Below are 141794 nucleotides of genomic sequence, written 5' to 3' on the forward strand. Positions count from 1 at the left end.
CTTTACCAAATTATAATCCGTCTTTGCTAAGGGGATTGATATTTGGGCTACAAAGCCTTTTATCGACTGCGAAACTTCATTTGAGAGACAATAGGTGCAAATCACGCCCTCAAATCAGAACTTCATCTCTGTCTCGAATAAACACATCGCGTGATTCGCAGTCAAACCGAGTTTGGTGAATGGAAACTTTCGTTGCAAACGCATGTCGCTTAAGAGAATTTTAACTCGCATCGATTCTGCATATTTTCCTGATATTTTTTCTTTCTGGTGACTCCTATGAAAGGCTCTCTGGAAGTTTTTCGTGTTTCGTCGTTACAGTCTATTTAGAACTGATCAGAGCACTTACAACAAACATATCCGAACAATCTATTCAATGAGTTTTTTTCCTCTTAGCTAAATAACTGCTTTTGCACCATTATTTCTTTTCTAGTGCTGTTATCTATACATGATAACCGACCTTCTACGAAATGATTGCACGGAAGCCCCGCTTTTGATAATTTTGCAAGAAGATTTTGGCATTAACGCTAAGGCGTTTATACTTTCAAACGCTGTGATGCACGCTATTTTGGTGTGGTAATTGTCAAATTCGGGCGGAATCCACGCGATATAAACTAAGTCCATGCTCACAAGTCTCGACTCTTGTTTCCGGATTTCTTGCGTGATTCAAAATAAGCACCACTATTTTCAGTTGATCGTAAAATTATTCAAATCCATGGGATCAGAAAGGGCGAGCTAATGCTAGTATTTAAAGCAACTCTTTCTTACTGGCTAACCATCGCTAATTACAGCAGAGAGGAATAAATTTGCTTAGGGAAGGCGATACTAACTAACCATAAACATTTGTTTTACTCAGTTTTTTTTCTTTTTCAACAATCAAACATAATTGGCTTTTGGTTGATGTTTTTCTCCTCTACTGATGCTAGTCTCTGATAGATACAGTTGTTTTCATGTTTTTATTTAATGAAGGGCAATAAAAGTTGAGCTGTCGCGGTGTTTTAAGGTATTTTCCGCCTAGGCATAAATTATCGCCTTGTCGTTCAATACGGCACTTGTTTATTTACCGAACGAACCAATACTGTCTTGTGCCCGAAGCGAAAAAGCGCTTCCAATCTTTTCTCTTACTTAGAAGGTAATTGGTGCCATTGAATCGATGCGTTTGGACCAAACAAATGCCGAGATTAAGCGATCGTCCCCTTTTGAACGAGCGTAAAAGAAATCATTGTTCCTCTCTGAACATCAAACGAAATTGACGATGTGCCGCTTTTAAAATATCTCGGCACGAAAATAAATAGAAAGCGGTACATACGCGCTTAGCGAACGTGCACCGTAAGTGATTTTAAGCGCATCAGAAATGTTTAACAGAGAGCAAAGCCAGTATCGTTTCACAATCTCGCCTCAACACGTAGGAATCAGCTGCTTTCGGAAGAAAAAAAACACCAATTGGTGCTCTGAAATGACTACTAAACGAGTTGAAAAGATTGGTAACTTGTCTAATTGTGTCGGCGAGTTCTTTATGAATCTAAACTAGTTGAAGAAGTGATTATTAAGTAGTATTAACCAAACACAAGGCAAATTAAGCTATTCAAAAATTTTTTACAATAAATAGGACTTTTGTCTCCCCAAATGCTGTTTTTCACTGCTCGTCTATTTTAATCGCATTTGCTTTTCATGTTCTGGTCTCCCTTTTGCGACTGTAAAAATGAAAAAAACAGAGAAGGTCGTTGACTCATTTCAATCAAATGTGCAAAGCGCGAATTTTCAAGCTTTTTATATGGTGTATGTACGTGATGGGTGAAGTTCAGCGGTTTACATCAATATTTACAATTATCACTTTCACAAAGTTACAGTCGAGCTTCAAAGGAAACGGCGCGTGTGTTAATAAACTCTGAGACTAGTCAACGACAAACGCTACTTATTTTTTTCTGCGGAGTAGGAAATACCGTACCACTTCTTTGACCATAAATTGGCAGCGGGAGGAGAAATGAAGCTTTTGTATTGAAATCCCTCTCCGCATGAAGTTGACAAATTGTGATAACCTCCCTTAAGAAATTCGCTTCGAAATTTGTTTTGATTTCGGCGCAAGTTTGCAGGAAGTGAATTACCTGTATGTTTCAAACCGCTCCGAGCAGTTGACAGCTACGATAAAAAAAAAAAAATCATATTCACACTCTAATCAGCATAACAATAGCTAACTGGTGTTTAAAGATTCAAAACTCTCTTGGGAACACGTGGAAATAATGAAAATAATTGCACGAATCTCTCTTTTGTGTAAGTGAAATCACAGATTTTTTCGGAATAACATATATCGATGTCCCAAAAATCGTTTTTTTCTTTCCCCGTGACTTCCGAATTCTCGTGATATGAAAATCTATGTTTTGATTTCGCGCCATACGCGGGAGAGCGGTGCCGTTCGCCCGAAAATAACATGAGCAATGACCCGTTACCCAATCAGCGCGCGCCTATCTATTTGACAGCCATTGTCATTGACGTGATCTGGTTTCTAGCCCCGCCTTTTTATTTTGTCGCAAAGTTCAAAAGAACGAAGCGTATCGTTTATCAAGCATTCACTGTGATTCCCTCTATACTCGATGGGACTAGTATGGGGTTCGACGTGGATAGGTTTTTGGAACCAGTTGATGATGATTTGAAGTGTGGAATATGTTTCGGCGTACTAGAGGAGCCCTTGGCAACCCCATGTGGCCACGTTTTTTGTGCCCAGTGTATAATTCAGTGGGCAGCCGAAAGCGGATCATGTCCACTCACTTGCGAACAGATTTCTGTCGAGGATTTGAAGAAGATTCTGCCGCTCTGTAGTCTGATCGCAAAGCAAAATATTCGTTGTGAGAATTTTCGCCGAGGCTGTCCAGCCATTTTACACGTAGAAAATATTCAGTCACATCTTTTAAAATGTCACTATTCTAAGGGAAACACTTCCGGAGGTAAAATTATGGAACGCAATGCTAACTCCCCGGAAACTCGCGAATTCGCTCGAGTTGTTGTCTGTGAGAATGGCTGTGGTCTACCATTGCTGTACCAAGACTCCTCCACACATGACTGCATAAAGGCCCTTCAAACTCAAGTCGCTTCGCTTCAAATGAAATTGACAAGGGCGGAGCAGGAGAAGGAATTGGCCTGCGAGAGGATAGCGAGGAGAGAGGAGGCCAATCAAGATAGAATTTTAAATCTGGAAAATGAACTTCATAGCTACCAAGTTCAGGTGCTTAACTTCGAAAGGCAATTAAAAGAGTACCGCTTACAAGTGGGTTTTTTTCAGAAGAAGGCTGATGTGCGCTGTGACCAGGTACGTTGAAATTAGCCCAATCGGGCCAATGTTTGGTTTAAATTTTCCAATTGAGCGCGCACTAGCTATACGTAGCGAAATGTTTGATTTGAGGTATAAACCGCAGAATGGCTTGTGTGTTTATGAACGTGCAGTGACTCTACTAGATCAATACCCAGATCGTTTTGATCAATTAGTGTGCGCTGTTGGAGCTACATCGACTCTAACGATACTTCTTAGGAAACCTTGGATGCTGAACACGAACACGCTTCTTTGCGACGTATATTTTAACAGACAGAGCGCGCGATCCAAAAATATTCCAAGTTTGACATGAAAGTTGACGCATGGCACTAATCGTTCAATAACTTGCGCTTGGAACTGTGAAAGATGTTTGGCTCGAATCGGGCCATTACTTCGACACCAGACTGTTTTTCTTGCCACGGTGAGCGACACTTTATTGAGTTATGAGTAAACAGACACGAGCGAATATTATGCGATTTTTATACGCATTTGATTACAAATATCAGTTAGCTGAGTTTTCTTTGCTTTTGTAGACCGCCGACGAGAATGAGGTCGAAATATCACTCGTCCGTGGGGACGGTGGCTCGCTTGGGTTCAATATCATGGGAGGCACAGAGGTATACAACTTTAGTTATTTTAGACAGGCCTAAATTGTCACTTGCTTGAGAATTCCGTTTTTGTCGCGCAAACAAATCATGTTTTGCGTTCGAAACTAGTGACCGACGCTCGACAGGTTCTCAACGTACAAACTGCGCGCATCATTTTCTATCAGTCTACCGTTGTGTTTTCTTTGCGACTCCTTACATTCTATCATGGTGTGCAACCCTCCTCGCCCAGGCATGTGATGCGAGATACGTAAAAGATTAGCGCCTAACTAAAACCTTATCAAAGTCGTATTATTTTGTTATCACGTTAAGCACAGTTGAATCATGAACCCCCGTTTGTGGTAGCAGCCGAGCAATAGATAGAATCCCTGAAGAAAGACCTTTTCAATGCAACTGTTCTTTGTTTTGTTTTGTGTAGTCTTTGAAAGAATGTACTCGTAAACACGGCTGGAAGCCGTTGTTGTGAATTAAAAAGCCCCACTTTTGTCTATTTGAAATTTTCATTGACCATGCTGTAGAAACCCACGCGCGTTTGCGTCCCGCATTGTTTGAAACGCGCGGAAAGTTCGGATGCTGTTACCTTACATTCCACCAAGTGAACTACGTGTCTTTGTTAAGGATTAGAAGTGAGCTATAGAATTTTCTTTTTATCCCCATTATCAGGTCGGAAACAATTCAGTTGGTGGAGGAATTGTGGTCTCAAAGGTCGCAGACGGCGGGCCAGCCTCGAAGGAAGACGGCCTGAAAATTTACGACGTGATCTTGAAGGTAAAATATGTGAGATTTTTTACAACCCGCCTCCTTTCAATAAAATCTCTCTCGCGCGTGTTTTTCGAGATGGCTTCTTTTTCATAACTGATTGCATGACATGGCGTCGTGTTGATTTTTCAATCGTATCAAATACTTTCGCGTTCGGAGCCGCGCTTCATTATTAAATCTCCTCATTGTCTAGATAACCTACTTTGCAAACCCATAACAGTGATCTGTTGTTCTTCTGTTCGGCTAAACATTGCTGCAGAGTTCTTTGCAATGGATTTATTTACTGAGAATTGATGGTAATTTAGCTCAGCGTATTTGTAGATTTCCGACTGTCAACTCTCGGATTAATGAAGTAACTAACAATCCATCTGCTTCCGCTAGAGAAGAACAGGGACTCTTACTTTCTTTATTACCCCTTGTAAACAAATTTGACTTTTAACTTTGGCTATATTCATCGGACTTCATCCTTAACGAACTGGATTTCCCGTCGTAAGCGTTTTATGTCAGCAAACTCGAAACCCTTCGGCTCACGACGTTTAAATAGCTTTCAAAGATTACTATATTGTTATTCACAAGGAGTCGAATTGAGGAGCTCAAAAAGCCACTTTACTGTTTATTTTTCGCTCTGTTGTATTTCAATAGTCCTCACCGCGTGCTTAATGTATAATTCACGCGCTTTCGCAGTAAATCATAGTCGCATTTGTCTGCCAAAGTGCATTTACCACAGTTGGAAAATAGATGTCTTCGCTACGCGGGCCCCATGTGAATTGTCAATCTCTTAGTCTCAGTGGGAACCCATTTCGCTGTCACGCGAGGGTCTTATGGAGCCTTTCGTTCTGGCTGCGATAAGAAAAGCAAAGTTCCAATTTGGTTCTGTGTGCTTTTTGACCACCTGCTCCGTCCAAATAAATAAGACAAAGGCAAGGATCCATTGTGTGGGAAAAGTTCAGCTCTCGCTGTGCTTTTCAAAAGGCGTTTATCGGAAATTGATCTGTCAGTTGAACAATATAAAAAGTATATTTTGGGTTTCCAGATATTAGTTGGAGATCGATAACAATAGGAGATAAACCGCTTTCGTAACCCTAGGCGAGACTTGAGTTTGTCGATTTGTGGCTGGAGAAAAATAGAAGTAATCTTTAATTTATATCTACCGGTTTTTGTCTCAGAAAACTGCCTTTAAGGCACGGTTGTGAAAAAATACAGTATAAGTTTACGGATTTAACTCTAGATTTCTTTTGATTGTCATTTTTGCCGCTTTAAAGGTCAAAAAACAACTGTAATGGATTAATTTGATGTTACTGAAGCACCTATCAGCGTTTCAGGATCGCGGCCGAATACTTTGCCCATACCTTTCAATCGTAAAACATGTCTGTTATTCCTCAGAAAAAACGAGTGGACTTTCTTAGCTTAAATTTCACGGAATCGCAAGTGAATCAATGCAGATTCCGGTAATGGAATCTAAAGCACGCATCTAACTAAGCTAAGCTGAAAACTCGTCGACATTCCCTCTTAAATTCGGCTATCTTTCCTGCAACGAAAAACTGTCTATTCGCAGAAATCAATTTAAGACAAAAGCGTATTTTGACCACGTCTGAATTGGTGGCAACTGTTGTCTAACCGGAGTCAATTAAAGCGATTTTAGTCGGGAATGTTATTTCTGTCATATCAGTTCTCGCGGTGAAATATCAAACTTTAAGAATCTTTCATCACTCAACTATGCTTTGGAGGGGAACTTCCGTTGCAAAAGCCTTAACCTCTTCGTGTTATGCAAGGCATTACGGAGACACACAGAGTAAATATTTTAATCCTTTTGTAAAGTGTTACAACGTTAAACAGGGACAACATAGTGTAATATAAAGTATTTTTCCATTATCCGACACTTAAAAGAGAAAACTCCTCAATGTCTGCAATGGACGGCTTTTTGCTAACGCTAATACAAAGAACATCAACATTCTGTTACAGCCATTAATGAACCCTTGTAATGCGACAAAAGTGTTCTGTTTATAAAGTTGTCAAGTGTTAAGATGACCTTTATTGCTTTTTTTGCATTTTTTTTTTTTTTTTTAAGGAGACCGAAACTATTCCTCAAGTAGTTAACCACATACGTTTATATTTTTTTATACTCGCTATTTTTCGGTAATTGAATGGTTTTGTTTGTATTGAGCTAGCATAAAATTTTCGAAATACCATTTCCTCTGATACTGCTTCTAGATCAATCATGGAGAGTCATCAAAGATTTTCCGTCATCTGAAGATTAATCGGTGTTTTATATTGGCAACTGTATGGGAGGGTTTTTAAAGTAAATTTGAATATCACCCGGTTTCTTGTTAGCAACATATTGAATCAAGTTGTGAATTTTTTATGAAATGTGGATTGTTTCACGCTGTCTCGCCGTTAATCCCTTAAAGTTTATCAAATGCATTGTCGTTGCTTGTATTGTGGCGAAATACTGTTGCCTGGATTTTTTTAGAGCTTTTTGTGATTTCGTTTGAAAGATTAAAGTCGGCTTGGATTAATAGTTAGCGGTGCATTTGCTAAAAATTATTTAACCCACTACGTTACGATATTGGCCGTCCTTTGTCGTAACAGATGGTTATTGCTTCGTGAAACAAAAAATTTAAAGGGATTGTGCATGGGAATAGGCGATCCAGAAATGTAGTCTCTTTTTAAAAGAGGCATGTTGGGGAACTCATTTAAAATTTCCTGTCATTTGAGAAAAGCCAATTACGTATTATGTAGAATTTTCGAAGTAGAAAGAAAACCGCATGATATTTGGGTGTAGAATATATTTGAGTGGTATCAAATGCGATGAAGCAGAAAGGATATACAAGATGCAGTTAAATCAAATAAACTCCCTATGTTGAAAATTGTATGGACTAGGGAAGTTGTTATTTATATCTGCTCAAAGATGAAGTGGAATCGGTTTGTAAAGAAAGAATCTTTTTAAAATACTCATTACCTAAAGTGAAGACTTTATTGCTAGAATTTGACAGCAGACGGATTCGTTAGAGAAATTAGAAGAAAGAAAATATGACCCTTTAGTGTTAAATGGCAGTACTTTCTCTGTAATTTCGGAACGATGAAAGCTGCCATTATTTAATGTGTAGAGAATCACTTTGTCTTGCGAAGCAATACAAACGATGATGCTAAGCGATATGTACACGAACGAGTTATTCAAGGAATTGATATCAACAAATAACTTAGAGTAGAGTGGCAGACAGACGATTAGGTTGTCAAAAGAAACCTGTTAATTTTACGATGAACAAGTCGTTAGCTGCCGACCAAAGAAATGCGTGCCAATTTTGCGATAATTTCAGAGTCAAAATTCATTTCGAAAGTGTTGGATTTGAAAGGGTAAAGGTTGTTAAATTTCAAACTAAGTGTTCTAAATTGGATTTTAAGAAGACCAGCAGAATTATTTTGCATTATTTATAAGTGTGTTGAGCAGGTGTAATCTACACGAGACTGCGGAAAGCAAGCTTGTCGTTTTCTTTGTCATTATGTAATGAGCAATTTTTCTTCCGTGAAGTTGGTCGACCTCTTGAAACCGGTCTGATATAAACTTGTTGTCGGTGAAGAATAGAACTAAATTTTGGATTTTTACCTCTTTGGTTATCAACCGCTCAAAAAAAATATTGTAGAACGAATATATTTTAAGCTCGCTTCATTATCCTAATGACAGCTTTTTTCGACAAATGCTTTTTCACCTTATTTAAATGTAGTCTATGTTTGTCGCAAAAATTAGTTTCTTCAGGATATTTTGGGCGTGAGAATTACTTTGCCTTAAGCAGATTTTTTTACTGGTGAAAAATATATTTGACTTATTAAAAATAGTATTTTTCGGTGTGCTTTTATTATATCAATTGAAAATCCATGTTATTTTGTTACCTTCGTAATAGATATTTGAAACATCTATGGACAATAATTTCACTTTGATTACATTAGTTCATGGTATAATTTTTATGCAATGTGAAAGTTGCCTCGTGTATTTGTAAAAGTTATATTGAAGCTACCTATTTCTCGGAGAAAACATGTGTTTGTTGCCTATGCAAAAATATTAATTACCTTAGGAACTGTGCATTAGTGAAAGATCCTAATTTTTTAATAACAAGACAAAATATTGACATTAACTCGAGTTCATCCGCTTTTTCGTTCTTGTTATAGGACAAACAAAGAAATAACCTCTCAAAATTTAATATTTTAATGTCACGACAAAGTAAAGATCCCATTTACATCGCCGAATATTCCGTGAATATTCCTTAAACGTTTTACGCCTTAAAAAAATTGTAGACCGTTCGGCTCGGGTAAGAGAATTTCAAATTCATTTTGAACCAAACCTTGGTTAGTTAAGGTTTATCCTACAGTATATTAAGAAAACTGAAAACTACTTAGATTGCTAAATATAATTTTGTATTATTTTAATATTTTAAGAAAAAGAGGCCACTTTCTTCGTTGTTATTAAATTTTTTTTTGTTATCACGTGTATAGATAGAACAATATTTTAAACTCGATTTTTGGGTTTATTTAGGGCAAAATTTCCCTTCCTTCACAGTTATACTGGATTTTTATTGCAGTTTTCATTTAATTTGCAAATTTAGAAAAAAATTATTTTTCAAAATTCGTAACCGTGTATACAACTTTGTCCTGAAATGAATATGCCTCACCTCGGTTGCCATGGCAAAGCATTGGACAAGGTGTTCATAACCTTTTTGTTGTTGTTATTTTTTTTTATTTCATTTGTTTTGTTGCTTTTATTTAGCAGTTGTTCAATTTTTCGATTGAACTCAGATTTACAGCAATTCGCTAACGCGTCCTCTAAACCTCCTTATTCGACTGCAATCCCTATGTAAACAGAAAGATTATCTAATGTTACCACTTTGAACAGGGTAAACCAAACCCCGACGCGATGTATTTTTAGAGGCAAGGCTGGAAATATGTTTATATCTGTTTCGAAACAATTTCCTCTCGAAAATAGCGTCTTAAAGCAAAGTTACAGGCATCATTTAAATGGTTTAAAATGGTGTGCTTAAATTTCTCCTATCAGCGAAAGTTTATCAGTTGTGCATTCTTTTCGTCATAAGAAGCCATTCGCTATCTTTCCTGATACGAGCGACATATTGAAATGGTTCCCCTTTATCTCTATCAATCGATCAGTATGAATGATTCTTAGTTATAAGCTGGAAAATATCGTCTAACGTACATTTTGCAAGTGAAAACTCAGCTTTGTAAAGTCGCAAGGCGATAATGAAACTGTAAGATAAGATTCGCCTTCGACCGAATCAGAAAAACCGAAAATAAGGGCACAAAAACTTTTCATTAGCATAGAGACAAGTCTTTGTTCCATCTTAGACTGCGAGTGTTTCGTTGAAGTAACCATACGGAATTTGACTTCTTTGTGGTTACAACTTACAGGATGTGGTTTTAATTGATGGTTGTAAATGACGTAAACATGGCAAGCATATTATGGATATTTCATTTCTCCGTTCGTCAGTCGATTCGCTTTACAGAGTCAGCCGAAAGTAGAATTAAACTCTGTACATTAGCAATCTTGTTCGCCGGCCCGTGTTTCTGGAATGATTTCCAATGAAAAGCACCAGGCTTGAGATTTAGGCGACAGTGTTATGCTAAAATGAACATCTCGCCATTGTCTGAAACTTTTTTTCCCTTATTTCATTATTAATTCCTGTCTGCTAGTCATTTCCTTTAATTTTACTGCTAGAAATTTGGTCTGAATTCAAATAATACACCCAAGCTGTTAGTTTACTTAATTCTGATTGCATTTATGCTCGGCGATGTACTGATAGTGAAAAGTTAATTCGTACACCCCGAAATTAGAGCGTCATTTCCATAGAATGCAAAACATCTTAAAGTTCAGTTGGCAGTTGTTCTTAGAGAGTACAGGAAAACTTTTTTTAAAAGAAAAATTTGAAGTCAACTGTGCCGTGACCGATCGTGTGATGCGTAAAGCTGAGGTTGAAACGCCAAAAGCGTACATATGGATATATATTCTCAAACACATACGTTCCCAATTTATTCCATTTGGTAATTTTATTCCACCTGCCCCTCGCAACAGTGGGTCAAACATTTTTAATGGACACTCTTATAAGCCTGGAGTGAATTAAACACTGGAGACGAATTATTAAATTCCCTCGTCGATATCGTTTTCATGTAAACATTACATGCACTAAGTTCGCGGATGTTACTTCTTGACATCAGATGGACTCTCTGATGTGTATTAAATGACGCGAATGACAGCGCAGTGCATTCGCGTTACTTATATCAGTGACAGTTTATCATTTGCAATGGTATCTTTAATGACAGTAAAAGATAAGTTCAGTGAAGACTCGTGAGAGTTATATTTCACAGCGACGCGTATTCCACTGTGTTTTTTTTTTCCTAGTCAGAGGTGTGATGGGGTATCTAGGACTATTCCCTTAAGCAACCGCCTTCTGGCATGTCACGCCAAGCTGCCTCTCTTTTCGAAGAGCGTTGCGTGACACAGCAAAAACGGCTGCTACGGAGAGTACCGATTTTGTCGTTAGTTGCAAAAAAATTATTCTAGAATTCTTTCCGCCCTTCTGAACCGCTCCCAAAGAAGCCAGAAATTCGATAAACAAAAGTTACATGGTGATCTTTTCTCGATCTTAGGTGAATGGTATCGATTTGACTGAGGTTAGTCACGCTACAGCTGTAGAAGTCATCAAGACCGCTTCGGAACCGCTGAGTATTCTAGTGAAGCGAAAGTGCATCGACTCCATCGTCGACTGTGTACCTTGTCTAACTTCAACAGGAACACAAACAGAACTTTTTCTCTCCCAAGACATGGAAAACGTGGATACGGACAGCGGAATCCATGATCGATACAGCCCAAGACAAGACTTGCTTATTCCGTTTGAGAAATCCCTTGACGATGGAACGAGTAGCTCGGAGTGTTCCCACCGTCGGATAGAGTCATTCTGTAGGGAAGATGTAGAAAATTTCCGCTCAACAAGTGAGAGTTTGCCAAGCTCAGAAAATATTGTTGGCAGCGAGCAAGGAACATTGCCCCGCGTCAATCTTCTTGTGAAGGATGTTAATTACGTACGTGACGTCGATGAGAATTCAAGCTGTGATTTGCAGTCTCAGCCCTATGTGACAGCGGTTTCCGACGAGATTTATTTCGATCCCGAGTTTGATTACGAATACGAGGTAACGTTATTTAGTTTGTAAAACCCGAACGATCGTTTCACCGATATATTGACCGTCTGTAACCTTCGTTTTTGTTTTCCATCGTGTATTATTGATAGGCAAGTTGTAGATCAGTTTAAACGTTTTTTGTGAAAAGTTGGATCACACGCTCGACGGTTGGACTGACCGACTGGGTTATTGACTCAACTGACCGACACACTGACTGACTGACTGACTGACTGAGTAGCTATCTAATTGAACGACTGACTTACTGGTTGACCGGCTGACTGACTGAGTGACTGTCTGACGGCGACTGACTCATTGACTGACTGCTTGGTATAGATGGTCCATTCCTTCTAAAACCTCGATTTAGCGCGTAAAATAGAGGTGCTTCAAAAAGTTTGAGGAGTTGGAAGATAAACACAAAAGCTATAACATCAGCTAATCGAAACAACGATGATTATCAGGGGCATCTAAAAAGCTCCTGGAGTAACCACACCAAGCCAGTCCTAAGTGCGCGAAAGCGCAATTTACGAATTCCTGGTTGCTGAGAGAAATACATGCGAAACTGATTGTTTGAGGTGTTTCCGCCATATTTATAGACCTCATAGAGACGGGGCCTCAATTGCAATCCTACTCTCAACCTTATGTAAATATTGTTAGATTAAAGTTTTGTTTATTTATTTCTTTAAGGAAATAACCCTCTGGATAGCAAACAGAGATCTAGGATTAACATTCTGTTGCGCCGAAGAAGACGAGTCTACAGTCTATGTGTGCGAAGTAAGTTAGACTCACAAAAATATATCGTTTGGTTGGTGTTTAGTGCCCTGCTCGACGTACTGAGTACTTTTGAAGTTAGACGGAGCTTAATACTTTTCATAATCACGAGGAAACGCTTGGGTAAAAAACGCAAGCCTTTGATTAAATCACTATGTGCGCAGGGTTGTCCATTAGTTGAAATAATTACGTGATTTCGTAAAGAACGTGCTCGTGCGTACATTAAAAGCTAGTAAAGTAATTCACATGCATAAACAGGGGGATGAGGGTTTTCAACTTGTCCTGTTTGATTTCCTACTTTAAAAAGACAAACAAACAAACAAAACAAAAGCGCAAAAAAAAACAGAAATTCATCTTCGTGTTCTTTGCTACCACTGGAGGCTTGGTTCTGTGGTGCCCCGGCAGACATCTGTCAGAATGTGTTTCTGTCTCCGTGTCTTCGTTTACCCAGACAAGGGTATCTTATTTAATCCACTATCCTTTTTAGTGCGCGCAAAGAATAATGTGTTAATTAGCGGTCTCCCAAATCTTGTTAAGTCCTAACAAAACACAAAAAGAGCTCGCGCAGCCACCCACGGAGAAATCTTATTAGCTTGACAAAGCAGGACCTCTGATCTAGTTTGTCAGTGTTGGATCGAGTTACGCTTTGTTTCCCAGACATTCATTCTGTCTTACAGAGAAACTGTTCGGATGCACTTTTGGAATCTCTTTACCTTCGCCTTTACAGAGGGTCTCAATAGGGTGTTGGCCCTTACCCATTACGGTTAAAATTTGTCAAGTTTACACCTAACAGCAACATTTTTGTATCGTTGTACTCTTTGAGCCCCTCTTTACATTCATGATGCCCGTTTGGAGATCAAAATTACTTTGTCGTACATTTGAAATCCCCACCCCCACATTTGAGGTGCGCGTTTATCTGAAGACCGGTTGACAATGCCATGGAGCGAATAGGAGGATTGTTTTCTTCCCCCGCATGGACGGAATATCATTATAATATACTTATTTATATTCCTGTTTGAAGTAAACGGGCACTGGGGAAGTAATCTGTATGACTCAAGAACACAACATATTGCCACACTGACGAACTTCGATCCTACGTACTAATGCTAAGCGTCTCGTACTTAGACCCAAAGGGGGCAGTGGAAGAGAAGCTTATTTTAACCCTTCAACTCCCAAGATCTGATTGTTAATTTTCCCCTCTAGCTGCTAAACGTTTCCTAGTAAATAAGTTACGTGAATTTGTTGTTAGATCTCATTGACTGTTTACTGGATGGTGCATGGGTATTGTAGGGAGAAGTTACTTGTTAATCACTTCTGGAAGTTAAAGGGTTAAGTTATATTGGAACCGTTCGAGCAGGGAAATCAACGTAACGAAAAATGCGTACTACTTTCTTTTTCCTGTAGATTGAACCTGGGTCCGTTGCGTACCTTGATGGAAGATTGACTTTGTGCGATACAGTTTTAAAGGTATAACTCTCTTAATAGTTAATCGAAATAAGAATCTCGTTTGAAGCACCAGCGAGATCATGGTGTCCACGTAAGCATACGCGTGTAGCATGCGCGTGTAACATGCGCGTGTAGCATGTGCGTGAAAACGCGCATGCTTTAATGGAATGGCTACAAAATGTGATGGCACATTTAACTATACTCTTTTGTACTTAACCGAATGCTGCTCTCTAAAAATGTTGGTCCGTAAGATTTTATATGAAAAACATTGTTTCTTTCTTTTCACAGATAAACGATTTTCCGGTGACCCATCTCAGTGACATTGAACCATTAGTCTACGAATCGACCTCGACTATTAAGTTTCTTGTGGCGAGACCTGCGCAGGAGGTGTGTGATCTTAAAAAATATGTATAAATATATATATAGATATTGCTTCTTGTCAAAGATTTTCCCTGAATGACTATTCTTCGCCTTGATTAGTATGCCAGACGAACAGGGATGGCGTATACGTGAGAGCTTCGGCGTTCCTCGCTGTATTTTGGGTTTGATTCGTCGGTTTTCGTTCCTCTTGGAAAGAAAAAGTCTCGGCGTGTTTTTGCCAAATCTAGCTATGATATCATTTAATTTCTGAGTTCTGTTTGGTTAAGAAGTGATCGGCTGTGAATTTGTTTGGTTCACCAGCTATGGTGTCTAGGTTTGCAAGCCTTGAAGATGATTTTGGTCAGCTCGGCAAATTTACCATCTTGCATCCATCGCGCGCTCATGAATTAATCGTTAAATATTCCATGACATGACGAGAACATTCCGGCTCAGTTCTGCGGTATCTGAGAGAGAACTTTATTTACCCTTTATATGAATTAGATTCTCGTGGATAATTAGTTTTGAAGTTTGCTTACTTAGCAAAGGACTGTGACAACCTTTGAAAATCATCATACCCTCTTAATAAGGTCGTGGTGCGCTCAGCGCGGCGAGATTATGATATAAGATGTTTACCGTATCTCGCTGGATTAACAGGAAAAAAGTTGATTGGAAAGGATTCGAAACTTTGGATTACGTTCTTTAATGCCGCCTTAAATCAAAGACGAGATAAATTTTATTTATACAAGGCGAATATTAGAACATTGGCATTCGAAAACTGCACTCAAACTCTAATTGACAAGAAGCTTATGCTAACAATTGATAGCCTTTGATATGCACGCGTTACAGACCATAAGAATGAATTTTTCCGAGTCTTGCCAGTTTCAAACCTTGTAGGTGAAACTTGTGTCAGTTATTCTGTGGTCTCGAATATTTCAGCAGCTTAGGCGAGTATGCGATTCGTTTCCTGTCTTTTTTTCCTCTTTTTCGATTCAACTCTTTGAAGTAATTTAATGAGGTTAAAAGTACTTGAAGGATAAGAGTGTGCGGGTCCTTTGTAAATATTCAAGGCTAATAAACGCCGTTTGTGAATAAAACGTAATTAAAGACGAATCCAAGAATGACATAAGCCAGAGTTGTTTCTCTAGAAAAAAGTATTTTAAGGAAAGATGAAACGACTCGAAAACCATTTCGTGTTGCGAAACATCCGAAATTACCCGGCCTGTGTTGCCATGCATAGCTTTAATGTCAATGAAATATTATAAGTGATTTTCCACAACTCAAACAAAATCGGCTATTTCAGACAGAAGTTCAGACTAAGCTTGTGTTTACCGTCGAAGTGATTCATTGCAATTTCAATTTAATCTCGTTTAACACCGGGATTTCTCTAATCTTCAAAGATGGCTCAATGACAGTGAGTAGTCCTTTCAAATGGTTTCGGAAATCCACGATCGTTTGAAGTCACGCAAGTTTGTAGCCTTGCGTGTAAGTTTGTGTACTTAAATGTAAAATCGCATACCTTATCACAAATGGAAGATGTTTTAATAGCGGTTTAAGAAATAACCCCGTCGTTATTGAAAATGCTGTGAAAATCATTCTTCGAAGTTCATTCTTGTCACGAAAACGTTGTGCGCGCTTCGAATCACGAAAATCGTACAAAGAAGTTTTCGACAACCTGTAGTTCTTTTCTGTTGTCGCGTGCCTCAATTACTTCGTGTGATTAAAAGAACGAGTTACATCTTGAGAGAATCGTTGAAGTACAAACCTGGAACACGTTCTTCAGCTAATTAGGTTAATTTTCTCTTCATCACTGTTCTTAAACGAGAAAGGGATTATCCTTGAAATTGTTCTTCGCTAAGGACAGCTTATCTTACACGTCCCACGCTGTGCATTTATTTTATAATCATGCGGCTTTGCGCAAAGATGATAATTTTAGTTCCTTTTGAAATTATCGTGCCCTCCTCTAATACCCACCTTGATTATTTTAGGGGATTAAGCTATCATCTTTGACGCAGGCATGCTTTTCAAGGTGTCCTCTGAAGGAAAGGTGATGAAATTTTACGGAGCCCCCCTAACCTGAACAATGTTGTTTGTATTTGCTATCACGTGAAAGCTCGTACACAAAAATTTCGAACAGTCGGAGCAAAGGTGGCAGCTTTTGTTCTAGCGTTCAAGAAGTACCAGTGCAGACGATTTTTGTATTTGCGTTGTCAGTGGTATGAGTAATCAAAGAGTTGATGTCGGATCAAAGCTTCCTTTTTGTCTTGAAAACGTATTCTATTTTTTTCCTAAATGACTTCCATTTTTTTGTGGGCAAAACTTAAATTATGGTTAAAGCATTATCTACCAAAAAAACAGTTTTTTTTCTCAATCATTACTGCGAAGCGAAGCTTCTAACATTTAATCCTACATATTATAAAAAGGATCAATTTAACCGCAGATTTCCGAGCTTTTGAAGAATGTGACTACGAATTACGTCCGTGTCAAACCACTTAGCCGGACCTTGAATCAGCTTATTGGAAAAGTTTAAAGCGCTCTTTTAGTGAGCTAGAAAATAGAATCAAAATCTTCTTACTCCAAACAAATTAGATTATTGGCGGTGCATAAAAGGATGTTACCCAATCTTATTAAATTCCCTGGTAAGCTCTATCAAATAGCAATAATTTGTCAAAAATTTCCGCTCTGAGGCTTAAACTGACTTAGCTCCTAGTGGGATACTGGCTAATTATAATTGAGGAATTCCCCCAACGATACGTGGAATTCTGAATAGCATCCATTGTTAAGAAAAACGGTTTGAAATAAATCAATCTGACAATAACAAAAAAGAAAGCCTGAAAAAAACTCTTTAGGCCCCGACGGGGCTCGAGCCAATGTCACCCAGATGCCTGCTACACGGCACCAATTATTAGGCTACGAAGCCACGTGTATGTCAGAAGCGAGTTGAACTCTTCAAAGGGGTTGGTTTTATTCGCACTGCACTTGTGAATACCAGTGTATCATATATCATCTACAGGTCAGTTGTGGCTATGTCATACCACTATCGGTTACCGTGGCTACTTTTATTCTGTTAACGGTATTCCCTTTCCCATCCGGATTCTGGGAAAAAAGTGAAAAAAAAAGAAAAAAGAAACTGGCTCTAAGAAACAATCTTAAGATAAAATTCCTGGAAATCCATGGGAATTCTCAAACCTATTGTGCCGTAGGGGTATATTTATGAGGAAAGCTCGAGCGGGGATTTGCCACCAAAACCTTGAAAACCCGATCAAGTCTCTTACCCAGACCTTCCTCAGCTGGGCGATCGTAAGGGTGAAGGTTAAAGTACATTTCAGTGACGTAGTAGGACTAGGTGCGAGATTTACCCCGACCCCCTGCGACACAAATCTTGTGTAATTGGTAAATACTGTTGTGGTATATTGACAACAAACCGTACCTAGGGTACCTCCCTCTTCCCTCTCTATTTCGTCCTAGCGCCATTTCATATCTATAAATTTGTATTGTAGGTACGAGCGACTCTTGTTGGCAGCGAGGGAAGTCAGGAATGGAGCTTCGTGGATCCGATTGATGCCGAGCTGAGCAACTTCAGAATTGACGTCATCAAAGAGGAAGACGAAGATGTAAACGAAACGCTTAACAGCGAAAAAGCTAACGGTGAAAAATGCGAAAAGGACAGTGGTGTTGGAAGAACAGATGAGAGCACTAAAAATGACGAAAGCTCTGAGCCAGAACTCGGAGAGGAAGCCCTGCAACCGGCGGATTCTCGGAGAAATTCTCAAGAAAATAGCGATAAATGCTCTATTAAGGACGATTCTGACATGCGCGAACGACAGGGAAGTAACGCCTCGCGAGAGAAGGAAGACATAGCGTTTTCTCCTGGGGATAACAACTGTGGGAAATCTCGTGGCCATTCTGGGGTAGACTCTAGTCGAAGTAACAAAGAGCGCTCACCGGAAAATTCTCGCTCACGGCGTCACAGCAATGGATCGCCGAATAAAAAATCTCGCTCGCCTACGCGTAACGGTGGCTCGCCTCCTAAAAAGGAGAAGGACAAGGAAAAGAGCAAAGAACGGAGAAGAAATCGTGATTCGCATAAAGACAATCACCATGATGAATCTCGTGGTGAACGGGAGCGAAGCCGACATTCCGAGCCAAAGCGTAATAGCAAATTAGGCAACGTAAGCAGGACAATACGCGCTTCTTACATAAGGGCTGTAAGTAAGGACTCGACTCAACACATTAATTTGATCGGAGAATCGGACGTCTTTGGAAGGAGTGATTATCCAGATCATCGAAGTAAAAAGAAATCAAACCTTATTGAAAACCAACCACTGAATGGTTCTCAGCAAAACATTGAATGGAAGGTGCGCATGTCGAAGGACGGTAGTCAAATTTTTGTGCGCAAGAGACCAGCGACGCCCGCTCGACAAGCGCGGAACAAACTTCTGCGCGAACGTGCGCAAAAAATCACGGACGAACGCAAAGGTATTACGACTGACGATGATGCGCAAACTATTTATCAAGGCCGCTATTGGCCGAGAGAGGACCGGAGACGACATTTAGAACGGGTGCGAGAGGCGCGCCGGAAAAAAATCCAAAAACTGCAACAACTGAAAGAATGTGAAAGCCCACACACGGGCAGCGGTTCAGAGAGTGGCAAAGGACGTCGAGATATCATTGTGGAGATGAGTCACCGTAAGATGAATAGAAAACAGTTCGACGATTTTACCACAGTTCGAGAGTATTTAACTCAACGAAACCCGGATGGGTCACCTGTGGGACCTATTCACGTGACCACAGTGTAATGGGTCACCTGTTGGCCCTATCACAGTTTAAAGAATAATGTGTCTGTGAAGCAACAATTGTGGATAAATGCGTGAAAACTTCAGAGATCACAGGCCACAAATACTAAGCTCTTTGAAGCCAGAAGATGTTTTAATAGCCTTTTTTGTTTTGTATTTTTTTGTTGTTGTTGCGCTTTGCTCTCGAGGTAACAGAAAGACCTGGAAAGAAGTGCATAATTACTGTACGCTTGCTGAAGTTTGGCGGGAAACGTTGAAATTGACGAGTGACGCTGACGCTCGCTTGAAATGTACAAAGCAACGTATGTTGGTGGGAAATGACCGCATACATGGCGCATGCGTAAACACCCGTACAGTACCTTAACTAGAATTTGGGTGTTTACTGAAGCTACTGACCACATTTCCAAGCAGTAGGTTATTTATGAGGTCTCTTTGTCTTCATACTAAAAAGGATTAGACACCTTTTTATAACCCATTTGCGTTTACCTGTCTTTAATCCTTATTGTAAAGCTACTGTAAATGTTTTATTAGGTTTATGTTATGAAGTAACTAAAAAGTCAGCCAGAAATAGTCTATTTAAGTTTATTATCCAATATTTCGCAACTGTTGTTTGTCGGTCATGTATAGTTCCTCTAAGAGTTGCGTCGGCCAATTCACCGTCTCTACTCGGTATGGCTTGTAATTTATTGCCAAAAAGTACAGTAAAACATTAAATTCTCGGATTCTATCTATGTATATAGTAAGAGATGTAGTATTATGAGAAAAAGAATATTAAGGTCCAAAAATTACATCAATTTTACGAACTATCTATCAAATATTTTATTGATGTTTTTGTTGTCAAACAGCGAATTAAATGACAATGGTCTACTTTGCAGTCACTCCTTATAGTGTACAACGTCATTACGCCCCCCCCCCTCCCTCCACACTTACAAATGCACACTTCCCCCCCTTTCCCAAAAACTGGCTGCAAAGGAGACAAATATGACTAAGAATTGAAGTCAAACCTGTTTCCATTTAAGAGGATTTTTATCAGAACAATTTACCGGAAGTTTTAAGGTCTCTATTGTTTGTTTCTTCGGTTAATTATTTAGTTTAATGTTTTTCCACCAATTCTAAGAAGTAAGATTTTTTTTTCTTTGTTAAATTCTCTGTCAGCCTTCATTTCTTGCTGGTTTGACGAACAGAAACGCAGCTAATTGCAAATGCACATAGTGAACTTAAATTAGACCAATCGTTTATGGCCTGATAAAATGGGCTGAAAGGTAGAAATATTGTAAATAAAACTACTTGTTTTTACGCTGGATGCACGCGTTTGTTTTTTCTTGACTTAAAAACATAAGAGGCTTGTTTGAGATCGAGTTCAAACATATTCAAACTCCTTTCCCCCCCCCCCAACAAAAAAAAATTACTTGAAAGCATATCTTTTATGGATCAGGGAGGTTTTATCTCAGTCAAATGAATTACTTCGACTCGCCTCAGAAGGCGTGGATGAACTTATCGAAAATCAGATACTAAAGCAAAATAGATTTTGTTTTCACTAGATAAACTTAAAAATGACTTAGATGAAAATGATTCTTGCGTTTTTGCTTATTCTCGCTACGTCAGATTTTCGGGAATTAGATCAATTTTGTAGCATAAAATTAGCATTCCTCGTCTGCGAGACCATAATATAAGAGTCTGGCGAACTTTACCTTTTGTATGAGGGGCCAAAAAAAAAAAAAAAACTAAGGAAATTGTCAAGAATACAATTTGACTTTTTTTTTTGTGATATTAAAAAGAAGAGTAAAAATGAAGGATAAAGGGCTGGGAATGACAACATTCTTACAATCCGACAGAGTAGAGACTGGTAACAATCATCAAACATGGCGGACGAGAACCGGAATGATGGACTTTTTACGTAGCAGTCATAGTTTAACAATGTCTTCGATTATTGAAGCGAGAATCACAATGGATGATATTTTTTATTGGAATGAAAAGATTTTCCTTCTAGGACACATGTTGAAATTTGCGAGTTGTTCGTAAAAATGTGAAATACGCTGTAAATATGGCGGGACTTTCAAATCATGTTTTGCATGTTAAGAAAGCTGTTTCACTTTCGTTGCCTTTGAAATCAGGCGCGGCGTTTTACAGGACATTTCCATCAGCGACGGGAAAATATTCATCCTCTTATGTTCCTCTGAAAACGGTTGCAAGTATTCAAAATCGTACGCGATCCCTGGTACAAGCTTTACGATCTGCAAAAAATGAACAGTCGTGGTTGATTCGTTTGGAAGAGTTTAACGATCACATCCTTCGTTATCAAGGTGTCGGCAGGAGTCAAGCTATTCGAGAAGAAGCCATCAGCTTTCTGCTAAGTGTTAGAAAGAAGGGAAATAAAGAGGTTCGTAAGGAAGCGCAAAAAGCGCTGGCGTTACTGGGATGGGTGGATCCCGTCAAGGGAAGAGGAATCAAAGTGCTGTCGATCGATGGAGGTGGAGCAAGGTAATTTATGTTTGATCTCATGATGTGAGTGGGAGATGCAGCGGCGAAATGGTTAATGTAATGCTCTCTGGGCCGAGAGGTCTGGGTTCAAGACGTAGATGGGTCATTGTGTTGTCGGGCTAAACACTTTAATCTCGCAGTGCTTCTATCTACCCAGGAGTAGGAATGGGTACCAGCGAATTATCAGGGAAGCCTCGTGACATGTTGGGGGGTAACCTTGGGATGGACTGACATCCCATCCAGGGGGGAGTAGTGATACTTCTCGTTGCTTCAAGCCATGGAAACCAGGATAAGTACCGGCTGGATGGGCCACTTGGCTCATGTACAGACTTAAGTAACATTTAACCTTTTAACTTACATGTATATTGTGATCATCCGCATCAGTTCTAACCAGTTCTGTCAGGGATGGTTAGCGAATTTTTGTCATTTTTTTGTGGAAGTTATCTTGTCAGTCTTGTAGAAGTCTTCATCGCTTGACTATGGCGATGACCTTAGTTCATCAAAATGTCAGTCACTTTTGTGGGCAATGGTGCTATGTGAATGTATTTTTATAAAGTAGCATGCTCAAAGTGGGTAACGGGGCAGTTTTTTATAAATTTCTCATGAAATTTAGAAAGGATCAATGTTTGAGCAACTGATCACCTACTCCTCCCTTAACCCAACATTATTCTAAACTTGTCATCAGTTGAAGTATAGTTATTGTCAGCAGGTGTTTTCTCTGCCAAGCTATTCTATAGCAACATCATTGATTTCTCTATAGAGGCTTGATGGCGATTGAGATCTTGAAAAGAATTGAAGAAATGTGTAACAAGGAGGTTCATGAATTATTTGACTTTATCTGTGGAGCGTCAACAGGAGCCATTTTAGCATTTCTGATTGGTATCAAGAGAGTTCCACTGGAGGAGTGTGAGCACACTTATAAAAAGCTCAGCATGGATATATTTGAACAGAATTCTTTTATTGGAAAAGGAAAATTATTCCTGAATCATGCCTATTACGACACAGCAAAATTTGAACAGATTCTCAAGTAAGTTCGAGTATGTTTGAAATTTTAAGGTTCTAATAGCACAATCATGTGTATAACCTTGCTTCAATGTCAATGTTACACTTTACATGTTTGTTTTGTTTTTGTTTATTTGTTTGTTCGTTTCTATTGGGCCTATTATAAAAGATGTATTTTGCATTTCCTTAGAGCAACCTAATCTTGTGAAACTTGTTATCAAATGTGCTCAAAATTTGTCTCCAGATGCAGCCATTTTTGATCTTGCCAAGCAACTAGGTACCTGTTTCTTGAAGGTCCTGATAACTTAACAGGCCTAGAAAGCTGTTTGGTTTTCCTTTGAGATGGGGGTTTCAAAAGTTTTGAAAATTGTGCTATTAAACTATCAGCTAAAGAGAATGAATGGACTGGTAATGGTGTCAAAGCTTGCCTCTCTATTGAAATTTTGATTTCAAAATATGGCTTTGGGCCTGTCAAGTTACTGGAACTTTCAAGAAATGGGCCCCAAGTCACTCATGGTTTTTGTGATGACCAAAGGAGTCTTGGATATCTGTTATAGAACAAGGACCTACACAAAAAGGCATTCTAACCTCAAATAATGATTTGAGGGAATGATAAGAGATTTAGTCACTTATAAGCCCCCTGAGGTGCATTCTGCCATTTAAGTTAGCTTCAATCTGTAATTGTGCAGCCAATTTATCTCTTTAGAATCATTGAACATTGTTAGCAATAGATATTTCCTTGTGACGTTGATGAATACAACATGGCTTCAGGAATGTATCCTACCTCTTCTTTAGACAGAGGTAATACTCTACATGTATATTAGACACTGCGAGTTAATTCTAAGGGTGTATTGAGAGACTGTTACCAAACTATTTGGTGTTCAGTCTAAGTTCAAGACCCAGCAGGGTCATGGTGTTGTGTTCTTGGCCAAGACACTCTGCTCTCACATCACCTCTCTTCACCCTGTTGTATAAATGGGTGATAGCAAATTGTTAGAGAGGACTGGCTGGTGAGGGGAGGACTGAGTGAGAAGACTGGTGTGATGCTGGGGTGGGGTGGGGTAATGTTGCAATGGACCGGTATCCCATCTAGTGGAGAAGAGTGGAAATGATTCCAGTCTCGTCATGCTGTGGAACTGAGATAAGCTTCAGCTGGAAAGGCCTCTAAGCTTAAGTACAGACTTTATCTTTTTAAGTGAAAAAAGGGATGGATTTTATAAACAAAGGGGTCACTACAACTTTTTAAGTTCTAGAGTCAGTTGTCCAGTTTCACCAATTGGAGTAACTTTCTTTTGTGAATAGGAATGAAAGTGGAGATGAACGATTGATAGATTCAGCTAAAGACCCAACAACACCCAAGGTATAATTAACTGTCTGTTCTGTCTAAAATGAACATCCTAGCAATAAGAATTAGGCTTTCACCAGATGGAGGTGTCAAGCTCATAAACAGATATATGATTTAACTATGCAGATATATTTTGAAGTTTGAAGTTAATTTCTGTTCAAAGTAATTTTCAATTGAGCTTAGATGCTTTTTTTCCCTGTTTTCCTAGTACATGTGCATCAACAAAATACAAATCAAATAAACTTGAAATCAATTAACTTGAAGCAGGTATAATTTCAATGTTAGGGTGGCTCTGAATCATAGTTCTAGATTTTTCTCAAACTTTTAAATAGATCACTTTTGTCCTGTTCACCAGACTATCAAACTTGTTTTTGAATTAAAGAAGCTTTTAATTTGTATTTAAGATATCCCCCTGTAATAGAATATGATAGTTTTCATATCACTCTCAAGGGAACCCATAAAAATTGTGATAAAATTGTTTTCTCTAAAAAAGCTGATTGTCACTCAATATAGCAGCTATAATTTTTACTAAGAAAATACTGAGCACTTTCTTGCCAAAATCATGCCTGCTATGCAGGTTACAAAGCACAGAGATTACAACATCTACCAGAAAATAGGGAGAAGCTGGCAGAGGTGTTAGAGTTTCCAATTTTGGTCTTCGCTGTTGCCATAAATGTCCATCATGCTCCAACTTCCTTTAACAATTTGTTATTCCCTCAACTGTGCAGGTGGCAGCAGTATCTACAGTAGTCAACCATTCCTTACTGATGCCGTATGTCTTCAGTAACTACACACACCCTTATGGTTCCAGCTCTAAGTTTCCTCAGAGCTGTAAGTATAGGCTGTGGGAGGCACTCAGGGCATCCACTGCTGCTCCTGGCTACTTTGAGGAGTTCAAACTTGGAAATAACATCCACCAGGTTGGAAAATTTTTTTGCAAAATAAAGGATCAATGTATTTATTAGTTACAATCATAGAGAACTCCTTCTACATTGGTTTATTTAACAATTGGTTCATGCTTAGCCTGTGAATATCAAGGTATGCATGCATATGCAAAGTTTGAAGAGCACACATGTAGAGTAACAGTTGCTTGAGGCACAGCTGAGGGCAACTCCAGCTTCTTGGCACTCAGGTTAAAGTGAGAGAATTTGGAAAGCTAATATTTTTTTGACAGCCATGTGTTTCTGTGCTTCTTTGCTCCTTCTCTCCTGGCCTACCCCTCCCTGTGTTTTGTCCTTCTCTCTCTCTACTTTATTCCTCAGTCATCTTTCCTACCTTTTCCTTTCCTCCTTTCATAACTTTTCCCATCTCTTTCCATCCCAATCTCCCTCCTTTCCAAATTTTTCCATTTTTTTCTACTTCATCCTTCCCTACTCCTGCCCTCTTTCTTCCTTTTGTTCCTATTCCCCTTCTTTCCCATTATCTCCTTTCTCACCCATCTTTTCCCTCTCCTTCTCTTTCCTTTATTTCTCTCCATATCCCTCACTCCTCTCCTACATTCTCTCTCTTTTCTCCTACCCTACTAATGTCACCCATTTTCCTTCCAAAATGGGAATTTCCGATAGGATGGTGGACTCCTCACAAACAACCCTTGTGCAATAGCTGTCCATGAGGCTAGGCTACTCTGGCCAGACGAACCCTTTCAATGCATTGTGTCCCTTGGTACTGGCAAGTACAAGGGAAGGTCTGGCCCAAGCACTGAAGAGTTTAGCAGTCTGAAGGAAAAACTGTTAAAAGTTGTGGCTAGTGCAACAGATACAGAAGGTAAAGATTAAAAAACAGTTGTATATGATAGTGGGGTTGTTTTTTCTTTTTCTCTTTTGAAAACTTAAAGGAAAGTTCTCTTTTTGATAAAGAGGGTCAGCGTAATTCTGCAGTAGTGAAAATATAGAGGAGTTCTGAACTGTAATAACAGATTTTATTTAAAAAATACAGTGAGAAAAGTTTCTGAAAGTAATTTTAAAACTCTAAAATTTCTTCAACTTTTTTTAATTTTTAGCAATAGACACTGTTCTCAGTGACATACTGCCCAAGTCAGTCTACTTTCGGTTGAACCCAAACTTATCAACTAATGTACCCATGGATGAAGGCAGGATTGAAATGTTGGAACAAGTTCGGTTTGATGCCAGAAAACATTTGGAAAAAATTGACGAAACTTTAAAGACTTGTGCAAAAAATCTTCTTCAAGATAAGACTGTTCTAAATCGTGGAATGGACAGGTTTAGAAATTGGTATAGGACTACATGAGCAGACATTTTTGTTATGATCCTTTACACCCTAACATCAGTATGCATATTCTCCATTCTTTTTTTTATACATTTCCTAAGGTGTTGATAAGGAGAATTTGGTTAACAATCAAGAGCCTCTTGTTGGTGATCATTTTCTTTATTCTCATGACCTTAATGTGTGATTCAGGGATGATATTGTAAGGAGAAACTAGATGTTGGTCACTCTTAGCAGTCAAAGGGTGAAATAAGTTTTTTTAGTTCAAATTTACATGCACTCAGTTGCAAAAACAGTATTGTTTGATTTTGTTCATTTAATGCATCTTCCATGAAGGTGTGTTTGAAAATAAAAAAGACTGTTTTGAAGTGCTATGGAATGTAAATGTCGTGTACCTTGGTGCAAAACACCCTCAAGAAATAAGAAGGGGGGAAAGGAAACAACTAGGCTTAATTCCGAAGCTTGTTAATTTTCCTCTTATTCCATTTTTTTTCCTTTTCTCTTTTTCTTCTTTCTTTTTATCTAAAATTCAAAATCAAAATTTAAAACCCCGTTTTCTTTTTATGTGGAATGTCTCATAGTATGAGCTGCAGATCAACACAAACACTTTCTTGCATACATGGAATGACTTGTCATTTATTAATCACTAGTTGCAAGCACCCTGGCAATAGAGAAGCCTGAAAGATACTTTTTCCGTTGTGTACCCAAAGGTTAAGGCTCCTTGAGATTTTATTCTTCAGTTCTCTTACAAAGATTCTAAGGAAGAAGAGTTTCAGATCCAGCACTTTTTTAACAGGCTGAAAAGGTGAAAAAGACATGAATTTCCCTTGGGAAGTGTCAGGATTTTTGAACAAAAGGTTATTTGTATGTGATAAGGGGACTTTTTCATGGAAGGACGTTGCATGTTCAATTGAGAATTTGTGGTTGATCTGGCAATAAATTCAAGAGTGAGTCTCAAAGTTCATTGCTGTGTTTGTGACAGTAACACAGAAGCAAAGATGAGATTAGACATGGAAAGAAGTTTGAACAGACATTTGTAAGCTCATAGGAAGACACACACACCACAGATGAGTTGCTTCATCTAGCACACAGCCAGTTAGCCATCCGTGGACATTGTGGTCATGAAGAAATAAAGGGGATGTTTTCTGATTCCAAAGCTTTGCAGCTTAGGAAAGAAAAGGACTCTCACTGGAATAGAGAATGTGAGGAATTTGAATGGATGCCTGTGGATTTTTTGAAGATATCTCGTAAAGCTAGCTCTCTTCTCATAAAACATTTACTCTCAGGTTGGTGATTTAACCCTGTAACTTTCAAGATTTAAATGTTGATTCTCTGCACTGTCACCCCTACGTTTCCTATAATTTTACTTGTGAGAATTTCTTGTTAAATCCAACAATTTCCTGCAGCTGAATTTTTATTACTTCTCACCTTCATGCATGGAAATGTAATGACATTGTAAAGAGAAATTCATTTCTGGTTACTCATGGAATTAAAAGGGTTAATACAAATTATTTTTTCAAACGAATGACAACTTTGATTATACTACTACTGAAAATCTATTATCATCGTTATTATTATTGTTATTATTACTATTATCATTATTATTCCTTGCATGTGAAGTCAGTTTTGATTTGTCAAATAATACATTTACAGTTAATTTTCGTCAATGAGTTTAGGTGTGTCAGACTGCACAATAAGTGCAATGTGACGATACAAAATTATCTTTGAATTTCCACTTTGAATTTTCAGAGCTTTTTTTCAATGTTTTCATAGTTTTCAAGTCACCATCTCATGATACTTACATGTACATGTAAATATGATGAGAAATTTTTACAACCTGTTGTTTAGGACTTAAATTCAAGGTTACCACACGCTTCTCTGCTGCTTCATGGTCTTGTGAACGTAACTGTCTCTTTTGATGGTTGGGATTTTTACATTTCTCTCTTTCTCCTGCCATCAGAAACACCCCTTGCAACAAAGTAATATGCGTTATTTGGTTGAGCTGCTATGAAGGATTTTTTTAAGATAGAAGGAACACAGTTTATCCTTTTAATATTGTTAACTCTTCAGTGAAGGACAGGGAAGTGCTAGAAAAAAAAACAGTGTCGTTATCAGATATGTGATGCCAAAAAAAAAGATAACTGTGACATTCATGGATCAGAAATTTGTATTTTCAATAGTTTATAGTGTAAGTTAGTTATAACTCTTTACACCCTAACATCAGTATCCAAATTCTCAAAACTCTTTTCTACACATTTTATCTGTTACTGACAAGGAGAATTTGTTTAACAATCAGAGCTTCTCATGTTGGTGATCATTGCCTATTTTCTTATGATCTTATTGAATGATTTAGTGGTGATATTGTAAGGAGAAATTATATGCTGGTCACTGTTAGGGATTAAAGGGTTAAAATGTGTTGTTATTTTTGTGTACAGTTAGTCATCTGTTACCAAGGAGAATTCATATATTACCATTCAGATCATTAAGACTGATTTGGAGGAATAAAAATTTTTTTCATCAAAGGTCCATATCATGATATGTATTTATTTCATTAAACTGACAGGTGTAATTACAGAAAGGGTGTAGGTTTCTAAAGAACTGTGCTGCTGCATCAGTGTGGGTATTACAATCCTGGACAAGGAGAATTTGTTTAACAATCAAGAACTTTTTTCGTCTTACAGTAAATGGTTTGAACCCGGGGGTAACATGTAATAGTGTAGTTTGATCGCACGGGTGAGTGTAGTCCTGAGAAGGACTGTTGTCGGTAGTGGTGACTGACGTAACTTCACTAACGGATCCAAACCGACCAATCACGACTGACCCACGCCACTTGAGTCTTACAGCCAGTAACATCACGGGAAAACTGACCAATCAGTGTACACGAACCGGACTAAGTACATTCGACTGACAACAACCTTTCACTTGACTCTGATGATGACTTCCGCTCAGGTTGTCGAAACGTCAGTCACCACTACCGACAACAGTCCTTCTCAGGACTACACTCACCCGGAAGATCAAACTACACTATTTTTTCGTCTTGTCACGAGCGCGGGACAAAGAAAAAGTTCTGAGTCCCGATAAGGAATAGAATCTCCGACCTTCGGATTCCGCGCTCTGAAGGTCTGAGGTTCGATTCCTCATGGAATCTTGACTCTTTGTCAAGCGCTCGTGACAAGACGAAAAACATTTTTCTCTATTTCTTTATCAAGCTCAAAACTTACCATCTCTCTAATTCTAATCAAGAGCTTTTTTTCTTTGGTGGTCATATTTTTTTATTTTTGTGACTCTAATGTGCGATTCAGGGGTGATATTGTGAATTCGGCCGTGATTAGGGTGGTTCTATTTGATTTCCGTAAAGCGTTCGATCTTATTGATCACAACATCTTAGTGCGTAAACTCTTAGATTACGATATTCCGAACCACATATTATGTTGGATTGTTGACTTTTTATCGGATAGAAGACAGAGAGTTAAACTGGCCGAGGATTGCTTCTCCGAATGGCGTTACATTCCAGCTGGTGTCCCACAGGGGACCAAGCTTGGGCCATGGTTATTTTTAATAATGATTAATGATCTGAATGCAGGAGAAGCAGAGATGTGGAAATATGTGGATGATACCACAATTTCAGAGGTGATAGCTAAAGGCCAAGAGAGCTGTATTCAGCAAATGGTAGACGATCTCGCAATACAAGCAAGGGATGAAGGTTTTCAGTTAAACGAAAGGAAATGTAAAGAGCTTAGGATTAGCTTCGCAAAAAACGAACCAGAATTTGATCCTATCTGGGTTAATCGTCAGACCCTTGAGACTGTGAAAAGTATAAAATTATTAGGACTCAATATAAGTAGTGATTTAAAATGGAATGCCCATGTGTTAGAACTAGTTAGGAAGGCTTCTACAAGGCTATATTTTCTAAGACAGTTGAAGAGATCGCATGTCGCCACAAAAGAGCTTCTTCTATTTTACATTACATGCATTCGGTCTACTCTGGAGTACGGCAGCCCAGTTTTCCATCGCGCTTTACCAAGTTATTTAAGCGAAGACCTAGAAAGACTTCAAAAACGTGCTATGAAGATTATTTATCCCGAGCTTTCGTATGCCAAGGCTCTGGAAATATCTGGACTTTTAACGCTGTATGATAGAAGAGAGGCAATCGCAGCAAAGTTGTTCAATGAAATATGTGCAAATCAATCCCACAGTCTTCATAAACTACTTCCAAGCAAATACCAACCTGGCTACTATCTGAGAGAACAAAGAACATTTATTCGTCCGAGGTGTAAAACTGAAAGATGCAAGAATAGCTTACTCTTAAGTTACGTTTACCGTAGGTGATAATTAGATATTAATTTGTCTCTTATTTTACATAGGAATTCGACGCATGCTTGTAATTTTGTCATTCTGTAACAGTTTTTAATTAGGAAATTAATTAATTAGTTTTAATTTAGTAAGCTGGAAATTTCGCGTTTGTAAACCTTATCGCAATTCAGCTTTTGGCTGCAAGTTCTTAGGGTGAATAAACTATCTATCTATCTATCTATCTATCTGTCTATCTTTCCAACAATTCTATTGTAGGTGACGCTGGTGGGAAACAAGGCAAGAAGGAAAGCAATAAGCTTCACTCCGCGGCCAGACACGATGATTTCAATAAAACGAAATCTCTGCTCTTTCTTGAAATTTAATATAACTAATCGAAAGACAAGCGAGTCACATGCTAAGCTTGACGGATAACAGAGTCGCATCGATCAGACCATTTTCCTCCGGTTGTTCCGGTGACTCTGACCAGTACAATGTGCTCGACAATTTTTGTTAGATTTTGCTCAGCACGAAAAAGTGTAGACTTCGGTAATATTTAATTGCTGCATCGTAGGCTCCGATCAGGTGACAAGCCGAAATAATTTTTTTCCATTGTGTCGCCAAGCGCACCGTCAAAAAGCGGTGATCCAGTCAGCCATTTTGCCGCTTTGCTAGGAGCGGTACGAATCTCTGATCATTTCGGAAGTGTATAGTTAATGGTATTTACCGCTTACAAGTAAACAACTTTTTCGTTTGTCGCACCGCTTTGTTTTTTGTTGACTGACAGGTGTCAGTATATATGAGGCTTGATGTTACATGGGTTCCTCACTCCAACCGTGAAGCATTTCTTACAACGTGTCACTTAACTCAACTGTTATGGAGAGTCAGCACTTAAAACAAGCAGTATCCATTCTCGAGTCTGTGCAGTCGCGTGCAATGCTGTACAGTCTTTCAAACCGAGGCGTGTCCTCAGTGCCAGCGCCCTCACGGCCAGTGACTAATTTTTCCATCAGCAGGATCCTGGGTCTGGAGAACAGTGAAATACGTCAAGACACGCCTTCCAATGGTAAGTTACATTATATTTCACTCTACTTTATTTAAAAAAATTTAACCTAAAGGTAAACTTACCAGTTTAAATATGGTTTTAGTCTTTCCTTTATTCATTCAGTCTCCTGCTTAAAATTTATGGTCAAAACTCGGGCCAGGTAAGTCTCATTAAGATCGAAAGATCTCTACTTAATCTCGATGTCACTGATAGCATTGCTTGGAAGATAACTTGAAAAAAAGGTGTAATTCGTTTCGGCGTTTTTCACGGGAAAGGAGGCAAGTGAAATTCGTGATGGCGCGCTCAGGATGAGTCACGCTTCTGATTTCGTGCGAGACTCGTTTTCGTGCTCGCCTCGCCTCGCTTCGCGCCTGCCCACGTTCACTCATTTCTGTAAGCATCACTAGAGCGTAATAATGTTTGCATTAAAAACTTTTAAAAAAATTTCTGGAGTAATTTAGCTTGCCATGGTGTTCATTTAAGTTCATTTATTCATGTTTTTCTCCGTTTGTCAGCAGTATTCAACGAGCACCGTCACATCTCCATTCAGGCGCCGAGTACTGAACACAGCCGCAGCGACAACAGCTCACGATCATCTCCTAATTACAGTTCCAACAGCGATTGTGACAGCGAACACGATCAACTACCGACACCCTCCGAGAGAGTGGCGAAGAAAAAACGACAGCGCACGACCTTCTCACTGTTTGAAGTGTGGGAACTGGAACGAGTGTTCAAGCGGCAGCCATATTTGATGCCCGAAGACGAGAAAGATCTCATACAGAGCCTTGGGATCACGGCTAGAAGTCTGAGGGTATGTTGCATTTCGTCTTTTCTTCAAACTGTTTTACCGCAAACTTGAATTCTTCTCTGTGGAAGCTTTACCTACCTTGTAAGACTGAAAAGGAGGATCACTTTGAGATAAATTTATCAGTGGAAGAACTAGCTAGGTTTTTAATTGGAATCAGGTGATCGGATCAAGCTGTGAAGAATTTTATGTATTCTAAAAATACGGAATTAATATTCCTTTGTACTATTTCGTTTCAGTACTGGTTTCAGAACAGACGAGCAAAATCGCGAAGAGAAGGAAGAAAGGTTCTGTCCGAATGTCAGAGAAACTCGCTCGACCAGTTTGGAAGACTACCAAAGAAGACCTCGGTGCAGCCCCCTTCAAATCCCTGGATACAGGCTGAAAAGATGTCATACACCGAAGTAAACAAACACTCAGCAAAATTGAATACAAGGAGCGGACCGATCTTAGTAAATCATCGACACCTGTCCATCAAGTCTGATCAGCCGATGTGCCGTTCACCTTCGTTAGTACCCATGCTCCGTCCGTACCAGTTAAAAAGAAGACTCCTTGCGCCCACGAGACCATTATACAGTCGTGATTTCCATAGATACCAACCATATTAAGCCTCTTGTACAAGCAATGACTTTCTATTTGTTAAAAGATGTATTTTAGGTAAATGTTGATGTAAGGGGTGTAATCAAGGATATGATAGAACATTTTAGTGATATAGCGAAGAAACGAGAAATAAAATTTGGAGACTTTATTGGTGGTTTGCCTCTAAGTTTGGGTAAATAGATATTTGTGTAGTTTAATGGAACTTACTTTGTTTTATTTTCTTCAATTAAGCGTCAGTACACCGTCTGCTATGTTATCATTAATGCTCATGATCAGCAATATTTGAACTGCACTGAAAGAAGTGGCAGGTGGTTTCATTGCCACTATCTTCTTCAGAAACTACATATGCTAAAACAAGACAAAAACATCCGATGAATCCGTAAAAAATAATTACCAGATGAAAAGCACGAGTAAAATTAACTTTAAATTCCAAATGTCTTGGTAAATTAATTAAAATGGTTCTTTTAGTGTTCATAATTACTTTAAAGCTTTTCCATCTTGAAAAAGATACCTCGAATTTTTCAGTATGATATCGTTCCACTGTAAAGTTATAGCCACGTCGACCGTTATGTCCAATCTTCGTTTGAAAATATTGATTACAATACTCGGAGACGATTTTGTGATGGGAAGTAAAATGGACAAGAAAAAATATCTAACAGGCTGGCTCATTTCAAAAGCATCCAATGAATGGACGCTGGCTCATTTCAAATTCCTTATTTCTTGACCTGAAGAAAATTTATGTAATCGAGCAAAAAGGGCGTTGTAAAAATTATTTGCCAAAGATGTTTTTAAGTGTTCTTGATACTACACGCCTAATCTCGCGTATTTTCCAACAGTAAAGGAACGGATTGACAGACGAGTTGATAAAAATCAACGTAACTCCCAAAATGCGAGATAACTTGGTTGCCCTTTCTATTCCTCGTAAATGAATCACGATCAAAATGCAAAAAAATGGCAGATAACAGAGAACAAAAGCGAAGTAGACATACATCATGTTATACACAGAACGCCTATAACGCAAGATATTAAAACGTGCTGCCGTCCGAACCGTTTCTGTTTCACAGTTTGCTTGTATAGCTTGAAGTGGTGCAACGACTCCTCGTACAGTTTTATCATGGCGTTTGAGTGTTAGGTAAATCTTAAGGTAACAAAATGTTATTGTCGATAAGCACAACGCTAAACCACAGTTAGCGCTGATATTGTACATGGTACTGTCGTAAACGATGAGCGAAGTGCTAGCAAGGGTCCAAAGCCAAATGAACGAAAGAGATGCTATAATGTTTTTGACTTTCACCAGGTTGCGGTATCGTAAAGGAAAATGCAAGGCCAGGAATCGATCGATCGCTATTGCAGTAAGAAGGACTAAAGACATATTTGGCAAATAGAAGTTGCTCAGGTAAAACATCACACGGAGAATGCGCACAGCGTTTGCACAGCCACTGAGAGTTGCAAGAACAGTTGAAATGAACAATGGTTGCACAATAATTCCGACTCCCAAGTCGGCTAAAGCGAGGTTAAAAATGAATATCTTGAACACGGCATGGACTTGCGTCAAAGGAATCTTGCGTAACGCGGTTATAATAAGAACGTTGCCGATGATTGTTGCAACTGAAGAAACAGCGTTTATAGCAGTGTCAGCCAAGTACAAGGCAAGTGGAACTTCAGGGTCGAGATGAGGTGGTGCCTCTAAAATGATAGTGAAATTTTCTGCCATGGTGCGAAAACGTTGATTTCCAATTGTTCTTAACACTGAGATGGCCGCAGAGAGGTTTCTTCTCCCAAGAGACAGTTGTCAGTAGTTTAGTATTTCGTTGAGAGCCTTCTCGTGTATGAAGTAGTAGGAGTCTAACAAGGGTATTCATCACAAAAACTATATTTAAGCACCTGCCTGACTGAAACATGACTCAACATGTACATGTCATCACAAACAGCACATTACATGCAACTCACGTTCGTTCGCCCGGAAATGAGCATATGAAAGGGAACGGTTTTTCTCGAAAAGAAAAGTATCTCTGAAGCATTTGCGGTCTATCTCCATTTTCTAAATTAGTCATCTCTCTTGTTTCCGTAACAAATTAGTTAAAGATAGAGCAAATAAGATAAATTTATACCTTCATAAGGAAATTTAAAATCCCTATGAAACTTTTTTTGTTCTGTAATAAAGATTTATTTTCAGAATAGATCTGTCATGGGACCGTACCTCATATGTAAAAATTGCACACGATTTCATTCGTGAATTTTTCTGATTCTTCATTTAATTAAAGTCTCTAACTTGGATCATTATTTATCATTGTTTTATTCCGCTAATTAAAGAAGAGAGCTTTACTCTATTTTCATAAATTATAGCCAAATCTTTATTTCAGGGATTTGGTATTTTTTTAAAACAAATTAAAAATTTTCATCAGATTCTACTGTCGCGAGGCCCATGAAATCCCATGAATCTGTGTGAACTTATTTACAAGAAGGCACTATTAGTTTGCACATCTTGAATTAATTATTCATTCAGCTGCTCTTAAGACTTAAATGGGAAATCGTGAGATCGAATACTATTCAAGGGAGCAAAAATGATTTTTCCATCGAACTTTCGCCGAGCAAAGATTTTCCAAAATTGCTGAATTATTGCGCTTTTCCAAAATCTTGCATAAGGAAAAAGAGTGGATTTGTTTAGTTATTTTTACATAATGCATTTGCGCTCTATGGCGGGTAAACCTCGATGTACAGTTCATGCGTCCTGTTTATTCATGTTTTTTGACACCTTCACAGCTTTTTAAGACCCTCTTTTGACAGTTTAGCAAAAAATTAATATAGGATTCGTCAGGGGTGCATGCGTGATTGAACTTAAATGAGCCACTCGAGGCTCTCTTGTGTATTTATCCACTACACAAACGGATTACCTTGCCTTCACCTAGCCTTTTAGATTGCAAAAGATCAACAAACATGTATATCAAAACGGAGAAATGACTCAAAGTTTAAAATTCTTGAAGCTGACAGAAAATGAACGCCGTATATTAGTGATATTTCATATTTGTTTAGGGTCTACTAATAAAGCTGAATTGTGGGATTCACATGATAACGGTGATTGCGTTGTCATGTCGCCCACCATTTCAATCTTCAATCCTTGCAAAGGGGGAAGTTGATTTTTGAGCGCTCTGGAAATAGCAGGTTACAGCATAGGAAAACTGTTTCCAGCCATGCATGACTTTAATCTGTACGGAGTAATCAGATTTCTTTAGTTGCATTCTGCAATAAAATATTCAACATATCTTTTAGTGACGATTGACTTGCTCTCCGGCGAAGTTTTCAGTGTTATTCTCGAAATTTCGAATAGATGAAACTTGAAGACCGAGCGATTAGTTCGCCCATTTCTAATTTTACTGCTCCTTTTGTTTTTCACTTTTCGAAAATTAACGACAGTTCAACTTCAAACTGAACAAACACAGCTCTCTGTTGCTGAAGATCAGTTTTCCGAAAAATAATCCTCTAATGTACCGAGAATGACTGGATTGAAAGTTTTCAATAACAAGTTGTAAGATGGTAAATAAAGGTGGCCTAATATTTCATCTTAAAAACGCATGGAAAATGCAAATTCAGTTTCAGGCTTTTGATGCGTGGTCAATATTGCAGAATAGGTCTTTCCACGAGTACATGGAATATTTTAAGGATTTTTTAAATTTCCTAGATATGAGTGCAGGATATTTAGAGATGTCATTGATTTTCTGGCTCAACCTTGTCTCGTCCGCGCGATTTTCGTGAAAAACAAATCAAAACAAAAAAAGATAGAGGATGCTCGTAACACCGGCGAGCCTGTTTTTATTATTATTATTATTATTATTATCATATCTGTATACTGGAGGAAAAAATATCTTCCATACTTTTCAATCCCTACAGGTAAAAACTTTTGGCCCAATTTATTCCAAATCTCTTTATTTTTCAAAGAAGAATCAAAGTTTATTTACAGGGGATTCCGTAAATTTAAAATCGATTGGTTATCATTCTTGAAATATATATATTAAAAAAAAAAAATACAAAAACATTTTTTGAAAACTGTTAAAAGTAATTAAAGCAAGATGACATTTTCGAAAAGGAATCGGTTCTCGTATGAGAATTCGAAGGTTTCAGGCAATTTTCAATTGTTTGAATAGTCAGATTGGAAAAACGAAATGCCGTGTAAAAGACGGAGGTTTTCTTACTTTTGTGATTAAAATGTTATCGTGGGTGATGTGGTCCAAACTAAGTTGCTGTAAGAGATAGGGAGTACTTCTTATTATAAACACCCTGTTATCTTGAAATCACGGTTAAGTTAGCCCGCACAAGTGATCTGGGTTCACAAAACGATGAGTTTATGTCGAAGTGGATCATCAGAGAAATTTTAGTTGACTGCATCGTAGATCTCAATTTCAAGCAATTAACAAAAGCGACCATGTTAGCAAACCATAGCAACAGCTGAGTTTGATTACTCACGGAAAGAAGTTTGAATGTTTTACAGAGCAGGAACCAACAAGGACTCATTAGTCATTAGACTGTTCTTAGGACTCAGCAATCGTCTTTATTTTGCGATGCAGCGTGCAAACTGGACAGCGCTTTTTACGGCCACACTAACGTGGTTCTTGATGAACTTTTTTAATTGCAAATAATTGAAACATTTCATTTTACTTTATCTGTTTAAAGGCTTTTGCGACTGGCAAAGCAAATTGAATTCCCAGATAAACAAAATCAGTTAATGTTGAACTTCGAATTTTGTCGATTCTCTTATAGAGAAGTTTAGTTTCGGCTCGGCGCACTTAAGACTCTCACCCAACAATCTAATATGCTATCTCACATTTTTCAACAGTTAAAAACGTGACTATAGCCCGAAATTCGTCCAGCGCAACCTACGTACAAACAAATCATACGTGCAATATGCAGACACTTCTACGCGCTCGGCGAATCAGGATGAAGGACGAACAATGCGTCAGAATGAACAGAAGAAAGCAGAGGTATAAACTTTTTAGATGAGACAGCTCATTCTATTTGGCATACCAGACAATAGAAAGTGTATCTTTGAGAGGTAGCTTAAGAGATCGAAATTTTCCTTTCGCGGTATCGACCAGGGAGACATGTGGACGATTGCAGAGATAACCAGGAGTCTCGCATTCTGCAACAGCTTGGAGTCACGCTGATAAACAATATGTCATGAAAGAATGATTATTATTCAGTTCTGGACAGCATGCATCATCTTCTCTCAGGATCTAATTGGATAATCACTTGTATCCAGTCTATTGTTTCACAATCACCACGGTACTCTAAACTCATTTCATTTGATTTTGAGACAATATGAACCATGAATATATTAAACATCAATTCAACACCATAATCTAAAGGGATAAGAGACTTACATTATAAATTGTCACCACATATAAACGTTTACTTTGAAAAGAGTAATCTTGGAGTCAATCTACAAAGTTATGAAATCACGCAGTTTGTTTTCAGTCTGTTATCTTCTTGTTTCGACCTTTCACATCAATTTGACATTTCGTTCGTTTTGCAGTAGAATCGATTCTATACGAAGTCATTCATGATGGATAACACGCCTTCGCGGGTCCTTTAATCATTCGCCTTTTGAGGCTCAAGGTTAATGGAATTCTAATCAATTCTTTCACTGATGGTCTAAACAACTGGGTTCTTATCAACCTTTTGTCAAGTCACACTGTAACGTGTCAGTATAATCTCTTAATTTGTAAAGCAATTTTCCTGTCACTTGGCATGCTTTTCTATTTACATAAGAATGCTGCAATGAACTCTGGGCCGAGAGCGGTCTTCGTTGTTTATCTTCTTAAACGTCTGATCCTGTCCTATGCAAACACAGTACAATGTGTAAACATGTCAAACTCAAAATCGAGCGTTCTGTTCTCTTCAAGTGGATTGGAAGATGTCTTTTCGTCTCCATCTTACTCGCTCAGGTTTTGGTGCTAAACCAGTATCTGGTGTCGTATGAGAAGGAGTCTTCATTCCAAGCTTTCACCCTCGCTTATGTCCCTACTTTGCTTCTATGGGCGAAGGGACAAATGAACAATCGGCAGCGAGAAGTGGCAGCTGGAGTGTGGTTCCTGTACATCCTGCCTCTCTGCATTCATGGTGGATGGATTCTTGGCACGTTGATGTCCAAAATAGACGCGGATTCCTCTGGACTCGATCATGGCTTTGTGAAATATCCCTTATGCGCTACCGTGTTGGTGTATATGCTGTTAGATGCTGACGGATTTGAACCCAGCTTTCAAATGAACATAAACTGGCCCGTAATCATCGACATATTTGACATTGTAAATCTTCTGGATGCCATCATCGATCCAAGAAAAAACAAAGATTTACCGAATGATATTGACTATTGCATATTTGCGTTTGCCGTTTTAAGTGTGGTGATTCTTACTTTCAGTTTTTCCGTACCAGTTAGAGAGGCACTTCGGAACACAGATGAGACTAATAAATCACTCGTGAGAATTTTCACCACATACACGCTGATACAATCGATTGTTGTGAATCTTCCATTTCTTGTGATACGCCTGGTACTTCACTATACATACAAAACTGGAGGTTCGGTTTTTGCGTTTAAAAATTTATTAGTGATAATCTTAAATTTCATCAGAGTAAACTTCGATTGCTGTGTCAAAGAGAGTGAAGAAGAACCTCAGCCGGCATTAACTTCGAATGGTCACACTCCATCGAACACGGAGGAGTCTGGAAGTGTGATCCAGTCAACGCAATCAAGCCGTTTGGACGATGTCTCTAGCATTTCGTCGTCTGTTAAAAGAACACATAGAGACGAAAGAGTTCGCTCAAGACTTGTGCAAGACAGAGAAGACCCTGAGGAAATAATCGTGTTGAGTTAAATGAGAAAACGAATGTTTAGTCCTGGAAGTGCTGCTTAATTTTATTTTGCTAATTATGCTTTTAAAAGGTCACAAATACTTAATTAACATGATCGTGAAAATAAAACCAATTTATGCCGAGATATTTGGTTTTTAAGAAAGGAGAACTTGAGAACGTTCAAAATTCAGTCACTAGAAAGAATCATGGAAGGACTAGTTAAAATAAAGATGTCTTTAACCGGAATCGATGAACAGATTAAATGAAAAGATCAATGCAAATATCATGTGTTCCAAATCGTAAACGTTATCAAAATATTCTCTTGTTTAGGGTTACTTAAGCGGAAATAGAATTCCATTTTGTACACAATATGAACGATGTCCTTTCTTTATCAAAAATTATTGAAGCCTCAAGGGTGTATGAGTTTTGGTTGGCATTTTACGCCACCATGGCTTAGCTCAAGGGCACGAGTTGTTTGACGAAACTTCACTGATTTCAGACGCCATATCTCGACGTTCGACAAATTAGCGGCCTATAACTTTGGTTAATTCAGAAACACCTTGACATCTTCTGTCGTTATCACTAAACAAGTAAACATAATTTCAACGTCATTCACAGAGGGAAATCCGAGATTCACGTCGAGATGGATTTGTTTTCCTATGTTCTATTCAATTCAGCGACATTTTTTTGAAATGGACACAAAATGGTCAATCCCAAACATATCAGTTTTGATTTCGGTGAAATTCTTGCCTAAAAAAATTATTCTTTCAGCATGATGTTTTTTTCTCCCAAAATTCAGCCGAACGTGGAGAATACTTCAAATTTTTGTAGAATGTATGTAGTTATTACTTGAAAGATTCGAACTACGGGCAAATGAGGATAAGATTTGATACTTAAGGAAAACTCGAAAATCAATTAAAATTCAATTAAATCCAGAAGCAAGTATTTAGTTAAAAGTAATTCATAAATCAGAACTCAAAAGTTCACACCTAATTTCATAACAGCAGAAAGAAGAATCGTAGTAAACAAGAGGTCTTTTGCATCACGCATGCGCATATCTTTGTAATCAAGAGGGACAACAGCTAACAGAAAGATCAACAAGAAGACTATTATATCACGCATGCGCTGAGAGGTCGAAGCTGAGATAAGTTTTATAGAAATTTCTCAAGATTTACGAACTTTAGCCTCAAAGGTGAATATATTCTTCATTTTGAGAGAATTTTGTCAGTATTAGGGGCACCAATTGACAAATGTTCAATGCTGTGGGACGTATGGTGGTTCAATTAATTATCTTTACGCAACGTGGCACCTTATGTTCGCCTTATGCTCGCTTTGACACAAGCGTTTGTTTCTTTATCCGCGGGGAAAGTATGAGTCCTTAAGCAACGCTGACTGGCGGGTGTGCTATCGGTGCCAGACCCCCGGCAAACCCCGCTCCGTCTCGTCTCAAATCTTCTAATGGGCGGAGAAACGCACTTCCTGCAGCGCTAACAATAAGCAACATCTCGAAGGCTAAATTCTTCCTGCTTCAGCCTCTCGATAAATAGAATTCCTTACACATTTAATTTGTGTCAAGAAGGAATAATTTTACACAACAATCAGCATTGTATGTTTATACGACAGATCAAATCCAACACAAAACTCAATTCAGGCCGTATGATTTCTTTAAGCTTTTTTAAGAGTTCAGTTTCAAGTTAAACAGTTGCAAGAAAAACCGATCGAGGAGGCGAAGGCGAAGGCGAAGGCGAAGTCTCTACACTAAGAGATTATGATTTTAGGAGAGAATAAATTGTTGCCACCTAGTCTACGAAAAAAAAGTTCTTACATGGACATGTGGAGAGATCCATCTTTATTTAACACTCTTGCCCAAATAAATGCAATTGAGCCAGAACTTTAATAGCATTTCTACAGTTCTTATATACATTGTTGATTATTATACCAACACTGATAGCAGAAAGACATTCCGGATGAACAAATAAGCGTATTGCGACTACTGTGCCCTTACAAGAGCTACATGTACATGAATCAATGAATCCTCGGTTTTCATCTTCATCCACTCTACGATCACAAAACGTCAAATTCACTGCCGTTCCATTAATTCGTGTATTTTTTACAGCTCATGTATAAGCCTTGGATATAAGTTCATGTTTTAGACCAACATTACTTGCAGAGCAGAAAAACACATTAAGCATTTAAGGTCTACTGGGTTACAGCCCGTGTAATTAGCATAATCTCAGAACTTTATGAGTTCATTCCATATTTAATCATCAATTTTTCGAACTTGAGGTTTCGAAAAGATTGTGCAAATAGTCAGGTGTTTTACAACAGTTTACGACCATCCATTTCTCGTTCCAGTGCCCTGAAGGTTCTTTCTATCTCCGCATCGTATTGTTTGATCCGATCCTTGTCTTCGTCGCTCAGGTTCGCTCCAGGGTCTCTGTTAAAAGGTTCCTAAGGCAGATTTACCGTTATTTTCATTAATTATTGTGCAACATTGGTTCGAGCTTAGGAAATAAATCCTCCTTAAAGTCTTGATTCTAAAGGTGACACCTCTTGGAAACTATCGCATCAAAAATGTTGTTATTTTAAACTTCCGATTTATGCATCAATCTGTATCTCTCGAACGCCCGTGCGTGAAGTTTGAAGAGCACGAAAATGCTTGAAGGGATGCTTTCCCATATGCAGGAGCCACTCACTTTTTTTAAATAATCTTCTCGAAACGTCTTACATAGAGTTATGCATTTAAATAATTCTTAAAAATTATTGGACAAGAGCATTTTTTTCAATAGACTGTCGTAGGCTTAAAACTCAATTAGTTACAAGAGCCAATCATAACAAAGATTGGTGTCATCATTAGCCAATGAGTACACAAAGTAACAACGGGCAAGCTACTAATAGCGCGAAAAAACGCGGGCGGCCAAGTTTCGTTTGGCGTCTGATCGGTTAAGAGCATGATAATTTTTATTAGACCAATCACAGTCCGAAGTAAAACAAAACCAAAACAATCCTGGATTATTTTCGACGCTCAATTAAAATTTTTCTCTCTTGTGTGTCACCATTAGCTGTGCAAAGAACGCGCGCAAACCACACGAGTCCTGCTTTCCGCTTTGGTCAAAAAGGTTTTGGAAAAGGCCTACATGAGGAAAAAATCGGCAGAAACGTACCATGTCTTTGTTTCTGGCTTCGTCTTCATTCTGTGTCTGCTGTCTTGAACAACCTATATATCCAGGGTGGATTCGGCATTTCCGCTGCGGCTCTCGTTTCTCGAAATTGTTCCCATTTTTCTGAAAAAAATAATTTCCCCTCGTCTCCTAAATCAAAGCATAAATATGGTAGATTTTATTCGCATTGTCATGTAGTGGTGCCCAGTGTTGTCGAAACACCAATGGCTTGTTCAGAATCGTTTGAAAACTCCAAAGATTAAATTCAACATGGATTTCAAAATGCTGAGAAGATATGTAACAGTAACAGGTGAAAGGATACACGGACGACGTATTGATCACATGAGTGATTATGAAACAAACATAACTGCTGCATTTGACTCTCGTCGACAGTTATGTATAGAAGCATACGAAGGATTGAACCTGTACAGTAAGTACTTGTCGTTCAAAAGAAGATCAGTGTTATTTGGGAAGAGCAACAGCAAAAGCAATAATACACATCATCGGTAAGGCAATAGTACAAATCACTGGCAAAGCAATGCTACATATCACTGGTAAAGCAATGCTACATATCACTGGTAAAGCAATGCTACATATCACTGGTAAAGCAATGCTACATATCACTGGTAAAGCAATGCTACATATCACTGGTGAAGCAATGCTACATATCACTGGTAAAGCAATGCTACATATCATTGGTAAAGCAATGCTACATATCACTGGTAAAGCAATGCTACATATCACTGGTAAAGCAATGCTACATATCACTGGTGAAGCAATGCTACATATCACTGATAAACATTTTTCTTACCCAGTTGACTATGTCTCGAAGAAGAGTCCTCTTTAATTCTTCGTCTGTGAGACTTCGTTGGAGTTGAAACTTTGACGCTGTGTTTTCATTGCCGTATGCTCTGTCTCTTGAAGGGAAACTTTCTGTTTGCTTATTTCTACTCCAAGGATAGCGATCAAAGTAATCCTGAGAGGCTCTCTCTTCCCCTGGAAACACCTAGAGTCAAGGCTACTTAGTTATAGTACAGAACTATTCATGTTTCACGAAATAGCTAGTTTATGTGAGGCCATCACAACACAGCGGTCAAACGTCGGGCATGCGCGTAGGGATCAATTCTGGTTTGCCGTGCGTCAATGAGAAGTGGATTGAAATGAATAAAGAAAGTTACGAAACAAAGAAAAATAATGTTAAAGTTTACCTTGTTGTAAAAATTGTCCTTTTCTTCTCTCTGAATCGACGAAAGAGGAAGCGAAGCGCATAGAATTATGCAGAGATTTATAAGAAGGACAAACGTGACGCTTCTCATGTATGCCATAGCCTGACTTGCTCGTGAATCAACGTTAGATAATCCAGTTATTTATCTGCAAAAACACAAAATGAAACAAAAACAATAAACAAGGGACAACGCAAACTTGTGCTTGACAATGACCTCCAGCCCTAATCACTACCCAATCATTTGTTGTTCAGGGCGATCGTCAGGGCAGGGTATGTCCTTTTAACAAAAAAATGTTTTCGGAGAGAGTCATAACCGTTTCGACAATCTGAGCTGAACTTTATATCCTATGCGAGAACTCCAGGAGCAATCAAAGTCGAATCGAAAATTGAATGATACATGCCATTCCCAAACGGAGATGAATTCCGTTAGCGATCGCTTCAAAAACGATTATAAACTGCGAATTCTTCTCAGGGTAAACATTGTACTGTGTCTTCATTCATTGATCAAATTCTTCCATGCACAGAGGTTTAAAATGGTGCACAACACCCAAAATGTGATAGTGCAGCGTTTGTTTATTGTTCCGGGAGAATATCCATGAAAGATTCTTTATTAAACACAGGCAGGTAAATGATTTTAATTTCAAGTTGATACTCACGAAAATACTTTTAAGATATATGAGTTAGTTAAAAATGTGCATTTTGATTTTAAACTTCTTTCTGACTCGTTTTCGACTTTTCCTTCAAATTGCAAAAGCAGAATGCGTCAGGTAAATGATTTTAAATTCAAATAAATAAGCTTGAAAATATGTTTGAGATTTATGGATCTGTTTTAAAAAAAACTTTATGGTGCATTCTGATTTGAAACCGTTTTTATTGTTTGTTTGGAAAGAAAGTTAAAAGTTATTAAAAAGTTATTCTCATTATTATTTCGTAAGTTCGAGCACGACTCATGACGTCACATCATGTTACCTTAGCAACTGACGGCTTAGATGCGTTTCCAAAGAATGATGACAACGAGAATGAGAAGTCTAACTACACATGAATTACATGTAATGATAACGGGTAACGGTACGTCGAATAATGGCACTAATATTGAAAGGAATACACACGAAATGATCTTAGTGCGGTTTCAAAAGAGAGCCATTTTTAGTTAGAGTCAGTTTGTTTGATGGTGCGTCTGAGACGGAATGTTACTAAAACTAGGAAAAAGGGACTGGGAACGGAGAATGGGAAACGTGTGATCAGCGGTAATCCGCCTAAGAATTCAAAATGGTGGATAACTAAACGGAGGAAGGGTCTAGGCCCGAGTTGTTTGAGCTCAGTCGTCAGAGCAAACAACATGGACGATGATTAAAGTATTTGAGTTCAAAACTGTTTTTTTCCTCTGATATATGTAGCTGGTGCGTTAGAAATCGGGTCTTCGGAGAGGTGAGTGTCTGAGAATTAGTTTTAGGCGACTTAACATTTGAATAAGTTATTACGAACTTCAGCAAACGTGTTTGCAAAAAAGGTTTGCCGCACAGCAAACACTTTCAATAGTCTTGCATTAAATGATAATACACCTTCACTTTGGTGAAGTAATTCAAAATTTTTGCTGTTTCATCTGACATTATCAGTAATGCCATAAACTGAGCGATTGAAAATAGATTGGAATGTGATTCATGCCGCGTAAACAGATTTCAAATATGAACTAATACGTAAATATCTGGAAAAAGTTTTTCGATGCCATTAAATGAATATATTTCTTCCCGTAGGCTTACGATTAGTACCACCGCAAGACAGAGAAACAGACCATAATAGCTCGTGCGAGCTTCGCATGTCGGCGAAGATAAGAAACACACTAAGTTGTGTGATTTAAAATGTAAGCAAAGAGTACGGTAGTAAATATTAACTTGTCATCCGCCATTTTAAATTTCATGCGGGTTACTGCGATACATTTGTTCCTTTTTCAACGTTCCTCGTTACCAATAGACCTCTTAGAATATTTGTTATTCCGTTGAAGGTCTCAAGGGAAGATCTTCCTTTATATGCATGCATACCTGCATGCACGTGAGTAAAGAAACAGTTGTCTAGTTTATTTTCACATGACCTTCATTGGAAAAACAAAACATACGAGCTAAAGAGGATTATTCCTCGTTTCTAATTTCAGTGTCATCAAATTGAAACTTCAAGCATTACATGCGCCAAAAATTTAAAAAGTGACATTTACAGAATCGTTAAATATAGCATTTTTTTGCCAAAATTTTCGTTGATAGATGGTTCATTTATTTTTTTCCTTCCATTCTTCGCAGTTCTTGACGATCGCCTGCTTATGAAGCTATAACGGAGGTCAATGAAAGTTTTTGCGCAAAATGCAATAGATTCTGGGATTACCGAGGCCCGAAGTAACAAGGTTAGCGCATGGTTAACAAACACGGTCGGAAACCAAATTTTCGTCGCCCGTGACAGCTAAAAGGTGAGGATTTTTCTCATATTTTTTTACGACAAGAGAATGACAATATCCCACCGACCAGGCAGAAAGATTAATGAAAGGAAGGAAGATACTTTATCAGGCTTGATACAAAAAAAAAAACGCAGTTGTTATGTTTCTATGCGGTCGAATGAAAGTTGTTCAATTGTTCCTTCTCCAGTTTCCAATTTTCTCTAAAAAAATTCCTCTTGGACGTCAAGCAGACAAAATTACCCTTATCCAAGAAGTGAAGGCTTCACTAGTCATATCAAATTCATATCTAATCTTGGAGTAAAGCAGCAAAGAATAACAACTTTAATTAAAACTTCATATGTTCACTCTCAACAATCGACCGCACTAAGTAACAGGTTCGGAATCTTAGTCTCTCCTTAAACTAAGTTGAGTACACTAACCTTGCAATTTAAAATCCAAGCTTTTCAAGCTATGAAACAAAGTGAATGACAAATCATTGGTTGGCAGATGAATTCCATTCATCAGTTACGGTAATAACTTCTAATATGCAAAAACGAGCGCCTTCAAAAGTTTTACTTGTCCGCTCAAAAGCGTGATGGAACTTTATAGGGTTAGACATCGCTTACTGCTACATGGGCAGCATTTCCCCTCGCCCATGCTTTGCACCGGGCAAAGTTTTAAAATTTTGAAAACAAGTTCAGTTTTTGGTATGCTCGTCATTCAGCTTCATCATTCCATCCCAACACAATTATGCAGGTCACTTTCGACGAAAGTGATTTAATATTTACCTCCGCTACGATTAACAAATGTTAGCTATTGAGTAAAAGAAGGACTTTCGCTACGCTAGAAGTTTAATAATTCACACCGCAAAGTTGTGTTCGCACTAAAGAGAAACTGGGTTTTCCTTTGTAAGAGTAGAACAACTCAGAGAGTATTTGTAAAACTAACCAGATGTCCTTGAAACCACACATTTTTAGCCTGGTGTCTTTAGCACTTGTAAATCTCAGTATTCATTCAAATCACCATACTAGACGCTAATGCTGAGATCCAATTCATTGGAGTTAAATCAGCTTGATGATTTTTAAAATTTTGTATTGATTTAAGAGACTGGAACTATCTACGTGAATTTTCTCCTTAGCTGGGGTCAGTTTTGATTGGTTTGTGTAAGCCAAATGTTTGTTTGCTCTGATTTGGTAGCGAGATGATTCACTAATTTAGTAATTGGCACAAGAATTGAAACATGCAGACGCCAGTATGTGTTCACAAGATAACAAGTTTTATACCGACAATAATTTCATTAACATTATGAACGACGCATTTCCTCTTTGGGCGTTTTAGAACTTATGTGGTCACGAAATTTTCAGCGAGCAACGTGGGAATCATGGTCAATTACTGTAAATTCTCTTGTGCTTCTTAATGTAACAAGCTTATGTTAGTGTTTTGCATAGGTTTGGCATGTGTGAGGAACCTTACGCGAAAACCATGGCCAATTTCGACAGAAAATAATGACTTTGCTCTTCTATAATCAGCCAGATAGGTATCGATATATCACAACGTTCAAACTAGTTTGTCTTTGAGTTATCACTTGTCCCAGTAATATGCAACAACTTAAAAGAGCGTTGCCTTGTAGAAAAGCACAGTGTGAGGCTATTGTTCTGAAACTGACTCTTCCTTTTTGTCCCTTACTTTTTTCTCAGGGTATCCAACGCGCCTTCCTTTAGGGTCGCAAACGGCATTAAGCCTCGTGATGTACACAGTAAAATGTTCCATTCTTTCCTATAAAAATTAATGACGATGACTCACCTGTTAAATTGTTCTTTTAAAACCGTCTTCCTTGAGTTATTCCAATGACAGCATAGGTGCAGATACGTTGGTGTTGTTTAGATAGGCGTATTTAAATGCTTCTGCCATGTTTTCACAGCTATCAATTTCCGGTATTCCATTGAAGAGTGATGTCATTATATGATAGCCAAACTGATAAAATTGTTGTGATTCCAGCCGCTTCCTATGTGCGTATTTAACGATTTACTGGTCAATAACTCGCATATTCTATCGGCTTCGCTAGCAATCTTACCAACAAGATTTGTGAATAGGAAATAATTGTATTATCCTCTGAAGGCATTTCAATTGCGGAAGTTTCTCGTTACCTCAACCTACGCGCACACATGCACGAGATCCTCAACTATTCAGCCACATTGTTGTTTTTTTTTGTTTTGTTTTTTTTGCAGTAATTATTTTTTCTGACACTTAACTTTTGAAAACTATGAAGTTTCTTTAGAGATCTATTTTCTCAAAATATACTGGAATTGTTTTTCAGCGGGCTATTTCACCTCAAAGAAGAAGCACGAGGTTTATTTTTAGATCCTTTAGTCCGAATTAGCCTGTTTTGTGCTTTTTATTGCATAAGTGCGTCTACACATGGGAGTGCCTCTTTCGCATGGTTTACATAACATTACAGGATTGGCATGTGGACTGAGGACATCAACAACAACAAAAGAAACATTTTGTTTAGAAGCAATGTTACGAGAAAGAATAGATTTATACGTAGATTTATGTATACATTCATCGAAATGTCGTCTACTGCAATGAAAACGAAGTTTTTTCTTAATTTCCTTCGCAATGAAAGCAATTAAAATTTAAGATCGCGAAGGAAAGAATTTCGCTCACAATTGGGTCCAGTTGCTCCACGTTGGAGTATTTCCTCAACATTGAAGTTATGTTAAGTATTAAACTCGTCTGTTCTATGTTATGGCTTGCCACCGAAATGGAAATTAGGAATGTTTTTGTCATTCTCCGCATAAGATTTCGTTGTATTGCCCTTATTTTGATGAAAAATTTGGACGAAATTTACCTTGCACGAAGCAGGCTTCAGGTAACAGGCAAATCTTTCTTGCGTGCATTAGGAATTAACGTTAAAGTGGATATAGCGAAAAGGTCAAGTATCGCATACCGCACGTTTATTGCTGAACCACAAAATTACATAAAGGTTAATCAGGAGACCGTCAGGAAACACAAAACTCTTAAGAAGTGGCGGTTATTCATTGATTTTTGACTAACTGGCATCAACTGGCACTACTGATTATGATGATGGCCGAACATTTGTTTAAATTTCCCTCATTTGAAATTCGTCTTTATGTGAAGGAGTCTAAATATCCTTCGCTTTGTCCTAGTAGATTTAACCTGGCAGCTATTCACATAATAATAATAATAATCATCATCATCTGTAACAATTCAACTATTCAACAAGCCAAGCTGTTCTAATCTTCTTTTCCACCTAATATTGTTGAAGATACTAAGTGCTTGAAAGGAAAGCGATAACTAAGCTTGTAAATATAACTCAACCACTAATATAAACAATGTGTTTGTTTTTCGTTTACCAATGTAATACATGACATAACACATATTGAAAACTTTGTTGAATGATGCTAGATGTTGATCATGAAACGATCTCCGATCCTCACACGCGACCAAACTTTTCCAATTATTTTTTTAATTCATCATTCATATAAAAGTATTTAGCGTCCATTTCCTGTGCAAAGCATCTACGCTATCTATCTTTTTATCCTGGTGGCGATAAATCAAGTGCTCAGCTCATTAAAATAATCCCCTTTCAACAAGTGCCAGCCACTGAAAACATTACTCGAATGACTTCGTCACAAAAAAGATTGTTGCTACGTATTTCACCTAACCATGGAGACTGCTCACTAGTAACGAAACCCACGTCTTGATACACTGCTCAATTTTGTATTTTATCATGTTCTGATGTGTTTTCTTCTAACTTTGATGTATGGTATCTAAGAACTGGATAACTGTTACAAGCTCAACACGGTTCTACGATGCGTGTTAGGTAGGTAGAAGGCCCCATTCATGCAAGCTTTTTCACAAATATTTGCTAAAAGAAGTCGGGCGTCACCAATTGATCGCCGGAATGGAACGCCGATAAAAGAATTGCAAAACTTTGCTCGATAACTAAGCAATGCACGCAAACAGTAGAATGTAACTTAAACGAGTTTAAAGGGCTATCATAAAAATATTTCTCGAGGTAATTACAACCAGAAAGCCTTTCGGAGATATCGCCGCACTTCACCAGTTTTTTAATTAATTACAAGGAATTAAGAATAACGACGCGCCATAACAGTGAAACGTGCTAAGACAATAGTCACTTATCTTTAAAAATGAATAAAAATAGAACTCTTGCCGTACTTGACATTAATCATGACTTTGGGATAGGAGAACGTGCTCTTAAAGTTCTAATAAAGAATGAATATTAAGATTGTCCTGATCTAATTCACGTAAAACCCATTTTAGGGGGCCTTATTTTTTATCATTTACCATCAGCAGTTTTTGATGGGCTTTCAATCGGCCGAAAGTTTTTAAATTCATTTGAGGGGTCAGCTCTCATTTGTCCGTTTGCAAAATAACGCGCACACTTGTATTTGGTAAAAATGCCTCCTCAAACCTTGAAACAACAAAACATTATTGGAATATCCCGTTGATAAGCTTAGTTTTTGGTTGTTCAACGGTGCCTTGCAAAGTTCATTGCTAGGGTTGTACGATTATTTCGGAACAGGAAGTCTCGATTGTAGTGCACTTTACAACTCTTTTTTACTGAGAGAAGATATCGGAGGCCATTGTTTAATTAGTATTCCTGTGTATTTACACTGAGACAAGATGTCTCCAGCATGGAACGAGGCGATAAGCCCAGAATGAAGAGAATTAATACCCTTTAGGATTAGCGACGATCAAATGCGCCCATTCTTAAAATCCCATTTACTCGTCATTTATAGTTGGAAAACACAGTCGTTTTGAAGAAAGAAATTTTAAATGTTTGCCAAGGTGGCGCCAAGATATATATATATATGTATATATATATAGATATATATATATGTATAGTTACTTTATCGATTTAAGTAAATAAGAGATTGTGTTAAACAGATTATCTTCCTTCCAATCGAGTTAGAAATTAAATTGCGACTGAGCCGCTTTCTTTGCCAAAACCTACTTGTAAGTAATTCCATGCATTCATCGACAACTTCATTAATTTTGAATTGGCGCTGAAGTGACTGTTTTTAATTTGATTTTCTCTATCTGATTCCTCAGTTATGTCTAGTCGGGGTGTAAGGGAACATCTTACGCCAAGAAAGAAAGCCCGACAAAATTTCCCCATTTAATCAGAGCTCAGACATTTGGGTAGCTGGATAGCATCTGATGGATTACCAGACCTAGTGGTGGAAAACTGGTCAGTCATCCAGTCAAATAAGCAATTTCTCTCTGACAATAGAATGGCAAAAACTTATGGTCAGAGCTTCCCTATTGACCGTTGATTCTACACTCGCCAAACAAAGAAAATAGAAAGAGTGTTAACGAAAGACTAAAATAACATGTTATCTTTTCATAATCATTTTTTTTACAAAGTGCAAAAAGTAAGCCTAGCTGGGTACGTTTTACCAAGCATATTAAAGTTTCTGGAAACATTATGTCACGTTTTGAATATATATGGCTAATATTTATGCGACTCTGCAATGGGACCAACTTCACTTGCCATTTTTTCCAAAAAGAGGTTCCCAAAATATGTATTTAAATTTTCGGTTTTTCAGCTTTCGACATTTCATTAAAGGTCATTAAATCGAATTAAATACAAGATGAATGAGTAATTTTTGATCAAACATTTATTGTTTTGTCCATTTTCCCATGCTCTAGCTAATACAGCAACACCAATGCGCAATATTTACATAGCAAAAACTATACACTTAAATACTCTCTGATCATATCAAAGCTTCCTTTGATGCCCTTGTCTGCCAGCAGCTACCGGGAGAAAAATTACATATTACATTTTGTCGCTGTGTTTCGGTGCTCGAGTTTATCATAAGAAAATAATTCAACAGTTTTTTTTCCTCATATTAGACGATCAATTATTATTATGATAACCTATGATCTTACGCATCTATACATCTATAAATATGTGTAAACATTTATGAAATTTGGAACGAAATCAGTGACGAGCTCTTTTGGGAAGTTTTGGTTTTTTAGTCAGTTTTGGTTTTTTGGTCGGCAGACATTTATGGATATAACCAGGACGACAACGCCTTCGCACTCTTTTTCTTCCTTTATTTTTCTGCTGATGATCAGTGTCATTCACAGAGCTGTCAGAGTGAGCATCTTGTTCTCCACCAGATCTGGGTGCATCTGCAGGGCTAGTTAGCAAAGGGCTTGAAGATATTGGTCTCTGGCTGCTTTCACCTGAGTCATGTTCTCCCATGCCGAACAAGGTAGCTAAAGTCCAGCCTTCTTCAAATTGATTTTCTTCACTTGCTGGCTTACTTGTTGAAAAGACCCCCGTTTTTTCCTTATAGAGGAAAGGTAAATTTTTTTGTTAGATCATTTCTTCTTGATAAACATTTTATATTGGTTTCTAATCATATCAAGATATAGCACTGAACACGTCACTTGCATCGCCCATTAAGGATACTGAGTTAAAATTCCATTTGAGTGAATGAGAGGAAAATACAAAAATTATTTTCATTGGTACGATTTTCCTTACACTGAGATGTCCAGTAAAGGCTGCTACTTTGCTCTATCGGCTCCTTAGAGCGTCAGGGAAAGTTCCCTTACCTTTTTCAATTTGCTCGGCAGTCTAGGCCTTGCATCCACAAACATTATCTGAGTTATCAAGAATCCACTAAAGGCAATGAAAGTTCCCAGTTTCATCCTGTAATTGTCGTTTGTTCACCAGTTTTCAAGGTTGCACCAAAAGCTGTAGTGTCGGGAAAAAGAAAATTGTTTTAATTAACGTTGCTTTATCCTTCAAGTCAGTTGAAATGGTTTTACTGCATTTAATAATCGACTGTACACTGTACCAGAGCAACTATCCTGAAAGCGATCTTCACAGTAATGAACACTAATTGAGCAGTAGTGAAAATAAGACCCGGAAAAAAATTCAGGCCTGTACGGGATTTGAACCCATGACTTTCATATATTCACAGTCGTTTAGCAACTATACTATTAACAATTATAATTTTGAACAAGAGGAATTGCTTTGATTTGATTTTGATTTGTTTTGTTTGTTTGTTTTTGTTTGTTTGTTTTGTTTTGTTTTTTTACTGGCATACATTTGAGGGTAACTTCCATGAATGAAAACACATCTTGGCAAAGTGAATTTAGTATTATCCGCCATTTCCAACTTAGAGGAGTTGGTGTGAAATAAATGAGAAGGCCGACCGCAAATGAACCACAAAGCAGAAATTCAGGGCTAGGGAAACCGCAAATTATTCCTTTTTTTCCGCTTCAAGAGGGAGGAATTTTTTTTAAATGAGAGTTTAAAACGAGTATGGTTTCTATTGTTACGAAATGGTACATGTACAATCACTGAGCAAAGCAAGCCTAAACGTCAACAGCGGACTTTAATACAACGGTAGGAGAGCGAAAAAGAAGAAGACCTGACTTACACAACACAATTGAAAGAAGAGATCGGTAACGATTTCCTGTCTTTTTCTAAATTGGTTCCGATTTGCTTGAAAAATTTCCTATATTGATCAAGAAGCTTTCCGTTGAAATGATGATTTTCCTCAGTTTCCGGTGCCAACGGTAAGCAAGACTCTATTTAAGATTGTCTGAAATTTTTCTGCTGCAGGAATGAATTACGATGTTTCCTTTTACCTCCGTACCATGGCCAGTGCATGAGCAAGAGTAACTTGATCTATCAATAGTCACTCTGTTGTGTCGTACGACAACTCTACTTTTTCTCTCGAATTTTCGTCTTGACCAGAGAACTGATGAGTTTTAATCGACATTTTGTGTGGGTGGTCAATTCGAGAGTCAGCAGCAACGGAAATACGCCAAGCTCCCGGATGAACATTTTTTGTTGTTTTTTTACATACTTTGCACGAGATTGAATATATGAATAAAAACCAAATATATATCAAATGAAATAAAATAGTGACAGAGTTAGAGCGAACGAATACATGAGCTTTTAGAAACGTAATGATTAACGTAATCCCCAGTTTTCGATACGAAAGGGTTTCTGGTCTCCTTTTCTCAAGTGTATTTGTTTCGTAGCTTGACTGGTTTGTAATAGCGGTCCTCTCTTTCTTTGTGGTGAGTAAGTGGGACGGGAAAAAGAGCTCGGTTTCTTCAGAAGAGCCGACAAAATCTGATCATAACAGAGCCACATTCACCTCCCCCCCCCCCACCCCCCCAGAATAATAAACATCTGATCTCAGACTCTAAAACCATACTGCTAGTTGTTAGATCCCAGAAAGGCTGAAAGTATTGTCGGTTACATCAGCGTGGCTGCCAAGATCTATGAAAAGCGAGCTACCCTCACGAGAAATCCTTGTCATTCCACTAAATGTGATATATTGATCTGACTCACGTCGTTTGAAACCATGAAGTTTAGAAAGCGTGCGGGAATTCTTCGGAATATAGGTGAAATCTTAATTGTGCAACAGTGTTTCACAATTGATTAGAATTGGGGGCTAACGAGTTACATATTGACAAACACGTGCACTGAGGGGAAAAATGAAAACTTACCAGTTAGAGTTATACCTTGCTTCACTTGAGAGAATCTGTCGTTGTTTTCTGATTGCTGTTTGCTCGTCTCTTGCCTTCTTCTCTGTTATCGCTGGCCAACGCACTAGTTGTTATGCACGCCCTGCACCCGTTTTTATACCCACTCATGCTACGACTCGGAAGCACGCATTGTGAAATCACATGTTGTAACGTAATCCTGGCAGTGACACGGATCAAGATAACTCGAGATGTTATTTTAACGTTGTCCAGTGATATCCTCTGAAAAGCTTTAATTGTGATGTACTTGACATCGCCTTCACTGTAAACTGTTGAGTCTATAGAGCTACATGTTAACATACCAATGGTGATTTGCGATAAGTACTTGACGATTGATAGGTGTCTTCTAATTTATTTGCACTTAGTATGGGATTTCCTGTCGACCACAATTAGCGCGGGTATTTTTACAACTTGTGGTAAGGTTAGGCACGAGGAACACATTCTTGCTTTTTTATCTTTGGTTAAATTTAGCTCTCTCTCCCCTCTTCTCCAAATATGGAAAACTATTTGTATTGAGGACAAAGCATCTGAAGATCACCATCAATTTACTGTATTTTGTTTTCACCCGTAAAAGCCGATTAGTTAAAGGAAGTTTTTGATCCTGTTCCATGATTAGTAATCCCATGGTACACCGGACTCTTTTTGCTGATCATTTCTCTTAATGATTATCAGTTAATTTTTGGGATTTTTTCCCTGATGGCATTTGGTTTCCATTTCCTAAAATGTCATCTATGTGACCGCAAAATTTGGATACGATTTCATGGCCCCGTCAATTAGCTACAAGTATCATGATCAAAATCAAGGTTTATTAAAAAAAACTGTGGTTAGTTAGAATAAACAATCTCTTAAATGCACAGACTGCTTCAAACTTTCGTCTGGTTCCAAATGAGACTTAATTCTCAGTTTTTTCCATTACTCTGTCGACTCGTAAAACTCTCGTTTCCTGGGAACACTATATACAGCTGCCTACGCACCATAAACAGTCTTTTAAACTTAACTATGTTTGTTATTGGTTCTGATGTTTAAACAAGAATTAGGAAATTTGGCTCTAGGTTAACTTTTTGAACGTGATATCCGCTTCATAGTAACCTTACGAAGGTAGGAAATTGAGTTATCTCGGAAATAGTTGGACGATTATTTTTTTAGTACGTGACAATTTTAAAAGATTAGGGTAAGCGAGAAAAATTAACTTAAGTTGCCTTGAGAAGGTTCTACGTGATCTTCCATGCTTAAGTACCAGCAGAAAGGTCTTCACTATTTATATATATGAAACAGGAAACTGCTAACATGTGTCGCCAAAATCATAATGGAAAAATTGTGCCTTAATTCCATTTTCTGTTGGCACACGCTGATCAGATTCTGGCTAAAATAAACTTTTTTCAAAATATTTTGCTTTTCTTCCATTTTTTTCTCAAGTGAAGAGCTATTTACGTTAGAATGACGAAAAGGAATCATATGCTCTAGTTATCGAATTAACAATGAAACAATTTGTACTTAAGGTTCTATATTTCTTCTTTTTGTATGTTTCGTTGCTTTTCCTTTTTGGAGAGGAAGACGAGGTTCTTGAGAATCTCTGCAGGCTAATCTTTTTTCATTTAAGCTGTTCCGTTCATGCTTCTTCAAAGTACGACCACACCTTATTTTTAGCTATTCCTTCCATGACTTGCATATTTCAAACACTTCCCTAAAACACACTTTCGCTCTTAACCAGGGCGTAAAGATTTTTGTCCGCATTCACTTTGATTTGTCTTCGGTTTTGGCAGAGTGGTTTCGTTGTGGGTTTGTGTTGTGTTGTATCTGAATGGATTGTATCGTATTTTATTGTAATGGTTTTATTTGTTAGTTTGTTTTTTTTGTCGTCTTCTTAAATTTCACACTACAGCATTTTTCAAAAAATATATTTCTGTACACTTTTCGTAGACATACATAAATTGATCCAAAGCGCGCTTGAAAATTTAGATACTTTACTATTTTACGCAATTGCTTTGGAACTCGTTACAACTAAGAGCTATTCAAGTCATTTTGACAACGTTTCTTCTACGTGTGCACGAAGACGCTTATGTGTTAGTCTTACTGCTGGAAATTCTAGAAGATTGGCGTGAGCCTTGCTAAAAAAAACGTGGAAGTAACTAAAGATGAGCCGGCTTGAGATATTCCAGCTCAGGCGAGCTTGTGGGCGATCTTCTTCTCAGGATGCCGAGTCACTAGCACCAGCATGCTGGGCAACTGCTGGAGACCCATACCAAAAAACTCGCCACGCATGTCGAGATGCATATCTTTAATCCGCAGGATGCCATGAAAGATCGGAACTTCTGGAGTGGTAGAGAGAAGATTTAGAGAAGATTTGGTCCGGGCAATCCGCCCGATACGAATGGGATAAGATAGCGAATTTTTGTGGTTATTATCGTTATCATCATTGCATGTTCAATGTACCTTTTTCAGCGATTCCCACCAAAAATGACATCATCAATTTTATTCCAAATTCGCATTCCAAAGTTATGATCATCAGTGAGAATTGCGGTAGGGTACGAAAACCAAATAAACTTTTAATAATGACTACTGATCATTTATAGTCATAATGGCCATTTTATCATGCATGGTGTTATCAATTATTGGACTGAAGCTACATAGGTAGTAAGCTTATACTGAACTCTGACAGCGAAAGGAAACCACTAACACACCCACAGCAATGCCACCAGCAATGGGAAATTCTAAAGGAAATTTTGAAACGTGTGATATGTAATCAAATCAATCCATAATCCATAATGAAGAACGCTTGTCGCATTGAAACGTTGCAGTCTTTAGCCTTGCTGTACAGCCCAGGTAGAGCATCCTAATTCGAAAGACGAAAGCATGGGGTTTGAATTCTATTAAGAGACCCAGATTTTTTTTCCCACCTTCCTGACAAGTTTTTGACATCTACTCTCTTCATCAAGTTCCAAATTTAACAATCCTTCACAATTTCCTTACTTTAGTAGCTTTGGTAGTTTAACACTAACGTTTCTCATGATCCGTATGCCTGTCTTTTTCACTTTTAACACATTCGTATAAAGTCGGAGAAATCTTACTTTTGGCAAGCCTCAGTTTTAAAAGCTATTCTAAGCATGATTCAAGATGCTCGGTGGAGGGCCGAAAACCTAATGAGGCAATTGCAAAATTTCTTTGGCGGGAACTGGACAAATAATTGTCTCACTTTGTTGTCATCTTCTCTCCTATATGTTAAGCGCTTTAATACGTGTGGTGCGGCATTCACTCGACCATTTTTCTTAAGGTGAGCTATGCCCTTTCATGGTTTTGCTCATCATAGCGCGCTTTGTAATGCAGTGGCACGGCACCGGAAGATGGAATGCGAAGCTGTGAGGTTCGATTCCACTTGGGAATCCAGAATTTTCTTTTATTTTTTTGGCCTGCGCTGGTGACAAGACAATTCATTCCTAAGTAACCTTTTCTCCAAAGTTTGACATATTTTCTTAGCACTTAATAATTTTTCGTTTACTAAAGACAATCCTTAACGAATACTTCTTGGTTACCATTTTTTGTCATTTGCACTTTGGCAAATTGGGAAAGACTCTTGAAATAAATGCTCGACAGATCTATTGGCACTTAAACTTTTTGAGTATGTCTTCCGGACTTGAAGAGATTTTGTTATTCTTAAAAAACCGTGACCTCTTAATTTTCCATCTGTTACTATGAAACTGGACCATTTTTATTATTATTGATTTGGGAAAAAATATATATATTTAACTTTGCCGCTGGGTTTGTCTCCACATTTCTCTTTCGTTGATTCTGACTTCACGCAATCAGACGAAAATGGCGCGAGCCTAGCATTGTTATTCCACGATTTCAATGTTCAACAGCATTTGTTTAGAATATTTCATCTCTGAAGTCACATGATTCTTGGTTTTCCAACATTTACGAGAACAGTATCATCGTAGTTTGTATACAATGAAATGATCGCTTGATTTTCGATAGAAAAAATTCTGGATTGTTAAAACTTTATCCAAAAGTGGATTCGACGTCAAAGCCACATTTATGAAATGCTAACCGATTGAATTTCCTCAAAACTGACTTAAATAAGTATGATTTGGGAAATATTGCGAGTGAGGTTGTTACTCTATCTTTTCAGTGCGTGGCAAGGTACACTTTTGTTAAGCAATTTAAAAGAAGTTCAGTTCTGGTGCTGATATCAAAGATCTTCAATCATCATCAATAATAAAAAAAATTGTGTATATTTATATGACAGGAAAGGCATGGCTCATTTTTTTTCTAATAGATACTTAACTTAAGTGCCACTTAAATTATCACAGACTGGATGTCGGCCAATTTGAAACGTTCATAATTATATTTTTATAAAATGTAAACAACTCTTTCAGTCTTTTCGGTTTCCACGCTTTGTAAGATCTCCAATTAGATTCCGTTCATACCAGAGAGTCATTTAGATTTTCGGCCGCCCAAGGAGAAGGGCTTATTTGCTAACGACCAAAAGGGACGATATCTTTGGTTGTGTGTACTGTCACACGTCCCATATGCAAAGTTATGTAACGCTGGTGGTCGCCTGCAAACTTTTGATCGTGCGTGGCATAATTTGTCTTCATGGCGACCTTTCTATTTATAGGTTGAGAATTGAGTGATTTATTCTATGATTTTATTCCTAATACTAATCTTAACGCAGATTTTAATGATTATTAATGCTCAAAACTACTAGTATTAATTCTCATCCGAGAGGCTCCCCTTCGTTGCACCAAATTCGACTGAATATTAAGAGATGTATCTAAGTTTCAGTTGAGTTTGAATGTATGCAAACCATCGAACGGATATATTCAGCTCACGGCTTCAACTAAGAATTAAAGGGTACGAAAGAGATGTAGAGAAAACGAGTTTACCTGCCCAAGTAGCTACAACAGTTCGCAAAGGTAGTCATCTTAATGAGTTGAGACGGACTTCTATAAGATGCACCAAATGCACCAAAGCTTGCTCCCGTTGTTTCTCTCTCTTCCTCCTTTGCTTCGTGTATATATGTTCATGTATCTAGGTTTAGCTGAAATAATGCCTCTTTGAAGGAAAACTCAAACTGTTGGATAATTACTCCCATGCATGTCTGTTTGTTTGTTTGCTTTTTTTGGTGCATGGCCAACTAAAACCTATATAATCCAACATATCACTACCTCCGGTGTAATTATTTTTTTAAGTGAAGACATGACGGGAAATGATTAAACAAATATACATAGGTAGCTGAGTGGAATGATTTAACTTTCCGCCACCCGTTGGGTTTACATAATATTGGAATACTAGGGTGTATTATTTTTTTGCGGTCACTGATATCTGCTACGTTGCACCTCTTTGCCTCCTACCTCCAAAAGTAAAATCACCACTACATAACATCGTTAATTGGCTGAAAATACCGAGCGGAGGGGAGGGGGAAGTCTTATTCTACTACGTATCTTCCAGATTTTTCCTGACTCCCTGTTTAATGTTTATTTATAGTGTGAACCAAGTAGACAGATTTTAAATTGATTTGGTAGAAAAGAAAAGAAACAATTGGTATTGTCAAAAAAGAAAGCATGATATGACAGTCACTAGCAAGGTATTCCACTTAATATCAAATTTGTCAACTAAGATCCGACAGTAAATTGACGAAATCTAACTGAGCTAATTGATTAGTTGAAATGAGCTGAAAATAGATCCTTTTGAATTTAAACTATATTGCGGTTTTACGGTCCACAACACTGGGATGCAGGATTGTCTGATTCCGACTTGTCTAGTAAATAGACTTTAAATCCCATGGGTTACCTTCTTTGGAACAAAACCCAATAAACGTTATGTACTAGTTTTGATTCCCAAGTTGTGAAAATGATCTCTTTCGCAGACCTTCATTCACTTCCAACCCACGCAGGTCACGTCGTTTGATGATCGGAGAAAGAAAAACGCCAAAGGCATCACTGTCCGAGAATATTATCAACTACGTTGTTATCAAGACAAATATTCTGGTTATGAAACATGCCGCATATCTTTTGTATTCTCCATCCTTGTGATGCGAAAATTGACTTTCCGTTGGATACAATTGTTTGTGAAAAATAACATTTCGAATGAGTTTCTAACGAAGATTGTCCAGACTAAGATGTGAAGTTGCCTTTGCGCTCTTTTGGCGATGCTACTAGGTTTCATAATGATACATTTTAACTTGTATCCATTTGCTCCTGAAAAAATATATGATCTGGGTATCTGTTGTAGGGGTAATTGTCAGTGTAATAAAAAGTGCTTACGCTCGAAACGTTAGCTTTTCGGTGGCGAATTTACATTATCAATTTAGTTGATAAAACAAATCATCTTGTTATACTACCCCTCAACACAGCACTACAGTTTCTTCAGAAACTTTTCCCCTTAAAGCGACTAAAGTTGAAGTAAGGCTTTTTTTTAATGATTTCTGAGCCGAAAAACAGGGTTAGGGTTACAAAATGTCCACATACGCCAACAGAGTTCAGGTCAAAGAACAATATTATTTTACTCAGTAACTCTGTTAGAAAGATTAGTTTTAGCTGAATCATTCAGTCAAGCAAAGTGAGAACGGTTTAAAAAGATCATAGCTCATTCTTGAATTGAATTCCATTGGTTTCCACTCAAAGATATGTGGTAAAACTGACTAACACTGAAAGTCAGTGTTAGCGGGTTTGCCAGAATTTTTCACGTTTCTCTTAGTTTATGGACCTTCACCAGCCTTGCTGTTTCGAAGGTTGATTCAAGTCACCAGGATGTATAAAAGAAAATAAACATAAATTGTGCCTCCTTAACACTTTGAAATACACAAGATGCATCTTAGAGGAATTATTGTTGTCCTGCAGCACGGTGGTTTTTTATTTCAACATTTTGGCATTGAACCGACTTCTCTAAATGTGGCTAATCCGTGAAGAGCGATAGAAATAGGTAAAGCCGGGTCTCTTGAAAGATCATGGGGCTTGCAAAATTTCTATCCGTTCTCGAAATGCGGTCAGGTTTGTAGGTCTGAAAGTCACGCATAAATTTGCAAGTTCTCATAGTTTAGGATTCATTTTTACACTTGCGAAGGCGTCGACGAAAAAGAAGCTTAGCGTAGAGATAAAGTTATGATCGGCGAAATCTTTGTTTGATCTCTGTCGTTTGGAAATATTGCCATATATATCATAAAAACAACGCGAAAGGAGAGTATTTGAGGTCAATCCAATATTTCCTGTCGTTGATAGCACCTTACAGTGATATAATGGTGGTAATAACAAAGAATTTTATGACATAGTGTAACTGTTTACTCGCGTCAAGGTCTTAGATTTTCAAACAGAGGCCTCGGCGTCTGGCAATTTCCGAATTTCCCATTTGTCATCCCTGTCTCTTATAGCATTTGTTGTTGTTGTTGTATTTCTAACAACATATACCATGTTATTAGATGCTTTTAGTTAAGACTAGGTAGCTTTGATTTCTTTGGTTGGCCGTATCATCTAAGTTTATTGTAGGTAAAATTGGTTACACATCTTTAGCATTTAGTTTCATACAGTCAAGTTCATGTTTAGGTCAATATCCCAGCATGGCCAATTTCGTCAATTCAGCCCTTAAGCTGCTGCACTTAGTTCCGACAAGATTTATCGCCTTTCTCCTCTAGCAGGAGCTAAATAGCTCCAGTCAGTTATAGACCATGTTCAATTGAGAATATTTACCTTAATCTAGTCTTTTTGCGAAATTTGGGGCAGACGTCGAAAGGCAAATGTTTAAATGTCTAGATAAGGTTCTCCTTCTTTTAATGTATTACGTAAGAAGGGATCTGCAAAGCTATGATGGTATTAAAAAACAGTTTGTATTACCTCCTCTCCTCACATGATTCCTGGAAAGCAACGTCAATAAGCATCTTTGGAGGTTTCTTTCTTGGCACAGTTTCCAACTTATTAATAACATGACTTGTGTTTACTTGACCCCTCATTCCGATACCATCTAAGTTACTGTCGTGTCATGCATGCTTTCCCTGGAATCTTCCTGCATAAAATGACCGAGACTTGTTGATGTCCATGGAATTCTGAATGCGATTAAACATTTCGTTTAATTGAAGCATGCACTCAGGAAATATTATGTTAATTAAATATATGCATTGTGTGCTACGACAAGTTGCGAGAGAAATCATATCCGTTTGATCTTATTGTCCCTCTGTACCTTTCAAGATCTACTCTGATGTCGGCCGTCTAGTTCATCGAAATAGAACAAACGTCGTTGAATTAACTTTGCACTTCCTGTGTTTATAACTAGACAAGAAGTCCGAAAAGTAACTTAAAATTTCAATACACTAGATCTCTTTATCAAAGCGACGCGGAAAACAGTGCCAACTACATGCAACTCGAAGAGTGTTTTTTAAGGTCGCAGTGCATTCCTTTTGTGTATTTTCATTTAGTTTACTTAACAAAGAGACACGGACATTGGCAAAGGGCTCTGGATATTTCAAACGTAAGGTTGTTGCAAAAACATCCCTTTTTTGCTGCTCTCCAAACTTTGCTTCAAAAGAGAAATTAATGGCAGAATGGTTCGTGCTGAAGAACTCCCGCAAAGAAAAAAAAAAACCAACAATAACAAAAATAGCATTCAACAGCCTATTTATTTCGAAAGATTCTGCTTGCTTTTAATTAGATCGGATTATTTCAATTTCCTTAATGTACCAAATTAAAAAGAAATGGTTTTACGCGAGATTGCAGATTCTCTTTCAAAAAAGGAATTTTAAATCACAGTGGGAAGTGACAATTAATTATCTATGTGCATGCATGCATCCATCCTTCTGTGGAATGCCTCACTTTACTCGGGATGTACTAGAAAGGCATCTGAAACTGTGGCTCATTCGCTCTGACGGAGGGCTAACGCTCGAAACCTCAGCTTTGAGACTCTTTACGGTGGCCAATTTACAGTGATAATACCAAATTACCCTGCTATACTCTCCCACCGACTCAGCGCCACATTTTCTACAGAAACTTACCCCTTTATTTAGTGGTTTCTAGTAAATGTCCCACAGCCGTGTTTTGAATTTATCAGTCTTCTTTCTTACCACCCTTGACTATAAGTTTATTCTCTTAAATTACCAATTAAGCCCCAGGTTTTCATTATCAAGTACAAATGGTCATAAAATGATTGTCTTCTAAACTAAGTAAGTATTTTTCCGGAAATGGTGGAAGTAAAAGACCCTTTCCATGGCCATATGCGGGTTGATTAAAGAATATGCAGTGATACTATGCGCCTACATGTCGAAATTTTATTTACTTATTGTTGATAAAATCCAATCAGCTAATAAATCCAGTATTGAGAGGCAAAGACCTTCTGTTATGCTCAAACGGAAATGCGCAGTATGGCTGTTTGTTTATGGGTCGGAGGAAATGATTCACAAGATTTTAGACATGAGCTCAATATTATACCATCTTGTCTGTCTTATGTGTATTTGTTCAATAGCTGATTTTGAAACTTCGGCTCTTCTGCGTTTAGGTACGAAAACAAAATGAAGGTAATCTGTAGGACAAATACGTGGCGTTACCCACAATCAGTTACTTACATCACAAGTGGTACTTGAGATGATTTGGAACTTTCTCGGTGAGTTTGATCAAAACATACTTTCAAACCTATCATTTTGATCCAGTGAGTTATTTTTGGTTGTTAATTAATCCTTTACAGTCATTGGGGATTATCACCTTTCGTCTAAGATCGCTATTTTTGGGAATATTCCATGACAAATGCGCCGGGATTTGCAAACACTTCCCGTCCAAAAGTGCCTTTGTCTGAGAATAAGTGATGTAATGTTTTTGCATTAAAAATTGGTTATCCATATCTCACTCGTAGTTGCTTCCTGTCCACCCCAGATAGTTAATGAACAGCACTCGCAAATTCACAAATGCACAAAATGTTTTCCATTAAAGGATACCTTTCATACTGTCATAGGACATTCGAAACTAGTTTTAGCATGGTGTGCCTTTGGAAGTCTCAAACTGTTTACAATGTATATTAAAGTTCACATGGCAACCAGGTGGACAATCAGACATGCTTTAATGCTGCTCTGGCTCAAAGATTTAATGAATGTAACTGAGAAGTTACAATTCATAGACTTTGCGTTTCGACGTTCTTGCCTAGTGCCTTCATCAGGTGTGATGAAGGCACTAGACAGGAGTTTCGAAACGCTGGGTCTAGGAATTGTAACTTCTCGGTTACATTCATTAAATCTATAAACCACAGTAGCATCAAACCATGTCTGTTTACATTTTCTTGCAAACCACAAGATTATGCTTGCTGTACTTAAGACGATAAATACTTGCAAATCTCCTTTTCTTCTTAGTCGACAAATCAATGGAATTTGTATCTAGTAAGCTTTTCCGAATTTAATTTTATATTTGTCTAGAACATTCTTGAAAACCTTTTACTATCATTTTCCTTTTGGCCTGCTCGCGAACAAAATTGCTATTTACGAATTTGTGAAGTTATCATAGCTGTTTTTAGTATTATTTAGAGAACATTTTTTTCCAGTTGCTTCTTAACGAGACGATCCTTTTCACGTCTTCCTTATTATCTTAATTCAACCCAGCTCATGCAGTCGAGCGCTATCCAATGATACATGGATCATCATTCATGATCTTTGTGCAATCACAAAGAAAGATTTGTCGCCAAAAGTGGCAATTCTTCTCAGCTTTTTAGATATTGCAAACTCCAAAATTTACATGGATAATTATGATAATTTATTGCTCATGTGGGCTGAAGCAAAGCCGTGGAGCGACAAGACAATTTTTGAACAAATTACTAGTCATTTCAAAAGTAAGCCGATGTGATTTAAATTCTGTAATATCTAAGAGATGGAGATCTGAGATACTTTGATCATATCTGTCGTTTTCCAATCACTATGATGACAAAGAATATGCTATTTGCGAAATCAAAGCGTGGGCCACACCAACGGAATTAACATCTTGAAGTTGCTGAACGTCTTTATTGGACAAGCGAAAATGGGCACACGAGTGAAAGCTGGTTACGTTTGGAGGTATTGATTGAACAACAATTCAATTCCGGAGCAACAAGATTGCCGATTTGAGGAACATGCTGAAACTAGAAGATTTACCGTTTTGTTTTGTGATATTGTGTATCTATAATGTTTTGGCTGAAAAGCTGTTCAAGGTACTATCACTTTTGCAACTCGGATGTATGAATGGTTCTGATTTACACAGTGTACAAGCACTTTAGAAAGAACAAGCGACATTCAGCGGTTTCCGCTATTGATTCTACGAACGGATTTATGAAGATTTGCTCCATTCCGAGTCACGAGGTTTCAAGGGATCTTTCGGTATTGTACAGTCAATAGAAGATTAACTAAGGTTGCAATAGTCCTGAACATTTTTGCATTTCTTTTTTTTACACTGGCATAAATGAACTTTTATCTCATTCTTCAATTCAAGGTTTAACTGCGAGTCAGGATCTCGTTCCGCCATATCACTTCGAAGAGCCCGTCGTAAATAAAACACCGTTACAACTTCAGTACTGTCATTCATTCTTTCGCTCATACCAAACGCTAAAGGCCTGATTTACAAGAAAGCTAACCTGGGCCTCTTTGATGTACAATGAATGGGCTTTGAATTTTCTTTTTAAGCGGGTTGATTTAAGTACATAAATGTTTTTGTGTACATAAATGTTTTTAAGTATGTTTAACCCTGTTTAGAAGATCAAATTTTAGATTAAAAGCTAAGCTAAATTGGCAACGCTTGAGAAAGTGGTCTTACTGAAAGCTAAACTTTGCTTAAGTGAGTTAAGGTGAGGGAATTTCGCGATCTTCTAAACCAAAGCACAAGGTTCCTCGAGGATCATTACATCAGCTAAGAACGTGCGGCTAAGCTAAAAATCCTTTAGAAGATAATTTTGCTAAACGATAGATTTACTTTGTTTTTAATTACCGACTCTTTCAAGATCAGATTATTCAACATCGAGCGAATTTTTCGCTTGTCATCGCAAAAGCAAAAGGTTCCCTATCATCTGTACAATAATATTTAAACTGCCCTTGTTCACGGAAATCTATGGTCATCGATTGCTCATCACTTCTCAGTTGTAGCGAAAATAGCTGTTGCACTTGCTATAAAAAAGCTTAATTCCATTGGCAGGAGGTTAACAAAGGAAATCTGCTAACCTCCATCATCGCTTTGTGGGATTTCGGTCCGTTTATCGTGATTGTTGTGTTGGTTTGTAACAACGCATTGACGCAGAAACAAAACAATGTCGAAGACTCCTGACGGTCCGTTCTCTAACTATGCATCCTTCATGATTCTCAACAAAGTATATAATCAATTTCTATTTTGCTGCAAGGCGATCTTTATATCTATTGTTTTGTGTGTGTTTGTGTAATGTTTATTAGTGTAATGTAAATTTTGTAGCTTTTGGCAAGTTTCTGGCGCTGCAAGCATAGATTTTTGTATTCGTCAACTGTTCCACAACCTGACTGCTGCTAAATTGAACCTATCTTTGTTTTATTTAGAAGTGTAGAGCGTTTACATTGTTCCTATTTGGCAATATTGATATAAATAACGTTCCTTAATCACTTTGCTTACAGATTAACCAGCTTGTTTTGCCAGAATATGAAGAAAAACAAATACAAGTTGTACAGCATGAAGAGACATTGCCCCTGATTATGATCCCTGGCGCGACCTGGTCCATGGTTTCCCGATCAAGTGAAGCAGTCTTTGTGGAGTTAAACATAATTATAATCATACCCAAGAATAGAAAAAACACTTCTGACCACAAAATAGAATAACAGCTTGTTCAAACGTTACCTTAAACATACATGAATGCTTTCGTCCAAAGTGTTACCTAATTTCAGCAAAACTTAGAAACAGAAAGATCCAAACCGCTGGGTCTTAAACGAACTTCTATGTGCATCAAAAAAAAAAAGCAAAACTGAAAGAAATGACTGAAAAAAATCACTTTCCCAACACTTGTTATACGTCAAACTATATTTGTTCTAGCTGTATCAGGATTTAAACTTACGTAACGTATTGCAAGGAAGGAAATGCATATGAAGGGGGTTGGAATGTATTTTGTATCAATATCGCCATTCCTTCCGACACGCAAACCTTCGCGCCGGTGTTCGACCGAACCGATTGCAAGATATGTTCAATGAAAACAAGACTCGCCCAGGAGTACTTAATTCCAATAAGATTTAATTTTTGATGAGGCCGACCCAGCGCATTATGAATGTTTGAAATCAGTCAATTCAATCTCGATTGTGCGATTAAGGCGGCAAAAAAAAACGTTTTGGAATTTTATTCCTCTCAGTTATGAAGGAGAAATATGTCTTATATGACCACATGGCAATGGCTAAAACGCACTGAGGTCATGCATTTAAGACGATATGAAAAGAAATAGCGAAATTCACTCAGTAAATTCTGTAAAAAAACAAAATAACAGAACTGCAAGTGTATTGTAAGATTTGTTCAGCTGCATGCCAGCGTGATGTTTTTTTTTTTAATTTCAAATGGTTGCTACTTTTTTTATTTTAATTATGGAACTGTGCTCTCTCTAGAAAGATTGTATGGGAAACCTTTGCCTGTCGCCTCTGTGTAACATTATTTGTTTACGTCTGTCGCTACGGAAATCTCTTGTGGAGAGCGTGTTTGATGTATTCAACCATCAATATTTCATGTGCAAGGTGGTTCTAATTATCATTGTTACATGGACATGTTCGGGGGTTTGTCTTACAGGTGGAGATCTCATTTGGTGGGCAGTCTTATTCTTTTGAAAGTCTACTATCACCTATTTAAGTCTTGGATAATCTTTTGATAAAGTTGAAAGCTTTTGATAAAGTTGATACGAGACCTTTTATCAGGAAACGTGACAGAGGGCAGAACTCGCTGGCATACCTTCCATGGACTGGAAGTCTGTTTGTTTGTGTAATTTATAGCTACAATCGTTTGTATCATTCATCGTCAATTGCTTCCGATGTCGTCTAGAAATAAAGTTTGTCATGCAGCAGTTCGAAACAATCGGAAACATCTGGTTGAAAGAAGAAATATCATTTGCATTTCGCTAACAGGCACGTTCCCGCTTCTTAAAATAGCGAGAGGCTATTAACACAGATCATCTACACAAATGGTTAGGTTTCAATTTTAATCGTAAAGACATGCAGCTAATTAAAAACCAAATAAGAGCACATGCTATCAATAAATCCGCCATGAATCAGCAAAGTCCACACGAGTCTTGATCATTCTTGAAAATAAAAGGTTAGAAAATGGGACAATTGCGACTTCAGCTCGTTGCTTTATTTACATTTTTACAGGCCAATTTTCCGCTGAAAATGCCTGGAATGTTGAGCTTTCCTTAGAAAACAAAGCGGAAAAAAATAGCGCCAGTGTAGAATTAATAAAAGGATTCTTAAGAGATCATTCCCGTCTGGGACCGATCCTTCTCGACTCTAAAGCTAAAAACGTCTTAATTTGATTTTTTAATCCCCTTGTCCTCTGTTCTGAAAAAATTTTCATCGTAGAACTAATAGTCTTACAGTTTTTTTTTCCATTGGCGGAACTTCTGTCGAAATCTTGCCTAATGAAAGGGAACCGTCTTTGTAATTTAGAGAAAGTCCTGAGGTCAGACCGCATTACGTTAAAATTCAAGCAAACTAAAAATAGGAACAAACAAACAACTAAGTACAATGAAAGAAAAGTGAAGTTCTTATGGCCAAAAGTGCTAAAGCCTGAACATTTCCGCTTTATTAGTCTTTACAAATCTTAAGTATTTACTAAAAACAAATTGACTGGAACTCTGTCGTTATTGAATACAAGACTGAAAACATATGTTGACAAACTGCAAGCTTCCTTTACCTTCAACCGTCATCGGTTTCGAAGGTCAGAAGAGACCTCTGACTATTGGCCTTTTTTGTGTGCAATGATCATAGTCGATTCGTGAAAGGACCTCAGTGACTATGGATATTTTTTAAATTCCTGCGTGTGTTGTGGCGCGACAGTGTGTCAATAGTTTCGAACCGCAAAGGAAAAGATCACAATGTTTCAATTACAAATATGTTATCGCAGACGGGCGTGGAGCCTGTGTGAAGTGTCCGATAAAGACTGTAGCCCTTGTTTTTACCCTACACGTTAGAGGGGTTACAGGTGATGGAATTCCAATTGAAAACACGGCATGGCTTGTTACCTGATTCAATTTTGTTCAATTGACAAAATAAGACATCTGTCCTATACACGAACACTATTACAAAGACGACACGAATCCTAAAAGGCCTTTCAAATTAATTAATCCGAATTCCCGACTATCCCCTGCTGCTCAGAGATCCTTAGATTGAATGCCACACCTTGGCCAGCGATTTCATACCACAGATTGAAGTGTTCTATTTGGAATAATGTTTATCGTTAATAACAAAAAAAAAACAAAAACAAAAACAAAAAAAAAGGGAAAAAACAAAAAGAAAAGAAAATGAAAGGCAAGTCATGTGTGCATGCGTACAGTTGGGTTATTGTGTTGTTTGGCCGAGTCCCAGGTTCAATTTTAAGGCATTTCTACATGTATATTGTCAAAGCGACTTTAAAGTTTCAAACCGCGGTTGGCTATAATTTCATAATGCTTTGTAATAGGATAATAGTAATAAGACACGCTAAGAATGCTGTCCTTCCTCTCTTCGAAATTTCACTTGGTAGGGTTCGCCAGGAAATTCCCCTTTCTTAGAATTAAACTTCTAGTGTTTATGGCTTCACTTTATAACACAAAAATCAGGGGGTGATTGATTGGTGAGAGGTATAATGGTTGTTATAAAGGAAACAAAATATAACATCGCTAATCGCCATATGGTGTGCTTTAGTTTCGTGAATTTAATCAATGTTTTGCCTTTCAAATCACTCAAAACGAAATCATAAGACCTTGATAGATTTTTTTAATCTTATTGAAACGTCATTTTACAAGATGAAACGAAGACAGTGAGAATTGGAAGAAATAAGAAAAATTAGAAAACTTGATGGAAAGTTAAGCCTATCCGTAAGGTAGGATTTAATAAGAGTCCCACCAAATGATATTCACAGGGTAAAATTATGACACAGGGAAACATTTGTGATTTTATGGCCAAGTTAACTGCTATTTACAGTTTTAATTTTAGTTAAAACGGTGTGCTGAGCTATTGCAATAAACAGAACATGATAAGATTCTTGGTCTGAACGACTTCCTTACTTGATATTAGGAAAAGAAAGTTTGAAATTAATCATATATCATTTCGACAGCGCCACGCATTTTAGATGAAAATCTATAAAGAAATTAAAAACGGGTTGTTAGGAGCATCATGCATTCCACTTACATTTACAGGCAACTTTTTCTCCTCTCTGAAAAAAAAGCCATAAAAATATTTGTGTTTCCATAGAGTGATCAGTTAATTTGATCAAAATGTAGCAGGTTAGTATAGCCGTAAGTCATTGACAAGTTCTCTGTGAAAAAAAATCAACCTTGCATGAGTAACCAACACTGGCAATAAATATTCTCTTTAAATATGTTCTGTAATCTATTTATAAGATTATTTTGGGATAAAGGTGGGAAGAAGAGCTATATGATAGAAAGGAAAGGCCTTTATTTACCGAATCAGGTTTTAATACTTGACCCGATAAATATTGTTTTCATTGTTAATTTTGTGTGTGGCAAATATTGATGTTGCCCAAGTTTATAGCACTCATAAAGCACCGGATGGCTCCACTTGGGTCTCTCGAAGAAAGTACCAATACTATTTTCCTGCCTTTGTTTAAAATTGACGTAAGCTGTAAAAAAAGCACTTACAATGTGCCTTTTGGCTGGATTTTTATCCCGAAAAATAATTTAAAACAATATATTTTGATGGCTAATGGATAAAATCGACCGAACCATGTAATTATGTGAAGCATCTAAGCGCATAAGCTTATTGTTATCATTTTATGACAAAACTTTAGTTAATTCTTTGACATCAGGAAACCTGTAAGTCATAGAGGATATCCGCTTATCTTAGAAGTGTCCGTAAAACGTCCTTAAAAGTTAATTACATACACAGTCTCTGATCCTTCAGTGACGCTCATTTATCTTTGAGAAACAGACTGATTTAAAAGGAGTTTAAGGTTTTGAAGAGTATTTTTCAACTCGAGTAACTCCCGTTAGGCGAACTTCGAAAGGCAACACTCTCTGCGGTAAGGGGTGATATTAACTGAGGTACAAATAGTGGGTCTCTCTTCATTTTTAGTGTTTTTGTTTTTGTTACTGCTTTTCATTACGTTGTTGTTGTTGGTGTTTTCACTTTACTTTCGATTTTGCTAAAATTTGTCTCCTTTTTTTTCGATTTAAACCTGGCTCAACTCAACTAGGTGTGTTTGAACATTGAGATGTTTGAGTAGATTTACCGATTTACGCAGGCTCTCGGTCAATGCGCTTATGAAAACTGCGTAATCCGTAGGGGTGTTTTAATTATTAATACATCTCCTCAAATAGGGGCCCCCTAGAGATTTGATATGCTTTAGCTTTGCATTAACTTTGCCGATACAAGTATACGAATAACATTATTTTACAATTTTTTTGCCATTGGTTGATCTAAATCAGCACACGGCCTAATGGTATGTGAATATGCAGCTGATCTTCACTCCAATTCCTTCCCCTACGCCTGCATACAAAAGTGCTAGTGGACCAACGATTTGATCGACACCGTGGTCTGTAAACTTATAAAACCATTTGAGATGTCACAGTTTTGTATCCGAACATTGATTCGCTGGATTATGAAATATTGATATGTGATTCTTGATTCTGTCTTTTGATCTGTTTTCTCTGTCTGGGAGTTACTTGTCTTACCATATGCATTGTAAATAAGACCAAATACATCAATGATTGAAAAAAGCACCAATTGATACACCACTGATACTGTTGCCAGGCAAGCAGCTCGTTTACTTATGAGCCCTTTATATGTATTCATTTCCTTACAATTAGGTTAGGGTGTAGTTGGTGAAGGGTACTTTATTTTTCTCCCATATGTGTGCGACATGTCTTTATCATAGCTAGGGAGAGTGTCACCCATCAGTTATTACTTACTCACCTTTAGCCTCGAGTAGAGAATTGTCTCGTCCATGAATCGCTCAATTTGAAATTTTCTTTTTTTTTCTTTCTTTGTCAGATAAAGATCATATATAAAAAATGATCATGGCAAGGCGAGAGTTCGCGTTTCTTCTTTTGTCCCTGATAGTTCTTTCTATCTGTGAGTTACCCAAACATCCACGCATTTTAAGGAAGAAAGCAGTTGACTTACAGGTATTGTGATTGCAATCTTGAAGGCGTTGTTACTTAGTGCATAAAGAGGTTTCGGCGACTTTTTCGTCTGTTTTGTTTGTGTTTGGTTTCTGGTATCAACATTTCCTCTGCACGATTGTCCTTCTCCATTATTTGATCGTCGTCAATGATCAGCGAAAACCTCTAATGCACGTCCTTGTAACAGTACTGTATCTCCGTATGATTGTAAATGGTTGATCCAGTAAATTATTTATAATTCAAATATATATGGATCACAAATAAAGATGATCGCATACAAAAAGATGACTTTGTTAAAAGGGAAGTTTCTCAGCGTGCAAGGCGAATATTATTTCATACTGACGAGTGCAAGAGATATCTCACAGAACGCAAATATGTGCGATAAAAAGGGAGGTCAGTTTCGTAAGAAACTGTGGTGCTGAGTCGGCGGGAGAGTATAACAAGGTAATTTGGTTTTATCAACTGAGTTGATAACGTAAATTAGCCACCGTAAAGGGTTTCAAAGCTAAGGTTTCGAGCGTTAGCCCTTGGTCAGAGCGACTGATGAAGGGCTAACGCTCGAAACGTCAGCTTTGAAACTCTTTACGGTGGCCAATTTATGTTATCAACTCAATTTATGATGCCAAATACGTGCGATATATTAGCAAAATCCTTTTTTACCTGTTTTCTTTGATGTTCATTTTTTCAAATATGCAGCTCACGTTGTTCATGACCAAACTACATACAGTCGGGACGGGAAATTGGCCAATTTTCTTAAGGTTCTAGTGCTCAAAAAACATCAGGCACAAGAAATTACCATGGGCTCGAGTACTTGCATTTTTTGTTTATTCCTTGTTTATTTTCGTTTTTGTTTTTCATTTTTTAATGATTGGTTTTCGAGCGTGTTTATCTTGTGTTTTTGCAATGCTTTGCTGTTTTTTTAATTCATTCGTCGAAGTATCTATTATGCCTAGAATGTCAGGACGGAGATGACATCGGTCAAAAAGTTTCAAGATGCAATTCCAAGTACGCCACTTGTCTCCAAACTCGAAACACGCTCGACAGAGGCATCTTCTACCGATAAAGGACGATTTATGGGTGGACACAAACGATCAGGTCGTCGATGTCTTTCTGGGCACGTTTATTTGTGTTTTCCAACTAAAAAAACGGGCAGAAGGCGAGAGTTTGTTTCGCACTAGATGCCTGATCCCACAGACGTTCATTCACAGGTATGCCCTATAGAGAGAACCAAGACAATTTAATGCCTATTTAATATCTTCTCCATGCATTCCTTATTTCAAAGAGTACCCTCTTAAGACTCGAGATGTAACACAGCCTTTGAGATGTAATGTTACATTTACCTGAAGTGATACTTCAATATTTGAGTAACCCAATAGACGGCTTATGATTTGTCACGTGGGTCAAATTTGCAACACAGGATCGGTCATATTGACTGAGTCCTCGTACTAGTTCTTCAAGCTTGATGCTCTCTTGAGAGATGATATGTTTACTGCAGTGGTCGCATTGAAGATTGGTGTTGAGAAATATATTGGGATGGCGGGAGAAGACGAGACAAGTTTGTAAACCATTCCTCTTCGGCTCGTGATCATGACTTACAAACGTTTCTCGTGTAGTCTCAACGTCCCGCGTGGGTTGTTACGTCGGTGAACCGATGGAAAGTGCGCTCTGTTGTTTAAACGGTGGAGGAAGAATTTCGGACTTTTCATCTTGTGATTCAATATGTGGGTAATAATGTAATAGTACTTGAGAACGCTTCCGTAAATTGAATCCTTTTTGTTTCTAACAGATTTGCACTTGAAGGAAGTACCTAACTTTCAAACAGCAGAGCCAGTACAGTAACTAAACAAGAGGCTTTGATTGTATTTATCACTGTAAACAGACAGGTTAATAAAGAAAGAAAAAGAACGTTCTCTCTGAGTGCTAATCTGTCCTTGGATTCGGTGATGAATAAAAAAACATCAACACCACACACGAAATAACAAGTATTTTATACTTCTTTTTCACGGTTCTTGTAACTGGGAATAAAGATCTCTTCCAGAAGACCATGACACTCTGCTAAACTGAACTGTTGTAACTTTAATTTCATCACAACTCTGAATCACATGTCTCGCGTCGAAACTTCCATAAAATTAGGACTTACATGTAAGACAATCGCGTGGTACGACCAAAAAAAGCATGCAATAAGTAAAAAAAAAAAAGGAAAATTAGCTTCTTTACGCCGAGGTTTGACCTTATTCGGAACGGTAAAGATACAAAGCTCGCTTGTGACACGTGACTCCTGTTCTGAAAGAAATTTGTGCCTAATGGGCGGGAACGCTTGGAGGGGTTAGTGAATTGTGACTGAAAAGAAGACATTAGTAGGGAGGGATGGGAGGATTCCTCATTTGTCCCTCACGCCGCACCGGCATCGATAGATGACCAGCTAGATGTTTACCTCGAATATAACTATCATTTTTATCCTTGCTTTTTCCCTTTTGTTACCATGGAAATCCCTGTTAAAATATTACCACTGAGAACATCCTACTTCAAATTCGCTCTGACGAAGGGCTAACACTCGAAATGTCAGTTGATAAAACCAAATTACCTTGTTATACTCTCCCACCGACGCAGCACCACAGTTTCTGAAGAAACTTTCCTGCCCCCCCCTCCCCCACCTACTTCAGTGTGCATTGACTCCAATTAGTTATCATGATTTTCCACCGCCGACCGTCTGTCTCTACATAGTCAAATTATATATTATTATATTTTAACTCAGGCATTTTAACCATTCAACAAGAGGCTACACGCAGCCTATTTTCTGGCCGATTTGCGGTTCAAAGAGAACGAAATGAAGGCCTTGCGGTTCTTAGCAAAATTGCTGTCGAGTGCTTTTCACTGTTTACTTAATATGGAGATTTATGGAGATTAAGAATTTGGAACAAGTCGATGCCATGACAAATTGGAAATACTAAAATTGCTAAATGAAATGCAGGGACCAACGCAAAGTCAACAGAAAAGGAATAAGTCACTTTGTGTCTTAGATTGAGTGACGGAGAAATCCGGAATGATGGTAACCATTCAACTCCGCAGAATATTAAACGCATACCTCGAGCGTTTATAAAACCAGACCTGAATAGAATCCTCCGTTTATCAAATTTCCGGTCGCAAAATTCATCAAATTTTAACGCTGCGAATCAAATCTTTTTCTGCCTACAGAAGCACAAATTCTCCTATTTTCATTCACATTTAACAAGTTAATCTTACTATCACAAATTTCAAATTAATGTTGGAGTATCCACCTGCTTGAGTAAATTGTCAGTTCCTTTCTTCTCAAGTAGTTACGTAAATACAAAGGCTACTTTGTTGACTCAAAAACAAGCTATATTGACATTATGCTGAAAACACTGCGATTACGCAAGTCTTTTACCAAATATGCTTTCTCTCTGCACGATCATGACCACATTTCCATGTTACAAATGTTAAAAACTAAAATTGGAAAAGTCTTGCATGAAAAATAAAAAGCATAATGTTACAATTTCAGGAAAAAAAACTATCAACTTAAAATATAATAGTTCCATGTTTTTAATATTAAATTTCGTTTGCGTTTGCCGTTCTATATAAATGCAAAATATCAAAAATTATTAATAAAGTGCATTTGTCTTTTGAGCTCCTTCCTAATATCTCGTTTGAAGATGGCGTATGATAGCGGGTTAACGGCTGAGTTCACAACTAAGATAGGTAATTTATAACCGGTGTCTTCACATGAGTTGTGACTGTTTAAGATTAAAACGAAACTGCATCGCGCAAATATAATGTAACACAACAGGAACAAAGCTACAACGACCGCCATCATTTTAACTGTCGACTTCCCTTGAGTCTTGATGAAAACTTCATGATTAAAATGCAATTGTTTAGCCAAGATTCGAGCGGCTTGCTTGTGTTTGCAAACGATTCGAAACATAGATACAAAGCAGAAGATTAAAATAAGGCATAAAGGTATTTCAAAACACGCATAAAACCAGCCGCTGATCTTATAAAGCAGAGAGTTATTTAGACTAAAGCGAAGGGATGCGACAAGTGTTATCACCGTAGATGGTATTCCCCAGGCTAAAGCGATCATTTGAATAACTCGACGGCGTTTCATGAAAAGCAGATACTTCAAAGGTTTCGTAACAGCGATGTACCGATCCAACATTAAGCAACATAAGTTTGTACCAGATGCATACTGGAAAACCACCCTTATAAACATCACTGCAAAATAACCGATGGAGGTTTTAGGCAGTGCGTTTCTCCCGCTGGCCAGTGTATAGAAGAACTGCAAGGGAATGGCAGTTAACCCAACAAAGAAATCAGCAATTGCCAGGGAAACGATAAAAGCGTTGGTTTCGGTGCGAAGCTGTCGACGTCTGCACACCAAAAGGATCACTAATCCATTCCCTGTCAGAGTCAAGACGGACAAGACCCATCCGAAAATCCAAAACCACACATTTTCCATTTTTTAACTGAGGTATCGAAGTCTTGCATCGGTGGATATAGCATAAACACGCATTTATATTTTTTGCTAATTTCTTGTTGTCATTCTGATCACAAGAGAGTTATGTCCAACTTGGAGAAACCAAAAAAGACTGAATGTTTGAATTTTCTTAATTAAATGCTTACGTGATCTCAATAAACTCTCGTGTATTATTGTTATGCAAAACAGCCTCTACAAAAAGTTGTCGACTCTAAAATTACTCACTATTTATTTGAAAGGGTTACTTGAGTTGAATGTACTGAATTGGTATGGTACTGAAATCTTAATCTGTGGAGAGAATCTCAATTTCACACTGCTAATCGAGGGAATATATTCTACGCTAGCACCTGTAGCTTTTAATTTTATCAATATTGCGTCAAAGGAAAGAAAAAAAACCCGATAGTAAACGGCATCAGGGAGACATGGGTCGGGTCCCCTGATTACGCGCGACCCAAGGCCCTCTCGTTTTTTCACTCTACCGATACACTGGAACAGGCTAGGTCTGCGGAGTAGTACCATCTCGTATTTCTCATCAACCTTTTTTTGTCGTGCCATGACAAAGTCGTGCCAGAAAAATTCATGCCGGAAAATTAATGTCGCGTGAGAAAATTAAAGTCCTGACAGAATGTTAACTCGTGCCTGAAAGTTAAAGTTGTGCCGGAATGTTGGAGTCGTGCCGGAAAGTTGAGGTCGTGCCGGAAAGTTGAAGTCGTGCCGGGAAGTTGAAGTCGTGCCGGGAAGTTGAAGTCGTGCCGGGAAGTTGAAGTCGTGCCGGGAAGTTGAAGTCGTGCTGGAAAGTTGAAGTCGTGCCAGGAAGTTGAAGTCGTGCCGGGAAGTTGAAGTCTTCCTGGAAAGTTAAAGTTGAACCGGAATGTTAAAGTAGTGCCGGAATATTAAAGTTTTGTCGGAATGTTAAATTTGTACCGGAAAGTCGAAGTCGTGCCGGGAAATTGAAGTCGTACTGGAAAGTTAAAGTTGAACCGGAATATTAATGTAGTGCTGGAATGTTAAAGTTGTGTCGGAATGTTAAATTTGTACCGGAAAGTCGAAGTCGTGCAGGAATTAAAGTCGTGCCGGAATGTTAAAGTTGTTCTGGATAACTGAAGTCGAGCCGGGAAAAAACTGAGGTGGTGAAAAATAAAGTTGAAGTGGTGAAAAAAAAAAAAGTTTATGAGAAATAGGAGATGACAAAAACTGGGCTCCGTGTAGGTCACAGAGCGGAACAACATTCCTTCCCTTGAAGGAATGTTGTTCCTTCTGTTGAGGAGGAATGCTGTTTCTTTAGTTGGAATGTTGTTCCTTTAGTTGAACTGTTGTAGTTTATTCCAAAAATACCTGATCAGTAGAACGTTTATGCCTCCTTCGCACTCACAGTTGCGTGACATCGTAAAAAGGGGCTGTAGACTCATAACTAATCGAAATGACAACGTGACAACCAAGTGGGTTGAATTGCGAGACTACTTCCGTTTCCGCTTTTCATGATCAGTTGCTACGTTCTACTACGTTTCCCCCGCCCCCCCCCCCCCCCCCCGCCACCCTTTGTTACAACCTTGTGACTTTTGTGCACTGATTTAAGTTAAAGGTACTATTGTCTCCGCGCACTGCTTAGACGATTCAAGACTGCGAGGGCGGCACTCTTCCTCATCATGAAGAAACAAACCATGATGATTTTAGCGGCAGCTATTTTGCTTTTGTCGATGGCCGTAAAAAAGTCAAGCGAGAATCTTCTTCCATCACTTCAGTTCACACGCGACACATTAATGAGTTTCTCAATGGGCTCAGAGCGTGAGGTAGAAATTCTCACACCGAACAAGACAACGAGACTAATTCCTAATTCTGGCAACACTGGTTTAAAGATTTTGAAAATGGTTAAAGGGGTCCGACCAGTTAAAGGAGCGAAGAAGGTACTCAAGGGAATTTTTGTATCTGCAACGAGTCATGGCATGATTATACCAGCGACTCCAAAACCAGTTACGCAAACGGTGATCACATATCAGAAAAAACGAAAGACGTACAGACCTCGCGCCTCTCCATCAAACAAGTTTCTTGAAGCTATCAACGACATCGAACGCGCTGTGGCTAATGCGAGGGCTTCAGGAGTCCGCCACAACGGTGATACGTTGCCGAAATTAAAAAGACTTATTGTAAGGGCGATTAGGAGCAAAAGTTTCAAGTATGCGCGCGAGGTTCTTGGACATATCATGTTTATTTTAAGCACGAAATCATCACCACCAAGACGCACAAAGCGGGCTTCTCAAAACAGTGCAAATAAAGGTAAAGAATTTCTTCAGGGACTTCGCACTCAGCTTGGAAGCTCGACGTTTGATAGCTTCATGGCTGTTCAAGGAGATGTATCTCTCATGTTTGTCATCGATAACACAGGAAGTATGGGCGAAGAAATTCAAGCTACAAAGAATATCGCTATTGATATCATCAATTACCCACGTCAAGCCCCTGTTGAGTACATTCTGTCACCATTCAATGACCCTTACCCAGGTAAGTAAGGCTATCACGCACTGTCACGCAATCTGTGTTAAGTATACTGCCTTTTACATAGGAACGTCTAATTTGGGGGCTGAGGCTGAACTTTCTATATATTTTTTTGCGGTTTGAGCCTAGAAACGGTCCTTACATGTTCTTAAAGTTGTGAGGTTTAATATTTTAATAAATCAATTCGTACGTGACCGAACAAACTCCAGACCACATTTTTAATGTGAAAAAAGGCCCCTGGATATTCGAGTTAATAGTCCTCTTAGACCACAGTTTTACATTTCTTTTACCTTTATCTGAACATTCCACCCCCCCAAAAAAGCAAGATTAAAACGTTCTTAACTGACTCCCAGCTTGATTATATTGTCATTATGTTCTTAAAACTTGAGAACAGATGCAAATACAGATGACATTTCTCTCAGTCGGGTATAAAATTTCTTCGCTATTATTGCCAGTGTCTCTAATAAGCGTCCCGAAAAAGATGCCGCTCTGCTTCACACAACTGACAAGAGTATTTCTTTTGATTTTATTTAATAAGACAGTCAATTAGTCCTTTTCTGGCCCGCAGTAAGGGCTTCTTGTTATGTGCCAGCGCGAGTGAGCAGCTCTGACTCCTCGCAATTGTCCTCCGAGCCATTGTATTTGGTTTAGGGCCAGTAGGTGGGAACATACGTACTTTTCCTTCCCCTTCCCTTACCCGTTCCTTTCCTCTCGTCCATTGACAGCCCCCTTGGTAGAATATTTTTCACTCCCAGCCTTCCCCTGCTTAAAAAAATTCAAGATGGCGGTTGGACCCTTCACGCGGAGTCATGTTTTAAACTTCGAGTGTTCGCCAGCAATAAAAACACTCCTGCACCACAGGCTAGTCTTTTTCACAACTCAATTAGCGTAATGCAATTTCATTTTCTTTGCAGATGTATCACCAGTGGTTATAATGGACGAAATTGACGCTGGCGAGTTTGTGAAAGCTATAAACAATCTCAGAGCAAATGGGGGAGGTGACTGTCCCGAGTATACCTTTACAGGCATGCTGGAGGCGCTCTATCAAGACCCGCAGTGGGGCTCCCCTATGTACGTGTTTACTGATGCTGGCCCGAAAGATGCCACAGATTTAAACATCGAGGAGGTGAAGCTCTTGGTTAGCGCCGAAGAATATGGCGTGACAATCAATTTTTTTACAACCGGTGAGTGCAATGATATTCTAAGCTATTGTTTGGTCTCGTCACGCAATATGCTCTTTGCTTCTAAGATAGAGTGTCACGGAACAAATAAGTTGTTGTGTGTGGGCTGGCGTAACAACTATGGTTTTATGTAGTTGCATTTTTGCCTGATAAGATCTTTTTCGACAGTCGGGCGTTATCTTTGTTCTTAATCTTTAATATCATTACTGTTCTTACTTTCATTATTATCATAACTGTTGTTTGTTGTTTAAACAATGTTTATTTTTGTCGCGATTATCAAGGTGCTTCTCTTGTTTTATAGCCGTTTCAATTATTTTTGCTGTTTTTTTCACTTTTCTCAGCGCGAAAGATGTCAATCAGTGTTAATAGACGTTGTACAAAATAAGAACGAACTCGTTGCCCTCTGTTGAGATCAACTACACGCGGATCTACGTAAGCTTCGGCTTGAAGATCACTCATCAAGCCACCCATAGATGATATTTTTTTTCTTAATTTTGAAAACAACGAAAGGCTTGGGGGCAGGGAATGGTGGAAGGGTGCGGGGAGGAGATAAGGAGAGGGTAGAGATCCGGCTATCCGCCTCGATACCCGAGGATTAGCCAGGAAAGCGCGTGTCATATTTCTTGCCTATTTCTTGCCTACCTACTCTCCATTAGGATGTAGCGGCAAGGAAAACGATGCGTACGTTATGAGACAATGGTCATCTCGACAGTATTACAGCTAATGTAATATGATTAAGCGTACACTAATTTTTCTAAATAAACGATGTCGGTCTTTTCAGGGTACTGCACTTCCCAGGGATACTCACATCAAGACCCGAGGAATCTCCATCCAGCTTTTAGGGAACTAGCAGAATTGACTTCCGGCCAGGCGATTTTGTTGAAAGACCAGTGGGAATTAGAAGAACTGAACGATTTGACCGGGGGAGTACTTGAAGGAACTAATGTTATCAGTGTTGGCTCGAATATGTCGGGAAGAAAGAAACGGAACACTGACGGAGCAGTAAGCAACCGATATAGCATTCCAGTGGATGAGTCTATCGAGAAAATGACCATATCAGTGACTACCACAAAGAGAGATACAAAAGGTGGGAATACCTGCCACCAGATAATCGGATCAATGTCAGTATCTGAACAGCTGCGCATCTACCCCTCCCCTGACCCAGCATTAACCCTAACTTATCATCAGTTGACTGTTTTGGGGTTAGGTGAGGGGTAGGTGCGCAGCTGCCCAGATACTAATATTTAACCGGGTACTCTAACAACAAGAAGTAGGCTTTGAGAATGATAGGGGGAAACATTTGTCCAGTTTGTCTTTAGTAAGATCGATTTTACCGTGAACTTTCCAATACGCTTAGGAAAAGTAGTATATACTCTCAAGTAATGTTCTGAAACACAACCTTGCTTGAACGATCACAACGCAAGTGCTCTGGTAGAGACTTTTTCGGGGGAGGAGTACAGGTCTTCTTATTAGAGACGAGACTTTAGCCTCTTATCTCCCATGAGTGACCGAGACAGAATTTCTCCTAACTATCTCAATACAATATCAAGCAGACAAGTAACGAGAATAAAGAAAAACATCAACTAGGGGATAATCAGTTGATCCAATACCAAATTCTCTTAACTATCATCATAAGAATTGTATGACAGACAGTAAGGAGAATTACTAAAGAGATCTGAGGAGTGAAATTAACGGATATAGGGATATTACCGGGTTTCCGGCAGTTGACACTATATAGTTAGTGAAACCATCAGTGTAACGATCGTTCTCTTATATCTCTCCTCGGAAAGGTCAAGGAATCACTTTAACAGATCCCGACAATATCATTATCACATCTGGAAAACGCAGCCTGTCCCAGATCTCCGTTTACCAGATTGACAACCCCAAAAAGGGAGAATGGACACTAACTGTGTCTGGCAGCAATGGAGGTCACCAATTTTACGTCAAATCGACCAGTGAGACAAACGTCGACTTCGAACATTACTTCATCATTCCATTAAGCCGCAGGCGCCATCAGGAAGTACCTATTTCAAATCCAATAATTGGTGAGTTCGCGTTGTCAATTCCACTCTTTGAAGACACTACCGGTCATTAGTTATTTCCCGGGGGGGGGGGGAAGGGGGTGTGATTTTTGTGGGGATCACATGGTTTTCAGGGGATCGGTCGTCGCCAACACAGTATAAAGGAGGGACAATAGAAAATTGACTGCCAATTAACTGCCCATAAGGGGAGGGGGGGGGCTTGTAAGAATGTTATAGAGCCTTAGGGGGATCAAGTAGATTTTACCGTGACACAATCAAAATCCTCCTACTTCGTCCTTCAGACATGTACAATGATTTTGTTTGTTTATCTATTTATTATTTTTTTGTCGTGTTTTTTTTCCTTCTTAGGTAAACGGAACAAGGTGGTTATAACCGTCGCTGGTTCTGAGAAAGTCATTCCAAGCTCCTTGCGTTTGGACCTTATTACCCCTGAAGGAACAAAGATCAGCGACGTCACACTACAGACAGCTGACAGGGTCCATTTCACCTCAAGTTTCACGCCTCGTGTAAGTCAGCCGTTCAAATTCAAGCTCAGAGGTACCACTCGTGGCGGGAACGCGTTTGAGAGGATTTCACACCAGACGATCAAACCCACGACTGTCGTGCTAAGGGGAAAGTATGCCAGCAATGATTACACCCTCCCTCTAGGAAAAGTCACCTTTGTTCATTTTCAACTGTGTAATTTTGGTGAAAGTGAACATTTTGACGTGACAGTCGTGAAAGACAAGATGGGGTACATGCTCTCTCAGAGTGTCAGGTCAAGGCGGGTAATAAAGGGCCGTTGCACTACACTTTCCGTTCGCGCCAAAGCCACACGTTCTACAGATGTGGACAAAACAGATACCGTGTTTTTAATCGCGAAGGGTCGAAAATCTAAAGTTGTAGCTTCACAAGCGGTGCGTCTGTTCGTTGTTTCTTAAGTTCATCGGAGTCGGGCTTTAGTTTTTTCAGCGCATGAATGAGATAGCAAATGTAAACAGAGAAAACAAACTAGAATAGAGGGATTATGAATAAATAAGTAAGAAAGTTTGGTTATCTGTGTGATTTTCTATCTGCGTTTCTTCATCTCGGATTATCAATTTTCAGTACTACGCTTGTAACTATTATATTTTAATCAAAAATCAAATAATTTTTTCCTCATTACGATTTATGTTACCGTAAGAATGTTTTTCACTGGCCGAGTGGGTTGGTGATTGAAAAAAACATAGGACAAACATACACGAAAGCGGAAAACGAAACCAAACTGCCTTTCTCGAGTTCCCCACCCTCTTTCACCCTGAAAAAAGATCAACTGGAATCGTCGTATTGGTCAAAGACCTAAAGGCTGTCTTGCTGACCGGTTGTCCAGGAAAAAGGCATTTATGATTCAATCCAATTCTTCCTTCTAATGTAGAAATTACTGAGATCCATCCACCTAAGAGCACTAAGACCGTGCTCTCCGAGTTCTTTACTTTTGCACATATGTTTTTTTTGTTGTTTCTTAAAAGCAAATTGAAATCAACAAAATTCTGCATAGCACGTGGAATCTCATATTCTGCCCATTAATTAGCCTTTTTGTTTGGCGGCGTCTTTGCACGTTGTCGGCTTAAAGATAGCAAGGACCTTAAGCAAATCACGACGGCGACGGAAACGAGGACATAGAAAAACAAAAGATCTTATTGGCAGAACAATAGCTCAGCACGTGCGTTTTAAAACTTTGTACATTTCTCAGCCGTCCCAGGCAAAACAACAACGTGAAGTCACCACAAATTGCGTCGTCTACAGACCGAAACAGCGAAGGCAAATTATTTTAATTTCCATTTGGAACTCAACACTTCTTTTATACGCTATGCTGAAGTTGAGGTGTGGCGCCGTATGAGACGGTAAACACATGTAGCCATTTTCGAAATTCTAATTAAAGGCAGAAATTCATTTTTTAATCGATGCCGTCCCGACTGCTTAAGGTCCCTGCTATCTTGTACAGAGCTCGCACACCGACAACGAAAGGTAAATTTTTTTTTTGGACATATACCAACTTTCTATCATTGGTGGAAGCAAAGAAAGGCTGCAGACCTATTCAAATACTGACTCACCTTACGAAGCCCGATACGACGTTGTTATCCTGTACAACGGTACTTTGGTCATACTAGAAAATGCCACGCTAAGTTCTCCGCCCAGGTCAGTGACTCCCACGATCTCATAAGTAATTTTCCTTATTGTCTGACATGTAGTTCTTGTGATGTTAGTTTGGATAATTTTGTATGGGATCAACTAAAAATCCCCTAGTAATATTTTTTTTACTCTCATCACTTGTCTGCTTGTATTGATATTGTAAAGAAAAATTATGTCTTGGGAAAGCCATACCAAGAGGTATGGAAGAGGTATTCGGTTTGGCTGAGGGCGCTGGTCCTTGGGAGGGTAGAGTTGAGTTTCTTTGTTGCGTATGCTGCTGTTTATGATTCCTATCTTTGATGATCAAATTATCCCTTGACAACTTTTTTTTTGAATACTACAGAAAATTAAGAAGAGATTTCTTTTATGGGTTGATTAGATTTGATTATCATTGCCTACACATTCAGAATTAGAGAGCTCAAAGTTTACCCAGCCCTATTTTAAGTTTTAAAATACTGAAGACTTTATGCCGCTAAATGTTTAAACACTTACATTGTGGTTATTTCCTTGTGTTTAGTCCGTCGGGACGTCTGATGGTTTTTGTTCCCTTAGATGCCCAGACTGTCAAAAAGGGTATATTTTTTATACCATAAGCTGAACTTTCTTTAACATGATTAACTCTGATTATTTCATTGAACAGGACTGGGATAACCAACACTGTAATGTAATAACATCCGGGAAAATGTATTAAGATTTGCTACCAAAAGTTTTCAATGCCAAGGTTCTTTTGGTTATTTTTCACATTCTCGTAGTTAGTTTTGTTAAACCTTTTTTTTATGTTATTTTATGTTATTTGTTTATTTTTTGTTTATTTTTTGTTTATTTTTTGTTTATTTTTTGTTTATTTTTTGTTTATTTTTTGTTTATTTTTTGTTTATTTTTTGTTTATTTTTTGTTTATTTTTTGTTTATTTTTTGTTTATTTTTTGTTTATTTTTTGTTTATTTTTTGTTTATTTTTTGTTTTTTTTTTGTTTTTTTTCCTTTAGCACTTATTTGTTTCGTATCTTTAGATATCATTTGACTATTTAGTTATGTAATTATGAAGATATCTGTTTATTTGTATCTTTATACTGATAAATTATATTTGCGCATTTGAATATATATACATAGAATTTGCGCCTTAGAAGTCAATAAATTATTATTGAATTATCATTAAAGGAATATTTTGTGATTAATTTACATGTCTTTACGATATCGTAGCAGACCAGTCCAACAAACGATGGAAAAATTGAAAGACGGATGAGATGAATGGTATCCAAAATGAAACTCCTTACGATGGAAATTCCTTTTCCATTCTTCTAAGAATTTCACTTTCAGGGAAGTGCTACGCTGCACATCAAATAGTCGATGCATTTACACCTCTATGGCAAAATTTTGTCCAAAGAAGCACGTTGGAAAGCCAATAGCCAATAGTCCTCATCAATTTGTGTAAGTCATTTACTATTCTATGATTTGTTGAAGAAAGTTTGAATTGGTAAACGATAATTCCACGAACTAAATCCACTTAGTAGCTGGAGTGAACTTGCATATTTCCTTGAAAACGTTCCTTTGAGCCTAAGGTACGTGTATAGGAAGTTTTGATTTCTTAACATGTTAATGTCCGCTTTCTTAGGACAAGAAATCGAACGCAAAAAAGCTTTTTTGCCTAATTATGTAACGAACTTGATTTATAACATGCTAAAATTATATTCTGTTAAAGCATTCAAGTATATTTTTGTGGCTGTTGGGTGTTATGTTACCTTTACAAGGGGTATTTCCACGATAGTGCTAACATCATTTACTCTATCCTCTACATATGAACAACTGGTGATTCCTGGTTATCTGGACAACGCCGTAAGTACTACTACTTAAAAAAAAAGGGTAAGTTTCATAATTGTACTTCTTTTGAAAAGTTATACCTTCAATTTCTTAGAATTCTTTAGCGACACACTGGGAATAGACATGTCTCCTTTGAAACAACAACTAGCCTGTTCCAGGCCTTTAGTCAGTAAAACGGAGCGGGATGATAAACAGTAGCGGAAGTGTGGAAAAAAAGAGAGAAGGTCTGGGTCGGGTCTTATAATGCCCGACTCAACCCCCTCACCACCCCCCCCCCCCCCCCCACAAAAAAATGATGTGTACTGCTTCTGGGCAGTGATGAAAGAAAAAGATACAAATGAAGATGGTAAATTTTAAGCCTCTATGATGCTGTCAGGGAACAAACTAGTTACAAACAACAATTCCACCATGTTAAAAAAGGCGTTTATTCAGAGCAGGGAGTTCTTACATCATCATCGTTAACAATCACATCAGCTACAAACATATACTAGTAATGACACTATACACTTTGTACTTCTTACAGTCTTCCCTCTTAATAATATCTTTGAGAAGCCAGCTTTTGATTGCAAAATAATTGGAATCAGGAAACAGCCGCAAAGCCTTTCTTAGTTGAATCAGAAAATCTTTGGTAGAAGTAAGGCGAATAACAAAGCTCCGAGGCTCAAAGTAGGTCCCAATACTGCGCTGGATGGCTTAGAGGGCGGCTCAGTGGGTCCTACACTGTTACACAGGTCACCTTGGCAGCATTCAATACTACAGTCTTTCCCTTGAGCCTTGTAAATTTTACAAGCTGTAGATTAAAAACAATTTTCAATGTATATATTCGAAAATAACGTTTTACGGGAACGAAATAGCTGTTTCAGCGGTTTTTTGTCGTCATAAAACACGTAGGGCCGATTACTTGAACAAGGTGTAGCAACATTTAGCCATTGTTCAACAAAACCACGGTTTAGACTATCTTGAATCAGCTGAATAATTTATCTGACCATTCAGTTTTGTGAACTGTGTCTAGGGAAATTTAGTAAATTAAAACAACCTTCTTATAGAAAATACGTAAGCGCCAGTGTTTGCGTAAAACTGCGATTTGGGTTTGACATCGAGTAAATAACCGTCCCGTAAGGCTTTTATCAGCCCAGCGGTCACACGTTTGCGCATGTGCAAACGTTGTCATGACTTGGTTGGTGGAGTGCTTTCAGGGTGTCAGAACACGTGTCTCACACGAGTTACAAGCAACCACTCGAGCCAGTAAGTCACGGTGTTTTAATTAGAAGCGTATAACATTTTCGGCAAGCTCAAAACAGAATGGTGATTTAACGGGATACTCGTTATTTCATAAGCTTCGAATTCAAAATGTGTCGAGTTTTTCTGTTCCTTAATTTTGTCCCTTTCAAAGATTTCTGTGGACGTTTCAATTTTTTTTCGCACAGTATGAGTGACTGCGGTTGGTCTCATGTTTTCCTTTGAAATTTTGCGCGGTAGATGCGCGCGCGATCAAATTTGAGTTGGTTTTCTTCACACAGTTAAGAGTTAAGGCCTCTTGATACAACGTATCAAGAGGTATGTTGGTAATACTACATACAGAAATAGTTCTGCCAATGTGATCCATATAGATGTAAGAGTTGGGTTTAAGCAGAATTGCAGATTGTTTACAATGTAACTGGTGATATAGCTAAACTGCACTATTTTACTTACGATTAAAATCCGACTGTGCATCACAGACCAGGCTGGAAGAACAGTTCCTCATCTCGACTGTTACCTCTGGGGTCATACTAAACTTCATTGTAACACATCGGTCATAAATCGGAGGGCAAGTTACTTTTTTCACATTGTCGGCACTGCAGCTAGTTCCTCCACTAACCTGCGCAAGACTAGAACATTCGTAACACTGAAGCGACAAAGCTGTTGGTTAAAGAAAAATATCACAGTTACGAAAGTTTGTCAAGACTTGAAGGACACATCCTTTCACAGGCCAAACAAACGCGCACGGTGTTCGAACGGAAGTGACCATTGACGACCAAGGTGATTTTGTAGCTAGAAATTTGGTAGCGCTGCATAATGAATCTCGACACTTTTTTTACCGTTCACATGCAAAAGGCTATCATAACCTTAGGAAATTTTACTATCGATAGAATAGCTCAGCCGAAGTCTAAAACTGATTTCCGAACACAAATATGCACTTTTCTCGAATTAAAGAAGCTGAGCCTTTCGTGTATTTATTACTCGACCAAGGCTGCTTCAAATTCTTATCCTGCGGTTTCTATGACTTGGTATGACAAATTTTTCATTGCCTGTATCTGTATTGATTAGGCCTCTCGACCAATGAGCGCAGGAGAATTTCAACAGTTAGTATCAAGATATATATAAGATTTCCGGAGGTAAAACTTTGCGCACGTACGTTTGTGCTTGCGTGTGTACCTGGTTGCTACACTGTTTTAGCGGCACAGATTATGACTTGGCAATTTAAAGAGTACTTAATTGTCTAACTTTTAACCAGGAGCTATCACTGGGAACTGCAAATGTATTTCCTCTAAGACATGGCCCCCATGTGGAAACACGATTTTATTTTCCGATTTGATCTAACTCTGCTTTTTCCAGAATGACGTTTAATTCCTAATTATCTGCCGCATTGAAGCCAAGGAAGATTAAGTGAAGAAAGAAAAATGAAAATATATCTAAAGGATAAATGGATGATATGAAATCTCCAAGCGTTCATTTACCTTATCAGTGATGCTTACATTTGTCCCGAGGACAAAGTCTAATTCTCGCGATTTTGGAGGTAGGACTTTAGCCACGTCACTTTGTTGATGAGAAATCTTTTCAAGTCGTTCAGTACAACGGTTTGGCTAAAGCTGTCCACTCTTTTCAAGATACAACCGTTTGATTTGACAGTAGCGCCTTACTAATATCTGGGAGGCACGAGTTCAAATTCCGTGAAAGCCTGAATTTTTAATTTTTTTTTTCTGCAATTGTTTAGATTACAGCACACCTGCTAGGATTATAGCTTTTCTTGTGTTTACTTGATTACAACAAAATATACGAGAGTTAACGTCAAAAGCAATTGAGAATCGTCTGCACCAGCCTAACTAAAATTTGTCTAGGAACAATTCAGAAATGAGCGCAGCAGTTTTCCCCTTGAAACTAAAGCGGGAGCACATTAACTCAAGTTTGCGCAAATGAAAATTGAAAATCTAACTTACCGGCTGGTATGATGAAAAGAACCAGGAAGGTGGCAGAGATGAAGAGAAATGCAGTAGCCATGATTCGAGCACGAGATTTTTAGCAGATCTCTCTATATGAAACTTGGGATTGTTCTCAAAACTACTTCTAGTAGCCAGTGTATCAGCTGGATGAGGTTACGCTATTTAAAACTCATTGGACAGACCACGTGACTGAAATTGTTGTCGTCGCGATCATTACTGAGGGATTGAAACTAAAGCGTGCTGCTGATGCCGTCATCACTGACCTTTACAGGTTAAATGATTTTTTTTTTGTTGGTTTTACGTGACGAGGAAAATGTCTTCAGCATAATGTATTGCAACATCAGCATCATTTCCTTTAGGACAGGAAAAAAGAAGAGTCAATCGGAAATTACTGAATTGACATGGAAAAATACGGCCTAGGATGAGAAAGATTAAAAGGGAATTGCAGTTTATGATTAGAAGATAATAACGAGACCGAAAAACAAAATATGGCCAAGAATTGCAATCAAACCTGTATTAAGTGGTCATCCTTGGGGAAGACCACTCAATACAAATTCCACAGAATGGGGTTTAAATCGACGAAAAATCGCCATTTTATGCCATAATTGATCATTAAATGATTATAAAGTTTGTTTCAAAAAACTTGCTCAAAAATGCAAATTTATTAAGCGACATCAACAAAGTGGTGTTACAGCGTAAAAAAAGTAATATATTATCTAATAGCTGGACATTTTGGTCATAAAACACCAAGTGATTCTCGTGATGTTCACGCGTGATATTAGCCCTATCAGCCCCATGAAGAAAAACCAATTTGTGATGCGATTGCTGGAGATGAAACCTAGAGTTGTAGGCGAAAAGATGACTTACATTCATCATTGAAACTAATGCACTACTCCCGAACGTGACCTGCATTAATCGTGCAGAATTGATTTATTTATGATGGCACGTCCTATAACGTAAAAGTAAGCTCGAGGTTAGAAAATGAAACGAAAAAGCCTCCCAAACCTTAAATCATTCAGTGTACACAATGTGTAAGCCTTATTTTTGATGCGAATTAAGGGGGCAAGTTTCTTAAGAAATTGTAGTGTTGCGAAGGTGGGGGACTGATACAAGATAATTTAACTGATATTATAAATATTAGCTATAGTAAAGAATTTCTAAGCTGATGTTTCTAGCGTTAGCCCTTTGTCAGCGCTCTAAAAAAAGAGCTAACGCTCATATTTTCGATTTGGTTGAGTTCTTAGCGACATGTGATTGAGTTCTTAGCGACTTCAAAACTGATATTATAAATATTACCTACAGTAAAGAATTTCTAAGCTGATGTTTCTAGCGTTAGCCCTTTGTCAGCGCTCTAAAAAAAGAGCTAACGCTCATATTTTCGATTTGGTTGAGTTCTTAGCGACATGTGGTTGAGTTCTTAGCGACTTCAAAAGTGTTATATTGCATTTAACTTTGTTACGCGTGGTAAACTTACTGACTGAGTGGAAAAAAAAAATGACGCGATGACGGTCAAGAGAACTTGTTTAATTACATGTCATTTAGTGAATTCTTTTAGACAATACTGAAGTATTTGGTCAAGATTTGAATTTTAAATCCAAAATTCCACGGTTACGTGGGTTTGACCATTGAACTCCTTAGATTGGCTTCTACACATTTTCTTGTAAATTAGTTACGAGAATTTGATGTTAGAGTAAGAAAGTAGCTTTGACCTGATAAGTTTGAGAATTCTTATCAACTGTTTGCTGGATAATGTATGTAGATAGTAGGGAGTAACTACATTTTAATCACTTCTGGAAGTTAAGGGCCAAGGCCATCACTGTGAGTTTCCGAACTTTGGTTGTCTTGTTTAGTTGTCCGATTCTTTAGTGTCGTTTCTCGGAGTAATTGCTATCTGTATTTTGTTACGAATTTCTTGGGATCACACAAATTTATCCAATTATTTGTTATCCTTACGTGAGTCCTATGATTCAAGTGATTATAGCGGCTTTTCCTCAGCCGTTGTTTAGACGTGATACTCAAACAATGACGTTCATTGGCGGAATAGTGCGGTTTTGCTGAGCTCCTTCAAAGTTCCTGCTTTGGGCTTTCGTACTCCACCGTTAATTGATGATCGGAAATATTACACACGATTTTATTCGTTTGGGGGAGTTTCGTGAGAATATTTGGATGGGTATTCTGATCAGAAATGTTTAACCTTCCGAGGTCAGTTTAGTGGTGGCATGTAGTGCAGATTCCTCAAATGCCCTACGTGCTTAGGCTTTCGTACTCAAAGATTGATTGCTTGATCGGACAAGTAAAGTACGCACGTTTTTGCTAATTTTTGTGATGCTCTGGTGTATTTTGGTTCATGTTTTGGTCAAAATTGTTTAATCTTCCACGGTCAGTTGGCCAGCATACGGACCTTGTATGTAGAAGCGTGTAATACAGAGGTTAGCGGTCAGAATGGCTAAAGAGAACAAAAGAGACGGGAAGGTGTTTAAAGTAAAAATTATCAGAAATTGAAGATTCTGACTACACTATCACGAAACATTCAATGTGAAATAGTCTATTGAGGAATGGTCAGTCAGTCATCCGACAACAACAATGTGTCGTAATATATACTTATTACAACATAGAATATGCTAGCAAGTCTAACTTGAAAAGCTTGAAAAATTAAGTGTACCACGCCAGATACGAAAAACCACTAAAAAACCACTCTTTAGATGTGGCCAAAAAATATGTGGAAACGTATTCCCCATCTAATGCAGTGGCACGGAACCTCGGGGAAGAGGTACAAACAAACCCATAACTCCATAGAAAAAATTTAACTAAATTGACAACAGCAAACAGAAAGACTGACTGAGCTAGAATGATTAATATTCCCCGCTAAAACATTAAATACTCAAAACTCTCCCCTGAGAATACTAAAACCTCTCAATCGTGCCATCAGAATAGTAATTTCTGACTAATTCGTTCCTAAGGGGTAAGTTTCTAAAGAAACTGTGGTGCTGCGTCGGTGGGAGAGTATAGCAGGTAATTTAGTGTTAACAACTGGGTTGAAAACGTAAGTTAGCCACCGTAAAGGGTAAGGGCTAACGCTCGAAACGTCAGCTTTTTTACCCTTTACGGTGGCTAATTTACGTTTTCAACCCAGTTGTTAACACTAAATTACCTGCTAATTCGTTCCTAGTCACTCAACCGTCAGAAATTACATCAGTGGTGGTAGACACGGTGAAAGAAAACGAGCTGAAAGCCCAAATTTGGACCGCTTGATACCTTTTGCTTAATTTGTTATGTGCGAAATTTGTTATTTGACAAGGATTCAATGTGTATACAGGGGGTAAGTTTCTAAACAATTTATGGTGCCGTGTCGGTGAGTAAGAATACAAGATGTTGTGGTTTGCAAGATATCAACTGAGTTAGTAATGTAAATTTGGCACCGTGGAAGAGATTCTGAACTGACGTTTAGAGCCCAATCCCTTTGTCAGAGCGAATGACGAAGGGCTAACGCTCGACACGTCAGTTTTTCAATGGTGCCCCATTTACATGATCAGCTTAGTTGATAAAAAGGTGGTTTTCGTGTGCGTCTGTTGTCAATGCAATTGTTTGTTGCAGTTGTGGTTGTTTTTGGTTTTCAAACTGCAAAACTTTTTCTTTATCCTCGTATCACTCTACCAACAATTTCATATTTTTGTCTTCAAACGGATTTTCATTCAAAACTTTCATAAGTCATAGTATTGTTTAATAGAGAACACGGCAGAATCACTGATCAAAAGATGATAAGCGTATTGATAGTTCTCGTTAAAGCACCCATCGTTTAAAAAGTACTCTGTAAAATGACCGCTTTTATCTGCGAAAAAAGCCTTCAACTTATTGTAAAGCGAAAGAGGTACTGGCTTGTTGACTTTCTTTTTCCACGCAGTTTTCTCGCCAAATGATCCAAATATACTCAATTCCTCGGTACTCCGTTCTTTTATGTCTCCAATATCGTCTACGATATCATCAGCGGCTTCTCCTTCAAGTGCTCGCCCAGCAATGATATTTGCCTCATCATCAAGTTCACATTTCTCCAAGTTAAGGCCTCTTAGAAACCACCTTGGTTGTAGCATATCCAGAATCTTTTTCATAACTATCTTTTTGGTTCTGTACTTTGCTCGCTTCGTTAAATCCTCGTGCGACTCCATGTCAAGTCGAGGTCCTCCCTTGCCTCCAAAGTTCTTCCATATCTCTTGACAAACCTCGTTCATTTGCACGTTCCCACCCTTTGGTTGTGAAGTCATAAAATGGATTCAGTCTCAAGAGTAAGATTGTTGTCGAATGATGCGTGTAGTAGTTGTGAAACTCTGCCTTCCTCAGCCATTTCTCGTACCTTTCAAGTTCAGGCATAGGGTTGGGTAGCCATCTTTCGTTACCAACCTTCACGCTTGATTTCCACATTCGCGAAACAGCTTTGTAAACACTTGGCGCCTCCGCTGCTTTCGGTGGAAGTTCGAACCAAGAATATTTTGGAATATGTTTCTTCCAAATCACGTCTAAGCGAATCAGACTATTCCAATGCTTGCAAACTAAAGCAGAATTGCATAAATCATGGATTGACAAGTTACAAAAGATCTCTATAAGGACAATATAGGGAAGATGTGAACTTTCTGAGCGGCAGTCATCTTAGACTAATTAATGTCGTGCCTAGTGTCTTCTCCTTTTTTGATTTTTTTAGCGAGGAATAGATATTGTCTTCCTTGCTTACTCACACAAAAAAATAAAATTAATCACGCAGGTCAATGTATAGAGGAGTTGGTTTTTCATCAGCAACACGGATAAAATTAGGCACGGCAAATAAGATGACAAACGTCCCTCTCCACCCTTATCCGGTATTCCTTTTTTTTTTTTTTTAATTTTTTTTACCTATCTAACCGTGGTGGATTGGAGCCGAATCACGCGATCGAAATATGACTCTGGATAGCCGAGGATGCTATAAACAGTATTTTTATCATCTAACTTCCCGGTAAATAATGTTCAGAGGAATTTTATGCGACGGTAATGATGGCAACATCAGAAGAAAACGTCCTCTAAAGACATCGGCAGTTTTAATGTAAGACACTTTTTCTCCGGACGATTTTATCGATGCCACGACTAATTGGTAAACAAAGCTGAAGGGAGATTTACGCGAATCTAGGATGACAAAGGATGCTGCTTTCACCATTCTTCCTTCGTACAACAACATATCAACCACTAGAGTTCCGCCCGACCAGATCAAGACTGGTATCTGCCAAAAGATTCTATATGAGAACGTCAACGGCAGGTATGCGAGGATCAATTCAGACTTCGTTACATTCATTTAACCGCGATCGTCCAGACGGTTGCGTTAGTTCGTTGTAAAAAGCGAAAATACTTTCACTTTCTTTTTCATCGATAAACATTGATGATCGAGAAAAATTTACTATATCAATTATATCTAAGTCATTAGGGAACAATAAGTTAAGAGGCTTCCTACAATGTGCAGCACACAGCAACCAAGCAACGGTGAACAAAGGACAGATTGGTGTCTGGTTTATTTAGACATTTAATTTGACTCCATGAAAGTAGATTCTTGTTTTAAAATTAGTTTTGCAAGGATCATAAGTAGAAGTTGAGCCCCGTTATCCAACAGGCTGTCTCCTCTTGCATAACCTTCAAGGAATCTTGTTAGATTCCAAGGCCAGGTTGTTCAAAGCTGGGTTAAGATAACCCAGGGTTAGTGTGAACACTGATTTCAGATCTTCAGTATAATTATTTTTGTCTACATTTTAATGATTGGATGTTCTGAAATGAATTGAGAAAATTATCAGCAAAAAGGCTTTTGACCAAAGGAATAATGAAACTTGGATTAAAATTTAACGTTGGGCTAGCACTGATTGGACTTTGAACCACTGGACCAAGTTCTCTAAAAAGGTATTTGTTTGGAAGGTGCAGTAATGTATTTCGATGCACAACATTGAACATTTTACTTATCATTCTTTCATTCTCTTTCCGTATAGTCACATCAGGATTCTTGATGTAATCCTCCTGATTCCAAACATTCTGTTTCTGATGTTCCTTATGTACAGACTTGGAGTAGCTCATGTACAGCTTAGCAAAATAAGATGTCCAATTGTGAAGACTGTTTATTTTATGGTAGGGATTGAGATGATTTTAAAAAGAAATGCAACCAAATTCAGAAATTCATGCAGGCCTTGCAAAGCCATGCCCTCAAGAAAGTTTCACCCATAAGTTTTCATTTTGAAATACCTGATGTAACAGGTAACAAAGGACTTCTTAATTGATTTTGTCTTTCGATAGGTATTCTTTGTCTGTATCATTGGAACAGCAAGATGCTTTGTCTCGATGCTTCTGACATCAATCTTGAAATTACATCACAAGGATTCTCTGCCAACAAAGGTCCTTAAATTCTTTGACATCTGATAATTTTATTTTGGTTATAGGCTGTGTCAGGGTTTCTATTAAATGGTGTAATAGATGCAAAAAGGAAGGCACTGTAATGCAAACCTATGGAAGCTTGTCAGTTCTGCAACATAAGAGGGCAATAATTAAAGCTTGCAATGTTGGCCATCACAATCATTGAATCTGATAATGTTTGTCACTTAAAACACAGCACTAAGAGGGTCTGCGGTCATGCTTAGACTTCCCACTTTTCTTTTTCCACTTTTAATTTTCAAATATCCACTTCTCACATCCTTCTATTTAACTCCCACTTCCCAATTCTCCCTTCCCACTTTTCACTTTCCACTTTTCACTTTCCTCTTTTCACCTCTCTCTACTTTTCACCTCTTCATATCCCTCTTTCCACTTCCCACTTTTTGGGTACTTTGTGTCATGAGTTGAAACTTGTATTTTAATGCAAAATATATTTTTCATAGATTTTGTGGATTATACTGAGATGCTTTTTGTTAGCAGTTGAAGTGAGTGTCATAATATTTGCGGTCTGGGCAGGTATGGAAAAGAGTCAACTATTGATAGATGTAAATATTGATTGACTTCATTTAAAGGTGAATTATCACAAACTATGTTTGCCTTTAGGGAACATGCAAGATGGACGCAAAGGTGTAAGGAGAGTTCTGGGTCTGTCACTATTTTGTGCAGTTGCGTATTCATCAACTCAGGTTTGCTGCTTTTTGTGATGTTCACCACCTTAAATCTTAAACTTCTATGACTGACCAAGACAGAATTTCACCTAACATTATCAGTACAATATCAAGCAGATAAGTGATGAGAATAAAGAAAAATATCAGTTAAGGGCTTATTAGCTGATCCAATACCAAATTCTCAGAACTAGCATTACATGAGTTCTACAGCAAACAGTAAAGAGAAGAACTAGTGAGATCTTGGGACTGACAGTATTAACTGCATTATCCTCATCCTTCTTCTTCCTCTTTTTCCTCTTCTTTCTTTTCTTCACTTTGTTGTATAGCGATAATTATTGATAATAATTATATAAATAGCTAGAGAAATAATATTTATAATGATAGCAATCATAATCATATTATTCTATTATTATTATTATTATTATTATTATTATTATTTTATCTCTCAGTTAGTGCGGATGCTATGATTGGTCATTTTAGCAGATCATATTTCCACAGAATGCTAAATTCAGTAGTTTGTTTGACATAAAATCCTCTCCCTTCCCCCCCTCCCCCCCTTCCCCCCTCCACACACACATTTGAACCCAGATATTTATTAAATACCTTACTACCTTTGTTTTCTCGGTCTGTACTGTAAGTTTTGGAACCCCGTTTTGTTTGCTCGGATTTATGGCTCACACACTTCGCACTGGACTAAATATCCGATTGGAAAAAACTCGGTCCATAACTTACTGTACGGATTTTTGACTCGGTTAGTAGGAGGTATACATACAGTGTACTATATGCCATAACCATTTGTTGGTTGTGGCTCTCTTAGCAAGACATAGATGTACATAACAATGTAACAATCACTTTATGGTCATCATCATTACCTTCAACATCGTAAATATTAATTCTTCTATTTTCCTGGTACTCAGGCCACCCTTGAGTTTGTCAAATGCCCAGGAATAAATGGCCGAATTTTTGGAAGTGAAAAGTATGATTTCTATGGACATGGTGGATTGTTGTTTTTGTCGTCTACTTCTCTCTTTTTAGCTTTGGTAAGGGTGATCTTATTTATCCACAATTAGATCAACACAAAACGTTTTAAAAGAAGCCGCTATGAAATATAGATGACAAGTTCAAGTTTAAGCTGATTTCCAATAATCAATCCCCGCCGAGGCAAAGTTTGATTTTCTGTTTGTAATAAAGCATCATGTTCGGTAGTAGTTCAATCAAATTAATTTGCTTTTATAAACCGAGTTGGTAATGCAAACTGGTCACAGTAAAGAGTTGCCGAAGCTGGCGCTTCGAGTCCTATGTCATTCGCTCTGACGAAGCCCCTTTTTTCATCTTTTATTGCCTCTCCTTTCAGGTATATCTTACTATACTCATATTGCCGTGCACCAAGCTAAGAGAGTGGTTTGTTTTACCTGGTAAGATTGCTTTTAAGTTTCAGCCTGGCAAATATACTTGTAGCCTCCCTTCTGGAGGACCACACCCACGTTAGTCTTTTCACAGGGCTCCATTCAAAGTTCCGACGTGGATCTATTCGATTTTCTAACAGGCTCTCTGAGACTAATACTCTCTGTTAAACAAGGAAGTACGATTAGGAACTTTTATTTGCGTTTCGCCGTTGAATTTAGAGCGCAATTAAGAGTTAGTGTCGTGAAATCAAACTTAAGGTAATCCGATTTTCCATTTTCCTGCGAGCATTCTCTTCGGTACGACCATTTCTCCGCTCTTGGGAAAGTATGAGGCTTTGAGGAACGCGAGAAACCGAGAGGAGGTCTAAAAGGGTCTGGCACTGATGAGCTAGCCGGCAAACTTCTCTCTGTTTCGTCTTAAATCTTCCTGCGGGCGGAGAAACACGCGTCCTGCAGCGCTAATGATGATAATAATCATAGTGAAAACAAACAAACAAGACCAATTTGTGGTTGGATATCGTTTTGCTTCTGATTAGCTTAGAACGTCGTGCGAGTTTTCTGGACCAATCATGGAGGTCCATTCAGATAACGATTACCCCTGGCTTACGTTTGGTACTCTCCTTTATAGGGCGGAAATCTTTCTACTTGTATTGTGCTGTGATGTGTGTCGTGAACCTAATGCAAGGTTCTGCAAGTCTATTGATGTACGAAGGTTTTGTGCAAAGTTTATGGTAGGTACCGGATCTCTTATACATTTACGTTGTTCTCGTAGTTTAGGGTATATAACCAGTTTTCAAGGAAAAACACTCGAATTGTCAACTTCCCAAATTTACAGAATGGAGGTTCGTTTTAACCGTCGGCCCAGTTGTCAAACGGCCTTTATAATAATTCTTCTTTCAATAAAGTTGCCTGTACCTGATAGCAGTTTTTCTACGTTGCACTTGTATATCGTTCTGGTCCCCTTTTCTTAGCAAGTCTGTTTCGAAATCCCTTCCCTAAGCTAGCCTGGACAAAAAAAATTTTTCTAGATCGTGGCACATTAACCTCATAAACTGTATCCAAAGACGAATGAATAAAGGGGGTAAGTTTCTAAAGAAACTGTGGAGCTGCGTCAGTGGGAGAGTATAGCAGGTAATTTAGTGTTAGCAACTGAGTTGAAAACGTAAATTAGCCACCGTCAAGGGTAAAAAAGCTGACGTTTCGAGCGTTAGCCCTTCGTCAGAGCGATTGACGAAGAGCTAACGCTCGAGACGTCAGCTTTTTTACCCTCGACGGTGGCTAATTTACGTTTTCAACTCAGTTGCTAACACTAAATTACTTGTATCCAAAGACAGAACGTTTGCATGAATCCACTTGCGTCATCCCAAATACCGCAATCTGATTGGCTACGCTTGAAGTGAAACGACATGTTGAATATTTAGGAATAAGAGATACTGTAATCAAATCATAATAGCATTGTTTACTCTGTTTTGTTTTGTTTATGTATTTTGTTTTTTGTCAGCGTTTTAGACTTCACTTTGATTATGTATTATGCCGTGTTTGGACCCATTGTGTACTTTGCATTTCTGAAAGATTTCTTTCGAAGGTGAGCCACTTTTTTTTCTTCCCACTTTTTCATCTTTCTTTTCAGTTTACATTCATTTTTGAATGGCTTAGTAAATAGAGCGCTCATAGAATGAGTGACGGGAAGTAAAAACCAGAGTTACCATAATGGCCAATCAGAGCGAAGCAAAACATTACAGGGAACCAATAAGAATGGAAAGCGGGAAAAGACAAGCTGCGTCAAGCGCGGGAAAACGCTCGTCATCGAGCGCGGGAAAATGCTCGTCGTCAAGCGTGGGAAACGCTTGTGATCCATCAAAATGAGATTGGTTTTACTTTTAACCTTGATTGGTTGAAAAACTGGCGTGAGTTTTCTTGGCTTATTACACCCATTTTGAAATCACTGGTGGTCCCTGTAATCTGATTGGCTCTAATTGGTGCGATTTATTCACGAATCGCACCATTTTTAAAAGTAACCAATCAAGTTGCAAGAAAATGAAAGACAAAGAGTATCGTATGGCAAATTTTGCTACTTTTGTTTCCAAAACTCTCACTTTTTCCCCTCCAAAAATGGATGAATTTAATTTCAAACCAGCTCAGTACTGCATCAATAAAATATTTGAAGTGACCAAGTCCTGTATTTGGGCGATTTCAAAATGGATGTCATAAAGTGGTAATTGAACCTCGTGTTGTGCAATTTTGGTCTGAAATCATACTTGTGATTTCATATCGAACTCGCGCTGTGCGCTTGATCGATTTTGAAATCACGAGTATGATTTCAGCCCAAATTGCACTCCACTCAGTTCAATTACCATTACTAATCAACGAGCAAAGAGAAGTAAAACTAACGCAATCTAGGATCACTTTTGACATTCAATCGCTGTTTTTCGGGGCAAAGCGAGTTATCAAAACTGAAAGAGAAGAGGAGAGGTATTTAGTGCTTTTTATGGGTATTTTAATCTTTGAAGATAGTTGGATTTCTTTTGTTCCGTCTACTGTGGTTATATTTTTGTTCATTGGCCCGCTGTTACAATGGCTGTGCCATTTGAAAAGTTTCCTAATATGCACTAACGATTGTTCGTTACCACTAAGTGATGATCAAGGGGTGGGGCCTGGGGCCTGAGGTTCAGACTTACAGACCCTAGACCGGACCTCCGCACCTCCCCCTCCCTATCAAAAAATTCCTATTTCCGCCCCTAGCTCGTTTGTTCGTGTTTGTCAATTGGTCATGGACAGTCTTGCAAATAAGTTAGACTTTCTTTTATAATCCGCAAGTAACCAACTTGGTTCGTCGTATTTTGTTCTTTCAGTGCGTATACGCATGTATTGACAGTGGATAATGAGTACGCCAGCTACTCATACTCCTATCTGCCAACAGAAGATGTCGGAGACGGTTACGTTTCTTCTGACTTTGATTAAATAGTGACGCATGTGAGACGGAGACAACACAGCGGTCGGACGTCGTGCATGCGCGAGAGATCAATTCTGACCGGCCGTGAGCAACACAGCGGTCAAACGTTTTGCTTTTGCTTGGAATCAATTCTGTAGGTCAAACGTAGTGCATGCGCCAAAGGGGGAATCAATTCCGGCTGGCTATGCGCCATTTTCCCGCGCTAAATTTTAGAGGAAAACATGGGAAACAACTACTGTCTTACAAAATAAGCGAAACAAAATTAAAATGTTCATAAAAGAAAAAAAATTATGGGAAAGGAAAACTCGAGAATTTTCGAAGACAAATCTTATTTTCGCACGGGTTTTACCAGAAACTTAGATGCTTTTTATCATACCGTGACTTATTGGCTTGTGTGGTTTTTTGTAATTCTTTTGAGACAGCCTGAAAACGCCACCAATTATGCAACCTAGTTTTTAGAGCGTTCGCGCATATGCAGACGTTTCACCGCTGCGCTGACGGAGACTCTTACTTACAGTGTGTGGCAAAAGTCCTGACACGCTGTTCCATTTTTTTAATTTTTCTCTACAACTTTCATTGACCTCCCCCACTCTCCCATTTAAATGTTCCCTGACGAGTTGGGAAGAGGTTTGCTGGGGGCCTGGCTGGCTTATCAGTGCCAGGCCCCTCGCAGACCTCCTGCTGGCTTTCGTTTTAGGATAATGATTTTGACATAGAATTTCTTATTAACTTTAAGATATTATGAGTACGTTAGGATGTTGTATAGATATTTAATTCAGATTTTTAATTTTTTTTAACTTTATCGTAATCAGATTAGATTTTTTCTTATTGCACAGTTCATTGTACAGATAATAGCTGTATACAACGGCTCCTACATTGGTAAGTCTCAAAAATGTCGGGTAGTTTGTCTCACAATGTCACGCAATCTTAAGAAGGTTGATCACGGTAAAACGCTTGTCGCACTCAGTCACGCAATCTTAGGGAAAATCACCACACCAGCTTACCTAATGCAAGAGGAGAATGTCACATTAGGTCACATTGAAGGGAAGATTTGCATTGGATCCCTAGTTACAATAGAAGTTTTAATTTCAACGAGATACTATCGTGGCGTTGATGAAAATATGTTGTGGCAGATTAACACAAATGGGCAAAACTGAGGCGTACACGGTTTCATTTTATTCTAAAAACAGTCAAATAATAAGTGGTTACGCTAAACAATGGACTTTAAGAGAAACCTTTTAACACTTATGCTTGCAATTTTGCAGACCTGAGAGGAACTTCCACACTACAAATTCTTACATCTGAGTCAGTAGCAATAAATTAATTCATTAGAAGTATAACAAAATTCTTGAACGCGATTGGTTATCACCAGCCAGATTTGAGCACTAATAGGACAGTGTACGCATCATGCCTGTAATTGGACAGTGCAATAGGATAGTTTAAGGAACAGTTAACATATTATGCCTGTGTAAGTGATAAGTGGACAGAACTCGTCATGTGCGCGCGCTGCTGTCTTGCATTTCTTCGAGTTAATTGTTGTTTTTTTTAATGAGAACGCATGACCGATGTCTAGCTTCTTTCTCAAATTATGTCATAGTTTTAATTAATCGGTAACAGGACTTCCTATCCTCCAATTCTGTCCGTGATTGACAAATCGGACTCCCGCTTCGTGATCGTCCAATTTCGTTTATCACTCGTATGATTACAGACCGAATTGGACTTTCTCTCGGTCATGTTACCGTTACTAATTATTTATTCAATAAAAATACAGAATAAGGGCCGTTCATTATTCGCCGCGGAGGGGGGGCAGTCAATTTTCTGTAGCCTCCCCGCCTCTCTTTATACTCTGTTGGCAACAAACGTTCCTCCCTCCTCTCGTAGAACTTTTATTCTCAACTTTTGTCACAGTTTGATAAAATATCTTAAAATTTAGAAGATGTGAATTTTCTGTAAATAAAACTATCACAGTTGATATTAAAGAGTTGTTATCTTATTTCGGGATTTCCGTCTATTTTCGGATAGCCACACCCAATACCGGACAGTAGATTCCGTCGGATTTCTAACGGATCTGTCATATTTACAGATCACTGGTATCCATTGATAATCTTGGTTGGAGAGAGCCATTGTTTTGAGGTGTTTTTTCCTATGGCACATCGCGATTCCCGTCGAGTCAGGGCTGGAATTTCCTCCATCATTTCAGCGGGATTCCACCCTCTTCCCCGACTCCAAGTTTTGCCGATATTCCTGTCATACGGGGAAAGAGGAGGTCATGATTTTCCGGCCCAGGTTATTTTTAACGCTCAGTTAAAAAAAAAGACTTCGTTTTAGTCTTTTCAGCTCTTTTCCATTTCCGCAACTTCATCAATGGACAAAATAAAGCTGCCTCCAAAGGGCAAAGGGCCCTGGGACGAAACAGGCTAACTAGCCCCAGAAGGCTTTTCGGTGAAATAGAACCCAGTCTCCATCTAACATTGTTTCCGGAGGAGTGGTTGGATACTTGGTGTCTTGACAAACATCGATCGCATCAGTAGTTGTGATCGACTTGAACTGATTTTATTTATTGGAGATTATTACGCTCTGTAACTTTCATTTTCCAAGCGTTTTAAAGCAAGCAATTTTAGAAACCTCAGCCACGAGCTTTTAACTTGTTGGCTTCGTTTGTTTTTGTCCTCCGTCACAACAACTTGAAATGGCAGCAGAGTGTGTTACTCGAGTCGAGTTGCACATCTCTTGTAGAGGTTTGCTCGACAGGGACACAACTTCAAAATCCGATCCACTGTGTGCTTTGTATATTCAAGATTCACTTGGAAAGTGGGTTGAGGTGAGTTTTTCCCACTTGTTAAATTGAGGATTCGAAGACTCGATCGCTAGATGAGACATGCATCCTTCAGCTGTTAATAACGGTAAACTAAGATGGTTTGCAATTGTTTACTTTTATCATAACCCCAATTTCTTTCCAGATCTTTAAAGTCGTTTTAAAGCTAGAAAAGTTTAAACCACGGCAGCTATCATAAGCAATAATGCAACGGAGTGGTTTTTACTTTCCTGTTGGTTCTCAAGAATTGGTTGGAAAAATGTATTATTTTCAGGAATTTTTAATTTATTTTAACAAAAGTTATGGTTTTATGTTGTTCATTTTGATATGTGCATATTCAGATGGTCAATTGCCTAATTTATCCTTACAAGTACGTATTACCTTTGCCTTTTATGAATATACCAGTCTAAAACTGAGAATCAAAAACAAAAACAAAATAACTATCAAGGAAAATTATTTAAAATTTTTATTTCTTTTCTATGACAGGTTAGACCTTAAATGCAAATGTCACACTTCTGTGGCTTAGCAACAAGTTATGTCCAATGTCTTTTTAAAATGAAAATTTTCTGTGATCTCCTTCCTGGGGTTCTAGTAGGTTGGATCAGGAACAAGGAAAACTATGACTGAAAACTGAAATATTTATGTAAGAATTGCAGCTATTTCTGGCCAATTTTTAAACTGAAAAAAATGCCAAATTTGGTAACATAATCAACATTTTTTACAAAGAATTCACCCTTCTCAGCTTTCTTTTGTAGCACCTTTTAAAAAGTAGTGGTTGTCAATGATTTTTATATTTTTGAATTTCTAAGGTGATCTAATTCCAAAACAGTTTGAACCCCTTAACTCCTGGAAGTGATTGACATAAAACTTCTCTTTATAATATCCTCATATTATTCAGCAAACAGGTTATGAGAATTATCAAACTTATCAGGTGGAAGTGGTTATCTTGATCTTGCACCAAATTCATATAACTAATTTACAAAGAAATGTGTGATAGCCAGAAGGGAGAATTAACACTAAGATCTTAGGAGTGGGAGGATTTAATTAATTTTAACTTATCATGGTCTTGACACAAGTATATTGGATAGTGTGGCATGAGAACATGAATGGGCAAATCAAACCATAACTTGCAAGTTCTATGCATTGGTAACTGGCATTTCCCAAATAACCAGGTGACTACCAGAGTTCTGCCAACTACATGATAACATATCACTGGTTATTGTGGTCAAAATTATTACCTATTGGCCCTTAATAAAATTTTCAAAGTCACCTACTTTTGCAGAGTCTGATGCCTACTTCAAACCGTTTTGAAACCCTATGTAAGCTATAATTTAAATGCATTTATGTCTTTTGAATGCTGCACATTTTTATTTCTCTCCTTTTTATCTTTCCACTTTAGTATGCTAGGACTGAAAAAATCCAGAATAACCTTAATCCAGATTTTGCTAAAGGAATTGTGGTGGACTACTACTTTGAGATGGTTCAGAAACTGAAATTTTCAGTTTACGATGTGGATAACGAGACCAGTTCACTGGGAGATGACGATGCTCTGGGTGATATGGAGTGTAATCTTGGGCAGGTAAATCTTCTTTGTTGTTATGTTGCTCAAAGGCTTTTAAATGTCATGAAGAATTTCAGATAATCAGGACTGTTACTGTATCATGACTAAATCAGATTTTTCTCACTAAATAAATAAAGAGTGGAAATTTAGTAAACATTCCCCAAAGTTTTACTTGATTAGAGAGAAATAGAGAGGATTTCTATTTGCCAGATGCTTCTCAAATTTTACAACTTTATTGTTGTTAACCACATACAAAATAATTATACGAAAACTTCAGTTATTAGTGTTAAGGATGGGTGTATAGCATTAGTGATAGTGGTTTAATTCATTGCTAAGTTCCAGTCTTGTCTCTGATTGCCAGTGACAGATACTGGTGCCTTCAAATTTTCTGGCGGATGCACTGCATTGGTAAAATCTGTAATGGAAGAGAATCTGAAAATTTTGTGGAACCAACCTTAGACAGAGTGACATTATTTTATACTTGACACATTAGTCAGCTTCCACTATCATGATAACCCTTTAACTCCCACGATCTGATTGTTAATTCTCCCTTCTAGCTGATACACATTTCCTTGTAAATTAGTTATGAGAACTTGGTGCTAGATCAAGATAGCAGCCTCTACCTGATCAGTTTGAATATTATCATAACCTGTGTACTGAATAATCTATGGGACATCAAAGGAAGAACTTTAATGTTATTAACCTCTGGGAGTTAAAGGGTTTATTTATTTATGTGTTTGTGTAATATTCTAGGTGGTTTCAAAGAAGTCCTTTGCAAGCACACTACAAATCAATGGAAGGCAAGTGGGAACCATTAATGTAAGTACACTGTTATGATCATTGTACAGCGTATACCAGTTAGGCATATTCAGAATATATAGTGATTAAGAATTTTTTGTCTTCTTAGATGAACCCCTTCTGTGTTATGTCTTCAAGGAGCCCACTATTAGCCTGCAGAGCAGGTGTAATTTTGGCTTGCAAGTGCTCAGTATGCTGCCATCTTTAATTTTAGTGGCAGTGGAAGTCTGGGGAGAGAAAGAAATTTGTATTAAGGGGGTGATCAATGGTTAAAAATAAGGAGAGGGGTGGGGTGGAGGAGTGAATATTAGCATGTGTTATTCCAAGGATACTAATTACCTGTAGGTCTCTGAGGGCTTAATATGTACAGTACATCTTCTACAATGTCAAAGAACCTACCTAGTCAGAGAAAAACTCTCCGTTAATATGAATGCATACAATGTTATGTTAAGATCAGATTTTCATTGATATTAACTTTTTGCAGGTATATGCAGAAGAATTAAAAGGTGGAAATGAAATAGTTAACCTTACTTTCAGGGCAACAAACCTAGACAACAAGGTACCATGTTATGCTTTCATGATACATACATGCACAGAACTAAACAGTTATTTAGAGTAATTCTTTGGTGATACATGTACATTGTATCATTTTGGTTCGTCATAATGGGTTTCTTTTTAGATAAAATAAGAGAGATGGTAAGGTTTCTTTTTCTTTCATTTCTTTTTTTTCTTTTTTTTTTTTTTTACCTTTCAAACCAGTTTAATTTTCAATTGTTATTTTGATTCCTTTGTCATGTCTAAATTATTAAAATCATAAATGAAGCAATTTCAAAATCTACTGCTTTGGATAAAAAAACAAAGAGGAAGCAAACAATTTTTGGAAATACATCGTAGATGGTAGAGAACGGTTAGAAGATTAAGTTCGTACTGGAGCCTATTGGCTTATAATAATAATAATAATGAACGTTCTTTAATACGCATTTAAGAATCTCAATGCGCTTACAATTTTTACTAAGGTTGAGATCGGACGTCAGCATAATCAGGCGCCTCTGGCAGCCGCTTTAGTCCATGTAACGACCTCACCTTTTCCCCCCCATCCCACCCCAGGGGAGGACATCCATCACACAGTAATCTCGTGCGTGGGAAATTAACGTCTCCTACCCCTAACCCTGCAGGAGACGGGACCTCCATTTATTCGTCCCTATCCGAGAAGACTAGAATATCTAACCATTTCTTGATGTTGAGAAAGGAAGCATATTCTTCTCAGTTAATTTTAAGACCCTGAGTGTTGGTCCGGCCGGTATTGAACTCTCGACCTCCCGCACAGCAGTCCGGCGCTCTCCCAATTGAGCTAACCAGGCGGCGGTTATCCAGCTGAAGCTTATCCCAGTTTCCATGTTAATTGAAGAGACAAGGAGTAATACTACCCTGCCTTGGATGAAATGCTAGTCCATCCCAAGGCTACCCCTCAGAAGTTCATCAGGCTTCCCTAACATTTTGCAGGACAAAAAAAATTCTGAGTAATCATTAATGAACTGAACTACAAACTTGTGGATTTTTTCTCCTAACTGCTCTACCACTAAGCTACTGAGAACACTATAAGAAACAAGACCCCTATTTACCTTATATGTGACACTTGTTTTAAATATTGGAAGGATCTGCAGTGTCAAAACTGGTTGTTTGTGTCACTAAAAATGATACAAGAGATAGTAAATTTAGAGCTCGCAATTTACTTTCTTTCTGGATCTATAAATACTGTGGTAATTATCAGTTTAAATGACTGTCAGTTTAAATGACTGTAAATTAAAATTGTATTATTCTGATAGGACTTTCTGGGCAAATCTGATCCCTTTTTACAATTGTCCAAACTGAAAAGTGATGGTGGAACTTTGCTTGTTCATCGCACTGAGGTGAGAATGTTTACAATTGAAACATTATTAGTCAAGAAAAATAACTTTGCTTGTTAAAGTATACAGGAACAGTCATGTGACTGATGGCTGTTGAGCAATCCATTTACAGATACTTTTATTAATTCAAATAACTATTTATTAATTGTGCATGTATGTGTTGATGCAAAAGTACACCTTTTGCTTTCTCTTTTGTAACAATTGATTTTTACATGTAATTATTATTATTATTGAAAAAATTTAAAGACGCTTGTCTTACTTTCAAGGTCTTAAGGTCATAATGATTGGCCGGATACTGTACTGTACGTTCACTTTGGAATATTCACTTGAATTTGAAGTTTACTTATTTGATCATATTTAGATTGTTCATTTGTTTAACTGTTGGTTTACTTTTTAACATTTAGTTGAAATGGTTGTGTATTTGGTTGTTGTATTATGGAGCTATGCTTGATATCAAATGAATTTCTGTAAATAATGTGGTACCTGCATCCTGTAAATATGTCAGTTAACCCTTTAACTCCTAAGATCTGATTGTTAATTCTCCCTTCTAGCTGCTACTTATTTCCTTGTAAATTAGTTATGAGAACTTGGTGCTAGATCAAGATAACAGCCTCTTTCTAATAAGTTTGAATATTCTCATTACCTGTCTGCTGAAAAATGTATGGATATTATAGGGAGAAGTATCATGTTGATCACTTTTGGGAGTTTAAGGATTAAACAAAAATTTTCATGTTACTGTGCATCTGCTTGGTTATAGATTGACATCAAAATGTGGTAAGAACAGGAAAGTGGCACACTTCAAGTATGGCTATGTGTGTCACTGATGTTCTCACCAAATTTTGATGTAATATCCTTCTTCAATCTATTTTAACAGTATAGACTCGTTGAATCTGGTTTTATATGATAACAAGGCAAAATTGTGTACATGAGGATGTCAACATTTGCCCTCTATTTTATTATACAGCAAGTAAGAACCAATTTCCTTTTTTTTCTTTTTTGTGGTAATACTACAGGTTGTCAAGAACAACCTCAATCCATCATGGATGTCTTTTAGCATCGCGCTGGCAACTCTGTGTGGTGGAGACTATGATGCACCAATTAGGGTAAGTTCAATAATAATGATAATAATAATAATAATAATAATAAATAGTAATTATTATCAGTTTAATTTAAAAGTTGACAAAATCTGTGTCACTTAAGCACTACATGTAATTGGGAGATTTAAGGTTCCAAGTGAATTAAATTAAACTGAGGATGTGTCAAATTTTGAGTGAAAAGCAAACTTTTTTTGTTGTGACAAAGGACTAACACTTGAATTATTAAATTTTATCAACTCAGTTGATAAAACCTCATTTTCTTGTTACTCCTTGCTTACATGTGTACACAGCACCATAATTTATTTATAATAGAAAACTTACCCCTTCCACTCAAATTGTATTATTGGCAAATATTTGGTTTTATCAATTGAGTTGATGAAATAAATATAAATTTACCACCTCAAAGAGTTTTTTATTATTAAGCAATTCAGTACGATACTTTTAATCCTATTGAGGTTTTCACTGAAAGATGATTTGAACATGTGTAAGCAGACAAGGTAGCCAAACTTGTAAAACTGACCTTTGAAAAATCCAATTGCATGACAGACACTTCAATCAAATTTAACAAAGTCTAATTTATAATGTTGCCAGATTGGCTGTTACGACTGGGATGAGGATGACGATAATGATTTGATTGGTTGTGTGGACATCACTCTTCGATCTCTGATTGACAGTAAAGAGTCAGGGGTATGTACATATTCTATACTGATTTTTTTATTATTGTTTTGTTTACATTTGGTCGCAACAGATTGATTGCTATGACTACGATGATGATGGAAGCCATGATTTTATTGGCTCAACCAATGCCTCTATGCGGCAACTGATAGAGACAAAACAATCTGGGGTAAGGTAAATGTGATTGGTTACATGTACAGGTGCAATATAAAGCAGAAATTATGTCAGTAATATGTGACAGATTTTGATTGGTTCTGACTTATGATCTACTGGAGGACAGGTGCATTCTAGGTAACATCACCACGAGCAACATTTTCCCTCCTTATTTTATAAAATAAAATAGATTCTATGTTACCATCCATGGGTCTGTACAGTAATAGATCACAGAAGACATAAAAATGTTGTAAGAAATTCATGACACAGTCATCTGAGTTTTTGCTTGCCACCTTTCTGTCCTTAGTTACTTACTGGCGTCATCTACGATCTGTTACTGGACATACTCATGGCAGCATTAGAAGTTACAGAGTTTCATCTTGTGTAAACTGTAGCAGGTCTTCTTTGTTCTAGAAGATTGATGTATTAACAGTTTACTGTTAAGTAGTATTTTCTTAAATCCTTCCCTGCACCTTTACAGTTCAGGGGTTATTCAGGGACCAAAAGAGATGCCCAAAAATGCATTTTAAAAATCTGCAAAGTCAGGACAAAATCTTTTCAACTGGTGATGTTTCTTGGTCACAAAAGAAGTCTTTTTGAGTTGAAGTTGTCTTTGCTAAATTACATTTTTAAATTTGTATTTCAGAAAGGACTTGACTTAGTCAATTCCAAGAAAAAGCAGAAGAAAAAGGGCTATGTGAACTCAGGAGTACTGTATGTGTCTCAATGCAATGTATGTAGTCAACATGTTTTACCTTCCATTTGTAAGTGACTCCAAAGACATTTAGCAAACTTTTTTTTTGCAAGTGCTGAATACCAGCTACCATTCACACCTTTAATTATTGTAATTTGTTTGTTTTTATCAGATAACCAAACTTTACACATTCCTAGACTATGTCATGGGAGGATGTCAAATTAACTTTACAGTAAGCGACACATAAACTTTGCATGTACATGTATATTAGGGTTTGTAGAGTGAGGGGGGGGGGGGGGGAAATCCAGGAAAGTGGTGGGTAGAGAATGAGATAGTCCTACCTTGTATCAAATTTCCCTCATTTGTACCATTTTTGTTTGTAAGGGTTGGGAGAGCGGGGAAATTGGAAGGGAGGGGGGTTGGCTAGACAATCAGATATCCCACCTTGTATCAAATTTCCCACATTTGTACCAATTTGTATATAAGGGTTGGGAGAGTGGGGGAATGGGTTGGGGGGGGCTCCTAGACAATCAGATATTCCTACCTTGTATCAAATCACCCACATTTGTACCATTTTACTCTGCATGTACATAAGGGTTGGGAGGGTGGGGGAAGAGGGGGTAGGGGTGGATAGACAGTGATATATCCCTAACTATTAACAAAATTTGTACCATTTTAGACAGATCTTAAAACCTACTTAAGTGAAGAATTAAGTTACATCTGTAAGATGGCTCTTAACCCAGTGTTTCCAGATCAGTTGGAGATTTCTTTTGTTTAGGGGTAAACTGAATGACAAGAAATAAACTTTGGGAGCAAGAATGAGAAACAGCATCCAGTGCAACCCACATTTGACAACAGGCCCGGAAATTGACTTTAGGTTTCAGAGTTGGGTGAAAATTAACAAACAGACAGTGGTCTAGTTTGATCTGTACTATTATCAACAATGATATTCATCATCGCAGTGGTCAAAATGTGTTGGACTCATGAGGTGTAGCCAAGTGAGTCCATATTACATTTTGGGTGACACGTTTGACACAAGCAGCACAGTCTGTGCTCTAAGTAACAGTAGGAAATTGGCCAATCAGATCGCGACATTACTGCCAATCATGGTGAAAAAACTCTTCCCAGTGAGCCAAGCAGTTTTCTCTACTTTTTCCAATGTTTAAAAGGTAGTGTACACTGGGACATGTACTGAGACTTTTCTATTGGCCAAATTTTTTCTTACCCTACCTAGGTTGGTATTGACTTCACAGCATCCAATGGTGATCCACGCAATGCCCAGTCTCTTCATTTTTTGCATTCTCATGAACCCAATGAGTATGTCAAGGCTCTAGTAGCTGTTGGTGAAGTTTGTCAAGACTATGATACGTAAGAATAACTTTTGTCCATTCCACCATTCCACCATTCCTTTGTTCCATCATTCCTTTATTCTACCATTTCTGTGGATCCTATATTTCCCTTCCCTTGGTTCTTCAGTATGATTTCCCTGTTCCTCTGTTCCTCTGTTCCGCTGTTCCTCTGTTCCAATTTTTTCCTTTATGCTCAACATTGTACTTTCTCTCTCGTGAAACGTTTTTTCATTGACACTATTTTCCTTATTCCAGTGATAAATTTTTCCCAGCGTTAGGATTTGGGGCCAAAATACCACCAGGCATGCAGGTCTGTAAGCAACATATCTTCTTTGTTTTCTTTTTCCATTTATCATTTTTTTTCCTCTTGAATTTTGATACCTCGGTGAGGGGTGAGTATCAAAGAGAGAACTGGATTGTGAGTAAGTTTATTGTGTACATTTGTATACTTTGTATAATATAAATTACGTAAATAAGTTGTTTTGTTAATTTTTCCTGTTCTTTGCTTTAAGGGTTTTTAATTTGTTTTTGGTTTCTAGGTTTCCCACGAGTTTCCTTTGAACTTCAACCCGACTAATCCATATTGTCATGGTAAGAAACGCTAACCGAAATTTCTTCTGTTCCCTTCCTTACACAATCCTAACTTGATACCAAATGGAGGCTACTGTATTTATTGTATTTTAAATATTTTTGCAACGGGCGGGACGAAATGTTTACAAAAAGCTTACCTTTTACTGCGTGGTAAGAGTACTTCTCGTTGTTCTCTGGTAGGACGCGATGATTAAACAGATGTATCCGTTTATCTGTAACAACAACAAAACGCTCTCTTATCTTGAATTAAACTATAAACGAAGAATTGTAATCGTTCTGGAAAGGTTTGAAAATCGGGGAGTAGCACTTGAAGTATAGCATCGGATATTTCCAAGATTCAGCTGAGGCATGTTCGGTCGGTCATGCGCTGCGCTTACATTAATCGCGCGTGAGCTCAAAATTTTGATGGACTATAATCCATGGTATTGGTGCAAGAATATCTTGTACTATACCGTAGATAATACAGAGGCCTACACGCGGTTGTTTTAAACCGGCTGCCTCTTCTCTACAATCTTGACAACGCTCTCAAAATTCTTAGAGCGTTTACACGGTAAAACTCAAGACGCAGATTACAAAGGATGCATTTTAGATAGATAATTCGATTAAAAAGAATTAAAAGAATTCGGACATGTCGCCGCTCATCAAAATTCGGCGGAAATAAAATCTTACTTTCATTCTTAAATGCGAATGTATGCTATTTCGCATGTACTGAACGGAAAATAACGCGCCTACGATGATCGAGATGCTTCAGATGAAATATGTTGTAGTTTATTTATGCCAATTTTTTTCCGTTTCGCAGGCATCCAAGAAATTGTTCTTGCATATCAGAATTGCATTCGCCAAGTGCAGCTGTATGGCCCAACCAATGTGGCGCCGATCATCAATCACGTGATTAGATTTGCTGAGCGAGCAGGCCAGGAAAACACAGCATCGGTAAGGAATCGATATCACATCGGCCATGATCGATATTTTGTTGGTGCTCAACAATATACCGATGGCTGTTGAATTCCAAATTCTGCCATGGGTTTTTGTGCGTTTCTTTCTTTTGTTTTGTGTTAATCTAACCAGTAGTATAGCGGATCAAAAAAATGATCACCAACCCAAGAATCTCTAGTTATTAAACAAATTCTCCTGGTCAGTACCAAAGGAAATTACACAGAAGAGTAAGGAGAATTTGGTTACCAATGTTAAGGTGTCAAGGGTTAAAATTGCTTCCACACAGTTTCAAATTCTCAGTGTTAAAGACAAGAGACTTCTACGGCAGTAGGTATTAAGAATTGCTATTTCGATCCCACCAGCAATACTACGTGCTTTTACTGTTGACGGATGGCGTGTTATCAGACATGGCGGAAACAAAGGCCGCCATAGTAAAGGCTTCTCGCCTTCCCATGTCCGTGATTATTGTAGGAGTTGGACAGGCTGACTTCAAAGACATGGATGAACTTGACGCTGATGAAGGACGGTAAGGCTAAAAATTGAGTGTTCTTTAAAGCAATCCTGGTTCGTAGTGATTTTGCTTAATATTTTGGTTACTATTAATAAAATCTTCTCCCCTTCATGAAATAGGTTACGATCTGGGCATAATTATGCGGAAAGGGACATCGTCCAGTTTGTACCATTCAGGGACTTCAAATCCGTAAGTAGACAGCATTGTTTTGGAATCTGCCTGTGCTAATTAACTATCATTGCGTGAGTAGGATTCAGGTATCTGACAAAGAAGTTTGTTCCAGCATGAAGGATTATATTGAGTTTCCCTGACAGTGTTCGTAGACTCTGAAGATGATCTCCGCTCAGGTTGTCGAAACGTCAATCACCACTACCGACAACAGTCCTCCTCAGGACTACACTCACCCGGAGGATCAAACTACACTATTACTAGTGTTCGTTCCATTTTGAAGTCTCGGGTTCAGAGAAGCACTTTGATGGTTGAGTTTCATATCCAAGAACACAAAACAATCACCCGGTTTGTTCTTAAACTCGAACGTTTCGATCGTGAGTCGAGCTCGCCCTAACAGGTCTTCTTAAAAGATAGAATTATGGCTTCTAAACCATGGCGTCTCAGCTTGTCAAAAGTCCAGAATTAAATTATACAATAATGCAGCTTTTCGGACGAGTTATTTTGCCATAATGACTTAAGAAATTCTGCTCTTGTTCCACAGCAACCTCCAGCAGTCCTGGCCAAACACGTGTTAGCAGAAATCCCTAAACAAGTCCAGGAACATTTCAACAAACGTGGCCTCGCCCCCGTGCAGTCAAACGGACCTGAACCACCCTACTTGGGGGGTCTTTAATGAAATATTTAGTTCTCGCTCGTGCAAACTTGGTTTAATGAACTCGCTTTAGTGCTATTTTAGTTTTATGAATTTTTATACTCAGTTAAGGTGGATGTGACTTACCTTAAGAGTTTTTTATAAGCCCCCTCGGATTAAAGGGGGTGGGAGAAGGGGTTATTTTCCAGTCACAGATTAGAGAAGGAATGCGCGTCATTTTCTTGGTCGTGAAAGGTCTGGGTACGAGACGATAGTATGCGATGATCGTTACCCGGATGTAGCAGTGGGCTTTGTTCGATATTTGCGAAGTTCGTCACACGTAGTATGCATGTGAACATTGGTATTGGTGATGTTCGTTTTTTCAGTAGCTGGACTACAACATAAGTTTGTTAAGTTCTCGGTTAAGAGATTGTCGTGAACTAAACACTTATTTTACTTATTCAATCGCTCTGACGAAGGGTTAACGCTCGAAACATCAGCTTTTTACTCTTAACGGTGGCGAATTAACTTTTTAAACTCAGTTGTTGATGCTAAATTACTTAGTTTACGGAATTGCTGTGGATTGCAAATCATTTTATTTCAGTCATATTAGTCTTTGTTCGACAAGGAGCCGATAATGGCCACTCTGAGTTCGTTTCATCAAAGTTTTCACGAGAATTAATTTTCCTGGCTGGATTTGCCAGTGTTTTGATAAAATTATGAACCCAAGGTCTTACATTTAACTGGTTTCTATTTGCCTTATAATTACTCAGAATTGATTTACAGAAATGAAACAGCACCGAGTAATAAATTAAGTTATGAGCTGTAAATTTTTTTGTAAGATTGACACTCGCAAGTGAGACTTCACTCGCGTGAAAGTCATCGATGTGTCTGCTTTCTCGTTTGCGTGTTACTTGCGTGCGTGTCACTTAGGCTTGTACGCGAGAGCGAGGACTTATGCGCATGATAGTCATCTTGCTCTCTTGTGCGCTTGTTAATCAAGTGTAACGTAGGCTTATACGCTAATTAGTCTCGAGATGATTACAATTTGGAGATTTGATATCTCTTATACGTGAAAATAAGTCTTTTTGAAATAAAAATGACTTGAGGACTGCTTTAGAAAGCTTGCACCTTTTTCTGTGATAAGTAGAGTAAATTACTCCTTTTTACCAAGGCAAACTTTTTTCCCAATACAACCAACATTATGAATCCTAGTAGCATATAAGATGCCTTGCATGTCTGAATCAGACAACAGCAAAATATGATTACAATTTCTAAGGTTCTATTGATAAAATTATTTAAAGGAAAATTATAGAGAGAGAGTAGACACTTATTCAGCTCTGCTATTGCTCAACGGAGTGCACAGTTTAAGGCTGATCATTGATACCCTTCCAAACATGCCTTTCCTTCCAATTCTCTTGTCAAAACAAAGCTCTAAAAGAATCTACATCAACTTGTTGGGGTTAATATGCAGGAAGAATGCTGCGCCAAACGCATCAACAGCATTTAACCTTCTTGTTACGTAGATGTATAGCAACTGGAAGATGTTCAACCACATCGACTGACGAAGGCTAGCGATATGGCAAACTAAATGTCGCGATCTAAGCACGACTAATAATTGCATTGTGAGAAACGATTTCAAGCTTTATTATTGGGTTATCACGACAATGAACAAACATCTTTTATAAAACAAAATTTGAAAGATTGTTTGATAGAAGTAACAGGGTTAATCGGGCAAGTCGAGTCATGGCATGAGAATAAAGCTTTTCAAGAAATTTATCTTCAAGGTTCCATTTTATCTAAGTTCGAGTTATCATTTCTCTACAGAAGTTTTACAATTGATTTAAGAATGAGTCTTCAACTGAAATCCTCTTTCGTTTTCCAAGTGAACGAAAGTCTCCGAACAGCCATTCGATGCTTCTCGGCCCGCTTTACAAGTTCGGAAAACTCATTTGAATTACAGATGATTTCCAAAGATTAATATTCATATTTGCGAGCAGTCTTGCACGTGGAAAGAGCCAAGAATTACGAGAAATTTTAGCGTCTTCTGCAGCTTCTCTGAGGCCGTAAAACACATTATTTCGACGTTGTAACCTTAGCTTTGGTCCGCTCTGTCAAGTGTGGCGTGTGTGTCTTGACGTTGTTGACCTGGGTGGTTCAAATTTGACGTCGAGGACTCATGGATGTCATTTTGTCACGATTCTTGTTGAGGTAAATAACCTTCATAGAAATACATTTTTGATAGAAATATAGTGTCCGTGCCTCTCGCCATTGTAAAATCAGTCCAAATTGCATAGTTGGATGTGAAAAAGGATTAGTTTGCCATACTTTGTACACGGCAAGACAATTCCTTAATGGCGGCCGCCATGACAGTTCTTCTTAAGCCACGTGATCTTGCGGGCAACAGTGAGAAATTTGCACTTTTTTTCTGCCGTATGTCAAGAGATAATTTTCACTTGTACATATTGATATCTTATGTATTTATTTATCCCTTATCGTACTTTTTATCCATTCTTGTCCCATTTTGATATCTATACATGGAGAACGTCTTGTGTAAATAATAGAAGTGATATTATGAATGAAAGTGATCCTCGCAGTGATGTGCACTACTTAGGCAGTAGTGAAAATAAGGCCTGAAAAAAATTTCAGGCCTGTACGGGATTTGAACCCATGACCTCTGCGATACCGGTGCACCGGTATCGCAGAGGTCATGGGTTCAAATCCCGTACAGGCCTGAAATTTTTTTTTTTCAGGCCTTATTTTCACTACTGCCTAAGTAGTGCACATCACTGCGAGGATCACTTTCATTCATGTCTTTATCCGCAGTTCAAATATATGACTTTCATATATTCTTAACCGCAGAAGTGATATTATTATTATTATTATTATTATTATAAAATAAGATGGCTCTAACTGGTAGTCCTTTTTTTTTTGTTAGGTTGATGCAAACATTTATCTTTGCTATTGACAATTATAAGTGTTTTCCTAAAGGTAGCTGTGTTCATATTCACAAGATATTTCCCTTTTCTTCCTTATCAAAAGTGTCAAGCATGGAATAAGAGAAGATTTGGAAATTCAAACAAAGAATAAAAGCAGGATAACTTCTAACAAGGTTGGTTTTATAAGTTTTTTTTTTTATATAAAAAAGTTCTTTTAACTATCTAATTGTCTGTAAAAACCTGCAGTGAACGCTTAAATTTGGATTAACAGTTGCCAATTTAAAACATTTGAGAGTCGAAAATAAAGAAAAACTACTAACAAAGAAATAACAGTACTGTGATGTCTGATTTCAGACAGTAATTTCCGATAATGTCTAATATCTGTAATGTCTGATTTTTAACAATACCATGTCTAATTTCTTGGATATTTTCTAACTGGAATAGTTTTCGATTTCAATAGCTTACAGCACTGTTCATCTGACGAATCAATACTGCCTTTCTTTTCCATGTGATGAAAAACTTTGGTATCAAAGAAACATCTATTTGATATCATGAAAATTATGACCATCGGTTCGCTGTATCATGTTACCATAGCAACAATATAGCCTATCGAATTCTCCTTGAATTTAAGATCAGTTGACCATAGCGCAGAAGGAACATAGACATCATATTTACATTTTATTGGACGATATTCGTCTATAAAAAGCGCAATTTTATAATGCAAAGCTTTTCAATCAGCTAGCCTCAAACGAAGAAGTTGTCCAATGTATCAGCTCGCGGGACTAAAACGAAATCCATTGTGTTCCTAGTATTTATGTCTCCATTACCCAAAATTCTCATAGATCTCTGACAAGCAAATCGATCTGTTATTTTCAAAGAGATCAGAACAAATTGGCGAAACCTACTTGCTAAATTTCTTTGTTCCTCAGGTTAAAAACGAAATAAGATATGCTCCAAAAATGTCTATCCCTGCACGCTAATTTTAAAAAAATTCTTCTTTATCACAAAATTGAGCCCAACTTGGGGGCCTCGATTGCTTGTTATAGTTAAACTCCTGATCGAGGCTAAAACAAAGCGAAATATTCACCAAAAATTTTATGTGTACCAATTTTTTTTTGTCGAAGACGCTGTTTCGATTTCTGATAGGTGTAATGACGGTGTTCCTTACTTGAGCCTAAGTGCCGCAGCTTTTGATGGTAAGAACAAAATAAAAATTATGCTGCAAAATAGTTTCCTTCTGTTTTTCAGAGTTTACCGTCAACTGAGAAAAAACTTCTCGTTTTTTTTTTTAATTAACGAATATTTGTGAAGCCTAGTTGTTGAATGTTTAAGCTTTTGAGGCTAAAACTAAACTCAAAGAAGAATGCCCCTAAAGCGGAGATTTCTCACAAAGATTCTTCAAATTTCGAAATTATTTATTTATTAATCCTTATATAATAATTAAGGAACATAGAGGCTAGAAACTCTTCTGGCTAAAAATCAGAGCAAAATAAAATTCTTTAAAATATTAATGATTCCTTTTTGGTACGAAAATCGGTGAGTGAATTCAATTAAATTCAAAATACGTGTTATAATATTGCTTTCTTGTATGACACTAAATTTTTTTTCACCAAGAAAATGTCTTGAAAAACCTTACGGTAGTCTAGAGAAATAGTTTGGATATAAGCTATGAACGATAAAGGCTAGATGTTGAATATGTTAGGATTTGAGAAACTGTAGTCTGAATCAATTCAAATTTCGGTTAGGCGATACTGTTCCTCATTGCCAAACAAAGGCCTAACAACGATGAAGTCCAGTTTTAAATGAAAACAATTCACAATAACTCAAAAATGTTCCAGAGTAACGAATTTATCAAAGAAATTGGTTACTTTACTTCATATTAAGCACTTCTGAAAAGAGCCTTAAGTCGCCAGAAATTTGCTGATATTTTTTTAACAGACAGATGAACCGGAGTTGTTTTATAAAAAATAATTTTCTCAAGAATAGTTTACAGCTTTTCTTTTTCTGAATATAATGTCCCTCGCGATTCCATTTTTATTGGAATTCAAATATTCACTCATTTTCAAGCGCGTGGATGTAAATTTGCGTTTTTTTAACGAGCAAAAGCATACATAAACAAAGTATGATTCAATTTTTAAAGTAGGATTCTTTGTTTTGATCCTTTTGGACTCTTTTTCGAAAAACAAAAAACTGAACTTGAGCAAAGTATTTAGTCTCCTTAAAGATTATTAAACTCGGCAGATGATAGGAAATGAAATCCAACCTTTCAGAAATTCATCTATTTTGGAGAAAATTATTTTAAATTATAATTATGTTGTCGCTCAAAAAAAAGTGTCAATCACGGATTCTATTTTCATTGTAATTGAAATATTTACGGATTTTCACGCACGAGTATGAATATACTTGTTTTTATTCAGCGAAAAGAAATTTGCAAAAAACGTTACTGGAATTGCCTGATGTTTCTTAGGGTTTTCAGCCGAAAATGAGAACAATACTGCAGCATTTAACGTGACCTTTTCAAAGATTAATGTTGACTCGACAAACTATGCGAAATGAATTCCAAGCCTTCAGAAACTCTCTCTTTAATACAGCATGATTTTTAAATTACATTTTGTCTCAGGAATAGGCGGTAGAAAAAACGCATCGCGCAGGAATTCCATTTCATTGTAATTCAAATATTCACGCAAGATTTTCACACAAGTGGATGTGTACGCATGTGTTTTTTTTTTTTTTAAGGCAAAGGGATCTGCAAAAAAAGCTTTAAGAATCCTGAACTTGATATTTCTTAGGCCTTTCAGCCGAAAATATAATGAGGACTGCATTATAAATTTGTTCTTTTCAAAGATTAATATAGACTCGACATACTATAGGAAATGCATTCCAAGGTTTTTAAAGCTAATGTTTTGGTCATTTTCTTTCTGCAAGACCTGTGCGCAAAAAAACAATTTGATTCTTTGACCTTTTTTAGGCTTTTTCATCGACAATATGAACAAACGAGCGTAGTATTAAGTTTAAAAATAGGGAACGAAATCCAAACTTTCGAACCTCATAGATATAAGCTATTTTCTTGGAATTCTGTTATGGCATCAGAGGAATTGCAACGGCAACAACATCGAATTCCTCGATTTATTAGCAATTACATTTAGTTTACCGTTAAATCCAGGTTGCGTCCACGTATAGTCAATTAATGATGCTGTTACCTCGCGTTAATAAGTGTTCCAGTAAATAAACCATACTCAATCACCATCGTATGGGAAGGCAATATAGAAAAGTTATTACCGTTGTTTATTTATCCTTTATCTTAAATTTCTTGCAGACAGACTGGTGATAAGTGTCTAATGCTTCAAGAAAGACTTCTAATCCGTCGAAGATTTATTCAAAGGTAAAATACAGGCGCACTACATTTTTCTCAAGAATACGGCAAACCAACAGTCAGAATTTTCCACCAGCATCAAGAACTACGACAGATGTTCACAAATTTGATATTGAAAGTTTAACAAAATCTTTAAGGGCTGTTTAAAATTTTCAATTTCCCGCCAAAAAACTTAGAAAAATACGGGCGCTTAAAATACGCATGCGCCAATTTTTTAAAAAACCTGTTCTGTAAGTAATTTCTGTTCAAATGTGGCAAATTTTCCCGCCAAAAAACTTAGAAAAAATACGGTGCTCAAAAATACGCATGCGCCGGATTTTGTTTTTTTTGTTTTTTAGTCGTATTATTATTCACTTGTCAATAAACTTTTATTTCTATTGTCTTGTTGTCTTGTATTTATTTATTATTGACAAAAATAAAGTATTTTCAATATGTGTAATCTTTATTGTCTTTCAACCAGCAAATATTCTATTTGTTCTAAATTTAATTATTTAAAGAGTTGTCCAGGAAATTTTTCATATATATACTAAGACTTTTGGCGGGAAAATCTGGAACAATTTGCACAGAGTTTCCCCTGGCAACTTTGTTGGCAAAAATTTTAAAAGGTTTGCTAATTAATTTCCCGCCAAAATTCCTTTAAACAGCATCTCGTGCGCAAAAATTTCAAACAAAAGTCAATCTTTTTTCAAAAAAAAATTTAAGTCCGATTTGCTTTCCATGTGAAATTGTGCATGCGTTATTTCTCATGTCTTTCGTAAAATTTTTTACTACAATGGTTTTGCACGAGATGATGTTTAACAGTTACAGATACGAGAGCATCATGGCAAAATCAAGAAAATTCAGCAGAATTTAACATAAAAAATAATGATCTTTGAACCGAAATTTTTCAAAGCCAATCTTTTTTTCTCCTTAAACTATAATTTGCCATGATGCTGTTTCAAGTAAAAAGATCTTACATAAAGCAACTAGCTTTCAAATGTAACCCAGGACACAAAACAGAAAAAAATATAAACATTTTGTGCAGCAAATAGTCATCAATTGTAACGGAAATTTCTCTAACATTGGCTTTCAACACAAAAGCTAAGTATATCTCGAGGTCTTTGCTTGAGTAAAAAATGTATATTTGCCACAAAGATTTATTTGAATAGCGTGAAATAAAGTAATTCAAATATTTTCACTTGCTCTTTGAATTTGATTTGATTTGCCTGAGCCACAAATTTCAAAATTTAACTGCAAGGGTTCACAAAACCTTATCAATATTGTTGAAGCATATAAGGGTCTAATTTGCTTTCAGCAAGTGCGAAGACATTTCACAATTGCTGGTTTTCAGTGTCACGCCATTCAAAATAGATCAAAATAAAAAATAAAAACCGTTCAATCGATTTAGTCTAGAATCTGGAAATAGAAAGAAGCTAGATATGTAAAGACTCTCGCCAAGATTCAGGTCACAGCAATTTTTCTTACGGAAGATATGAGGAGAAACGTTTTTCCCAAATTTATAGAGATTTGTATGGAGCCGCCATGCTGGTGCCCACCTAGATGGGCACCAACATGGCGGCCGGAAACCAGCAGAAACATCTGTCACTGAGTTTTGCTACAAAAGCGTGAATTTATCTCTCTAAGAACTCATAAACGTAACAATAATACTTTATTCTAATACAAGAACTGTTCAGATAGCTGAATTTCCCTAAATAAGTCACCTTTTAAACCAACATAACAGCTCTCTCGCTCGTCATGTAAAGGCCACGTCACGCAAAAGCTTAGAAATTCAAGAGTAGTCTATCACTAAACCAAGAACCCATTTGGAGTGAAAATTTGTCTGAATATTAGTTTTTAGCTGCTCTAATACATCATGAAAGTAAAATCTCAGGAGGATCAATAGTTCTGAAGTCTGAAATTTAGTGACGTCACGTGAAAACCAGCAATTAGGCTCCAGTCAAAATATTTTGGTAATTCAGAGAAAACAAAATCTGATATTTCAACTTATAGTTGCGGAAGCAAATTTTTTAATTCCAGTTTTGACCTAGAGGCTAAGATTTTTATCCGTAACTCCGCTTGCTTTCTTCAATAAATTCAAAATTTCAGAATTACTCTTTACGAGGAGTGTAACACGGTTTTAAATTTTGCCAATTAATTAACTTCGTATTCAAAATTCATATTGAGAAAATAGTGTTACATAAACCAGCAAAATGACAACCATTGCAACATCAGAATTAAGAAGCACCGAATTCTTAACAAAAGCTGGAAATTTAATAAAATCGTTGGATTCCGCTATGAATTTTGAATCAAACAATTTGGGCAAGATTTCCACAGCCATGCAGGTACTCATTATGCATACAGTTCTTGTGTAATTAAAACAGTGGTGGAAACGACAGATTACCTTTGGGACTACGGCCTTGTTTAAGGATGGTTATAATGGAGATCTTTCCGATACGAATTCAAAGAGAAAGATTCATTTTCACGCGAATACTATGTTGATCGAAGGAAAATGTGTAATCGTAGGTCAAATTCAATAAAAGTGAATGCTTAAATGAAACTCCTGCGAAACATAATTAACTTCGGTTGCACATTATACATCTTTCCAATGGTATGAATTTTTTTTACAAAGCACTAATAATGCACTAACTATTTCGGAACCTTATTGAAATATTTCACGATTTTGTTGAAAGAATTGATAGGGGAGAACCGCTAATAATGTTACACAATGGAGGCCTTTTTTCATTTCAAAATTAGCTTGTGAATTGTTCTCCGCCGATTTCATATAACATTTTTCAACGATTTGAGATAAAATTCTGCATCTTCGTCTTCCGATGAAATCTTTTTTCCTTGAGAAACGAAAATCGATAATTCTCCGTACCAACTGAACAGAGGTGAACGTCTGGCAGTAGTACTAATCATTATTTAAGTTCCTCGTTGGAATTTCTCGTCGTTTAATCCAATCACCCTCAAAAATAAAAATCTCGGTATATTCCACGACGAGAACAGGAATTCATTTCACTGGTTTATGTAACAAAGAATTTTATCTTCAGCGAGTTTTTTTTCTTTTTATGTTCTCGTGACCAGGCATTAGCGTTTAAAGATATAACTTGTGGAAAGTCAAGAGAACATTGGTACTTACAAAGAAAACTATAGACCTAAACCCTAAACACAATATATAATGTACAATTACTTAAAATCTGTAATCAATGTTCTCTTGCAAACTAGATTCGACCTCAGGTGATGAAACAAAACGGTAGACATTAGTTTTAAGTTGGCACTGTGAAGGTATTGTTTCAATTTCAATGAATTCAGATCTTGTCGACGATGATAGGTAAATCAAATCAAGTTGTTTTCCATCGTTGGCTACATTTATAGTTACGTTACTTAACGCTCAACGATCAAAAGCCGTGACAGAAACAGTCGATGGTCAGGTGTTATCGTCAGAGTGAGTGTTGTTTAGCCAGAAAACGGCTTCTTTGATAAACTAAGTTTCGTCAGTTTGATCAGGGGTCATTAAAGGCGAGTTATAACTCTGTTTTGTGAAATCCATGGGTCAGTTTTTGAGTGACGTCATTTTCTCTCAAGTCAGTTTTGATTCGTCGTTTAAGGTTACAGAACATTCTCTTCTGTTCAGTTTGATCAGAAGTCATTAAAGACAAGTTATGAGTGTGTTTCGTGAAATCCTTAGGTCAATTGTTGAGTGACGTCATTTTCTCTTAACTCAGTTTTGAATCGTCGCCTAAGTTATCCAGAACATTATCTTCTGTTCATTGTTACAGTCTTTTGTTCCAAATCTGAGAGGAGTCTGTCCTACGTTGGGAAACAAGCTTTTCCAACTCAGTCCCTTCTTGTAGCCATTGCATTGAGCTAACCACCCAGCAATGTCATAGTTACAAGTGTAGTTTGTAAGTCAATTGTGCTCAGTCATTTGATTATTAAGGTAACATCAATTCTGTTCAACCTAAAATTTTCATTTTTGGCTTCCATTTGCCCTCTGCTGTCCAAGGTCTTTTTCTAGAGTGCCATCTTAACATATATCACCTTCTTGCGACATCAACTGAGATAATATCTTGATACGAACTGTTAAGCAAACGACTAAAAGACGATCGCTGATACGAAATTAAGAAAAAAAAACAGTTTTCTGCAGTCCAATTTTAACAAAAGCGTGGTTGCTACCTTTATCAAGACCATGATCCGCATTTAGTTTCCGAGATGAATTCCTCCAAATCAGAGCTTTTAGTGATATCAAATGAAATTGTAATACGATCGCTCGAAATCTGCGTCACAGTCCATATCATTAGGAACTAATTCAAAAATGGTGGCTTGATATAAACTATTTACTTACCAATTAATTCCATCCTTTTCCAAACACGAGATGAATGACATGCTGGCGACTGGCGAGGTGTAAAGTCTTCTTGCAAACACAAGACATATCTAGACAGCCACCATTTTTGCTACAAATACTAAACAATTTTAAAGTTCTTATCTTTGCAGTATCTTTTGTACATGTTTTGATTCCACTATCTTGTCTTGGCCAGATTCTTTACTCTTGAATTCCATCATTCCGACATCATTCCTTTTCCTGAAAATAGAGAATTAGAGATGCAATGAGAGATTGCTTGAAATTACATACGAGAAATTGTTCTAAAGAGAGCTTTCTAAAGAGAGCTTTCTAAATAGCTCTAATCTAGAGTTTTACCAAAAGATAGCAATTTCTTTGTTCATCAATATATTCCAACCATAAGTTTAGCTTTTGCAAAGGCCAACACCATCAAACAAGGTTATGAGCCGCTTAGGCCAAGCAACTGACACGTGTTGACGCGTCAACAAGACTTTCTGAATTGCTCAGCTTCATAACAAAATATTTTGGTAAAATTTTTCAAAGTAATGCTCACCTTCTGTCGTAGTAACACAGGCGTCTTTCCAACAAGTCAGGTGTCGTATTCCTTCCATATTGTAACTTTTTCTTCGGCACAGATGGACGATACACCTTTGCTCCTCGACAGACAACGTTGTTTGCTGAAAATTCTACAATTCCTGATGAATATGGATTAGCAGCTTTAGCCAATAATCGGCTGATACGTCATAGATTTGGCACGAAGTTTAGTTTGCACGTTCGGTCAGCTAATTAAGAATCAAGAAGAAATTAAGGCGTCGTAAATGCGCTCGTGAAAAGAGCCAAAAAGCAGCTCTAATTGCACTGCAGAAAATATTATTTGGTGAGGAAACCACTGAAACTGAAAAATACCAAAAAGCCTATCATTGTGTGTCTCGAACGGTTAGAAGTTGTTCAGAAAATTTAGATAAACTAAATATCGAAGGTTCCGAAAAAAAAAAAGAGAAAAAAAAAACCCCAATTTCGACGTTTTCTTAATTGCTAATCTGCCAAAATGACTTGGTTACTCCATTATGGAGGACGCGTGAAATAAAAAAACAGGCATAACATTTTCCGAGGCATAACATAGAAAGCCTAAATAATTCAGGTTTGTGAATACGAGCTTATGGAAAGATCCCTCTTGGCATCAATCTTTTACAGAGCTAGGTCTTCCGTCTGTGGCTCCTTTCTGCAGATTCGCTGATTCACAACGAATGACGGCGGCACAATCAGCTTCACTTAAGCCGCATGGAAATTCAAACCTGCAGTGGCCCCACCTTTGAAAAATCTTAAGTCATGCTCCAACGCTGCCATTTTCCTTTTAAGGGAAAGTACAGTGAAATTTATGAATCGACAATCCACTCTAAATGCACATTAAGAGACCGTAAAAGAGGTACGAAGACTTAGTAACGAAGAATTTCAACAGAATAAAGGAAACTCCCGCCCACCGACTTAAGTTTTTCAAGCCTCGTAACAAGTCTGTTTTCAACCTCTCACATCAAGGAGAGTCTATTACTGAAGAATCTTAATAAATTCTTCATATCTCGGCTCTTGAACGTAAGATAAAGAAACGCACATCTTTAATTTACTTCTTGAAGTAGCTTAGAGCGGAGAAACCAGCACAACACGTCGTTTCTGCTCGATGGAGCAAAACTCTGCAATTCAACTGAGTTTTCTAGTAGAATTAAGTTTGAAAGTGAAAGTACAAAAGGTCAATTGTCCGAAGAAATATCCATTTATTAAAAATTTTAAAAATTGTTTGTAGTTAGTGAGTAGTTGGGAAAGGTACTTCAGAGATTGAAATTTGTGATAGGAAAAGTCGTGGTTTAAAAGCTTGTGCCGGCTATTGACACGGAGTTTAACTTGAACCGCGGTTTCACGCAAGCAGAGGGCCCTAGGTTTTCCCTACAAGACGGTTGACTTAATTAAATAAATGTCATTCGACTGTTAGCTTTCGGCCCTCTTGACACAATTTCCACAAAAATTAATGTTCAGATAACAGATTCGGCTAAATTGAAAATGGTTTATGACGCAATTTTGTTGAACAGCAGCTAATCTGTGTTTAAATAATCAGATCTTTGTATTTTTACTGCCTGGTTGTAAACTCCTCTACTTTGAAGCCGGTAAGTAGCCGGAACTGCCTTTATTTTGGTAAATGCTTTGGTTTCATGTAAACAAAACTCGTTTAATTTTTCCAAGGCTCCAAGAAAGAGCAAATCTGAAAACGTTTGGGTAGGGGAGGTGTCGCCCTAAGCCACTGCAGTCCTTCCAGTTTCAATACGTTTGTTGTACCTTATTTGTACCTGACCGCAGCTGTTCCACCTCTCCTTCTCCTCCACTCCTCGTGAGAGAGCCCGCACAATATCACGAAGACATGTAGAATTACGTACTTCGAAACTTTTTATTCTTTAATACATAACTTGTAACCTTTATTTATTTCTTTGTCCTCAGATAAGATAACAAGTAAAGAATTGATCTTCGCGGCTGAAAGCAGTTTGTCATATTTTAATCTTGATTTGGAGAATAAAATGTTTGTAATGAATAGTAACTATTCAGTATCTATTAATAGTAATAGATGTGGTCATTCCCGATGTGGATCGCAACTTTTCGACTGCATACTGTAAGTTATCTTCAAGCGTTAAGGAACTTATCTTTTTGAGAGCAATTCAACGCCTAGTCTATATTTAATCAAAAACTTATCAATCTACGCAATGATATTAATTCTTTGCCGCTAGTCTTTTGCATTTTCAATCTGATTCTTTACTTATTTTAGGCCTAAAACGCAAACATCAAAGACTCATGTCTTGGCTTTCCTCCAGTTCTTCCTCTCCAAAATACATATTCTATCTACCATCTCTATACCACTAAGTCCCTTCACCACTCCTAGAACAAAATGCGGACTCTCCTTCGGCTCGTAACATTCTGGTTCAGTTATAAGATGCGAGAAAACCAGCATATCCGGGCTGCCTTTTTCCAGACCTTCTGTCTTCGAATATCTTATGAGAGGCAAAAAAAAAATTAAGATTAAAACCCGTCATCGTCTTCATTCAAGAATAACTCGCGTTTATAAGAAATGACAACTGCAGTCAGACGCACAGGTTTACCAGGGAACGGAAAAATCAGAGCACTTTTGCCTTGATCCTTCTGAAATTCCGACCGCAACCGACAGGAGCCGAACCAACGACCTTTTGATAACTATTTCGGATGCCCTTCCGTTGAGAGAATCCGAGCACACCCAACAAGGTCTGAACTTTCTTCTTTCAGATTATTCGCTCCAATGTTCTACTACTGAGAAAATCCGTGCACACCCGACGAGGGACGAACTTTCGGTCTTACGCCGAATATTCTTTGGCGATGTACCTGTCAAAATCCGAACGCTCCCGAGAGGCTCCGAACTGAAAACCCTCCAATAACCATTTTGGATGCTCTACAAATGGCATAAGCATACCAGCAAAAAGACAAATCTGAGTGCTGCCGACATAGTGGGATAGAAAGGCCCAAGATGGCAACCAAGAGCACATCCACTATTACAATTTACTCTACACATTGGAAAACATGCGGTAAAAGATTCATAAGGAGCAACTAATCTAACAGGACCGTTAATCGTACTTACTAATCTGTTTAAGATACGCAAATTAACCTCACCTCCAAGATGGATTGATCTCTCCAAATCGAGAAACACCAGTCTGAGCCGCAGCGACAGAAATGTGAACATGACAAGGTTCTGAAGCCAAAACAAATGAGTCTGTCATCTCTGACTTTTCCCAGACATCAATCATTCATAATTCTCTCTCGGTTAAATGTTCAAAATAACTTTAACTATACCTGGGTAGTTCTCTAACAGCGTATGTAGCTTTTGCAGAGCCACTCCACCTGAGTAGTTAAAATGCGATATATACAGCGCTAAAACGGTTGCTAGAGAGCTCCCTAGGAGTCCCCCCACGGTCAGAAGTTTGACCACACCAGAGACTAAGAGATGCCATTTAGATTCATTCTTGAGTCTATGGAAGGAACCAGAGTAAGTCCATAGATAAATACTTTCACGTTTTACGATCACCTACCTCCCTATAATAGCTATGTCCTAAGTCATCTTGCACTCAAAAAAAAAAAAATCAGCTTTAAGATGGTTAAAAATTTAGAAGTAAGGATAAGGCAGACTTCTTGAAAGACGATGTAATTTGGTGAATGACACGAGCATAATCAGAACTCCGAGTTTTCCCAGTAGCACTGGCGCCTTCGACTTTCCAATTAGTACTGCTGATGCTCTACTAGGGAGTTTTCAGAAACTTGCGGCAGGAAAGGCCGTTTTTCTCAGATATACCTGTGTCTTTCACGGAATAACATCATATTTCACCTAAGTAACTAGGCTTCAAATTTACCATCTTTATTTACGTACAAGGAAACAGCCTACAATTCACGCAGTTGCACTTCGATTATATTGCCCTCTCAGCATTCCAATATAAAGTTTTAATTTTCACTTTCATTTTCATTCAAGATTCCTAAAGCTCAATACGGACTACTGATCGAGGGAGAATCTTGATTGTGACATTCTTTAGTACTCTGTCAATTTGAACCAAACTCCCCTCCCCCCTTTCACCATAGCGACATTTAAAAGTTTATTGGAAAGAGATTGGAACGTTTACGATACTTACATAAAGCTCAGACCACATGCAGCCACTGCATTCATCACAGGGACAACATAAATAATAAACCGCAATTCTTTATGAGGAAGAAATGAATACATAAACACAAAGCCTAAACATGGTGCAGCTAGTTCCCAGGTTCTCCTGTTCCGCCAGAGTCCCAGAGGGACTAAGACTAAACCAAACATCAAACATCTGGGAAGAACAGAATAAAAATACCAAAGAAATGGTGAGGTCTAGAGTGCAGTAAAGGAAAGCTGACATAGTAAAATATTAAAAATTGAGGGGTTTCCTTAAAGCTTAAGGCCAGAAATTACATCATTCTGTTTTCTGGTGCTGCTTTATACAGATTACTTGTCTTGTTCTGTGATAATCATAATTGGCATCTGCAACTTTCAAGAGAATTTCCATCCAGAGAGCTATTTATTATTTAAATATTTTTTTGTTTCCCTGTTTGTTTAAATTGGAAGTTTTAATTAGAGAATTTGAAAATACTATTGTCCTTTTATCCTTATGAGGGTCTACTGCTTGAACTAAAAATCTTCAAAATAAATTCCCAACAGAAATTTAAGTCATCTTGAAACACAAAACTTTGTTCCCATAAAATTCAGAAAATTATTCACTCACTCACAAAACTCCCAAAAATTTTTTCAATCTCCAAATGTAGAAATTGTTTCCAGTATGTAAAAATTAAAAACAAGCTTAAAACAAGCGCACCAGCTTTTGCTGATCCAAGGCATCTGATTAGAAAAAGCTATGAGAGTTGTGTTTTAGTTTTAAGACCTCACTGGAAACTATTTCACCTTTTCAAAACGTTACCGAAGGACAACATGAAATGATTAGACATGGAAAGGATACACCCCAGTTAGAACTCTTGTTGAGGACAGTATTATACCACAGGACTTCTCCTTCAGGCCACAGGAACCTTCTCCAAAATATGGAGTCCACAGAAACAGTCAAAGCTGATAATAATGAGAATGAAAACATGAATCAAAAAAATTTGACCTCATGACAAATATTCTCTGTAAGCAAAAAAATTGATAAATTAAAAAAATTAGCTAATTAAAAAAATCCCAAGATCTGATCAATCATAATTCTCAGTACTACCTAGTGTTTTCCCACAACTAGCTCTGAGAATTTAGTTCTACATCAAAGTAAATATTCATTCCCTCTTGCTTATGTTAAGAAGTTAGAATTATAGAATTCTACAGAGATTTTTTTGCCAAATGACAGTGCCAAATTGTCTTTCAGAATTTCTGTACTTAGATCAGAAAAAAATTTGAGTTGCTAAACTTGGATTTTGGCTTATCACTGGGTGCTGCTTTTATGCCTGTGTTAATGATAAAGTAATTTTCAATTACTGACTCTGTCCAGATTTTCCTAATTGCCATTAAGTTCTCATGCGAATTAAAAATATTTCCATACTTTCTTTTTCTTTCTAGAGAACCCAGAGAAGTTTGGATTCATTCAATCTACAAGCTACAATGGAGATGATTCAAAATTCATCTCCAACAAGAATACTCTTTGATCCACTTACCCAAAGCACTAACACCTGCTGATGCTGCATGGACAAATGCAGTGCCTAAAGTCAGGCGTTTTGTAACTAGCTCTAGCAGTAGGATCAGGCCAAGCAAAATACATAACTCTGATCGGAAGATGATAATCGCAAAAGCTGATATCCAAACAAATTTGGCGTGATGTTGATCCAGCCAGTAATGAAATGCTAAAAGAACTGATAAGACAGAATTAAGAAAATGATCAATAACTTCTTATTAGCCAAGTCCTCAGACCATATTGGGGAATCCTTGCCCAAGGTTGTGGTAGCATGTACAAAACAAACGGCTGAGAACCAATATTACCCAATATAGCTCCACCCTTGGTTTGCAAGTAGTTTATTGTATGACACTTGGACCAAACTTGTTTACTTTGAATTTGTCTGCTTTCACAAACAAAAATACACAGGTTTTGACTGTTTCCATGGAAATGGTCTATATGGCAGAATCCTGACCAAGTAATAACCAATCAGAATGCTTGGATTTACCTCAAAACTACCTTACCACATAACAGGATTAAGCATGGCATCTTCCTAACAAGATTGCAATGTTTACACCTTTACACCCTAACATCAGTATGTAAGTTCTCCATATTGTTCTTGATACATTAATAATGGGAATTACAAGGAGAATTTGTCTAACAATCAAGAGCATCTTGGATTTATGATCATTATTTTTTTCTCATGACCTTAATGCTTGAATCAGGGATGATACTGTTGGGAGAAATTAGATGCTTATCAACCTTAGGGGTTACTTAAAGGTTTCTAGACATTCATCTGTCCCTAGATATTATTGGTTTAAAAAACTTCACAATTTTCCTCAAGTAATGTTCCTTATTGGCACAGATATTAAGTCTGCCAACAAATATTCCACCATATTTTTGCCTCAAATGGAAGGTAACTGTACATAACATTATTTCATTATTTTAAGGGATTTCTTCACTATACAGACTTTGCCTCAGAAAAAGAGTTGTTAAATACATGTATACATGTGTGTACCAACCTAAAATGAGTGCAAAAGTATTAGGTAATGGTCTTGAAATGTAGAACAAGAAATGAAACTGAGTAACAGTGAGTACCACCATAATCTTCCCAATATCCTGTCCAAACTTGGTTGCAATTGATTTGCGGAACTTTGAAAAGGCAAGAAGACCAAGCAAACCAAGAAAAAATCGTACTGGAATCGAAAAATACAAATTGTGTACATAAACAGTAAAATCAGAGAATAAGAATGAAAACTCAGACAAGTTTAAATATAATAACATGCATGATAAAATTACATGAAATATAATAACATGCATGATAAAATTACATGCCTCTGATTGGCTGAAAACGAGTGCATTTTTCCTGTAACATTATTGCAAAATTGTAAGACTGTACAAGTTACAAATAGCGTGTGCAAGCTGTCAAAATTTTGTCTCTCTGACTTTCTGTGATGCTTTTTCAAGTTAATTAAGTAATAACATGATCTCAAGAGCAATTTGGTACAAATAAGCACTTGTAAATTTTTCAAAGACTACAAATTGCATTGCTGGACCCTGCGGGCTTGTGAAATTTTATTGTCTTTGAAAAAATTTTCTCTTGCTTAATTAGCACCAAATTGCACTGAGAATCATGTTATTACCTATACTAATTTGAGTCAATAAATGATGAAACTTAGAACATGTTTGAGACCCCCAAAGATGAAAAGAATTTAAAGAAAAGATATTGGGGAAAATGAGGAAAATATCAGAATATGGAAAATGAGAAAATAGTGAGAGAAAAAAATTAGTAATAATTTGAGTTAAAAAGGTATTGAAAGTGTTTAATGCTTTAACTCCCATGAGTGACCAACACAGAATTTCTCCTTACAATATCAATACAATATCAAGCAGACAAGTGATGAGAATAAAGAAAAATATCAATTAGGGGATTATAAGTTGATACAATACCAAATTCTCCAAACTAACATCAGAAGAACTACATGGCTAACAGTAAAGAGAATTACTAATGAGATCTTGGGAGTTAAAGGGTTGAAACAACAATATGCAAGACAGGTCAAAAGGTTTGTAAATGCAAGATGACCTGTCTCAAGGTTACATTTTAAATAATAATGCAAAATAGTCATACTGATATCAAAGAAATATTCCATGAAATGTAAGTTACCTACATACTGTGACCATAATTTAGATGAACCAACAAACTTAAGGATCATGACAGCAGGATATGCGAGGGAGGAGACAACAATTGGTCCAAGAAATGTCCTAGGCACCACACCAGGGAACTCTAAATGATCATACTACAACAAAGATTAAACACTACAATTGACTGATATGTACAGGACAGGGTACTGAACAGGCAGGTGGGTAGTACTGGAAGTTTTACAGGAAATATTTGGACATTCTTCAGTCATTACTGCACATCATTTCATAATAAAAGGTAGGAAATGGGAATCAAAGCCTGTAGTAGGCAAGAGAGAAGATAGCAAGGTATAACAAAGGGTAGATTTTAGCCACCCTGGTCCTTCTTCTACTGTTGAAGGTGTTATTCTCCAAAAACTGTGGGTTTTGTTTGCCTTCCAAGACCATATGTGACCCCTTCCCCCCTCCTCCATAGTTTTTTCCTTTTCCATGAAGCCATCACACTGGGATTTACTCTCAGTTTTAGTTAATAAAGCTTACATAAATCTAAGAATGGCAGGCCTATCTCCTACTTTGCAGTTTCGCTCTTTTTCTTTTACTTTTACTTATATCCTTTTTTTTTGTTTGTTTGTTTGTTTGTTTTTTTAAGTTCAGTTACTTATAGGCACCTTCCCCTCCCCCCCCCCCTCCCACCCAGTTTCGTAGCCTTTCTCCGAAAGTCACTAAACCCATGTATAAATGATATCGTGACAAATCCCTGATTATAAAACAAAGCAAAAAACAAAAATGTTCTTTGGTTCGAAAATAAAGGCTATCATTAAAAAAAATTCTACATCCCAGCCCGAATAAAGCTAAAAATAAAGAACACGTTTTCCCATGATCGAACCTTCTGAGGCATATGCCATAAAAATCTGGAAAATACGTACCTTGGAAATGTTCATTCCATGGTAGAGTAAGTCATGAGTTGCCTGCAAATTAAAACTTTCTTCTACTTTGGTAAACGGGGAGACATATAAATGTACACAGCACACAACCAAAAGAAGAATGAAATAAAAGTCCGCCGCCATAATGGACAAATAACCATCCGTGCTGCAAAGAAGAGCATTGGGAGCGAGATATGATGTACTCTTTCCCAGGACCTCTCGTTACTGTACACGAAATTCTTTTTGCCTTTGCGCAACGTAAGAAAACATGCTTAGTTTTTTCCAGTTTTAAAGATGAACTATTATTACTTTTTCGAAAGGGGTGAAGTGTACTTACGCCCTGCAAAAATCCTTGCTTCTGGTTCAAGATCCCAGAGGAGAAATCTATTTTAAAAGCGCGTATCAGTTCACATCAGCATAGTTACAGAAAATTAAAGGAAACAACAACCACAACAGTTACGAGACGATTTCAGTTGTTTATTGGTCAGTAATCCTATGAATCAATACAAAAAATATGCGACAAAAAGTAAGATATTTGATTAAAACAAAAGTGAATAAATGTTTTGATCCAGATTAAAGTTGAAATTCATATGTTAAAGTTGTATAATACTAACAGTAGGAATGTGCGTCAAGAACCATTTCAGCAACTCCTGAAAACAAGAAGACGCATATGACTGAGTTGAACAAGTGATGTTTTCTTTAGCCCTCTGGAGAATAGTCTAATCATTCGCAATTAACTTGCAAAAGGAGGAATGCATAGAAGATAACGCCTTTTTCGCCCCCTTGTCACGCGCCACGCGTCACTCGCGCCTTGTCATTCACTTCACTAGCGCGTTGTCACGCGTCACTCGCGACTAGCTCTTGCCTTGTGCTGGTCTCCGCTCCACTGAAAACGCAAAATAACTTAAGGGTCTTCTGTAGGTTAATTTGGGAAATAACTAGCCCCGATTCAAAAAGACCTCGGTCACAGGATCCGAGATCTCCATCGGTATCCGATCAAACCCGACTTCTCAAATGAAAGCAGAGAAAGAGGGATTCGGTGCTCGGAAACTGAACGAAAATACGGTCAATACCAGTCGCATGTTCTTAGTTGGCCTGTTATTTCTTACCTGTTAAATGATAGCCAGTCATCGTAATTTGTATTTTTAGTTTTCATCATCAGAATAAAAGCTTGATTGTGAAACAGTTTTAGTTTCTTTTGGTTGATGTCCTTTAGCAGTCATAGGAGGGGGTGGGGGAGGGGGAGGGGGAGGGGGAGGGGCAGGGGCAGGGGCAGGGGCAGGGGCAGGGGCAGGGGTTGGCGGGGGAGGATGTCCGGCTACTCGGGATGGTGCATCTGCAGGGAATAATGTGGATGCCATTCCGGGATGCGGTGGAGGTGAAGCGAATATTGTGGATGCCATTCCGGGATGCGGTGGAGGTGAAGCGAATACTGTGGATACCCTTCCGTGATGCTGTGGAGGTGGACGGAATACTGAGGATACCCTTCCGTGATGCTGTGGAGCTGGACGGTATACTGAGGCTACATTTCCGGGATGTGCAGTTGGAGTCGGTGGGAGTGGACCGAAATAGTCATTCACTGGAACATTCTGATATTGAGTATGGGTATAAAAATCGCCTTGCCCTTCATAATCCACTTGGTTAAGTTTCCTTTCGATCCTTTTCCTTGCACATCTCCTGAATTATAGAATATGAGAGTCACCATGAACTTTTGAATTAGAAATTATATACGTCTTTAAATAACATCTGTATGTAACAGCTTACAGAGGGACGACATTTTTCCGGAGCGCGCGTATTTTAGGTTAGCGGCGACCATTTTGTTCAATATGTAACGTGCATGGCGGTAACGAGAGAGACTGGTGAAGGGACAGCTGTTGCAACTCAAAACTCCATATAAACGCTTCTTAAAGTTGTCTCAAGGGCAAAAGGTCGTCTCGGGTAAAGTGAGGGGTCTGTTAAAATGCGCGCACAGAATCGGGCTGCGATTTTCCTACCTGCAACAGAGGCACATGAAAAACAGCAGAAGTAGCACAAAACCGATTCCTCCAAGAATAACAAATTTTGCATTGTCCATCAACAGATCGATTGCTTTGTTTACAGCTGACTTGGCTTCGTTCTTCACAAGCCCGAAAACACCTGTAGGGCCTCGCTTTCTCGCAGGGGTTGTCCTTTTCATTAACGTGTTCTTTTTCGATGTCTTCGTTGGCTTTGTTGTCGGTTGAGCTGAAACACACGAGAAAGACGAGACTTGTAGTTATAAATGAAGACTGGGATTATTATCTTTGTCCAAGGCCTAAGCGACGGAGTCAAAAATTTACCACCTTCTCGATCTTTATCTCTAACTTGTTTATAAACCTTTTCTTCTCTTCAATCATGGTCAAGAGCGTAAGCACAGTAACGAACGCGAACAGCACGGCAGGAGGTGACGAAAGGAGGGTGTGACTGGAGGGGGAGATTATGAATATTGATAAAAACGGAGAAAGGAACGAGGGAAAGAATAGGTAAAATAAACGAGAAACAAAAAATTAAAAAGAAGCAAAAAAGTAGTAAGAGTCAGAAAGATTAAAAAAAGATGATTGAAAGAAAGCCGAACGAGAGAAGGTAAGAATGAAAGAGAGCAAGAAAGGAGGAAAGCGAGAGAGAGAGAGAGAGAGAGAGAGAGAGAGAGAGAGAGAGGGAGGGAGAGAGAGAGAGAGAGAGAGAGAGGGAGGGAGAGAAAGAGAGAGAGAGAGAGAGAGAGAGAGAGGGAGGGAGAGAAAGAAGGAGAGAGAGCCAGAGGAAAGGGCACTTTTCTGACGAAAATAGGGAACTTTGCTGACGAAAACAGGGAACTTTTATGATGTGCAGAGGGAACTTTAGCGACGTCACCAGAAAACTTTTGTGACGACACTAGGGAACTTTTGTGACATCAGAGAACTTTGGCGACTTGAATAGCACACTTTGGTAACCTTGAAAGGGAACTTATATGAAGCTCATTTCCAGATGTTACTCAAAGGAAAAAGGCCACTTTCAGTGCAATAGAAGCTATTTTCCTTGTTCATTATCTAACTTAATGCAAACAAAAACAAAATGTTTTTCCAACCGCATTGGATACAATTTCTCAGTTGTTTCTAAACACTGACTAGTCTCATTTATTGAACAACCCACCATATTAATCTACACTTTGACTGTGTTTCTTTGACTACCAAAGACGTGGAGATAGGAAAAACAATCAGCTCCGTTATCTGCTTAACAATAACTTAAATTAGATGATATAACCTATCATAGTAACGTGAATTTTATCAAAATCTCTAGCAAATCTCCAGACGCTTGGTAACAGTACATTGTAGACAAGAGTGCAGAACTATGTAATTATTTAGACCGTGCAAGATTCGACAGGAATGTAGTAACACTTTTACTCCGAAGAATAAAAATTGGAATTACAATGCGTTTTGACCTAACTAACTTCCCCCAGGGTGGCAACATCTTTAGCTACCAGGTTGAACTTAAAACTGCAGGAGGACAGGATAAAAAATTTCAAAGCATTAATTTCTACTACCAAAACAGGGGGCGCTTAAGCATGTAAGCTGGATATCTAACACATTTGTCCAGACCTCAATCAACTGTTAACTAGACATAGTTTGATGCTACTCTGGTTTGCAGATTTAATGAATGTAACCGAAGAAGTTACAATTCATAGACCCAACGTTTCGACACTCCTGTCTAGTACCTTCATCAGGGGTGATCTAAACGCTGCAACAAGAGGTCCTTTTATATGAATACTAATAAGCGGCCTTTTTTCTGACGAAGTGTAAATAGGCGTCAGGAAGCAAACCGCCATCGTCACGATTTAAAGGAGCGTGGGCGGAGTTAATATGCCAAGCCTCCAAACTGTTAACTATTTTGAAAACAACTCTGATCTTGAGCTGTCTTAGATGCTCTTTTAAGGCGCCTTTAGAATTTCACACGATTAATTATTGTTTCTAACGAGGCTTTTTGTAAGAGTTCTTTTCCCCCATCTTCCTTTTGAATAATTTCTTTGACCATGGGCTTTGAGATCGGTACAGATGTCGTGATTATATCTTTAAACATAGCTCTCAGCCTATCAAGCTCCAAAGCTGAAAATAGGTTTCGAACACCACTTGCCTCTGTTGTTTTGGTCTGTATTTCTCCCCGTCCCTCAGCTGCACATTTTCAGCTATTTTCTCCCTCACCGTTTTTATTGTCACGGATTTCCCTTAGATTTCCTCTTAAAACAGATCTCCTATTATCATTTCTTGGTCTTTGCTTCAGGAATAGTGTTCGGAAGCCTCCCCCTCGTCTACGGTGGAAATGCTTAGGCTTTCGTCTTCCATGACTTGACGCAAGTGTTTAGAGGTCAGACGGAGGATTTAAATTTTTCTGGCAATCGATAATATCTCGTAGCAGTGGAAACATTGTGGGCCATCAAATCCGCCAGGTTTCATTGCTTCATTGCTGTCGCTGCTGCTGTGTACGCTTGACACTAAGAATTGTCTAACTAACTTACGGCTTGGCGCGCCCTGGACTTTGGCCTTTTCCATACGGACTTAATAGCTTTGTTGATTTGACTGGAAACCGTAGACTCTCCATTGGAATATAACAACACACATTTTTCTGGCCCACAGTCAAAAGTAGCAAATTTCAAACGCACTTTAAGGAAGACGTCCATCCAGCTTTTTGATCTTGGAGAGAAAATAATTCTGGCGGAACCATGGGTGCTGTCTGTATTGTGATTCTTCACAAGAACGACGAATTCATCACTTTCCTTTGCCATTCTGCTGTATTCCCCAATTGTCATGTTCGCGAGAGCCCCTGCCTTGTTAGCTTTGGCAATAGATATCTCAACTAGTAGGAAAACTCGAATTAACTTGTACTGAGCCTGGGTCATCTGGATGTTGTGTGCATCTGACAGTTGACCTAACAAACATTCGGCATCTCTTGCAGCTATTCTTGTTTCAAACTGTCTTATTTGATCCGGAGTTATCAAGGCGTGAAAGTCTTCCTCCGTCTTTTCCCAGTGTCATCTGGCGCAGTTCTGGCGAAATGCTGATGACCACCGGCTGACTTTGTCAATTAGAGAGATTAACTTTTCCATAGAAACAGTTATTCCTGGTTGTTCAGTGAGGGAAAAGGAGCAAAAGTGACGTAAACTCATTAAACAACTCTGTGTAAAGTAGTTTATGTACAAAACTCAAACAACTGCAGTCAAACTTTATAATTTAATAAAGGGTAGCAAACAGTTTTATGTATTTGAGTTTAAAACAAACCTACTGGGCCGCAAGAAAAAAATCCGCGGCGGATTGTTCCATACTGTTTCAAGGCCCGATTACTAAATACCGTCTGGACAGGCTTGAATAAATCAGTCGTCTCTAAAACCGAGCTATAGTAATCTGAACCAGACCATTCTGTCATTAGTTGCAATGATTCATGATAAGACATTTGTCGGAAACGTAAGGTTAAGACTATCACGAAAGCAAAGTTGGTCGGTAAGGACAGCGCTTGTTTAGAGGATTGTTTGGCACATTTATGACGAATGGTGCGAAGATCCGTATAAGTTTGGGCAGTAAATTTCAATTAATCATCTTGTTCACCAGTCTGAGATTTAAGAAAGCACCTATATATTTCTCCTTGTCTGAAGGGGGAAGTGTAAGACCTATTGATTGACAAAGCGACATTCAAGTTCTACATCGGGGGTGTCCG

At 37.9% G+C, this 141794-nt stretch overlaps 12 protein-coding genes, 2 long non-coding RNA genes and 2 pseudogenes across 21 annotated transcripts; 10 read left to right on the plus strand and 6 right to left on the minus strand.

Moving 5' to 3' along the window:
* The first annotated feature begins 2542 nt into the window (after positions 1-2542).
* LOC131789828 (E3 ubiquitin-protein ligase PDZRN3-B-like) lies at positions 2543-20012 on the plus strand. The gene is made up of 8 exons (XM_059107000.2): positions 2543-3301; positions 3835-3918; positions 4570-4674; positions 11314-11853; positions 12526-12612; positions 14014-14076; positions 14344-14442; positions 17913-20012. The coding sequence occupies exons 1-8, from the start codon at positions 2600-2602 to the stop codon at positions 19209-19211; spliced, it is 2979 nt and encodes a 992-aa protein (XP_058962983.2). The 5' UTR covers positions 2543-2599; the 3' UTR covers positions 19212-20012.
* A 1069-nt stretch (positions 20013-21081) lies between these two features.
* LOC131789806 (calcium-independent phospholipase A2-gamma) lies at positions 21082-27594 on the plus strand. The gene is made up of 6 exons (XM_059106982.2): positions 21082-21689; positions 22450-22716; positions 23994-24051; positions 24765-24956; positions 25602-25800; positions 26036-27594. The coding sequence occupies exons 1-6, from the start codon at positions 21253-21255 to the stop codon at positions 26281-26283; spliced, it is 1401 nt and encodes a 466-aa protein (XP_058962965.2). The 5' UTR covers positions 21082-21252; the 3' UTR covers positions 26284-27594.
* A 2226-nt stretch (positions 27595-29820) lies between these two features.
* Positions 29821-30588, plus strand: LOC136284124 (uncharacterized). The gene has a single exon (XM_066173946.1). The coding sequence runs from the start codon at positions 29821-29823 to the stop codon at positions 30586-30588; it is 768 nt and encodes a 255-aa protein (XP_066030043.1).
* Positions 30589-31425: 837 nt separating this feature from the next.
* Positions 31426-32939, plus strand: LOC131789786 (paired mesoderm homeobox protein 1-like). Its single transcript, XM_059106956.2, is given in 4 exon segments — positions 31426-31615; positions 32113-32405; positions 32639-32887; positions 32889-32939. Coding segments are annotated over 4 exon segments (783 nt in total).
* A 434-nt stretch (positions 32940-33373) lies between these two features.
* LOC131789785 (beta-3 adrenergic receptor-like) lies at positions 33374-34713 on the minus strand. Its single transcript, XM_059106955.2, has one exon. The coding sequence runs from the start codon at positions 34711-34713 to the stop codon at positions 33769-33771; it is 945 nt and encodes a 314-aa protein (XP_058962938.2). The 3' UTR covers positions 33374-33768.
* A 3941-nt stretch (positions 34714-38654) lies between these two features.
* LOC131789837 (uncharacterized) lies at positions 38655-40152 on the plus strand. The gene has a single exon (XM_059107009.2). It carries the CDS (start codon positions 38849-38851, stop codon positions 39863-39865), a length of 1017 nt encoding a protein of 338 aa, XP_058962992.1. The 5' UTR covers positions 38655-38848; the 3' UTR covers positions 39866-40152.
* Positions 40153-41678: 1526 nt separating this feature from the next.
* On the minus strand, positions 41679-60343 carry LOC131789829 (uncharacterized). Of its 3 annotated transcripts, XM_059107002.2 has the most exons (6): positions 48454-48573; positions 47091-47119; positions 44212-44374; positions 43815-44009; positions 43007-43126; positions 41679-42293 (listed from the first exon to the last, which is right to left on the minus strand). In XM_059107002.2, the coding sequence occupies exons 3-6, from the start codon at positions 44326-44328 to the stop codon at positions 42162-42164; spliced, it is 564 nt and encodes a 187-aa protein (XP_058962985.1). In that variant the 5' UTR covers positions 44329-44374; positions 47091-47119; positions 48454-48573; the 3' UTR covers positions 41679-42161. The 3 variants fall into 3 exon arrangements, with proteins under 3 accessions (XP_058962985.1, XP_058962986.1, XP_058962984.1); XM_059107003.2 differs by lacking the exons at positions 47091-47119; positions 48454-48573 and adding an exon at positions 60099-60343; XM_059107001.2 differs by lacking the exon at positions 47091-47119 and having other exon boundaries at positions 48454-48608.
* Positions 45492-69440, plus strand: LOC131789833 (uncharacterized). Of its 4 annotated transcripts, XR_009340634.2 has the most exons (5): positions 45492-45656; positions 45983-46089; positions 46520-46683; positions 64693-64797; positions 67781-69440. It is a non-coding gene; the product is annotated as an uncharacterized lncRNA (long non-coding RNA). The 4 variants fall into 4 exon arrangements; XR_009340635.2 differs by lacking the exon at positions 64693-64797 and having other exon boundaries at positions 45511-45656; XR_009340637.2 differs by lacking the exons at positions 64693-64797; positions 67781-69440 and adding an exon at positions 54281-55173 and having other exon boundaries at positions 45511-45656.
* Positions 69441-72244: 2804 nt separating this feature from the next.
* Positions 72245-75373, plus strand: LOC131789863 (uncharacterized). Its single transcript, XR_009340640.2, has 4 exons — positions 72245-72368; positions 73340-73473; positions 74424-74678; positions 75257-75373. It is a non-coding gene; the product is annotated as an uncharacterized lncRNA (long non-coding RNA).
* A 1304-nt stretch (positions 75374-76677) lies between these two features.
* On the minus strand, positions 76678-77973 carry LOC131789853 (octopamine receptor beta-2R-like; annotated as a pseudogene).
* A 1524-nt stretch (positions 77974-79497) lies between these two features.
* LOC131789841 (von Willebrand factor A domain-containing protein 7-like) lies at positions 79498-84710 on the plus strand. Its single transcript, XM_059107014.2, has 5 exons — positions 79498-80458; positions 81367-81636; positions 82415-82720; positions 83424-83678; positions 84024-84710. The coding sequence occupies exons 1-5, from the start codon at positions 79609-79611 to the stop codon at positions 84593-84595; spliced, it is 2253 nt and encodes a 750-aa protein (XP_058962997.1). The 5' UTR covers positions 79498-79608; the 3' UTR covers positions 84596-84710.
* Positions 84711-88052: 3342 nt separating this feature from the next.
* LOC131789798 (prostate stem cell antigen) lies at positions 88053-91003 on the minus strand. Its single transcript, XM_059106971.2, has 3 exons — positions 90843-91003; positions 89338-89544; positions 88053-88435 (listed from the first exon to the last, which is right to left on the minus strand). Exons 1-3 carry the CDS (start codon positions 90901-90903, stop codon positions 88260-88262), a joined length of 444 nt encoding a protein of 147 aa, XP_058962954.2. The 5' UTR covers positions 90904-91003; the 3' UTR covers positions 88053-88259.
* A 3294-nt stretch (positions 91004-94297) lies between these two features.
* Positions 94298-95656, minus strand: LOC131789808 (uncharacterized; annotated as a pseudogene).
* A 114-nt stretch (positions 95657-95770) lies between these two features.
* LOC131789839 (transmembrane protein adipocyte-associated 1 homolog) lies at positions 95771-104280 on the plus strand. The gene is made up of 10 exons (XM_059107011.2): positions 95771-96123; positions 96839-96974; positions 97140-97238; positions 97718-97790; positions 97878-97960; positions 98860-98982; positions 99297-99357; positions 99977-100079; positions 100850-100933; positions 102201-104280. Exons 1-10 carry the CDS (start codon positions 95999-96001, stop codon positions 102307-102309), a joined length of 996 nt encoding a protein of 331 aa, XP_058962994.2. The 5' UTR covers positions 95771-95998; the 3' UTR covers positions 102310-104280.
* Positions 104281-104777: 497 nt separating this feature from the next.
* Positions 104778-117301, plus strand: LOC131789794 (copine-3-like). 2 transcript variants are annotated; one of them, XM_059106966.2, is made up of 16 exons: positions 104778-105122; positions 106516-106695; positions 107431-107496; positions 107960-108034; positions 109302-109385; positions 110396-110485; positions 111071-111166; positions 111954-112040; positions 112174-112233; positions 113236-113369; positions 113606-113660; positions 113890-113941; positions 114741-114874; positions 115240-115403; positions 115508-115577; positions 116101-117301. In XM_059106966.2, exons 1-16 carry the CDS (start codon positions 104991-104993, stop codon positions 116230-116232), a joined length of 1611 nt encoding a protein of 536 aa, XP_058962949.2. In that variant the 5' UTR covers positions 104778-104990; the 3' UTR covers positions 116233-117301. The 2 variants fall into 2 exon arrangements, with proteins under 2 accessions (XP_058962949.2, XP_058962950.2); XM_059106967.2 differs by lacking the exon at positions 111071-111166 and adding an exon at positions 111228-111323.
* An 11947-nt stretch (positions 117302-129248) lies between these two features.
* LOC131789802 (dol-P-Man:Man(7)GlcNAc(2)-PP-Dol alpha-1,6-mannosyltransferase-like) lies at positions 129249-136252 on the minus strand. 2 transcript variants are annotated; one of them, XM_059106975.2, is made up of 9 exons: positions 136098-136252; positions 135197-135329; positions 134055-134228; positions 133037-133231; positions 132358-132461; positions 131509-131735; positions 130682-130857; positions 130502-130580; positions 129249-129852 (listed from the first exon to the last, which is right to left on the minus strand). In XM_059106975.2, the coding sequence occupies exons 1-9, from the start codon at positions 136236-136238 to the stop codon at positions 129654-129656; spliced, it is 1428 nt and encodes a 475-aa protein (XP_058962958.2). In that variant the 5' UTR covers positions 136239-136252; the 3' UTR covers positions 129249-129653. The 2 variants fall into 2 exon arrangements, with proteins under 2 accessions (XP_058962958.2, XP_058962960.2); XM_059106977.2 differs by having other exon boundaries at positions 135201-135329; positions 136098-136238.
* Between the last annotated feature and the right edge of the window lie 5542 nt (positions 136253-141794).

The sequence above is a fragment of the Pocillopora verrucosa genome, chromosome 11 (assembly GCF_036669915.1).
Source record: "Pocillopora verrucosa isolate sample1 chromosome 11, ASM3666991v2, whole genome shotgun sequence".
In the NCBI taxonomy this organism is placed as follows: Eukaryota; Metazoa; Cnidaria; class Anthozoa; order Scleractinia; family Pocilloporidae; genus Pocillopora; species Pocillopora verrucosa.

Coding starts and splice junctions, on each gene's coding strand:
- LOC131789828 (XM_059107000.2), top strand. CDS start 2,600: ATGGGGTTCGACGTGGATAGGTTTTTGGAACCAGTTGATGATGATTTG. Junction 3,302..3,834: donor CTGATGTGCGCTGTGACCAG/GTACGTTGAAAT, acceptor TTGCTTTTGTAG/ACCGCCGACGAGAATGAGGT. Junction 14,443..17,912: donor TGGCGAGACCTGCGCAGGAG/GTGTGTGATCTT, acceptor TTTGTATTGTAG/GTACGAGCGACTCTTGTTGG.
- LOC131789806 (XM_059106982.2), top strand. CDS start 21,253: ATGGCGGGACTTTCAAATCATGTTTTGCATGTTAAGAAAGCTGTTTCA. Junction 21,690..22,449: donor ATCGATGGAGGTGGAGCAAG/GTAATTTATGTT, acceptor ATTTCTCTATAG/AGGCTTGATGGCGATTGAGA. Junction 22,717..23,993: donor AAATTTGAACAGATTCTCAA/GTAAGTTCGAGT, acceptor TTTTGTGAATAG/GAATGAAAGTGGAGATGAAC.
- LOC136284124 (XM_066173946.1), top strand. CDS start 29,821: ATGATTAATGATCTGAATGCAGGAGAAGCAGAGATGTGGAAATATGTG.
- LOC131789785 (XM_059106955.2), bottom strand. CDS start 34,713: ATGGCAGAAAATTTCACTATCATTTTAGAGGCACCACCTCATCTCGAC.
- LOC131789837 (XM_059107009.2), top strand. CDS start 38,849: ATGTGTAAACATGTCAAACTCAAAATCGAGCGTTCTGTTCTCTTCAAG.
- LOC131789829 (XM_059107003.2), bottom strand. CDS start 44,328: ATGGCATACATGAGAAGCGTCACGTTTGTCCTTCTTATAAATCTCTGC. Junction 44,010..44,211: donor AGGACAATTTTTACAACAAG/GTAAACTTTAAC, acceptor CCTTGACTCTAG/GTGTTTCCAGGGGAAGAGAG. Junction 42,294..43,006: donor AAGCCAGAAACAAAGACATG/GTACGTTTCTGC, acceptor AATCTGCCTTAG/GAACCTTTTAACAGAGACCC.
- LOC131789841 (XM_059107014.2), top strand. CDS start 79,609: ATGAAGAAACAAACCATGATGATTTTAGCGGCAGCTATTTTGCTTTTG. Junction 80,459..81,366: donor ATTCAATGACCCTTACCCAG/GTAAGTAAGGCT, acceptor TTTTCTTTGCAG/ATGTATCACCAGTGGTTATA. Junction 82,721..83,423: donor CACAAAGAGAGATACAAAAG/GTGGGAATACCT, acceptor CTCCTCGGAAAG/GTCAAGGAATCACTTTAACA.
- LOC131789798 (XM_059106971.2), bottom strand. CDS start 90,903: ATGGCTACTGCATTTCTCTTCATCTCTGCCACCTTCCTGGTTCTTTTC. Junction 89,545..90,842: donor TCTTTTCATCATACCAGCCG/GTAAGTTAGATT, acceptor TTTAACCAACAG/CTTTGTCGCTTCAGTGTTAC. Junction 88,436..89,337: donor TGCACAGTCGGATTTTAATC/GTAAGTAAAATA, acceptor TTTAATCTACAG/CTTGTAAAATTTACAAGGCT.
- LOC131789839 (XM_059107011.2), top strand. CDS start 95,999: ATGACAAAGGATGCTGCTTTCACCATTCTTCCTTCGTACAACAACATA. Junction 96,124..96,838: donor TATGAGAACGTCAACGGCAG/GTATGCGAGGAT, acceptor CTTTCCGTATAG/TCACATCAGGATTCTTGATG. Junction 99,358..99,976: donor AGAGTGGTTTGTTTTACCTG/GTAAGATTGCTT, acceptor TCTCCTTTATAG/GGCGGAAATCTTTCTACTTG.
- LOC131789794 (XM_059106966.2), top strand. CDS start 104,991: ATGGCAGCAGAGTGTGTTACTCGAGTCGAGTTGCACATCTCTTGTAGA. Junction 110,486..111,070: donor ACTATGATGCACCAATTAGG/GTAAGTTCAATA, acceptor TAATGTTGCCAG/ATTGGCTGTTACGACTGGGA. Junction 112,234..113,235: donor GATGTCAAATTAACTTTACA/GTAAGCGACACA, acceptor TACCCTACCTAG/GTTGGTATTGACTTCACAGC.
- LOC131789802 (XM_059106975.2), bottom strand. CDS start 136,238: ATGGCGGCGGACTTTTATTTCATTCTTCTTTTGGTTGTGTGCTGTGTA. Junction 134,229..135,196: donor ATTATGGTCACAGTATGTAG/GTAACTTACATT, acceptor TTTCGATTCCAG/TACGATTTTTTCTTGGTTTG. Junction 131,736..132,357: donor ACAAGAGTTCTAACTGGGGT/GTATCCTTTCCA, acceptor ACTGCACTCTAG/ACCTCACCATTTCTTTGGTA.